Source organism: Chlorocebus sabaeus, chromosome 21, assembly GCF_047675955.1.
Source record: "Chlorocebus sabaeus isolate Y175 chromosome 21, mChlSab1.0.hap1, whole genome shotgun sequence".
NCBI lineage: Eukaryota > Metazoa > Chordata > Mammalia > Primates > Cercopithecidae > Chlorocebus > Chlorocebus sabaeus.
Window position 1 is genome coordinate 86,188,508 of NC_132924.1, and position 144,179 is coordinate 86,332,686.

The 144,179-nt window shown below is 36.3% G+C and overlaps 1 long non-coding RNA gene across 2 annotated transcripts; it reads left to right on the forward strand.

The window, feature by feature from the left end:
• The first annotated feature begins 38,970 nt into the window (after positions 1-38,970).
• LOC119626218 (uncharacterized) lies at positions 38,971-102,061 on the forward strand. Of its 2 annotated transcripts, none has more exons than XR_005242374.2 (4): positions 38,971-39,342; positions 92,255-92,422; positions 100,614-100,679; positions 101,867-102,061. It is a non-coding gene; the product is annotated as an uncharacterized lncRNA (long non-coding RNA). The 2 variants fall into 2 exon arrangements; XR_005242375.2 differs by having other exon boundaries at positions 92,293-92,422.
• Positions 102,062-144,179: the final 42,118 nt, after the last annotated feature.

Here is a 144,179-nt window from a genome sequence, read left to right on the forward strand (position 1 = left end):
CCAGATGGTATTCCTCAAAGCTGGGGGCAGTATGCTTTAACCCTGGGGAGGAACCTGGGTGGATCATCATAGTTCCAACCACGCTTGGTAAGGTAGCTCAGTTTTCTGCAGTCTACTATATATGGCATAGAATAGCAGGCTGGCAGAGGATTAACAAAAATCCTTGTGCATGGTGGCTTCCTCTGGAAAGGCTAATTAAAACTGTGCTTACCATACTTGTTACCTCTATACCATCAAGGCAGCAAGCAGAGACTAGTAACACTTTACCTCTTTTCCTACATGTCACACTCAAAACCATAGCTTAGATACTGTGTTTGAGAGTTGAACCTTAGATGTTTTATTTAAATGAGTCTTCTAAATTGGACAGGTACAGTTTATCTTGATGCCAACTGGCTTATAGAACAGTAAGCTTTAATATTATGAAGTCTCCAGTTCATTAAAAAAATTTATTTAACAAAAATTACTTTAGAACCCATTTAAGGTTTTGAGTTACCTTAAATGGGTTCTAAAAGTATTTTTTTTGGTTGTTAAATAGCTGGTTTTGTATTAGTCATTTGAGAAAGCAGTAATGCTTCTTTTGATTGAATTTGCTTCTTGTTATCATGCTTGTTTAGATTTAGAGACAAGAAGCATGTTAGAGCTGTGTGATGCTCTACTCTCTGTTAACTAGGTGGCTACTAAGCACTGCGAGAAAGAAGCGGTTGATTACCTTTCTGACAATTACATGTCACTAGGATGACCCTGCAACAATAAAGGTTAATTTTTATATTATCAAACTAGAGAGATCTTTTGGCAAGCTCAAGCCCTTGGCTTTCTGGAAAATATAAAGCCATTTTTATACTTACGGGACTTGGTTTTAGTGATATCAGGGCCCCTGTCAACCCTTGATTGTATAGAGTTAACATGGCCTGGGTGGATGTGTTTCCAGGCATTGGAATGTGGGATGCAAAGCTGAGTGGCTTAATTTGTTGTTACTATCTTGTATCTTTTCACGCAAGTGCTATATCCAAGCCAGTCATGAAATAAAATGATTTAGATTTTCTCATTTTTTCAAAAAATACTTACTGATGTGTTAGGGAAACTAAAAGGGAACACCAAATTGATGATAATCAATTCCTATGGACATATCAAGTCAGGTAGAGTAGAAGGCATCCTGGAAGAGTTACTATCTGAGAGGAAACCTGTAAGTTAAGTAAGAATTAGCCATATTAATGGCAGAAATATGATGGGGATGGTTTCTTAGTAAGAAGGGGCAATGGATGGAAAGGCCTCAGAGAAAGAGAGCCTGTCTGTAGTTCATGATAGCTAAAACACAGGCTATTTTCATGAGTCAGTAAGGAGAAGGGAATTAAGAGGTAAGCAGGGGTCTGATTACAAAAATATTAAATTTTGAGCATGTAAGACTTTATCTGGAGAACACAAGGAGCCATTGAACTGTCTTCAGCAGTAGAGTACTTTGACCAGATTTGCATTTGGAGAGCAATATGAACAGCAATTGGAGGGACCACAAGGAGAGGCATCAGGACCAGTGAAGAGACAAGGAAGAGGTCATGAGCACTCAGATTAGGGTAGAGACAATGAGGATGGTGGAAAGTGAGCAGATTTGAGAGGACTTTAGCAAGAATGTTAGGTCAATGTTAGGCCTCGGAAACTCATTGGAGGTGGAATGATGACAAACAAAGGTATTGTTGGACAACTGGACAGGTACAGTGGGATGAATAAACATACTGTCATATGTGAAAAGGCAGGACTCACCTTAGCCCTTAACCTACTGTTTTCTGGTGTCATAACTCCAGTTTATTTTATTGCAGGTGTTGAATATCTAAAAGTTCTATTACCATTTATCTTTAGTTTGGCATGTGATCAGAGATTTTGATATTTCTGGATTGAACTGGGCATGGCTGATTGTGAGAGATAAAGAATTTTTGATTCCCAATTCCAAGTTGCCACCTTCACATAAGGAGAACAAAATAATATATTTTATAGAAAATAAAGTAACGGATTTTTAACATGGGAGGCTCAATCTTTACTAAATCTTGCTATAACTGCCCCAAATGACACTTACCTTCATATTTTCTCTGACTTGTTTATGTTCTAATCATTCTTACTATAAGTTTCATTATGATCAATGGATAAATGTCACAATAATTATTCTGCACAATTTCACGGTTAATGTATACATATAATTAAAAGGACTTTATTAAACTTTTTTTTCACTAAACAAATTTCTTTATTTTTCTTAAGAAAAAATAACTTTAAGTCTCCCCACAAAGAATATGGGGATTATTCAAAATCAAAGAGGTAGGTTTTCAGCCTATGCTATAGTATTGACTCGACCATATAGCAAGTCTATGATCAATTTCCATAAACGATTTTCCCTTTTTCTTATTTGATTTTTAGAGATAGCCACAGGAATTTGAATTTAGAGGTGATAAACAGCCATTTCCAGGAAGATGCCTGAGATTTAGAAATTGTTTGCCTAGATGCTGTATATTAAACAGGTTAAACAAAGGTGTTCTTTTTCAAGTCTGAGAGTTTATATTCATCAATAATCTTGTTCTTTTGGCACTGGGCATTGCATTTAGAGAAAATAATGTCTGTGTAAACACATCTATCCAAAAAAGGCACTTTTGCACGCACAGATCAATATTTGTGACTGAAGCAGTGAGGCTTCTAAACATAACTTATTATGCGGTAATTTAAAATCCTTTAGAAAAGGAGCAGGGACTGCCTGATGCGTAACTGTGAATTTCAAGATGACATCCTGCAATGAATTTCAAGTCATCCTAACTGTGAATTTCCTAACTGTGAATTTCAAGATGACATCCTACAATGATAAGAAAGCCACTTCTCCAAGCATACTGAGCATCAACTCTGGGCCTCAAGGCGGGGCTCGATGGAGTGTTACGGCATGGCCACAGACAGTGCTGTGAAACTCCAGCGCTTCTGGTAGTTTGATCGCAGATCACTATCTTGTCTCCCACCTTCATCCTTCCATGACCTCAATTTCCCTCTTGTGCTTAGGTCTTTTAATAGAGGAACTAACAGCTAACAAATTTCTGTTCTACTTTGGATACTTTCAGACTTCTTCACATTTATCCTGCCCCTCTTACCTCCTCTGCATAATTCACTGAAACTATTTGCTCTGCTGTATTCCTGTTACTCTACACTGGAGAAACATCCAGCTCAAGTAATTCATGATCCACTGGAAAGCACCTGCATATTTCTTCAGATTTAATTTGGATCATCCGCTCCCCACACCCTTCTCTTATCTTCCTGATTAGAGCTAACCACTCCTGCCTTGAACCCCCTGTGCATGTTGGACCTGTTTCTATCACAACCACAAAACCCTGTATTGTGCTTGTCCTTATTCACCACCACTCCAGACAGTAGGCCCTTCTAGGATGGGAAGTGTGTCATTCTTTCATAATGCTTTCATGTCTAGCACCATGCCTAGCCACTTCTGAAATGACAAACACATGTATTTATGTTTTTCTTTTCCTGAACAAATTATTGAAAACAGGAAAGTCTGATGGGCAGGGAAGTAGGCACATCCAGTTCATCATCAAGTTCTGCCTATTTTGCTATTTAAACATGTGTTGTATCCAAGCTCTCCATCTTGCTCTCTCTCTACCTGAATTCACGTTCTCATTTTCTGTCTGCTGCACTTTAAAATGGCCTTCAGATGGGCTCTGTTCTCTCTAGGATTAACCCTCACATTCACCCTCCACGTAGGTGGCATAATCATTGTTTGATGTGCATATCTGAAGGTGTTCCTCTACAGTTTATGGGATAGGTTCTAACATCGTTAGCATAGCACATAAGACCTTTCATGATCTGGCCCTTATTTGTGCCTTTTTATCTCCTGTTATTTTGTGCTTCAGCCATAGCAGACATCTTGTGTGGTCTCATATAGTGCAGTTTATTGTGCCTTGTTCTGAATTTTCCTCTTGCCAAAAAATGCCCCTCTTCAGTCCAGTTTTTTTCTGGCAAATTCCTATGCATGGACAGAAACTGAGAGAGAACATGCTCATCATAACCTGGCTTTACCACTTACTTACAAGCTATTTAAACTTGGGCAAGTTGCTCACTTCTTTGTGTCTCACTTTTCCCATTTGTAAGTCAGGGATAATAATCTCTCTGCTTAGTGAGTATGCATATTGCATTAGTCAGAGTTCTCCAGCAAGACAGAACCAATAGGATGAATAGATAGATAGATAGATAGATAGATAGATAGATAGAGGATTTATTAGGGGAATTGGCTCACATGATTATGGAGACTGAGAAGTGCCACAACAGGTCAGCTGTCATCTAAAGATCCAGGGATGCTGGTAGCTTGGCTCAGTTCCAGTCTGAAGCCTCAGAACTAGGGAAGCCAAAGGTCTGAGAACCAAGGAAGCCACTGGTGCAAGTTTCAGAGTCCAAAGGCCTGGAGTTCTGATGTTTAATCATAGGAGAAGTGTGTTCCAGCTTCAGGAGAGAGAAAGTGCAAATTTGCCTTTCTGTTCCATCTAGCCCCCCTATCTGATTGTCTGATTGGATGGTGCCCAGTTACATTGAGGGGAGATGTCCCCCACTCATCCATCGACTCACGTGCCAATCTCTGCCCAAAACACGTTCACAGACACACCCAGAAATTATGCTTCAACAGCTATCTAGGTATCCCTTAATGCAGACAAGTTGACACCTAAAATTATCCATCACACACATTAGCTGTTATTGTTTATTTTATTCATTAAGACTTTACAAAGAATTTCACTGCTACAAGCAACCTTTCAGGATTTCCCAGGATGGATTAGATTTCCCTCTTATGTGCTACATAATTTCTCTTGCAGATCTTGATTCTTGGACTCACCAAATTTTATTGGAATTGTCTTTATGGAACTGCCTTCTTATTGGACTGTGAGCCACATGAAAGAAAAAAAAATCATGGTTTATTATGTTTTATATCTTCAGCACAATACATGCTCATAGTAAATGCTCAATAAATGTTTTATGAATGAGGCTGGGCATGGTGGCTCACGCCTGTAATCCCAGCACTTTGGGAGGCTGAGGTGGGTAGATCACGAGGTCAGGAGATCGAGACCATCCTGGCTAACACAGTGAAACCCCGTCTCCACTAAAAATACAAAAAAAAAAAAAAAAAAAAAAAAAAAAAAAAAAAAAAAAATTAGCCGGGCGTGGTGGTGGTCACCTGTTATCCCAGCTACTCTGGAAGCTGAGGCAGGAGAATGGTGTAAATCTGGGAGGCAGAGCTTACAGTGAGCTAAGATTGCACCACTGCACTCCAGCCTGGGCGACACAGCGAGATTCCATCTCAAAAAAAACCAACAAACAAAAAAAAGTTTGATGAATGAATGAGTTGTATAGTAGGAAGAATCTGTGCTTTGGAGTCAGAGAGTTCTGTGTTCAAATTGAATACTTACTAGCTCTGCATCTGCAAGCAAGTAACTTAGCTTCTTGGAGACAGTTTCTTTATAAATAGGGATAATTACTTTTTATTAGGATTAGGGATAGTATTACACATAGAGTTTATTGCAGTGCCTAAAATGTTGTTGTTATTTTCCTGAAAAAATATTTAATAATTTTATTGCAAAGTTAGAGTTAGCTGGCAGATGCAATTTTCCCTTGAAGAATCATACTAACTCTGAAGAAAATATCATCTAGTGCTTGTGTTTATCTAAAGATAATGTCTTGCTGAATTTCTCTGGAAGTATCCATATCTTCCTGAACTCCTACATTGTCTGTAACACCTAGCAAACACTTAGAGATTTCTTTCCTTGTAGTTTAACCAACTTCTTTGTTTACTTTTTCTGTGCAAACAGATTGTAAGCATTTTGAGGACAATAACTATGTTTTATATATTTTTAAATCCTCTTCCTGCCTTCCTATACATTATCCCCTCTTCTTAACTGAGATCTCTGCATGAACTAATCAATCAATAAATGTTGATTTATAATGATGGGTGGGGCCCAAGAACAGGCAGTGGCGACTGGAATGCTATGACTCTCAGAGAGTCCATGTCATCTGAAGCAGAATCCCAGCCAACAGTTAATGCAAAGATTGCACTGGACATGAAGGGGAACATAAAAGAGATATAAGATAAGGTGCCTTCTTGACAGGAGCTGAAAATCTATTTGGCAAGATAAAATATACTCAAACAGAACCATTGAAGAGTAGTACTAAACAGAATGTGATTAAATCCCCACCATGTTCAGAAGAAGAGAAATTAAAAATTCATACAGGTGAGGCTGAAGAGAAGAAATTGTTGGGAGACACCAAAGGGAAAAAGACAGAACCTCATAGGTATTGGAATCTTATGATGTGTCAGGCATTGTGTTGAGTGATGAACATATATTTTTGTGTCTGTGTGTATATGTGTGTGTCTGTGTGTATGTGTGTGTGTGTGTGTGTGTATGTGTGCATACATAATGCTAACTTTTATTCATTCATTCAATAAACATTTTTTAAAATGTGCTTAAAAGACACAAAACATAAAATTTATTATTTTAGTAATTTTTGAGAGTATAGTTCAGTAATGTTGAGTATATTCATGTTGTTATATAACAGAGCTCCAAAACTATTTTGTCATGCAAAACTGAAAGTCTGTATTCATTAAATAACTCTCCATTTCCCTCTTCCTCTGAGCATATGTTCTTTTATCTAACCCCTATAACAAATTTGTGGGATAGTTTTAGGAATGCCATTTCACAAGGAATCAAACAAAGCTTAGAGGTTAAAAAAATTTTCCAAGGTCTTATAATTAATAAAGATAAAACCGCCGGGCGCGGTGGCTCACGCCTGTAATACCAGCACTTTGGGAGGCCGAGGTGGGTGGATCACGAGGTCAGGAGATCGAGACCATCCTGGCTAACACGGTGAAACCCCATCTCTACTAAAAATACAAAAAATTAGCCGGGCGTGGTGGCGGTGCCTGTAGTCCCAGCTACTCGGAGGCTGAGGCAGGAGAATGATATGAACCCGGGAGGCGGAGCTTGCAGTGAGCCGAGATCGCACCACTGCACTCCAGCCTGGGTGACAAAGCGAGACTCCATCTCAAAAAAAAAAAAAAAAAAAAAAAAAAAAAAAAAAAAAAAAAAAAAAAAAAACAAGATAAAACCAATGAGCCATCGATCAGGAAAGGAGTAAGTTATTAGGAACACATAATTTCAGGTGTGATAGAAGAACTACATTTGCTTTTTTGCAGGAGTTGGTTTTTATGGACTATTCATGGGCATGGTAGCTCTTGCCTCTAAAATGTGGCACACAGCACCTGATGCTGCTCTACTCTCAATATTTCTCTTTCCTAAAACTAAGGTATCTGCTGTCTCAAACGATGCTGAGGAGAAATGGCTGCCAGATTGAGAACATCAGAAAAATGGTGTGGGTTCCTATGTTCACATTTTGGGCATGTGATCTTCCCAGGCCACAAGGTATCAAAGACTATTCTTTAGGGTGAGGGATGTTGGATCAAGTTTGAAATCTTGCTAGAAATTTTCATCGGCAAGAGAGAAGGAACGTAAATGTGTCTTCATGGACCGGAAGAGCTGGTCTCTTGGGTTGATAGTAGCAAGGGCAAGGGAGAATCTGGGTGAAAGTTTTTGTCCATATTTTCAGGATGACAGAAAGGAAAGGAAGTTAAAATAAAAGATCTATAGTCTCCAACCTGGAAGAACTTCGTGTTGGCTAAGCCCTTACAAATAGCTTTTTCCTACTGAGATACATCCTGGCAATAGATTAGGCCACATGTGGAGCTCTATGAAGTGGTTGTTTAAGAAAGGTACTGGGGTAGCAGATGTACTTGGAACGAGAAGGCAGGAGTGGAAATGATTAATTGTTGTGAAATAATGCCTTTTATTTGTGAAGAACTATGTTAAGTGCCTTATGCACATTTTGTCTAATTCTTAAAATGACTTTTTATGTTAGGCATTATTGTCCTTATTTTACAAACTATGTCTCAGGGAGGTAAAGAATTTGCCTTTGATTACTGGGTTGGTTATTAAACTAACATCTCTCAGCTTCAAACCCAACTGCTTACATTTTGCTTTTTGATACCAGGGCTGTGGGCATCTGCAAACCATGTTTCTGCTTCTTTGGTCGGTTAAACCCTGTCAGTTGGGCATACTAGAGGAAATTGCAAGCAGGAGGAGGTTCTTTATTTTTTGCTGTTGTTTTTGTTTTTCTTCCTGTTTGCTTTCTGCTGGCTTTCTTTTCCCATGAGCATCACCCAGCAGTATCTCTTCAGCCCTGCAGCAGCAGTTCGTTCCAATAGCAGCAGCAGAGTCCAGTGTGTGGTTTCCCTGACACTGACAGAGTCAGCACCAGTCACTGGCTCCCCTTCTTCGGAGATCTGGGACTCGTAGCACCATGGGATGCCTCCTCCCGCTAAGCTCAGGGACTCAGCACCATCAGATTCTCCTCAGGAGTCTGTGGGGCCTGTGCTCCAGGCTTCTAACTGCTGATAATTCTAATATCTTCACTTTGTTCCTCCAATTCTAGGAATGGTTGCTACCTCTATGACACCTTAGAGTTCTCTTTTTGCCATTTCAGTACTTAATTAACCACTTTTACAAAAATAACAATTTTTTTTTTTTTTTTTTTTTTTTTTTTTTTTGAGACAGAGTCTCGCTCTGTATCCAGGCTGGAGTTCAGTGGTGTGGTCTTGGTTCACTGCAACCTCCGCCTCCTGGGTTGAAGCCATTCTCCTGCTTCAGCCTCCCTAAGAGCTGGGATTATAAGCACACGACATCACGTCCAGCTAATTTTTGTATTTTTAGTAGAGGCGAGGTTTCACCATGTTGTCCAGGATGGTCTCCATATCCTGACCTCGTGATCTGCCTGCCTTGGCCTCCCAAAGTGTTGGGATTACAGCTGTGAGCCACCGCGCCCGGCCAAAATTAACAATTCTTTATATTAATTTCTTTCTATTTAACCTGTATGATTTCTGGCTCTTGGCTGGATCCTAAAACAATTAAATAACTATTACTACTGCTCATCATCATCGTGGCCTCCATTTATTATTTAGCAATGCTTATAAGGTGGTAGAACTAAATTCCTCATAGTGGATGTGGGTGGAATGCACATCCGCTGTATTCTTTTCTTGTTACCCATCTGGCTACCTTTGGGATGGAGCAGAAGTTTTCAGGGGCACAGGCAGTTTGATCTTGCTAGCACTGGTAGTGTCTATTAGCCCTGACTTGATGTTTTGTAATCTAAGCCCCAAAGCAATTCCAGCAAAGCTCTTTATAAGAACCAGGGCTATGTTTATTTTTCCCCATTGACTCTGCAGGGCCAAGAACAGTGTCTAGCAATGCTTGGTAGGTGTTTAGTATGCATTTGTTGAACAAAGGACTGAATGAATGCATGAGCAAGGCTTAGGAATATTAGAATCTTATCCTTTCCAGTGAGTGGATTCTGGAAACTGACTTCTTGGATGTCTGACCTTCTTCCTGATTTGTACTTCTGTTCCCATCTGGGAATCAAGCTTTCAACTGAAACCCAGTGTGTTCAACAGAGGCCTGACAGTCATTCTATTAATAGAACTTCTCAACCCCACACTTCTTGTCCCTTTCGCTATGTATGCCCTTTGAATTGTTGGCTTGAGATGTGCTTCCAATCAGATGGACCCTCCTTGAACCATGGCATTACTGTGGTTTCTGCCTGCTGCTGAGCTCTACTCTATAGGTCTCTATGGAAGCAACCCCACTCTGAGCACCGGGGAAGGCCTCTTTGCCATTTTAATTTGTACAGCAGCTAACCTCTCCTGCTCTGTACTTTCTGCTGGTTGAGCTACCTCTGTGTCTGCCCCAACTCTAATTCCCTGAGCGCCACCCAGGATGCTGGCCCAGGCTCTTCTCTCTGCCAGCCTTTGAAGTTCCTGCATGTCTCATGGTTAAGGGTGCACAGTTTGGTGTGTTTATAATTCAAGTATTTTTCATTGGTGCTCATTATATGCAGCATAAGTCAAACAAACAGAATTTCTTCTCAACCTGACCTCAGAGATGAAATAAAAACTATCTTTGTGTTTAAATAAACTTTTCCTAGCCATCTTTATGCATAGACAAACTTTCCTTGGGATATGGAAAGAAGAGTATAAGAATATACATACCTATATTTGTAATTCAACATGATTTAACATTATTTCCCCCAGCTGAAGTCAAACATGATGTTGCATAAGATTTAAAATTAATCTCATGTTTAGTTTCAACTTACTATGTTGACCTTTTTTTTTTTTTAAACTTGCAGATAAGAACCATTCCATGGGTCATATCACCTGAATGACATCTTTCTGGTTTTGCTCTCTCTGTCTAAAATTTCAGAGAACAGTAGAAATTTCTGCATGACTCAGAATGTCGAAAAGCCTTATATGATAGTAACATAGCATAACAGCATATCCTGTGATGATTTTTCTTTTAATAATCAGAGTTCTGGTTGTCAGGTTATACTAGGAAGCTTTTCAAGATGGGATGCCTTTGAAGTAACCACATAGTTGCTTCTCTCCTTTTTTTCTATGATCACTATTTCTTTAAAATGAATAAGTAGGAGATTGATTTTATGCCCAGAACCCAACAATGAGACCCCCACAGAAGAGGGACAATTGGAACACAGATATGTGAGCAGTTGGGGAAAAATATCAGCAGGAAGGAAATGACCCAGTGAAGTCTCAACGAGTAGAATATGGTTTACTGGAAAGTGTATAGCAGGTAGTAGGGACCCAGCAGTAGGTCTGCAGTACAGACATTACTCCCTCAGAAAACTGGGAAAGGCAGGCAGAGGTTTAGGTATGGTAGATTAAGAGACCGAGGTCCTGGAACAACAGTTTGAGATCAGGAACTCAACAGCTCAAGTTCGCATAGGTTGACTGAGTTTTAGGACATTGAGCTATGGCCTAAGGCTCTGTGATCTTTTCACTAGAAACTGGGGCAAGCAATAATGAACAATAATTTAGGAGCGAAGTTGGACATAGTGAGTCTTGTCTGATTCTCCTATGTGTATAATTTAGAAATCAGAACATTGCTATTAAACAAAAGTTAGAAACAGTTTAGGACAAAGGACTTAGACAGCAATATTCTTCCCCAGACAATACCCCCTCTACTTTTCTTCTTATTGTTTTGTGATTAGTTGGGATTAGTTGGAAGTTGGAAGGGACCTGGGAAGTCATTGTTTTGACACGTTTGTGAATATCAGGTTTGGTGTGGAGTAGTATTTGACTTCTGAGGTATGGATGATGATTTGTGACCAATTAAATATCTAAACTTTCTATACTTTTGAAGTTGTCAACTAGCTGTAATTTTGCCCTCCCCTTCCCTTAACCCAGGACACCTGGTAATGTCTGGAGACATTTTCATTCATCATGACAGGGGAAGGGGGAATGGGAGTTACTGTTACTTCATCTAGTGCAAGGGTCCCCAACCCCCAGGCCATGGACTGATACTGGTCTATGGCCTGTTAGGACCTGGGCCATACAGCAGGAGGTGAGCGACTGAGGAGTGAGCACTACCGCCTGAGCCCCGCCTCCTGCGGATCAGCAGCGGCTGATTGTGAACCCTATTGTGAACTGTGTATGTGAGGGGTCTAGGTTGCATGCTCCTTATGAGAATCTAACTAACGTCTGATCTGAAAAGGAACAGTTTCATCCTGAAACCATCCTCCACCCCTGTCCTTGGAAAAATTGTCTTCCACAAAACTGGTCCCTGGTGCCAAAATGGCTGGGGACCCCTGATCTAGTAGGTATAGGCCAGTGATGCTGCTAAATATTCTACAGCGCATAGAAGTCCTCCACTTCAAAAAATTATCCAGTACAAATATCAATGGTGCTGAGGTTGGGAAACCCTGCTATAAACCAAACAGACTGCCATTCTTTTTTTTTAAATCCTGGGATTCTTTGTCACTGTGGATATGTTTTTTGGGCAATTGTTATACCCCATAAATATTCCAAACTTGTTTTGAATATAACAGAATCATTTTTCGGCAGCAGTTATCTACTCAGCCTCCACAGGTTAGCATTCTCTGGCTATGGCATGTGTTTTTGGGTGCGTGCTTCAGTTCATAGTAGCAGAATAGAATGAAACTCTAGACACTCACAGACCTTCTAAAAGGATTAACACATGACCTTCCCTTTCAGGGTTTTCACCATCTGAGCTACTAAATAAAATAGGTGCTTTACCCAGAGATGCAAGCTTGAAACTACAGTGTGACCTAATATGTTGTTTTTAATGCAGATTAGTTTCTTCAATGCCAAGGTAATAAAAACCTGGAGTGAAATCCTATTATTCTTGCAAGCTGATGTGCATATTCTCTTCTCATACACAAACAGCTTGGAGACTTGGCCTTGATTTTATGGCATCTGTGTATGCTAGGGCCACTAATAAAATGGACCCTGACTGACAAGAGTTGAATGAACTTTGTTAATCTGTTAACCAGCTGAGTTCACTTAGGCCTAGTTGACATTTTTAGAGGAATTACTCTGTAATTGGAAATTTCTGTGCCTGAGAGACTTGGTAGGTTTATTCTACCTTGTAATCTTTAGGTGCTTTTTATGTATCTATCTCGTGGAATCACAGACTTGAAAAAGACTTGAGTGAGGTTAGCAGGCTACTGCACACAGCCAAATCTGTCTTGCCACCTGCCTGCTTTTGTAAAATAATATTACATTAAAACACAGAAATGCTCTTTTATTTACGTATTATCTGTGGGTGCTTGTACATTAAAGTGGCAGAACTGAGTAGTTGGGACAGAGATTATATATCATGCAAAGCCTAAAATACTTATTATCTCTCCCTCGGCAGAAAAAGTTCATTGACCCCCACCTAATCCCACTTCCATATTTTGCAGATGAGGAAACTGACTCCTAGAGGGACTGACTAGACCAAGGTCACACCACTAGTAGAAAATCGAGGTGAAAGTATGATTAATACATGTTTTGAGAAATGAGGATGATGAATATCAGACCACTGACAAGCTGTGTTCTAACAGCAAAATGAAGAGAAAAAATATATTCTGTAAGATGATTTACCCAAAGACAAAAAAAAAAATGGCTTGATTGATTTACTTCTCCCCTGAATAGATCGGTTGTCTTTATGTCATGCAGATAGAGCCGAAGCAGGACTTCAGTCAAATGACATCACAATTTTATGCAGCTAGGAGTCTGTTTTCCAAAGAATGGCAGAGTATTTGTTGGTCAGCCTCCTGTGTCTCAGTATTATATTCCTCAAAAGTTGAAGTATTGATGGTAAGTCAGAGAAGACACTTTGGTAATTGTTGAAATCTTGACTGTATTAAGACTGACTGTCCCTGTGTTCTGCTGTGGCGCCAGCTGACAGTGATGAAATCTATAGAAGTAGGGCACATTTCCATAACATGAATATTCAGGGTTGGTGATGCAAGAATTATTATTAAACCACTGGGAAGGAACACATTCTCATTATTTGATTGAATACTAAATGCTGCCTTTTAAAAATAATTCAGTATGAATACTTTGATAATGAAGAAAGAGAGATGCTTGGAAAAAAAAACTCATACTTTTTTCTCCTCTGGTACATAAGAAGGAAATTAAATTAAGTTTAAAATATATAGCATGTCTACAGTAACTATTTTGGAACCATTAGCTATATTTCATCTAAATCTGTCTTACATATATTGAAGTATAATATAATAGAAGCCTGAATAGAGTTTGATGTGAATGATTTATATAAAAATAAATTATGTAAAGAAGCATGCTTCAGCATAAATAAAGACTCCTGAAAATAAATAAAATGCCTATTACAAATAACAAATTAAAAATTTTTTTTAAAAACCCAGTATTTGTTAGATGTTAGATGTGTTTGCTACAGTTCTGAATTGGATGTGTTTGCTGCATTTCTGTAAATGACACAGTTTATATTTTTCAAGGACCCCTGACACCTCTAAGAATCCTGGGTATTCCTCAGAACTGAGTGTACTTCATATATGATGACAGTTAAGACAGCTGAAGTGCCATCATATATGAAGTACATCTGGTTCCTCATAGCCAAGATGTTATGCATAGGAAATAGAGAAGAAAGGAAAATGATTTGATTCATTCATCCATCAAACATGAATCAAGCCTCTGCTACATGCCAGACAGTGCACAAGGCTCTGGTCCTACACAAATTAAATAAACAGGGTCCTTGTCCTCTAAAAACTGATGATCTAAAGGAGGGTGCAGGCAAGTAAACAGACAATTTCAACAGAAAATGGTATGTATTCTGTAATAGAGGTAAGTTCAGATGCCATTGTGGACAATTTCTCTTCCTTTTTGCTAGTTTCTCATCATTCCTTCTAGCTCTTCTACCCTAATCAGTTTAGGTGGGGTTGTCCCTTAGGCCCAGATAGGGTTTGTACTCTTTTGCATTTCTCTTCCCATCTCCTCCCCCTTCCTCAAGTGTGCTGATTCCACTCTTGATTTACTAATTGGGTTGTGCTTCCTTGACTGCCCTCCCAAAGATGGCCATCCCTTGTTAGTGCCTTGAGTTTTCATTTTCTCCTTCTCCTCATTCTCTTCTCTCTTACAAAAATGAAGCCACCCAATGCCCAATTACTGAAGTTCAGGCTTTCACTAGTAAACCAAATGGATATGGAGTTAACTCATCTACCAGGTGTTCCTATCTATTATCACAACTATACGTAGGCATCTATGTAGCAATTTTATTTTAAGTGAAACTTCTTGCATAATACAAATCCTTTATTTAAAAAGATAGAGGGGTACAAGGCTGAAATTTCAGACATTGTCACTGGAAGCTCCATCTGGTTGCACTATTTAGGTAACAAACAACTGAACAAGAGACTAGGTGAGGCAAGGTCAGTGAGAGACTGGAACAGAAGTCAGACTATTCTTTTTAGCGCAACAGCCACTCATCCCATATTTATTCTTCCCATATTTCTTAAAAGGACATCCGCTCTGTGTGGTGCATGGCAGTGGGATATATTGGGAAGGATCTGGATTTTGGAATCATACTGTGTTCAAATCAGAGACTCAGCTGTTGCAAAAATAAAAATGCGTGTGCAAACACCTAACACACTGCTTGGCTTCAGACCTGTGATCAATATACGTGTTATTTTTTCTTTATTATTTTCTTTCCTGCCTTCACTAAGAGAGATAATAAGAAGTAATCATTTACACATATCTGAGAAAAGAAGCTTTGGAGACAGAGCAACGAGTGTTTCTGGAACTGACCTCCACACAGTGTAAATTCAGAAATCAGCAGATCTGCATTATTTATTCAAAGAGAGAACTGCATTGTAATCACTCTCCTGGATGCATGGAGTGAATGAGTGACAGCGAATACCTCAGTCACTGTGAGATGGCAACCTGAAGCGGGTGCATCTGAGCGAAAGGGCAGATACCTCCTCAAAGGCCAAACAGAAACAAGGCAGCAGGCAGCATTGCAGGGGAGGCAACTGCTGGGAAAGACACAGCAAGGAGGAGCTATTATGGGATGCCTCTCTGTGAGGTAGGGTGACTGTATATATGCTTTGAGACATCAGATCTTCCTCACCAAAGAGCCACTCTGGGCATTCTTGTTTTGACTTCATCCTTTAAGATTTTAAAAAGCAGTAGTCTGAAGCTATTTTGTTTGCTTTAGTTTGCTTTAATGACTTAACAGCATTACAACATGGGTTTAAGTTCAAGAGAGTTTAGAAAACCTTTAGAAGGATAAGTCATGCAAAGTTCAAAAGAAAACATGAATTTTATGCTAATTTTACCTTCGGGACTTAGGGCAGAAGTGGCCAAGCTTTTTGGCAGAAGGCATTGCTGAAAGGTATTGTGTGGTTGTGGGGGAGACAGTGGGAGGACGAACTGAATCAGAAACTGTTTTTCTGTCTGGAATGAGGGGAAAATATCTGAAACTACTCCTTCATTGAGCAGAAGGCCAGGGATAGAACTCCAAAGAACCAAACTAAACTCAATCATGGCAAAGTATCCTCTTTCTCTTTGTTTCTGCTGCCACACAGAAGAGATGAGGTGGGAATGGTCCAAGAAGATGAATGACTACTTCCCAAGACACTGTGGTGAGGAGGCTGTGGAAAGATGGCAGCAGCAGACTGTGGAGAGTAGTCAATTCACTGCGAGTGGTCAGACAATACCTGAACCATTCATGAGACCAAGAAGACACATGGGACAACCTCTTGGGAACAGAAAGTTCAGAAAAGGGCGAAGAAATAGGATGGAGATAGGGATACTCAATGATCTAGTCATAGGATCAAAATGGGAATGCAATTAGGAAGCAGAAGGCCTGAGATAGGCAGCAGCCACTGGGATTGGAAGCAATTTTAGGATGATTTCCCAAAGAGTAGAGATGTTCCAACAATAGCTTGATGATAAATTTTGTATTTTATCAGGCAGTTTGTCACTTCTCCGGGTATTCCATTCTCAGAGTTTCCATTCCGTTAAAAACTGTAGCTTCTTTGGTCTAGGAGTTTCCTGAGTCTGTCTCAGGGCAATAACACCTTCTGGGTTAACTGGAGACTTCATCAGAGCCAGATGGGAGATAACTCCAAAGAGTCGTCATGATAACTGCTGTTGATCAGATTCTTTATTTCTGGGCACCACATAGAAATTAGACTGGGACTCCTTTTCTATCTAACTGAGGGGTGGAAATCATAATTGCATATTTCATTTTGTCATTAGAAATGATAATAAACTCATTGCCATTATACCACATGGTTTAAAAAATAATCTGTCAGAACATTCGTTTCTTGTTGTCAATGTAACCAACCTTATTAAAGACCCTGTATCAACAGTGTTGTTTTGTGGCATAATTAAAATCATATTTCTGACTTGTGTAAAAGTATACACACATGCAAAGTTGTCATATTTTTGGTATAAGTACAGTGATAGAATATATGGGACTTTTGATAACTTACTGATTTTTAAATGACAGAATTCAATTTTTTTTCCGCATCCTGAATCAGAGTTGTTATCTGCTAAGTCTAGTATTAAAAATAACTCATTAATCCAGAGCTGGAAGACATCAGTGAGACAGATTAAAACATTTCCTCAGTTTACATTTCTGGAGTGTGTCTACGTGCAGAGCCTATAGAGTCAGGGGAAACAAGGGGCAGCCCAGTAAGGAGAGGGATGACGTGGGCTGCTGCCAAAGGCCAAATGCATCTGTGACTTCTACTACTGAGGAAATGCAGTATTTCAGATCTCTTTTTAAGGAGAGGACTATCTGGATCCACCAGGGCTACCTTCTTCCTAAAGATCTGCTGTGTCCTGATGCTGAGTACCATTTGCCTTCTAGTGAATTGCTCACTCAGGTAGAATTCAATACTCTACGAAGAAGACTTGTCTTAATAGAAAGAATGACTGTTTGGAATGACTTTGGGTCTCACTGGAGAGTGAGATCATGTACCACGCCCTTCAGCACATTCTTGCCAATTGGCAGTGAATGAAAATTTCTCCTTTGATTGGTCCTTGAAACTTCATAGGACACAGGTGCAGCACCCCAGGTGAATAGGATTATTGGCATCAGTGACTTCAATTTTACTTGTTATATTAGTTTATCAGGACTGCCATAACAAAATATTGTGACTGGGTGGCTCAATCAAGAAAATTTATTTTCTCACAGTTCTGGAGGCTGGACGTCATCCAAGTTCAAGGTGCCTGCAGGTTTGGTTTGTACTGAGGCTTCTCTCCTTGGTCTGCAGATGGATGCCTTCTTGCTGTGTCTTCATGCAGCCTTTTCTCTGTGTGCCAGCACACCTGTGTCTCTTCCTGTTCTTTTAAGGAAACCAGTCCTCTTGATTTAGGGCCCTACCCGATGACCTTATTTATCCTTCATTACCTCTTTAAAGGCTTCACCTCTAAACACAGTTACACTGGGGGTTAGGGCTTCAATATATAACTTTTGGAGGACACAATTCAGTCCAAAACACTTCTCATACAGCTTCTGTTGGTAGAGAACATCAATAGAAATGTAGCATGAGCAAAAAATAAACCTGTTAGTTTTGAGGCACGGAGATTTTAGGGTTGCTTGTTAATGCAGCACAACCCAGTTTACTCAGATTAATAATCACGGCTTGTCTTTTCTCTGAGTTGAGCAGCAACATATGGTCTTGTTTAATGGGACAGGTCTTTTGGTAGGTTCTGCACTCCTATGCACCTGCATATAATCAGGTACACCACACTCCCTCAGAAAGGATGTGTGAGAATCCTTTCAGGTGAGAGGTGCCAAGTGAAATTGCATCAGTGTTTAACTATTATTTATTGAGAACCCATTGTGCCAGACTCTAGAGGTACAGTGGTAAATAAGACAAAATCTCCACAACATTCCTCACAGCTCAAAGGAAGAGAGATATTAAACAAACACACAGATTAGTGTTTATTTTATTACAATTTAGGTAAGTGCTGACAAAATACTATATTTCATTTTTTCTTTTCAATTTTAACTTCAAAGAGGACTATTTTCTCATAAATGAAGCCTGGTATATCTAGAAATTAGGTGACAATATTCCATGGACACATGCTGAGACTGAAAGAGTGGTATCCTAGGCAGGATGACTGAAATTGTGTCAGCTCTTTGCAGTCTGGCTGGGGAGTCATCAGCAAGTAGATGATAACCGAAGTTATAGGAATGGTCAAGATCACCCATGTTGGGCGAGAATAAGGTTGGGTATGAAAAAAGGGAGACCACAGTATGAGCCTGAGAACACCAACATTTAAAGAACAGGTAGAGAATGAGGTTCATTCAAAGTGAGTGGAAACAGAACCCCTTGGGAGGTAAGAAGAAATTTTAAAAAGTAGTACTACAGAAGCCAAGTGAAGAGATCATTTTCAGGAGTAGGAGAGAGTGGACAGACCTGTCAAGGATTCAGCAACAGAACTAAAATGCACACATGGGATTTAACAACAAAGGGGTTATTGATGACTTTAATGAAAGTGGTGAAGATAGAAACAGACCCAGTGAGTTGAGGCATGAATGGGAGTTGAAGAAATACCTGTGGGAATGTCTACAGCTCTTCTAAATTATGTGGTTTTAATTTTTTTAAGAGTATAATTGGATTGTTTTGACACAAAGAGGATAAATGCTTGAGGGGATGAATACCCCATTTACCCTGATGTGATTATTACCCCTTGTATGCCTGTATCAAAATATCTTATATACCTTATAAATATATACACCTACTATGTACCCACAACAATTAAAACTCAAAATATTTTTTATGTGGCTATAAAGGAGAGGAGTAAAGCAAAGAGTCAGTTGGGAAGAAATGAAAATGAGAAAATTAAGGGTGAGTTTTTACATTTTAAGATAGGAGAAACAAATATGAATTCTGATGAGAAGGTGCAGGAGAACAGGAGTTAAAGATGAGGGGGAGAGGGGATAATTCACAGAAGTGGGTACTGAGATAATAGGAACAGAGGAGAAAGAAGGAGGTTAGTCAGGAAAGACTTCTATTGTTAGAGTAGAGAAGGCTGAGCTGATGGCTGGGGAGGAAAATTTATAGATCTGTAGGGGGAAAGAGAAGAAATTTACATCTGATGGTGTGGTGATCTTTAGTGCTATTTACCAGTTCCTTCTGGTTTCTTCTTCAGGGCATTTTGGGATTGCACTTCCCTCCCTTCATGGAGTGGCTATGAGACTTACTTTGCTCATTGAAATGTGGGCAACATCTTCTAGGTTGAAGTCTTTAGAGCTGCTGGGTGATCTGCCACACTCTCCTTTTTCCTTTGCCAAGATGATTAACAGTGTTCCAATGGTGATTTCTTGAATAGCCAGAATCTTGCGTGGGAACAGTACAGAGAAGACCCAGCTGATCCATAATGGACATGTAGCACGAGTGGAAAATAAACCTTGATTTTGTTTTTAAGCCACTGAGATTTTAGCATTGCTTGTTAATGCAGCATGATCTAGTCTATTCTAACCATAACTGTGGCTTGTGTTTTCTCTGAGAAGTCAGACAGGAAATCCTTCTAAGCTGAACTCTAGAGTGAAATTATTATTTATTTTAAAGACAACCTAGCTTATCAATCACTCTCACCAATTTTACACAATTGGTTGAAAACAGAAAAAAATGACTGACATGTTCATTTATGTCAGGAGTTTAGTTTTTTTCTCCACATAGAAGCAGTAATGACTCACAGTTTTAACAGTACAGAATACCTTTCTTAAAATATGCAGATAGATACGCTGTGTTGAGCAGTTTTTAAAAAGTAAAGGATAAGCGCATCATTGACAAAGGAAAACTTTCTTTCTAAAAATCTACTTTAAAATATTCCCTTTTTAACTTACCATAGGATACAAAGATAAGGGCATAACATAGAGAAATACATAAAGTGAGGGAAGAGTGTGTGGGCTCCTGAAGACATCAAGAATTGCTCTTCTACCAAAATATCAAGGCAGAGTTAGGAATTTCAGAGCACAGAGGAAGAAGGTAGAAGACCAGATTTTGATTCATGATAAAAATACGTGAAAGCTAGTGGTTTTACTAAATCTTTTAAACAGAAAACTAGTGTCCATGTGAAAACAACTCCAATACATAGGTTCTGCAGCAGTTGTATCTCTCTTTCTCTCTCTTTCTTTATCAAAAGCCTAGACAGTTCTGAATACAAACCTTATAACATGATTTGCTAACAAGCTTTTTGGGTTTTGCTTCACTTCAATTTAGCATTTAAAAAAAATCCTGAGTGAAAGGCTTTTAGAGAGGAAGAAGGAACAATTCTTTCTCCTTAAGCACAATTTTCACTCAGAATCATGTTTGTATGTGTTTAGTTGCTCTGTTTTTTTTTTAATGGATAAAAAAAGAAATTTCTTATATTCTTTTAATTTTTACTTCAGATGAAATTCCAGGCAAATATGTTGCTATCCTCTACGGCCTCAGTGCTGATTTGGGATGAATTTAGGTATAATCAGAGGCCCTTTCTGAAGCTGGAATTCATAACAAAATTCACAAAAGCGCGGAGCATATAGGCAAGTAACTTTATCTGAGAAGAAATGTATTTTATTTTAATTAACTTGGAAATATCTTATGTACCTCCAAGAATTATGGAAAATGATGATGAAACTCAATAGAGGATGGAAATGCCAGGGTGTTGGGCTTGTGTTTCAGCGAGGCCATTGGCATTTGGCTCATCTAGCCTTTCGTGGAGCTTCAGAGTATTAAAAACAGAAACAGAGTCAGGTGGGTTGGCTCACGCCTGTAATCCCAACACTTTGGGAGGCCGAGATGGGTGGATCACTTGAGATCAGGAGTTTGAGTCCAGCCTAGCCAGCATGGTGAAACCTTGTCTCTACTAAAAATACAAAAATTAGGTGGGTGTCGTGGCACGTGCCTGTAGTCCCAGCTACTTGTGAGGCTGAGGCAGGAGAATGGCTTGAACTTGGGAGGCGGAGGTTGTAGTGAGCTGAGATCATGCCATTGCACTTCAGCCTGGGCAACAGAGTGAGACTCTGTCTCAAAAAAAAAAAAAAAAAAAAAAAAACCACCACAGAAAAAACGAATTAACAAGCAACAGAAAACACAGCTCCAAATATCTTAAACAATATGGAAAGTTGTTGACCCCCCATATCTGTAGGTCTAGAGGTACTATGGACTTGAGAATTGCTCCACTCTGCTTTTCCCCATAAATTTGGTTCACCCTCAGGCTGTAAGCAAGATGATAGCCTCATTTCTCACCATTACGATCAGCCAGGAAAACGTTCCAAAGAAGAGGATATACTTCTGTACCTTGGTCATGTGACACGCTGAATCAATAATCGAAGCTAGGAAAGTGGAATGTTCTGTGTGGTTTGAGCAATACAGAGCAATTCCGGGACTGAGGCATTTATGATCTGTGTGGAAGGGCTACCTGACAGAAAGGAGGAAGGAGTGTACGGAGATTGGTTGCAGTCAGGCAACAACAGCATGTGTAACACTGGTTTGTATAATTAATGTAGCCTCAGTTACTTTCTGTGCCCATTGTAAATTTTACTACAGGGAATTTAAAGTGTTATTTTAGCAGGTGAATTCTGATAGAGAGTCAAGTCAGTGATATAATTGGGGTCTCTCAGAGAGCTAATATATATGAGTATAAATGTGCTTAATTTTATTACTAAGGGCCACATTCCTCAGTCCTCCCTTCTGTAAAGAAAGTTACAAAGCACTCAAAGTTATTTGCTGCAAAGGGGACTTTTATAAGTAGTTAATAACGTTTCATTTCAGAGTTTGCACTGCAGGGCATTTGGTTATAAGGAGATCTTCACATTAATCCAAAACTCTTTCTTGGCTTTCTAACTGTCATTAAAAGCATCTCTTCACTGGTCCATTTACCTCCATTGATAGAAATCTTGCTCCATCCATCTATGGACCTACTGGTGTCTCATTGTGGAAAGGAAAGGCTGTGGAGAATGCAGTGCAACCACTTTTGTAACCCTTTTGTAACCATTCTTATATACACACAATGCTTTTTCTTATTGGGAATGAATGAATTAAAAGCATTACAAGACCAGTGGGATCTATTTTATTTGAGGCATGGCTATGTTGCCTTATCCTTTTTCTATTGTTTTCACTAAGGCCACCCTTTTTACACCTGCCAAGACTTGACATTTATGTAATTCACCTGGAATATAATGTCCCTGGCATGCATGGGAAGTTCATGTGCATCACACACATCGGATCATTGCTTCACATCTTCTCAGTCTTACCTCAGATTCCAGCCGTGGTCATGGAGAACAATTCTGCACAGACGTTCATCTTTACCTTGCCAGAGTCTCTTTACTAGCCTGAATTTTGCATCTCTTGCTTTCTGCTTTGGAGCTTCTGAGTTCCTGGTGCAGACACCTGGGGATCCACTTGGCATTCATTCATGTGGAGGAGAATTAATGCCCCTACTAAGCAGTTTTAGGATTCATTCTGAACAACTCCTTAAAGCTTCTGGCAGAATTTAGCATCAGTTGCTGGAGTATCGGTGATATAGTTTGGATGTTTGTCCCCTCCAAATCTCATGTTGAAATGTGATCCCCAGTGTTTGAGTCGGGGTCTAGTGGGAGGTGTGTGGGTCATGGGGGCAGATCCCTCGTGAATAGTTTGGTTTTCTCCCCATGGTAATAGGTGAATTCTTACTCTTAATAGAGTGAATTCACATGACAGCTCATTGTTAAAAAAGCCTGGAGCTTCCTCCCTCTTTCTTTTGCTCTGTCTCTTGCCATGTGACACACCTGCTTCCCCTTCAGCTTCTGCCATGAATAAAAGCTTCCTGAGACCCTCATCAGAAGCAGATGCTGGTGCCGTGCTTTTTGTACAGCCTGCAGAACTGTGAGCCAGAAATAAATCTCTTTTCTTTATAAATTACCGAGTCTCAAGTATTCTTTTATAGCAATGCAAAACAGACTAATATAGCTGGCCAACTCAATAAAACATTTAAAAAAATAGATTAAAAATTGGGGCATAACTTATAGAAAAGCTTATACATCTTAAATATACAGCTTTATGAATTTTTACATATATATACATCCATCCATGTAGCCACCACCAAGATCAAGGTATATACTATTTTGAGCACCTCACAAATCTACCTTATGCCCTCTTTGTTTTTGAATTTTATGTATACTGTTTTGGAACTGATTTCCTGCACTTAATATTATTCTGGAGGGTCCACTTATATTGTTGCAAGTGTTAGTGGCTGTTTTTTTCACTGTTGTGCAGTATTCCAAATTTAACCACCCACAAATCGTTCTTATATTGGTTTTCCCTTCTTTCCCATTTTAATCTCTCTAGATCTTCATTCCATTTCATTGGAATTATATTCCAGATACACTACCTGCAACCATTTCTCCTGGTTTCCCCACATCTCTCTTCCAGGTCCCTAGTGCTCCAGGTTTATTGTTGAGAGTTAGGAGATAGTCATTCTCTCATTTAGCTTGGCTCCTTACTTGCTCTTTGACTCTAAAAAAGCCATTTCATCACTGTAGGGCTCAAGTTTCCTCAGCCATAATAGATGGGGATCTTTGAGATGCATTCTAGTCTCAAATTTCTGAAAATCAGAACTGAAATTTGTAAGGGTTTTTTTTTTTTTTTTTTTGAGGGGAGAGATGATACTCAACAAACAGAAATAAATAGTGGAATTTCATGCACAAGAAACCATAGGTGAGGGGTAATGTTTTTATATAGATACGTTCTTGGTGCTCTAAAATCTCACCATCTTAGTGGTTGTCGACCTTGTGTCTTCTCCTGAGCTGAGGCAGACTCATCTTCTGCAAAGCGGTCACTGGAAGGAGTCAGCACTTCAGAATGAGGAGCAGCTTGGAAGGAGACAAGGACCCTGGAGTGGAAGAGCAGTGAAAAAGCTACAGGAAATGAAACTGTTTTGTTTCATAGCCACTCTTTTCTCAGGAAAACTGAAACTATGAACCATTTCTGAGATGATTTCTGTGGCAAAAATGTATCTGAAATAAGACATACATTTTATGAGGGTGGCTTATGATAAAATTCACCTGAGATTGTGGGAGAAAGAAACTCTGATGCGTGCGTGACCACACCTTCCCACTCATTCTATAATATTTATTTCACATTAGATCACCTAAACCTTTTCTGAGTAACTACCATAAATTGCACAGCCATTATGGTAATTGATTTCATATTTCACTTGTGGATGTCACCAAGTTTTGTCCTTACTCCGTGATATTGTTTCCATGGTAACGAATGCATTTTAAATGATAGGAAACATGAAGAGTAGAAAAGATCAATTAGTAATATATAATGCCAATTAACATATAAGTGTTTGAGGTTTATACCTGAAACATTTGAAAAAAGGTGAAGCACAATTTTTCGAAAGTAAACAAAATAATCTAACAATTATGGTTAGATATTGGTGAATGGTGCATATACTGGTGTTAAATAAATCTGCACTGTGTTGCACATATCATTTGGCCATGCCAAACTTTAGACCTTTATGTAAATGAACAAATGTGAGTTAATCATGCAATCATCCTTACTAAATTATGTATTATAGTACCTAGATCCCTCCTGCCCCTCTTGTCTAATCTTTCTGTCATTTCATTCTTTATTGACATTTTTTATCATAAGGGAAGGAAGAGAAGGTAATATTAAAATGATTATATTTTGCTTCTCAACAGCTCTGTCTTTGAGAACACATTAATTACTTCATTCATTTGCTGAGCATATTCCAAAAACTAATGCCCTTTGCTGTTCGTCAATCAGGCAAAGCACTTTCCTGCTTAAGAACTTGTGGGCTCAATGTTCCTTTTGTCTGGAAAGCTCTCCCCCAGACAGCTTCATGTATTACTCATAATTTCTTTAATGTCTTTGCTCAAATGTCACCTTCTTAGAGAGATCTTCTCTGCTAGCCTTTATAAACAGTAACCCTTACTGCCAACCTGCATACCCTCTGCCTTAACTACTTTATACTCCGCATTTCTTATCACCATCTAACAAAGCACACATTAATGAATGAATGAATTCACTCGTTCATTCCACATCTTCCCACTAAAATAAGACCAATGAGGCTTACGTACAGAGAATTTGCCTGCTGTCTACTCACTGGTATATTTTGGTTTTAGAATAATAGTACCTGGTGTTTAATAGGAGTGCGATAACTATTTTTTGAATGACTAAATGAATTTAGAGTGAACAAGACAGATTCTGTTCCTACCTTCAGGGATCTCATATTCTGGGGATCAATAGTTAATAGACAAGCTTCTGAACAAAAAATTATAATAAAAATTATATTTAACAAAATTACAATGGAAAGTATATACCATAGTCACTTAATCCAATCTGCTGGGTGTCAGAGAAGATTCGTTGGGAGATTGGCATTAAGCTGAGGCCAGAGGAAGAGTGAGAACAGTAATGGAGTGCTCCAGGAAATGGAATAAACTGTCAGATTGGATGGACCAAGAAGCACATTGCTATGCAATTCTGTTTAGAGCAGAATATAATTTCTGCCATATTTTATGTGACTAGTTCAGTGTTTAACAAACTAACTCTGCATGTTCTTAGGTGAAGTGTGCCCTCTCCAGTTACTTCCACATTTCCCCACTGCTGATTATATTATGCTCCCCAGGATCTACATATTAAATTTACCTTCCTGGCTTTCTGGATCCTACAGGTATGTGAGTGAGCAACCTCTGGTTTAGAGCATTCTAAGGCATCAGAGATTTCCTGGAATTTTCCCTTTGGGAAGGATGTATGCTCAGCCTGGTCTCCTGAAAGCCTTAGTGTGGATCAAAACAATTGATCTACTACTATTATTTTATGGTTTCAAGATATATCAGATAAGGAGTCATATTTTGGACTTTTAAATAATTCAGAGTAATTTTGTTTTTCAGTGAATGCTGTATTTGTAGGAGGTGGAAATATGCATCAAAATGACAAAACAATGCTCTTCAGAAAATGTGACTTTTTAAATGATCCTATGTGCAAAGGGATTATATTTTCTTCCCTGTTAATTCCTGGGTGTGGAGAATGCGGAGGTGGGGGTGAGCAAGGCTTGTGATATACCTCATACCAGCACTCTATGCTCACCTACATCAGACCCTGGCCTTGCAATTCCCAATCACACATACTTCTGGTTTGTGGGTAGTTGGGCCACATGGTCTAGAAGTCAGGACTGGAGTACAGACCCTGGAGCCAGACTCCTGGGACTTGAAGTCTGGCTTCTCCAGTTACCAGCTGTATAAATGTGGGAAGTTACTAAACTTCTCATTGCTTTACTTCCTTCTTCTATAAAATGGGACTACAATAGTGCCTCCTCTGTGGTTTGTTATGACGATTAAATAAGTTAATTTAGGTAAAGCCCTTAGAACAGTGTTCGGTATTCAGCAATTTCACAATAAATTTTAAGCACAGTAACTATTATAATTATTATAGAATATCCAATAAAATCCTGGAAGACATGAACCTTTTCTGGACAAAAGATATATGGTACTGATTGTTCCTGTTGCTCTCAGGAAGAAGATAAATATAAAACAATAATCTAATGACTGACAAATAAAAACATTATTAAAGCTGATGTTATTTAACTTAATAAAATGGCTGTCAATTTATGAAATCTGATAGAGAAAACGTGACATTTTTCAATATGCTAATGGAAAAATTTTTGCAGAATTTGTCTTAAGATTTTACAAGTAACTTCTTCTCGACAAAAATATCTAGCAACCCAAAAATACTTCACAGAAGCAATTTGGTTATAACTTTAAATGGAGAATCCCAAAGTAAAGTAATGTATTTGTGTACAAAGTTCTCCAATACGCTTCATAAAGATTGGGTTGCTAGAGTCTTGACTGTCCTACTTACTGAGCTCTGGTAGCATCGAACTGTGTGATGGACTCTTTGGCTGTGGCTTCTCCTTCTTAGCATATAGCATTTCACTCCACACACAACATAAACAGTGTTCACAAGTATACACTCTCTGCTTCAGGTCTCAAGGTATGGGATTTTAGAACAAAGGCTTCATGTATATGTGTCAGTGCAGACATGGAACCTAAAGATTATGGCTACTACTTCTTAGACTGTGGTTTTAATTTCATATCTAGAAAATGCCAAGTCAGGATTTGAATTTTAAATCCAGACTCTAAAATTTTTTTTTCAGAACTGCTGATAAAGGAGGAGAAAAGAGTAGTTAAAACATTTAAAAGGTGAAATTAGTATGCATTTGTAAAAAAATCAAACAATACAAACATGAGCTGTTCCTCCACTCTCACCCCAGTCTCATTCTTCAGAAGGAACCTATGTTAACGATCATAAATATCCTTCTAGATTTTTCTAAGCATAAACAAACACATGAACATATACGCTTGTTGGTTTCTATTTATCACAAAAATGAAATTATGCTATGCACTTACAACTTGTTTTCCATTTACTTAAAGTTACATGCTGGATAACATTCCATGTCAGTACCCATAGTTTAACCTCATTCCTTTTAATTGCTACTTAGTATTACATGATTTGTGCAATAATTTATTCAGTCATCTCCCTTTTTGTAAATCACAATTCAGATTATTTCAAATTTTGCTATTAGAAACAAAGCTCAAATGAACATTCTTATCTGAGAGCTGGTGTAAATATTTCTAGAGTTGAATTACTGGGTACATGACATATGAATTTAAAATTTTGAGACATATTGCTGAAATCTCTTCCTAAACATTATCTTGATTGTTTGTTTCTACTATCATATATGAAATTCTGTTCTTGCCACATTTTTATCATCTGGACATTATCAATCTTGAAAATGTTTTCAGAACAACAGGTGATCCATGGCATGTTACTGGTTAAAGTTACATCTATTTTACTATTAATGAAGTGAACCTTTTTTCTTTTGTGAGTTGTTGGTTTATATCTTTCCTTCACATTTCTTTTTACCTGTTCTTATGGTAATCCAAAAGCATCTTAAATACATTTGTATTTATCAGTTAAGCATGCAAGTCTTTCTTCGTAATCTGTCAGTTGAAGAATAATTTAACTTCTTATGGTTTTCCGAGTCCATTGTCTCATGAGTGTGTTACTAAGTAGTAAAATAACAAAATTTAGCAGCAGGCTAAGAAGAAGGATAAATACACAATGTATATACCCCATACGTTGTACAACAAATTTTAAATAGACACAACTTGATTGTGTCTATTTAACACCAAATTAGCTGGCCAGCTTAACTAATTTAGTAAAATATGAGATAATAATCACAAGATATAATTTTTTTACTTAACTGGAATGAGAACTCTTAAGGTTAGGGGCAGTGTCCTTCTCCTGTTTGTATTATTAACAATTAGCAAAGTATTTGTGAAATTTGTGGAATAAAAAGAAAACCAGGCAAATCAATGGACTTTTGTTAAAAAAACATAGCAACTCATTCTTTTAATTATTTTTGAACATCAGTAGCTGATACCATACTCATGCAACAAATATGGTATTTTAGTCCTATAGCAATTCTTACGTAGATGAATTTTGCTGTTTTTGCCAGTTTTAATGAAGATATTTTCCCACGTGATTTGTGACGTAAGTTTGTAAATTATCTAAGTATAACCGACTGCTTTTCTACCAATATCTCACATTAATATTTAGAATTGTCATTTAAAAATCATTATATTCTAAATGCAAACATTCACATGGAATTCGAGGTAACGTCTTACCAAATGGACAGAGCTCTCTTATTGACCTATTTTCTTCCTCTTGAGAAACTTTGATATAGAGAAATGACCATTCAAGTGCCTAAGGAATGTCATGAAGGCACTACCATACTAGAGAAAGCCCCATTTTCCTTAAAAAGTAGGCAATTTTGTTATTCCAGGGCTCACTTTCAGTTGTTTTCACCTTATGACTCATGACACGTCCTCAAAGGATGTTAGTGACTATCCTTGAAACTGGAATTTATAGACTGGCTTCTCTTTTTAATTTTTTTTGTAGAAAGGGCACTAGAAAAAGCCTATAGTAAGCTAGCTTAATTGTTGAAAATTTGGAAAGGTTGTGGGATTCACATTAACTACTTCAAAAGTAAAGTCAGGTAGACACAACTGTGCTATTATTCCCGTGACATTGAGCTTAGCTCATAAATGCCTGAAAGTGAATTAATTTATTCTATTCCTTCAAAAACATCTACTGAGCATCTACTATATGCCAGGTGGTGGGCTAGATCCTGGAGATGAGAGGTAATTAAGACATAACCCTGCTCTCCAGGGTCTCCCGGTATAAAGTAATCATTGCTTTACATTTTCATTAACGACAAACAACATTTTCAAGCCAATTGCAAGAATAAACACAGATTCAGCTTAGGACATGGTCAGTTTTTGCACATTCACTGCAACAGGACGGTGCTGTATAGAAAGAACAGAAATCTGAAATTAGATTGAATTTTAGAAATCTGAAATTAGATTGAAGCAGGTGCTGGGAAGAAATCCAGCATAGGAGGCTGAATTGATATCTAGAATCTCTGTCAATACGTAGGCAAACAGTCCTCTCTGGAGGCTTCAAAACAGTAATTAGTGAGAATATGCAATAAGAGAGAATTCAGCATCAATAATCTCAGATGTCAAGGCAGGCAGGCAGTTAGTATCTAAGGAGTTTGCCAGTAAATCTTGAAGTATGTAAGGCATGGTTTCAGAGCTGGATTTTGGGGGAAATTTGAATGTAGGTTTGGTGGAAAGGGGAAAGAATGGAAGGTGTGTAGCAGGTTTCTAGTTCTAAGAGTATTATTAAAGCAGCTATTTAGTCATAGAACAAGGCCAAAACCAGGTTAAGCAAACTGGAGCACATAGACCTCTAGGGGGAGCCCAAGGCTTTTTTCTGTTCTTGCACCTTGCACATCCCCCTGCACTCCTGGCTCCCATTCCCAGGTACAGATTTCACTGTAAAAATGAATGCTGTCCGGGATAGATACAATTCGAAGGCCCTCTTTCCATCATAGTACAAGAAGGTGAAACTTTCAAAAAGATTTTTTTTTTTTTTTAAAAAGGACACAGATGGGCATGAATTCCCTTGTTTCTTCCTTCCAGAATGATGAGACATGGGCTCCTTTAAAGTAGCTATAGCCATTTTTTCTCTGCTCAGTGCTTTTATCCTTCCGTGGGCCTGGACCTAACCCTCTTCTAGTTCCTCTCTTCCACCGCTGCCCCAATCAGCCATGGGAGGCACAGGGGGAGTGTCTCTGCCTTGCTCCTTTTCATCTCCATCATCTCCATCTGAGGTGTGTGGCCTCTGAGCACCTTGGGAGCTTCATCTCATGAGATGCTTTATTCTCTCTTCCTCAAGGATGTAGCCTGGAGAGAATTCTGCCAATGATGATATTCAGGTGTTTATGAGTCCTTAATTCTATGCCATCATATTTTCACTCTTTAAAAGCATCACTCTTTAAAAGAAGAACTTTAACATTTCTTCTTCCCCCTCTTCTTCTTCTCCTCATCCTTCTTCTCCTTCTCCTTGTTCTTCTTCTTATCCTTCTCCTTCTTCTCCTTCTTCTATTTCCTAGTTATCAACTTGATCTACTGGATTGTCAAACAGGCATGTCAATTTCTAACAGAACACAAGATGAGAATTGGGCCTTGGAAATAAACAGAAACTCAGTTACTAAGGCTGGTGCAAAAAGGCCAGGATCATTATACACATTATCGCTAAACATCACAATTCTCTAAGAGAATTTTTTTTTTTTTTTTTTTTTTTTTGGGACGGGGTCTCACTCTGTTGCCCAGTTTGGAGTGCCATGGTGCAATCAAGGCTCACTGTAGTGATGATCTCCTAGAGTCCGGTAATCCTCCCACCTCAGCCCCCCGAGCAGATGAGACGACAGGTATGTCAACATGCCCAGGAATTTTTTAAAATCTTTGTAGATATGGGGGTCTTACTATGTTGCCCAGGCTGGTCTCGAACTCCTGGGCTCAAGCACCTTGGCCTGTCTTGGCCTCCCAAAGTGTTACGATTAAAGGCATGAGCCACTGTGCCCAGCCAAGGGGAATGTTTTTACCCTACTTTACATATGACAAAAGTACATTCACCTTAGGGAACCTATGAAAGGTGCATGAAATTATGAATGGTAAATCAAGAATTTAGGCTTTAGCTTGATAATAAAGCCCATCCCCATTCTACCATTCCAATGGACCTACTTTGTCAAGATTACCAACAGCTTCTATGTTGTCAAATCTAATGGACCTGACTCTATCTGCATTTTGTTGGACTTATCAGAAGCATTGAACAATTTATCACTTTGTTAAAATACTCTCATCTATTAGCTTTTCTGACATCACACTCTTCCACTTTTTCTCTTGTTTGCAAAGACAGAGCTTTCCTTCTATCTTTGCAGTTTCTTTTCTTTTATCTGACTTCTAAATAAAAAATGCTTCAGGGCTAGGTTTTCTTTTTCTAAACACTCTCCATAGGTGATCTCATCTAGTTAGAGGGTTTAAATATTACCTGATGACTTAGTATCTCTTCAGCCTCATGCTAATATTTTCCCTAGCTTATTCTACTCCAGCCACCCTAGCTTCCTCGGTGATATTTAAACATGCTAAGCATGCCTCTGCCACAGTGCCTTTGAATTTACTGTTCTTTCTGTTGGTGACACTTCCACTTATCAGATATGTGCACAGCTTGCATCTTCATTTCTTTCATCTTTGTGCTCAAATATCACCTCCTCAGAGGGACCATCCCTGGTTATGCTGTATTACACAACAGTCACTCCAACTCCAGGCACTCCTGCTTTCCTTACACTATGTTAGTTTTCATCAAAACCTTTATTACCATCTGATGCATTGTGAGCACATAGCAGGTTCTCAATAAAAATATTCTGGATTAAAGCATTTATTAATTAAGAACTCACAAATGTCTATTTACAACTGAGGCTGCTCTCCTGGACCACAAGTCCTAGAAGCCATGGGGTGTAGAAGTTAAGATGATGGGCTCAAGGGCCTGACTGAGTGGACTTGGTTCCCAGCTCTACCGTTTGCTAGTTGTTTGACCCAGTTATTTACTTTCTTTGTGCCTAAATTTCCCCTTTAATACAATAGAAATACTAGTAATTGTACTTAATAATACTGAAAGAACTTATTTCATAAGTTGTTTTGAGGGTAAATGACTTAATACGTGCCAAGAACTTCAGACAGTATCTCATATATAGTAAAAGTGCCCAATAATTCTTAGTTCTTCTTCCTCCTCTCATTCTTCTCCTCATCTTTCTTCTCCTTCTCCTTGTTCTTCTTCTTCTCCTTCTCCTTCTTCTCCTTCTTCTATTTCCTAGTTATCTATTTGATCTACTGGGTTGTCAAACAGGCATCTCAAGCTTAGTGTGTCCAAAGGAGAACCCTTGATTGTTTTCCCAGACTTGTCTTCCCTCCGGAAATCACCATCTCAGTAAATGGCACCACACAATGCTCACAAAATAAAGAGAGATCATCTTCAGTTTCTCTCTTTTCTCTATCTACCTCGTCCAATCCACCAGCAAGTTTGTGAAGATTCTACTTGCAAAATACATCCATAGCTCTGCAATTCCACTGCTATTACTCTAATCCAAGACACCATGATCTCTTTCTTTCACTATACTAATACCTTTAAATGTGTTCATTTCTTCCTCTTGCTCCCTTCAAATTCATTATTATACTAAAGCCACAGCAATTTTTAAAGAAGACTCCCCTGATCATACCCTTCAGTGACTTTTCCCTGAATGTAGAATAAAATCCAAACTCTTTTCCATGACCTACAAGGGCCTGCACAATCTCAAAACTACCTCCCTTTCCAGTCTCATCTTGTTCCACTTGCCTTTTTGTCTGCAATACGTCAGTCACACTGGCTACGTTTTTTGTTCAATGAAACTGTTTTCTACACTTTACTAACTCAGAACTTTTGATTTCCTTCTACCTGGAATGCTATTCCCTGAGTTCTTGGAACAGTTGGTTTCTTTCCATTCTCCATGTCTGAGCTCAAAGATCACATGTGCAGAGATGCTTCTCTATAACACCCTTGCTAAAATTTGGAGATGATACATGCATAATTCTATGATATTTAGATTTGAATAGTTTGCTTTAGTGAAACAATTCTTCTTTGAGTTGTCAGATAAGATTTATTTTTACTTATTTTTATTAATTTAAATATTTGTGCATGTTTATGGAATAAATACATTTGATATTTTGCTACATGCACAGACTGTGCAATGAAAAATAAGGACACTTGAGTTGTCCATCACCTGGAGCATTTATCATTTCTATAATCTGGGAACATTTCAAGCCCTCTTTTTAAGGTATTTTGAAGTATACAATACATTGTCATTAACTATACTAACCCTACTCTGCTATTGAACATTAGAACTTACTCTTTCTAACTGTGTGTTTGTACATTTGTACCAATCTCTCTTTAGATTCCCCACTTCCCAGTCTCTGGTAACCATCATTCTACTTGCTGCCTCCATGAGATCAACTTTTTTAACTCCCACATACGAGTGAGAACATGTGATATTTGTCTTCCTCTGCCTGGCTTTAGTAAAACAATCATTCTTTTTAGTGACTTCCAACCTTTATTTGTTTGTTATTGTTTCAACCTTTATTTATTTATTCGTTTGCTCTGGACAACTTTTAAATTAATAAACTGTTGAATTGAACCCCATTATGTAAAGATGCTAAAGTCAGGACAGCTCTGCTTGTTTTAGAACAGGGTGAGGAGTGATGAACCAGATTCCCATCTTCTCATCCTTTTAGTAGTTCCCTAGAGTGATACTGACTTAGGAGCCCAATTAGAGAACCAACAGTTTGCATAATCTATACCTAGATTAAGTGAATTTTCAATTAGAAAGATGGACATGGCTACATCCACATAAAACCAAAATATCTGGTCAATTTCATAAAGTATCTAGATAAACATTCTTATTGCATTTTCTTGTGATTTTATTTTTACACATTTATTCCTACAACTACTTTTCTTCCCCTTGAAATCAGTAAATGGATATCTTGGGATCCTAGCACCTAGAACCCAGACTTGCACGCGTAAGAGACATAGTAAATGCTTTTAGACTAAATTAAATGCATAGATAAAGGCATACAAAGGTTTACATTTGGCTTTATGCTATTTTGTAACCTCTAAAGAAGCTCTATGTCATAACCTCATTTCACATTTTGTGACAGTGATCCCTTCAAGCATGATATACTTACGGCATGTCTACTGAGTACCGGGTAATGCTGGCTGCTTTCCCATGTCATGAATGTTTTACATAATTCTCACACAAACCATTGAAGCTGGGTGTTGTCCACACTTTTACATATGAAGGACATTAGTGTATTTCATAGAGGTTAATTGATTAATGCCTTGTTAAATGGAAAGGAGAGGATTAAAAATATGACCTTTTTCACCTCAAAGTTCATTTTCTTCTTTTATATTATGAAAAATACAAAGCCTAATTCCCTGATCAGTACAGAAGAATCCTGAAAGAATCATGTTAGTTTTGGAGGTCAGTATTTTAAAGACATAATTAATTAAAAAGGGCACAGATAGGGTTAAAGAGTAAGCTGGTGATATTTGACTTCTTCAAAGTTTATATTAGAAGCTGATAATATGAATTATGTATAATTAATAAAGTGACATTAGCTTTTATTTTACTGAAATTTGGGCTTTGTTAAAGCTTGAAAGAGAACCCTCCTTCAACATTTTCATTCCACAAATGTTGGCGTTAAAAAGCGTCTGCATTCACTAGGAAGTCAGGAAGCCTAGGAGCTCTGAAATTGGGTAGTATCTATTTTTGTACTGCAAAAATAACTAATAATATTTAATTATTTCATTTTTCACATTTATGATAGCACTGATAGGAGACTCTACTAAGCCATAACCAGAATGAAGTGCATTTTGGAAGATTTATAAAAACCAAATGATTACCTCTACTTTCTAGTATCATGCCCAGCTTCCGTTCACCTAGTTAGCAGTAAGTGTGAGGTGAGAAAAACAAATTTATTTTTCTGCAAAGTAGTCTTCAAACAGACATTCAATCACTGGGAGAATGTTAAAATGGCGGCAGTTCAAAGACAAGACTATAACCAGAAAACTATTTTGATAAAAGACAACCTTATCAGTTTAGGCAGAGGTAGATTATCACTAAAGTTTTTCTATGTATGATTTAAAATCACACTTGGAATGTTTCATTTATATTTATTAAAATAATGTTGGAAAGCAGAAAAGAATAATAGAACATAGTAATTCAAAGAATTGAAGGACCCTAAAAAAAGAAATATGAATTAAATTCTGTTACTTTTTCAACAGGTATAGGTTAGTGCTATCAATCTAGATCTGTACCATCTGTATCTATCTATAAAAATGTTTATTATAATTTGTAGGGAAATTAAACTGTGGTCCACATGGTCCCTGTGAATGTAGGAATTAACACCTATTTTGGGAGTCATGACACAATTATACCTGCTTGTTATGGACCCTAGAAGTAGATAGAAGTTTTAACCTTTTTTTCTCTATTAATAAATGAGAAAATAGAAGAAATATTCAATCAACTATAAATTAAACAATCTATAATTTACAATGAAATTAACAATAAAATTAAGAGAGATAAAAGTTATAAAGAAAAAACATAAAGAGAAAAAATGTTGATTCTAAGAGGAGGCTTAGTGAACCCACAGTGAGGTTGAATTGGGGGAGAGAGCAAGGCAAGGGGGCGTTGAGTGCAATTTTCATTTTATTTTATATATTATGAGTGTATTTATTTTATAGCCCCTAATATTTTTAATAAAAATGCACAAAGCATATTTATATAGAAGAAAATATGCTTAATTATTTATCAATTCATTCAACAAATATTAAAGGACTACTTTGGGCTAGATATAGCTCTCCATACTGATGGTACAGTGGAGACCAAGATAGGCAAATTTCTGCCCTCATGGAGCTTGCAGTCTAGTTGGCATACCAATCAATAAATAAATATATTGCATAAGGATAAATAGTAACATGTGCTGTAAAAAAGAGAGCAAGAAACAGAGAATGATGGGAAGAGGGTTTATTTATACTGGCAGAATGGGGAAAGCCTCTTTGAGGAGGTCATAGTGGAACCGAGACCTAATGAGTAACCGAGGGAGCCAGCTGGAGGAATATCTGAGAGAACTGCACGTAAGGCAGAGGCAGTGCAGTCAGTGGAGGGGAAAAGGGGGGAAATAACAGGTCAGGGTGCAGTCTGAGGTTTCAAGTCTAGATAATGAGGGCATGAAAAGGGAGTCTGGAGACCAGTGCTGCTTTGGGAAGGTAGGTAATGTTATCAGTTTAGATATGGTGATTCTGAAGCAAAAGTGAGATATTCAAGTGGAAATGTCCAGTAGGATGTATGGAAAGGAATAGGATGTATGTTAGAAATATGAGAATCAAATGCACAGAAATGACTTAGAAAGTTCTGAGAGCAAAAGGCTGAGGGAGGCATTTTAAGAAAAACCTTCATTTGGTAATGGGGAAGAAAGAGAACAATATAAACAGATAAAGGAGGTATTTTTAATATAATAGATTAAAATCGAAAGTATAAAACAGACTAAAAGGGAGAATCAATCAGAATAGTTTGGGGTCACATAGGATAAGGGAAGAGAGCATTTCACAGAGGAATTGGTAAAACACGAAGCAAAAAAGCAAACAAGTACTTCAGAAATGTAAAAGCATTAAGTCATATTTGGAACCAGATAGTCTTGCACCAACATTTGCTAGGTAAGTGATTTTAATCTTAACTAGGCTCAGTTTTCTTGAGATTATTGCTGGAATTAGAAGTAATGGAACATATTCACAAGTGGTTGGCATGTAATAAAAGATAACCAATATTTTTGACCTATAGAAAAGTTTTCAGACTGGTTTAAGAAAACTTGAAAAATGAGTATAAAGTGTTAAAGTGTGTGTGTGTGTGTGTTTTAGAAACACTTTGGCAGAAGAAACAGACCTGATGATTTTAAGAGAAATAATAGTAATTTCAAAGACAGAACACTTCTATAAGCGTTTCCTTCTACCTCCTTTCTAACAGAGCCACAATTTTCTTCAGATATCAACCATGAAGCCCAGGTTCCTGAGAAGAAGCTGACTTCATCCCTAGCAGCCTTTGGGTCTGATTTTTCTAATTCTGAGATTCCCATATTTCTTGGTTCCCTGTGTATTTAGTGTCTAAGTAACTTTTTATTAAAAAAATTATACTTTAAGTTCTGGGGTACATGTGCAGAACGTGCAGGTTTGTTACATAGATATACACGTGCCATGATGGTTTGCTGCACCCTGCTACAGGTTATTACCTGTACCTACAGATTCTTTGATCTACAGAAATTAGGTATTTCTCACAGTGCTAACCCTCCCCTGGCCCCCCACCCCCTGACAGGCCCGGATGTGTGACATTTCCCTCCCTGTGTCTATGTATTCTCTTTTTTCAACTCCCACTTAATGAGTGAGAACATGCGGTGTTTGGTTTTCTGTTCTTGTGTTAGTTTGCTGAGAATGATGGTTTCCAGCTTTATCCATGTCCCTGCAAAGGACATGAACTCATCCTTTTTATGGCTGCGTAGTATTCCAGGGTGTATATGTGCCACATTTTCTTAATCCAGTTTATCATCGATGGGCATCTGGGTTGGTTCCAAGTCTTTGCTACTGTGAACAGTGCCACAATAAACATACATGTGCATGTGTTCTTATAGTAGAATGATTTATAATCCTTTGGGTATATGCCCAGTAATGGGATTGCTGGGTCAAATGGTATTTCTAGTTCTAGATCCTTGAGGAATCGCCACACTGTCTTCCACAATAGTTTAACTGCACTCCTAGATAACTTTTTATGATGTCTTTGAGTCAAAAGAAATACCTAGCAGTTCAAAACTTCTCAAACCTGGGCTTAGATCATGTATCACCACCCTCATTACCTTAGCCTAACTGATTTTGTGCAATGCTTGCTCTTTATCAAAACAACTACTGAAAAAACAGCTTCTCAAAAGTGTATCATCATTGAAAGGAATGTGACAGCATCTCATGTTGAAATTGTGAATGACCTTGAGCTAACAGTTTCTGTAATGTCCCACAGATGTTGAGTATCGCTATATTTCCTTAAAACATCTAAAATATACTGTACTGCATATCCTTGTGAGTTTATTATAGCATCCTTTCACACAGTTTTGGAAACAGCATCCTTTCACACAGTTTTGGAAAACCCATCTCTAAGTGTATTTTATTTTCTTTGCTACTGATTGGTTTGGGGTAGATGTGTGGTCTATTTTTGGCAATTATGGCAGGAAAAATGTTCTAGTGTAGATTTTGTTATTATTTAGGTATGGTGAGATAAGCAGGTTAGGAGACAACTGTCATCAAAAAGACAGTTTGTTATACTCACAGATCCCAAGAGAAGGGGCATGCCACCCCATGGGGGCTACATGAGGAAGGACTAGTGTTGGTCAAGAGGCAGAAGGAGCTCTTGCCCAAAGGTGGCCAAGATCCTATATTGTGCGTTCTATGGGACCTACCAGGCAAGGCAAGGTAAGAAGGTTAAGGATTGGCTAGTTTTGATAATTTCCACAGGCTGTGGGGCTTAGAGACTGACTGTCCTTAGTTGTTTGATACCTGGTCCTTGGGGTGACTAGGGCAGGTGGATAGTGGTCTGGAGTGTGAGAGCTTGATAAGAGAAGTGGTTATGGGTATGGACTGCGGATTGCTTGGTTTGCATATCAAAGGCATGCTTGCAGGAGAGCCCTTTATGATCTCTAGGAATTGGCAACCTTGGGAAGAGCAGTCTCTCCAGAATTAGCAAGGTCCTAAAATGTCAAAGAATCAGAAACACATCGTTCATACAAGGACAGCGCGTCTGAGTTTCTGGAACAGCTGTGGAACTGCTGCCCTGTCTCTCCCTTTGGAGATGGGAGACTTGGGACTGATTCTATAATCTTGCTAACACCCAGAGGATGAAGATGAGAGAGAGAGGTGGGTGGACCCAAGAGAATCGAAGGACAACAGAGGAGAGTCATTGTATTAGGTTGACCCTGAACCTTATTAATCTTTGGGCTTTCAGTTACGTGATCTGATACGTTGTCTTATTGTTTAAATTGGTTTATTGTTGCTGTTCATTACTGTTGTCTTTTTAGATTTCTGATGACTTTCAGCTGTGCTTTTCTAACATTTACAAAATTACAGTGTGAAAACCCACAGGATCTACTGGGGAGGGATTAATTTTCTAAAGGAAAGGAAAAATTTTTCGAGTCTGCTTTTGATATTAAGATGTATTACAGAGGCTTGCTGAATGTTTGCCCTCCTAGAATAAATGAAGAATACAAGGCTTTTAGTTGCATTTGCATTCAATAGATGACTTAGTTTGCTGACTTAAGTGTAATACATTTTTTTTTTTTTTTTGCAAAAATTCTGAAATATCACTGCTGGATAGGAGAAAGTCATGTAGCATTTCTATAATAATCTCCCACTTTAAATATTTCATACTAGGGTAATCGAAATTCATATGGAGATTTAAAAAATAGCTTACAGGTTTTTAGAAAACACTATTATTTCTTGTGAAGAGATGACTACTGGGGAAATTCTGAATCAAATCCATTTGCTCAGTTTATACTATGTATATGGGGGAAAATAATACCCCCTTAAGATGCAACATTTTTACAAATATCCCTATTAACACACATAAGTAGTACACTAAAAGTGTGTGTGTGTGTCGGCATGTGTGAATTTGTGTATGTATAAACATGTGAAAACCTTACATTCAATACAGGTTACTTCTTATGTCAAATTGGATAATGGTTTAATAAATATGAGAGTTTTGATTTCTTAACAACTAATTTATAAAAGTTTTATTAAATTAATACATACACATGGTTTTTTAAAATAAATTAAATAATACGAAAAGTAATTATATTAAAAAACAGTGATGGCCCATCAAAATTCAGTCTCCAGGGTCAACAGCTTTGAATTCTCTCTTCCTGTGATTTCCATGTTTTTCTATACAGTGTGTTTTAAGTGCTGTTTGTTTACTGATTAGTTCTGTTTGCCATATATTGAGTATTTTTTTATGATTCGTATGTTAATTTCACTGTATTTTCAACCCCGTCTCCCATTCTCTTTTAAAAATTTTTGATTAAACAAATTGTCAAATAAAAATTATGTATATTTATGGGTGTACAACATGATGCTTTGAAATTTGTATACACTGTGGAATGCCTAAATCCAGCTAATGAACATATATATGCATTACATCACATACTTACCATTTTTTGGTGGAATAAGTTCAAGAGATCTATATTGCAATATGGTGCTAAGAATTAATAGCAATGTATTAAACATGTGAAAATTGCCAAGATGATATTTTGTGTTCTCATCCCATGCTCTTAATATAGTTCTAGCACTATTTTTAGTTGAGATAATCTGTGTTTATATCGTTATGACAAAGTACTGTTTATTGAGTTCAGAAGTGTACTATAGTTGCAACAAGTAATTGCCCTGTGTTTTTTTGCCTAAATTATTTTACATGTATGCCCTTTGTTTTTCCATGTACTTCACCATGGCATCTATCATACCATGTATTTATCAAGTCTATATTTTTTTCAGCCAACTTACCTTTGGAGAGCTTGTTCCTCCTGCTTGAATTAGGACTTGTTACTTTCTGGGTACCAAGCTGCTGTCAAGTTGTGGAGTTTCTTTACCCCTCTCTTGGTTCCAGTCATCATTTCCTGAGTCCCATGCCTTCTACTTTCTATTTCGTTTCCTTGTTTTGCTAGAGCATGTTCTCCAGTCGCTCTGCAGGAAAGGCTGCAAGGCAATTCTGACAATATTAAATATCTTTTATTCTGGTTTCAGGTTGGGTTTAGGATATTAGTTTGAAAAAAATAAATTTTATGGAATTTCAAAGGCATTTCTCCATTTTCTTAGTCTCCAGTGTTGCAGAGAAATCTATTGCCATTCTTAGTTTCTGACATTTTTTCTTTTCCCAAGTCTTATTTGTCCTTAAATTTCCCATTCATTTTCATTAATTATTATTATTATTTTTATTTTATCCAGCTCTCCTCTTAATCTCTCTCTTTTTTTTTTTTTTGAGACAGAGTTTCACTCTTTCACCCAGGCTGGAGTGCAGTGGCACGATCTCAGCCCACTGCAACCTCCTCCCCTCAGGTATGGTTTGGCTCTGTGTCCCCACCCAAATTTCATCTCGAATTGTAATCCCCATAATCCCCACATGTCAAGGAAGGAACCTAGTGAGGGTGTTTGTATCATAGGCACGGTTTCCCCCATGCTGTTCTCGTGATAGTAAGTGAGTTCTCATGAGATCTGATGGTTTTATAAGTGGTTCACACTCCCTCCCTCCTGCTGCCTGGTGAAGAAGGTGCCTGATTCCCCTTCTGCCATGATTGTAAGTTTCTGAGGTGTCCCCAGCCATGTGGAACTGTGAGTCAACTAAACCTCCTTCCTTTATAAATTACCCAGTCTCGGGTATTTCTTTATAGCACTGTGAAAATGGACTGATACAGACAGCATGCCAAATCCCAAGTATACAATTCAATTATTTTTCAAGAAGTGAATTAGCCATGTAACCACCACCAGATCAAGATATACCTTTACTAGCACTCCGGAGGCCTCCTTCATACTCTTCCCAGTCATTACAAAGGGAACCGTTATTCTAGTTCTATAAATGTGTTTTGAACTCTACGTAAATAGAATCATTCAGTTGCATTTGTGTGTGTGTTTAGCTTCTTTTGCTCAACATTATAAGATTCATCTAGGTTACCATGTGAAACAAGTTTTATTTTTATAACTGTATGGTATTCTACCATATCAACATACTGAAATTTGCTTATCCAGTCTATTTTTGATAGACATTTGGGTTGGGGCCATTTCAGGTAATGAATATTGTTTATACATTAATTTACATATTCCTTTGATGTACAATTTTTTGTGTTCTTTTTGGGTATATATATCTAGGAGTTGAATTGTTCTGTTTTAGAACATTTTTCTAAACTATTTTCTAATGGGATTTTATCAGTTAATATTTCCACCAGCACTGCAGGAGAATTGCCATTGCTCTGTATCTGCACCAAAGAATGGAATTATCTCTGATAATAATTTTTTAATAAATTGTTTCTCTTTAAATCTGCCAAAAATTTGTTTATGTGTTGGTTGGTTGATTGGTTGCGGCTAAGAACAATGTTTGATAGTTTTATTAGTCTGGTTCTCCAGGAAAACAGAAACAAAATACATATACAATATGCCATATATAATTAATATTATATATAATTATATATAATTTATATATTTATGTGAATTAATATATATATAATTTCTTTGTATAAATGTAAATATACAAATATCTATAAAGACATTTATGATAAGGAGTTGGAGCATGCATTATGGAGGCAAAATTCCAAGATCTGTATTCAGCCAGATGGACAGCCAGGAGAGCTGATGGGGTACGTTCTATTCTGAGTTTAATCTTGAAGAAGTAGAACTCTGTCCCAGCTAGAAGCCTGTCAGGCAGAGAGAACAAATCATCCCTTACTCAGCTTTTTCATTCCATTCAGGCCTTCAAAGGATTGTATGTGGCCCAGCCATATTGGGGAAGGCAATCTGCTTTACTCAGTCTGCAAATTCAAATGTTAATCCCATCCAGAAACAGCCTCACAGACACATGCAAAATAATGCTTAACTTCCCAGTCAAGTTCATACATAAAATTAGCCATCACAATGCTGAAGGGAAGACATAAATGTACAGGATCAGGGAAACAGAAATGTACAAAATTGTAAAATGTAAAAACATTTGGAGTAACACTTTATATCAACGGTATCTCACAATTTTCTTTGAAATCCGTTTGTTGCCTAGAAGTGGGATCCTGAATGTGAAGTTTAACCTTAGATAAGCCCTTACATTGATAAAACATAGATTGATAATTAAAGCATACTTTTTCTTTTCAAACATGTTTTTTTCAGTACTTTAATATCTCAGCTAATATTAAAAACCTGTTTAGTTTTCCCAAGTAGCCATAACTCCACAAACTCATTTTTTTCCCTCATGGTTTCTATTTGAGGAGAAGGCAACCTTCTCCTGCTGGAGTTATTTTCTTTAGGATTTTTATTAGTATGCCTTCTTCAAATGTCATCAGCACTTTGCTTCTCATGGCTGCTATAGCAAATTACCACACATTTAGTGACTTAGACAACATACACTTACTATCTTATAGTTCCGGAGGTCAGAAATATGACACAGGTCTCAGTGGGCTAAAATCAAGGTATCAACTGGGTTGGGTTCCTTCTGTATGTTCTAAGAGATAATCTGTTTCATTGCCTTTTCCAGCTTCTAGTGACTGCCTGCATTCCTTGGCTCATGGCTCCCATCTTCAAAGCCAGCAGTGTAGCATCTTTAAATGTCTAACTCTGACTTCCCTGTCCCTCTCTTCCACTTAGGAAGAAACTTGTAACTATATTTGCCCCCCATCTTCAGGAAAATCCAGGGTATCTTCCCATGTGGAGGTCAGCTGATTAGCAACCTTAATTTCATTTGCAACCTTAATTCCATTTTGCTATGTAACCTAATATATTCAAAGTTAGACGTGCATTCTTTGGGTGTCTATTATTCTGCCTACCACACCCAGAAGGGAGAGGAAACCAGTGTCAGGAGTGAATTTTATCTGCCTACCATAAAAATATGGTGGCCCTTCTTTTTTTAACTTTTAAGTTCAGGGGTACACGTGCAGGTTTGTTACATAGGTAAACTTGTATCACGGAGGATTGTTGTACAGATTATGTAGTCACCCAGGCATTAAGCCTAGTACCCATTAGTTAATTTTTTCTGATCCTCTCCCTGCTCCCACCCTCTGCCCTCTGATAGGCCCCAAAGTATATTGTTTCTCTCTGTGTGTCCATGTGTTCTTATCATTTAGCTCCCACTTATAAGTGAGAATATATGGTATTTGGTTTTCTGTTCCTGTGGTAATTTGCTAAGGATAATTGCTTCCAGCTCCAACTATGTTCCTGCAAAGGACATAATCTAGCTCATTGTTTACGGCTGAATAGTATTCCATGGTGTATGTGTACCACATTTTCTTTATCCAGTCTATCATTGATGGACAGTTAGGTTGATTCCATGTCTTTGCTATTGTGAATAGTGCTGCAGTGAACATACGTGTGCATGAGTCTTTATAATACAATGATTTATACTCTTTTGGGTATTTACCCATTAATGAGATGACTGGCTCAAATGGTATTTCTGTCTCTAGGTCTTTGAGGAACTGCTACACAGTCTTCCACAATGATTGAACTACAATTACATTCCTATTAACAGTGTATAAGCATTCCTTTTTCTATAGTGGACTTTCTGTGCAGTTCTCTTCAGGGCATTTCCTTAAATAACTGCAAAAGAAGGGATAATGCCAGCAAATGATACATTAATGTTTTTGAAGCTATTTTTCCTCCCATGGGCCAATTTCTGTGTGTGTGGCGTTCCATACAAATAGTCACAAAGTAACATTTATCTGCTGTAGTCACTAAAATCTACATATACTCCTGAGGAAAGTTTCAAACTATGGATTTTCACAATACCTCGTAATAACCTTCTGCTTTACGTACCACTTATTATTCTTTAGTTTACTCATAGATAATTATTCTTCTCCCTATTAAAGGGCAAAATAAACATTGAAAATCCCAGACAGGCACAAAGTGTGCTATTGGCACAAATCTCTAATAAACTTGGTTTAGCTTTCAGCTTTAAATGGGATGTATGCCGACATTGACCTTAATATTGAATGCTTGGTAAATACTTTGAAAGCCAGGTTTATTGTGAATTCTGAATTCTTTGTTAAGTAGTGGTAATTTTCATATTTAATTTCTTAGCAGCCAAAGACTTTCTACCAAATCAAAGTGAAATTAGTACCATGTTTGATATAAACTGTAGAATTCTGTTTCATTAGAAAATCCAATTAATCTTTGTACTCATTTATACAATTTACTTTTGCCTCAGGTTTTTCAGAGATAGAATGAGGTTTACCTTATATAGCCTATATATTTTCAGTTCTTATTCATAAGATCTATGTTTAGAATACGCAATATCTGCCATAGAGATTGAATTATTAATATTTGTTCATATTACGGCTCTATATTGACCACGTGTGCAGTTCTTTCTAAGCTTGATCTCAATCATAGCAGATTAGTTTTAGCGTATTGGAAAAAATTCAACATATAAGTACCACAAATTTGATATACTTATTTATAAAATTGTATTGATGAGAATAAGATGTATTTTAAAAATATGAGTCAGATCTGAACTGTTTTGTTGAAAATGATTTGGCTTATGGAAAGTATAATTGGCCCTCAACTTACGTCATTATTTCTCTAATCCTTATTTCTACTTCTGTGCAAATTTTCAGAGAGGTTATTATTGTACATCCTCTCTCATTTAACCATATCTACTTTTGGATCATTTTTCACATAATATTATGTTGTGAACTTTTTTCTATGCCACTTTAAAAAGATTAAAAATATAACTTTTAATGTTTGAGTATGAACCATTGCCTTATTGTTGTTATGTTGTTTTCTATTTTTAATATTATAAATAATGCTGAAAAGACATTTAAAACTTTGAATTTACACCCGACGTTAGACCTGAAAATTTATCATAAATTTTGATATAACAGCTCCATTATTATCTTTATTCAAATAGTCTCTCGTTATAATTCTGCTGTCAACAAATATTTATGTAGGAGTGTATTTGCGTGTTTTCACTTATCAAGATATTATTTTCTCCATTAATATTAAAAGTTTCTTCAAGCTTTAGTGGATTATGGTCAGAAAATGTGAACTGAACTGTGCAGTTTCTGCTTTTTGGAATTGATTGGGGGCTTTCTTTGAAGCTATATTTATCTAGTCATCAAGGTCAAGAACAAAATGGAATCTTTGAAGTCCTCTGAAAATAAGATGAAGAATTTTTCAAAACTTTAGAAACCTCATCTGAAACTCTCTCTCCTCTCTTTCCCCACCATTTCTAGGTTATCAAAATCTAAATGTTTAAATATAACATAATTATTATTTCTTCCATTATGCTTATTTTAAGAAGCTTTAAATTTCTATGTAATGAAAATTCCTGGATTATGAGAAGATTTTTATTTATATTTTAATTCAAGAACTTCCAGGAATATTTGGTTATAGAATACCTTTCTTTCACTTTGTTTATATTTGGTTCATACATTTATTTGCATGTTCATTTTTTTCAAATCAAGAAAGATTTCTATTATATTTTTAATATTGCTTCTATTTGTTTTGCTTATTTTAGAAATAGTGAATCACATAATTTCCCATAATTATTATGTTGGAGGTTTGTTTTTATTCTTGTCTTATTCTCAGTATTTGCGCAACTTTAATGTTTCCTTTCTTCTGAATTTTTGGTGAAGTTTCTTGAGATTGCCCCGTACATTACAGCTCCAGGTTTTTGTAGTATCTATTTCCATTTATTGCTTCCAGTGGAGATATTGATCCTGTGTTGTATTTTTAGTTTTCTTTTAATTCTGTCTTATTTTACTCAGCTCCCTTTGAATTTCATCTAGGGTACTACCCTCTTATGGCTTTTTATGGCTTTCTGCTTCCTTGTTCTAGTGTTTCTTCTTGTGTTATAGTGGGGATGTCAAACTGTTTTCAAGATTCATTTCTGTTCTTATTGTTGCTTTATTCTTGAAACTCTGGAATCCCTTGATAGCACTCTTTCCTGTTTCTCTTTCCAAATTTCTCACAAGTTCATCTGTTTCCTTTTCTGGCTTATTTATCCAGTGGTGAGCACCCACCATGTGCTGACATTATGGCAGGTGCTTGAAATACAATTGGTTAACAAAAACGCTGCTTTTATGGGACTTTTAGCTTACTGAGGACAGGACATTATTCAAAGAAAATCTCAACAAGTATAAATTTGCACCAATAATAATGTTTTAAAGGAAAAGTATGCAGCATCTGTGAGAGCTTATAAGAGGAGATGACTTGCTACTCTAGTTGATTCTAAATAATGATGTTTCTGGGATCCTTATTCATGCCCCACTTCTTGTGTTGTACGTTCTTCTTGAAGCATGGTTTTCATAACTTTCGTATTTCCAATCTGCATGTGGGTGAGTCACTTCTAGGGCCCAGAGAGTAAAGTCCATCCCTAAGCTCAGTGTGTTTCCTGAACTCGAACTCATGTACTTTCTGCTTTATAGACACTGAGCCTGTATGTCTCAGAGACACTAAAATTCAATACGATCTTTTTTGTTCTCTTTTCTACAAAACAGTTTCCCTTGTTAAATTCCATATTCTGTTAGGATTACTATCACCCACCCACTGTCCAAACCATAAATCTGGCACTATCTTTAATTTTTGGCTCTTTCTCACCCCCTCTAATCCATTGGCCTCTTTGTTTACTATTTAGAGTTAGATTGCATGCAATAAAAGCCAATCATGATCTAGTTTCAGCCCTTATATAGCCTCTTCTTTCATTATTTCTCTACTTTTGCTCTAGACATTATCGTAGCCATTCCAACCTGTTTCAGTTCCCCCAATTTTATTTTTTTCCCAAATATCTTTCCCTAAGTTTTCTTCTCCTATAGCATGTATGTTATCTGAAATATCATTGATAGGTGGATGCTGAAGAATGCCATATGATCTAATTTATGTAAGTGGAGTCTAAAAGATGCACTCATAGAAGTAGAGTATAGAATGGTGGTTAACAGAGACTGGGGGAGGGGAGACACAGGTAAAAGTGAAATGATCAAAGAATAGAAAGTTTCAGTTAGGGGGAATAAGTTTTAGTGATCTATTGCACAGAATGGTGACTCTAACAAATGTAATAATGCATTGTATATTTCAAAATTGCTAAAAGAAGATTTTAAATGTTTTCACCACAAACATAATAAATATATGAGGTGGTAGATTTGTTAATTTTCCTGATTTAATCATTCTACAAGGTAAACTTATATTAAAACATCTCATTGTATCCCATAAATATATAGAGTTATTTCTTGTTAAGAAATTAAGAAAAGAAATGCCAACTCTGGAGCTAGAAAACTCTGATTACAAGTCTTGGCTCCCTGATTTACCAGCAACAGGCCCCTAGATCTGTTAATTAATCATGCTGCTCCTCAATTTTGAATTTTTAAGGTTGGGATGGTAATAATGCCTACTATGTAAAGTTTTAGAGGATTAAATGAGATAAGCAAAAGGGTACAATACTTTTCAACAATGGTTGCTGGTGCTGTTATTGCTACTATTAATTAGAACTTGATTAAAGTGTTTCTGTCTCTATAAATTCTTTTCTGGTATTTTCCGGGGGAATTGATAATTTTCACCTTGTACATTCTCTATACTATGGGGATATTTATCTGCACAATAATCTATTGCATTTGTTTGCTTACATGCCATTCTATCTTTTTAACTATCCTGAGATCACCTTGAAGACAGGGGATATGTTTTTTAAACTTGTATACATACTAAGTGACGAACATGCTACATATTGGGCTTAGAACCCAGTTAGAATTTACTAAATATTTGTTGGAAAAAAAAAAAACAGCACTAAAAACACTATGAATATTCTGAAATGAGTACATATTTGGTCCTGTTGCCTGGCAATCTCTGATTTAGCAGAAAAATGGCCTGAGGAATTTGATATTTTGAGCATTCAGACTCAGGAAGTCCAAAAATCCTCTACTTCAGGTTTGCATGCAGTTTTCCAGAATTTCCAGGTACTGTCCTTGAAGGATGTGCGGTGTGTGTTGTTTATTGAAGGTGTCATTAAAAATAACATTGATTGCTTTGAATAATGTAGAATTATATTGCTACATATAACTGATAATATAGTTTTAATCAACCTGAAATAAAGAAATATATTCTTTATAGAAATCACAAGGTATATGGTTTTTTCTTTTTTTGGTTTTTTTTTTTACATCATTGTCTTCTGTGATGATTAGTGACAGGTGAATTCTGTCTTTGTGATTAGAACTTATCCTTGGAAGTTTATGGAACATAAATTAAAGTTTCTTTTTTGGTGTGTGTTCAACATGGGCATCAATTTGATGTAGTGATTTATGACATACCCATCAAACTTGGATATGATATAAAACTGAGAGTAGATAATATGTCAAAATCTAAAAAGAACATGAGCTTGACAGGATCAAATGTAACATTTTAATATTTACTAGAGTAACATGAAATTTTAACTAGGTATGCAAAACAAATTATAGAAATATGCATAGAGCTCTAACTTAAACCTTAAATGCAGTATTTATCTACCTATCAATCTATCAATCATCTACTTAACATTTTTCTATTTATCTATGAACTTTGGTTCATTGGAAACTAAATATTCATTGAGAGAATAATGACCTTGAAAAGGACCAAGGTTGTTTTGAGGATCTAATGTACGGCATGGTAACTATAGATGATAATAATGTATCGTTCCCTTGAAATTTGATAAGGAAGCACATGTTAAGTGTTTTTACTGCATACACGCACACAAGCGCGCACACACACACACAATTGGTACCTGTGGGTAGTGATAGGTATGTTAATCAATTTGACTGTGGTAATCAGTACACAATGTATAAACATATCAAATAATCCCATTGTACACCTTGAATATCATATTAGTTCGTTTTCACACTGCTATAAAGAAATACCTGAGACTGGGTAATTCGTAAACAAAAGAGGTTTAATTGACTCACATTTTCCCATGGCTAGGGAGGCCTCAGGAAACTTACAACCATCCAAACACTTAGAAAACCATCAATTCTCATGAGAGCTCACTCACTGTCACGAGAAGAGCATGGGGAAAACCTCCCTCATAATCCAATTACTCTCCTTCCTCAACACATGGGGATTACAATTTGAGATGAGATTTGGGACACAGAGTCAAATCATATCAAATATATACAATTATTTGTTAATTAAATATATTTTTAAAAGATCTGGATGAAAATGAAAATGTTTCCCTGTTTTGGAAAGTGGTGGTGTGTGTAGCCGTTCACACTGCGGTCATGAGGGATGGGTGTGGCAGAGCAGAGTGAAGCTGGATGATCTGGGGGATGAAGAAGAATAACAGATTTTTGAATAAGTTGCTTTTACATCCTACCTGTGATAAGAAGGCTTGTCTGTGCCGGTGTTGGGTAGGAGAATGGGTGGCTAAATGGGAGATTGATTAATAGTCATGCATTCTCTCATCATCTCAGAGTTTATTATGTGCTCACATGGCTAGACAGTAGAACACACCGCAGAACATGTTTGCTGCCATAGAGGGCTTTGTGGTGCTATAAACCCATTACAACAGATAGAAACATGAAATTTGGACCATGAATTTGATAGACAGGAATAACTGAATCAATACAACTACTAATGCAACTAATGATTTGATATTCATGCAAAAAAAAAGGAATTAAAAATTTTAAGCCCTGAAATATAATTTTGCTATCAGTTTACTATGCGACTTAGTCTTCTGGGTCTTGTAGATGAGGATTAATTTTCATACCCTATTTCTAGAACATTCAGTTACTTTATTAAAAATTTAAGTCTGTCAGACCATTGATTGCCAACCAATTATTTGCCCAAATAGCTGATTTAATTTAGAACTGACCACCCAAATGACTCCATAGGATTGATTTGATCTGTGTTATTAAGCCTGGGTCAGTTAAGCTATTTCAGGCACGAACAGTACGAATTGTACAACCACTCATAATCCAGATAACTGTTACATTCACATGAAAATCATCTTTATATATTATCGTAATTTTACCTGACCTCCTTAATACTCAATGTCAAAACTTAAGAAGAACAGGGCATTTAGAAAGAACTTATTGAAAAACTAAGATAATACAACGAAGTAATAGGTAAGAAGTATGACAGTCGATTTATACAACAGAAGAAAGAAGAGGTTACGAATTAAATGTGTAGGTAGAATATCGGTATTTTGAGGGCTGTATGAAATATGAAAAAATCTTATTTCATTTTTCAACAGATATTTATTAAGTACCTGGTATGGTGACCAATAAAGAATTTATAATCTAGTGGAAATATGCAAAGATCACTAAGCAATTGCAATTGGTTGACAAGCAGAAGTCTAAGCACAGAAAAGAGTGACCTAATTCAGACATGGGGACCAGGACAGGTGTCCCAGAGGACACAGTGTTTAAAATGAGAAGGTACTAACTACAGAAGGTTGTGGGATAGATGGGAAAAAACAATGCTATCAAGAAAGGGTACAGCATGTGTAAAGGCTCAGAGGTGAAGGAATTCACAATTTATTTGAGACATTCAGTGTTTAGAACTTAGGTATGTAACATTGATAGTTTGCGTATTAAATCATAGAGCCATCTGGAACCTGTTAGCTTAGCCCAATTAAACACAATGCTCCAGAGGCCATGGTGTTATCTATCTGGGCTATTTTGTTTTCCTTTATAACTTGAGGTGGCCTAAATTGTGTCAATTGTAAACAACTACCCAGCAGTGTGGTGCAAAGGATTACTCAGAAGACAGTGTAAGTGGCTTAGTTTTAAAAATGATGCAAAGTTACTATTTACTCAATTCCTTTAATAGGCCAAGTATAGTGCTTAGGTTCTTCACATATATTTTTCTCATGTGATTCTAACAATGAGCTAATAATGTTTTCATAGTATAGTTGAAGAGACTGAGGCTAACTGTATCAGTTGGTTCTTGCTGTGTAACAAATTATCCACTCACTCTGCCCATTGACAGTGTAACTGGAGCTCACTAGGTGTTCTGATATTGGCTGGGCTCCCTTATGCATCTGTGTCAGCTGAAGGTTGGTTGGGTTACCTAGCTCTTTTCCACATGGTCTCTCATCTTCCATCAAGCTAGTCTGGCTTTGTGCTTACAGAGGAGCTGAGAGGAGAGAGAGAGATTCACAGAGAAAGAGAGAGTAAGAGAGAGAGATTGCATAAGTGCAAGAACATTTTAAGGCCTGTGTTTAGAAGTAGAACGCTGTCAGTTCTACCATCTTCTACTGGCCATAGTGAGTCACTAGGGCAGTTCTGATTCAAAGGGTGGGGGAACAGACTCCACCTTTTGAGAGGAGGAGCTGATAAGTCCTGTTGGAAAGGATGTGGGGAGACAGAGAGGTCACTAACTGGGGCCAGGGTGTTTTGAAGAACATATTGAAAAAACTAAGATAATACCATGAAGTAACAATCAATTCTACCATAAGAAGAGAGGGCCACATACTTGTCCAATGTCGCCACTGTAGTAAGTGGCTGAGCCACAATTTGATTCCAATGCCTTTTCTCTTTTCACTTGATTCACTGCCTCTCTTGCTATTTACGACAAAATTCTTCAAAGTGTGTATTGATGAGTAAGTATATCCTGCTTAGACATAAAATGGCCTGGAAATGGAAATTTACATAGATGAGTGATAATGTAGCTTTTATTCATTTTGTAACCAGAAAATATTTTGTTAGAGGAAAAAGCGTGAATTGGGAAGTTGGTAATTTAAATTCACAAAATTGTTATCTTGCTAGCTACAAAGTCCTTAGCTACCACAAATATTTTTCTCTCCCCTTTAGACCTATTGTTTAAAAAAAACAAAAACAAAAACAAAAACATCTGATTGTTTAGAAGAGGCAGGGCCCGCATGACAGATGAACAAATTCTGTTTGGATAGAGATTGAATGGAGATTTTCACTTGGGGAAGCCCAAGTGTCTTAATTCCTCCACTGTAGCTGTTTTTCTTCCTTAGACTTTCCTATCTTCATATTGTTGCCATGCATGGATTTGTACTTGTAAGATATTTTATGTCTCTTTATTTTATTTGGTTTTAAATTGCCCTCATATGTTCAAAATGAAATATTCTAACAAAGCATTAGAGTTATTGACTTTAATATGCGTACAGGTTTTGTTTAATAGCAAGAACAGTATCTGCTAAACACTGTAACTCCAGTGGGGTACAATGGACAGATATATGAGGTTGTCTTTTCATTTTTTACTGTACTTGGTTAGATATCAGAGTAAAGCATGCTTTGTAATCTCTCTTTAAATAGAAATTGTACATATATAATAGTGTAGCACATATTTTATGAAAGCTAAACTTAATATCCAAGTCTTGGAGATAGTAATTTATTTTAAATACCTACATTTATATTAAAAATGGTTACTACCCTCAATCTAAGAAAGAATATAACAGTTCTATTGTACTATATGGGTTAGACATTACCAAATTCATTACCTATCTGAATCATAATTGTCAGCCTTCCTCCCCATTATCCATCCAATTTCTTTACCAGCCTTTTTTCCTCTTCTTGACTTTGTATTCATAATGAGAAATGTTAGCAATAATAGCTTTAATAATGGCAACATTGTCTTGAATTTTTATGGCACATTTCTGCTGAGAGGTTTAAAGTGATTCAGATGAATTTCCTTGTTTTCATTGGCAACTTTCCAATGAGTTAGAGTGTTGGAATAAATGCTACCTCAGCTTCACAACTGTCTTTGTCATCCCCTTCATACGACTGATTATTTGCCTCTATCTGACATGAACCTGATCTCTTTCTCACCCCATTCCCAGAGTCACAGGAGCTTCTTATCCCCATAAATGTGTGTGTGTGTGTGTGTGTGTGTGTCTGTGTGTGTGTGTATCTATTGCTTTCAACTACCCTTTCCTCTTACTCTGGGCACACCTGGGGGTTTAGCAATGCTCTAGACTAAATAATATAAATGAAAATGCAAGAACTTGCCAGAAGTAACACTTAACTGAAATGCCAATTCTGTTTATCAGAAATGTGACTAACCTTAGCTCATGACAAATGATAATTTTCACATCTAGACAAGAAGAGGAAATAATAGGATTCATGAAAATTCAACTTATAAAATATTCAGTTTTGGATGAATTGGATAGGAATTCTGATACAGGCAGTAAAGACTGGGAGATACAGAATAACGGTTTTTGCATGCTAAGTGCATTTGATTAAATAATATCTTGTAATGATTTTCTTGTTAATTGCTAGTCACTGATGTCAGTGTTGCCTCTGTGATTATGAATTTTGTGATTGATTATATTGGCATAATACAGCCTAAGAGAAAGAGGAGAAGCTCTTGGACACAGACATTATTTTTCTTTCTTGGGATCCTTATTCTTTTTTTTTTTTGAGACGGAGTCTCGCTTTGTCACTCAGGCCGGAGTGTAGTGGTGCGATCTCAGTTCACTGCAAGCTCCACCTCCCGGGTTCACGCCATTCTCCTGCCTCAGCCTCCCAAGTAGCTGGAGGCGTCCGCCACCACACCCGGCCAATTTTTTGTATTTTTTAGTAGAAATGGGGTTTCACCGTGTTAGCCAGGATGGTCTTGATCTCTGACCTCGTGATCCGCCCTCCTTATTCTAATAATAGTTTTTAGTTTTTAACATTTAAAGACATGCACAAGTGAAAGAAAATATCAAGTCAACTGCATTTCTACATCTCAGAAATCTTAAAAGTTATGCTGGAAAAATGGTACTAAAAGTAAAATATGAAATTTTAAAAATAGTCACATTTTAGTTGAACTCATGAAAAACTTGTAATATGATTAAGAGCTGGCATTAAAGAAATGTGTGATTATTGAAGACTATATAAACATCTATATTTTATTCACTTATAAAATGTTCAGTAGTTTTGAATGTTGTTCTAAAGCAAAAGTGGATAACATTTTTCCCATGATGCTTTAGCAGCTACTCATTCTCATTTTTACAATAAGATTTTGTTTAAAATATCATACTACATATTTTTGTTGTTAAAGTAGAGATGAAAACATTGTGAAGTGCTGAACATTTAGGTTATCCTATAGATTTGCACAAATAAAAACATTTTTAAAAATCATAATTATATAATATAATTAAGAATATATTAGAGATATTATATATTACAATATTTTTATATGTGTATATATATCGGGTTTTTTTCCTGGGAAATAAATCCCTAGAATCAATAAAAACCATTTGGCATATATGCCCTCAAATTCTAAAATTAATTGATTAAAATATTCAAACTTTCCTAGCTACGTAAACTAATTGAAAGCTTATGATGAACCGCTTTGACTGGTATTGTTAATTCCTTTGTTGCATCCCCATGATAGTGCCTAAATTCAGTCTATGTGATGATCAGTATATTCTTTTAACTTGGCTAGGCTGTGGTCCCTAGTTGTTCAATCAAATACTAGTTTAAGTGTTGCCGTGAAAGTATTTTGTTGTGATTAACTCTCATAGTCATTTGACTTTTTTTTTTTTTTTTTTTTTGAGACAGTGTCTCTCTCTGTCACCCAGGCTGGAGTGTAGTGCTGCCATCTCGACTCACTGCAACCTCTGCCTCCCAGGTTCAAGCAGTTCTCGTGCCTCAGTCTCCCCAGTAGCTGGGGCTACAGGTGCATGCCACCACGTTTACTTTTTTTTTTTTTTTTTTTTGTATTTTAGTAGAGACAGGGTTCCACTATGTTGCCCAGGGTGGCCTCGAGCTCCTGAGCTCAAGCAATCTGCCTGCCTTGGCCTCTGAAAGTGCTAGGATTACAGGCATGAGCCACCACACCTGGCCTATCATTTGACTCTAAATAAGGGAAATTATCCTAGATACCTGGGTGGGCTGACTCAATCGTGAAAGGTCTTCAGATAGAACGAAGACATTTAAAAGAAAGATGAAATTCTACCTATGTATTGCAGCTTCAGGTCATGCCATAGAGTTTTCTGCCTGCTTTTTCTGATACCCTACCCTATAGATTTCAGACTTGCCTTGTTGGCCCCCACATTTCTATAAGCCAATCCCCTGCAAAAAAATCCTTTAATGTATACCTCCTACTTGCTCTATGTCTCTGGTTGAACCAAATTTGACCTCCAACTTCCCTTCCAACAGTTTCACCTGAACCATTTTTTAGAAATTGCTATAAAGAATTTCTGAGCTGTAGATAAAAGAATTGCAACAGCAACCCATTACTTTAATGTACAGTATCTAAAAGTTGTCCTTGCTTTACACAAATATTTACTTCACGTGGCATCCCAATTTGCAGCATAATTTTCCAGATTCCTATTTCTGTCTACTGACCAAGAAGGCTTTTACATTCCCCTCAGTTGACTATACTTTAGACTTGTTTCTTCCTGACTATAGGCCCCTGGCCTCCCTTTCCTTGGAGCATTTACTTTAGAAAACTTGCATTTGTAAATACCTTCTCAGTTCCTTTGAGATGTAAATCTTCCCCCAGCCTCTTGCCGGCTTTAGAACCAAGAAGTGTCTTTCTCAAGGAGCCTTCTCTTTGAAATGTAATCATCAAGGAAGATAGAGGCCCTGTCTCCCACTCTCTGTGCGGGGTGGTGGGTGGGGGAGGGGGAAAGGAGGCTAACTTCCGTAATCACCAATTAGCAGCCACAGATAGTTGACAACCTCTGTTCTTCAATGTCTTCCAGTACTTTTCCACTAACTCACCCCAGTGTTTAAACACTCTCTTGTTTTTGTTTCAGTGGAGTTGAGTCCAATCTTCCTCCCCTATTTCTATAGTCATGAGTAAAGTCTTCCTTGCCTGTTTAACTGTCCAATGCATTTTTTCCTTCCACTACAATGGGTCATAAGATTAGAGTGTGCATTCTTCAGTTATTCATAATTTGGTAAATACAAATTCATGTAAATCAGACTTTGTATTACGAGCATGTTGACTTTGGTATAATGATTGGTATTTTGACAGTATATTCTATTTATAAAAATAGATTTTTAATAATCGTATGCAAATTTTTGCATATATAGAAAATTATTACAAGGTACTTATTCTGAATTAGTAAGGACCACCAGTAGTTTATGTAATAATGCCACTACTATAATGATTTAGCTTAATATCGGCCAGCTAATCGTTACCATCATTTCCCAGCTTTTTAGCCCACTCCTTTTTTTTTCCTCTTCCTTCTCAAACCTAAAGACTAAGAACACAAGAAAAGAGCAGCCATTAGTAATTTTGTGCCTACACAGAGTTTTTGTTGCTATCTCAAACAGAAAAAGTTTGTTTGCAGAATTTTAATGTGAGTCCAGTTGCTTCTGCTATTGAAAACAGAAAAACTAGAAATTGTGAAAAGCCATAGAGAAGTTCTGTTTAGATTTCCTATGTCTGAGAGACTCTTAATAATCCCACATCTTCCTCCAACTTCTGAGTATAATCATTTCCCTGAAATTACAAGGTCTTCTATTTGTGGCATTATTGATTATTGAGCTAAACAAACTAGGGTGGCTACTGGTCAATATAACCAGAGTTCTAGCACATGTAACAAACAGGGGAGTGTATTGCTGAGGAAGCTTGGACCCTGTGATTAAGCATGCAAGAAGGAAATGTGTAGAGGACTCCAGGCCCAAATCTGTGCTTTGGAGGCAAAGCAAGCCAAACATAAAAGTACAGCTGCTTTTTATTTATTTATTTATTTATTTATTTATTTATTTATTTATTATTTTTACTGTCTATGTATCTTAAATATTAAGAGTATAGTCTTGACGAAAGGGGCCACATGCCAGTTATTATATTATGACCATTATATATGCTGGAACTTAACAAATAATTAGTGTAGAGAATGACCTATGTTTAAGGTTCTGTATACATAGATTGTTATATTGATTACTTCATATAAAAACTTTCTCACCAATTTCTTTTTAGAGCAAATATCTTTTAAACCTTTTTTTGCATAAAGTATTGTAATCTTATTCATCTATAATTCCAAGAAAGTAAATATAGAGACAGTACTCTGTTTACACTCCCCAAACAAGAGTTATTATAAAATCATAAATATTCTCCCATATCTAACAATAAAAGATTAAAGTTAAAAAGTGTAAAAATAAAAAGCAACACATTAGAACATACTACTATATATAATCACTTAACCGCAAAGGAAGTCACTAAGAAAGGAAGACAAGAGTCTCAAAACAACCAGAAAAATGGCAACATAATGGCAGTACCAAGTCTGTACTCATCAATAATAACACTAAATATAAATGGTCTCAATTCTCCAAGTAAAAGTTATGCAGTAGCTGAATGTGTAAGGAAACAAGATCCAAGAAACCCACTTAACCTATAAAGACTCAATAGACTGAAAGTAAAGGGATAGAAAAATATATTGTGTGCAATTGGAAAGCAAAAAAGAGCAGGAGTAGATATATCAGACAAAATAGACTACAAACCCAAGACCGTTAAAAAAAAAAAAAAAAAAAAGACAAAGGAGGTTTCCATATAATAATTAAGGAATCAATTCAGCAGGAGGATATAACAATTATAAATAATTTATGCACCCAACAGCAGAGCTCCCAAGTATGTAATGCAAGCATTAATAGATCTAAAGGGAGAGATAGAATGCAATAGAATAAATAGTAGGGAACTTTAACACCTAACTCTCAATCTGGACAGCAAATCAACAAAGAAATAGTGGAGTTAAACTACACACTAGATCTAATAGGCCTAATTGACATTTATAGAACATTTTACCCTGTGCTGCAGCATACATGTTGTTTTCATTGGCACATGAGACATTCTCCAGAATAGACCATATCTTAATCCACAAAACAAGTCTGCACAAATTCTACTACAATAGAAATTATATCAAGTATCTTTTCTTTTTTTAAAATTTTTAAATTTCGTTATTTTCTCTTTTGAGATGGAGTCTGGCTCTGTCACCCAGGCTGGCGTGCAGTGGCACAGTCTTGGCTCACTGCAACCTCCACCTCCAGTGTTCCAGCGATTCTCCTCCCTCAGCCTCCCGAGTAGCTAGGATTACAGGTGTGTACCACCATGCCCAGCTAATTTTTGGGTTTTTAGTGGAGATGAAGTTTTCCCATGTTGATCAGACTGTTCTTGAACTCCTGACCTCAGGTTATCCACCCACCTCGGCCACCCAAAGTGCTGGAATTACAGGTGTGAGCCACCGTGCCCAGCCTCAAGTATCTTTTCTGACCACAAAAATACACAAACACATGGAAATTAAACAACATGCTCCTGAATGACCAATGGGTCTATAAGGAAATTAAGAAGAAAATTTAACAATTTTTTGAAATAAATAAAAGTGGAAAACAACATACCAAAATCTATGGGATACAGCAAAAGCAGTACTAAGAGGGAAGCTTATAGCAATAAACTCCTATGTAAGAAAAGTAGAAAGACTTCAAGTAAACAACCTAACGATGCACCTCAAAGATCTAAAAGAGCAAGAACAAACCAAAGCCCAAATTAGTAGAAAGAAAGAAATAATAAAGATCGGAGCAGAAATAAGTGAAATTGAGACTAAAAATATACAGATCATCAGAAAGTTGGTTTTTTGAAGACAAAATTGACAAACCTTCAGCTAGATTACTTAAGAAAAAAGAAGATGCAAATAAATAAAATTAGAAATAAGAAAGGAGTCATAACAACTGAAGTCTCAAAAAAACACTGAATCATTATGAACAACTATATGATAGTACATTGGAAAACAGAATAAATGGGTAAATTCCTGGACACATATAATCTACCAAGATTAAACTATGAAGAACTAAAAAGCCCCAACAAACCAACACCAAGTAATGAGACTGAAGCAGTAATAAAAAGTCTCCCGTCAAAGAAAAGCCCAGGACTTCATGGATTCACTGCTGAATCCTACCAAACATTTAAAGAGGTATTACCAATCCTGCTCAAACTCTTCAAAAAAATTAGAAAAGGGAATACTTCCAAACTCATTCTGCAAGGCCAGTATTACCCTCATACCAAAACCAAGCAAGGACACAACAAAACAGAAAGCTATAGGCCAATATTACTGACAAATATAAAAATATGTAAAATATATAAATATATAAAAAATAGAAATATATCCAAATGTAAGTATATGGAATGTTAAAAATCCTCAACAAAATACTAACAAACTGAATTCAATGACCATGGTCAAGTGGGATTCATCCCAGAGATGCAAGGACGGTTCAACATAAGCAAATCGTTAAGTATAATACATCACATTACCAGAATCAAGAAAAAAAACCATATAATTATTTCACTAGATGTGAAAAAAGCATATGATGAAATTCAGCATCGCTTTATGATGAAAACCCTCATCAAACGGGTATAGGAGGAACATACCTCAAAATAATAAGGGCCATATATGACAAACCCATGTCTACCATTGTACTAAACAGGGAAAAATTGAAGGCCTTTTCTCTGAAGAGCAGAACAAGACAAGGATGCCCACTTTTACCATTATTATTCAATACAATACTGAAAAGTCCTAGCCAGAGTAATTAGGTAAGAGAAAGAAAAAAAGGCCTTCAAATTGGAAAAGAAGTCAAATTAGCCTTGTTCACAGACAGCATGATCATATTATACTCAGAAAAACCTAAAGACTGCACCAAACAGCTATTAGAACTGATAAAGGAATTCAGTAAAGTTGCCGGATACAAAATTAACATATAAAAATAAGTAGCATTTATATATGCCAACATCAAATAATCTGAAAAAGAAATCAGGAAAACGATCCCATTTACAATAGCTACAAAAATATAAAATACCCAGGAATCAATCTAACCACAGAAGTAAAAGATCTACATAATAAAAACTGTAAAACTCTGATGAAATTGAAGACACACAAAAAATAAGAAGATATTCCATAATCGTGTATTAAAAGAATTAATATTGTTAAAATGACAGTACTATCTAAAACAATTTACATATTCAATGCAATCCATATCAAAATATTAATGATATTCTTTACAAAAAATAAAAACATTCTAAAATTTATTTATTTAAGCTAATTTAAAATGTGAATGATTTCTTTATTTATTTTACTTTTTAAAAAAACATTGTGGGTACATAGGTGTATATATTTATGTGGTGTATGAGATGTTCTGATACAGGCATGCAATGTGAAATAAGCAAGTTATGAAAAATGGAATATCCATCCCCTCAAGCCTTTATCCTTTAGAGTTACAAACAATTCAATTACACTATTTAAGTTATTTCAAAATGTACAATCAAATTATTATTGACTATAGGCATCTTCTTGTGCTATCAAATAGTAGGTCTTATTCTTTCTATTTTCTTTTGAACCCATTAACCATCCCCACATACCGTCAGCCCCTCACTACTTTTCCCAGCCTCGGGTAACCATTCTTCTACTCTCTATGTCCATGAATTCAACTGTTTTGAATTTTAGATCCCACAAATAGGTGAGAATATGCAATTTGCCTTTTTGTTCCTGGCTTATTTCACTTAACATAATGACTTCCAGTACTGTCCATTTTGTTGCAAATAACAGGATCTTGTTCTTTTTTATGACTGAATTAGTACTCAGTTGTATATATGTATCACATTTTCTTTATTCATTTGTTTATGGACACTTGGGTTGCTTCCAAATCTTAGCTATTGTAAACAATGCTGCAAAAAACACAGGAGTGCCAATATTTCATTGATATACTGATTTCCTTTCTTTTTGGTACGTACCCAGAAATGAGATTGCTGGATCATATGGCCTCTCAATTTGTAGTTTTTTGAGGAACCTCCAAACTGTTCTCCATAGTGATTATACAGTCCCATCAACAATGTACAAAAGTTCCCTTTTCTCCACATCCTTGACAGCATTTGTTATTGTCTGCCTTTTGGATATAAGGCATTTTAACTAAGGTGAGGTGATATCTCATTGTACTTTTGATTTGCGTTTCTCTGATGATCAAAGATGTTGAGCACCTTTTCCCATGCCAGTTTGCATTTATATGCCTTCTTTTGAGAAATGACCATTCAAATCTTTTGTCACTATTTTGACTGGATTACTAGATTTTTTTTTCTGAGAGTTGTTTGAGCTCCTTATATATTTTGGTTAATAATTTCTTGTTAGAGGTGTAGTTTGTAAATATTTTCTTCCATTCTGTGGTTGACTCTCTACTTTTTTGATTATGTGCTTTGCTGTGCAGAAGCTTTTTAACTTGATGTCCTTCCGTTTGTCCATTTTTTTGCTTTGGTTGCCGGTGCTTATGAGGTATTGCTCAAGACGTCTTTGCCCAGGCCAATGTCCTGGAGATTTTTCCCAATATTTTCTTGTAGGAGTTTCATGGCTTAAGGTTTTAGAGTTAATCCGTTAATCCGTTTTGTTTTGGTTTTTGTATATGGCAAGAGATAAGGGGCTAGTTTCATTCTTCTGCATATGGATATCCAGTTTTCCCCACACCATTTATTGAAGATACTGTCTTTTCCCCGGTGTATGTTATTGGTACCTTTATAAAATATAAGTGAACTGTAGGGGTATGGATTTGTTTCTGGGTTCTCTATTCTATTCCATTGGTCTATGCATCTGTTCTTATGCCAGTATCATGCTGTTTTGTTTACTAAAGCTCTGTAGTATATTTCAAAGTCAAGTAACGTAATTCCTCCAGTTTTGTTCTTTTGGCTTAGGATAGCCTTGGCTATTCTGTGTCTTTATGGTTCCATGTAAAGTTTAGGACTTTTTTTTTTTTTTTTTCTGTGAAGAATGTCATTGGTATTTTGATAGGGATTGAATTGATTTGTAGATTACTTTGGGTAGTATGGACATTTCAGTGATACTGTTTCTTCCAAACCATGAACAAAGACTATCTTTCCATTTTTTGGTGTCCTCTTCAATTTCTTTCATCAGTGTTTTATAGATTTCATTATATAGATCTTTCATTTATTTGATTAAGTCCTAGGTATTTAATTTTATGTGTGACTATTATAAATGTTATTACTTTTAAATTTCTTTTTCACATTGTTCACAGTTGGCATACAGAAATGCTGCTGAGTTTTGTGTGTTGATTTTGTATCCTGAAACTTTACTGAATTTACTTACCGGTACTAATAGTTTTCTTGTGGAGTCTTTAGGTTTTTCCAAATATAAGATCATATCACCGGCAAACAAGGATTATTTGACTTCTTCCTTTTCAATTTGAATGCCTGTTAAATCTTTCTCTTCTCTGATTGCTCTAGCTAGCACATCCAGTAGTTTGTTGTATAACAATGGTGACAGTGGGCATACTTGTCATGTTCCAGATCTTAGAAGAAAGTCCTTTAGTTTTTCCCCATTCAGTACAATACTAGCTGTGGGTCTGGTATGTATGGCTTTTAGTATGTTGAAGTATGTTCCTTCTATCCCCAGTTTTTTGAGAGTTTTTGCTTTATGAAGAATTGCTGAATTTTATCAAATGCTTTTCCAGCATCAGTTGAAATAATTGTATGTTGATTCATTCTGTTGATATAATGTATTGTAACACATTGATTGATTTGTATATGTTGAACTATTCTTGAATCCCAAGATAAATCCCACTTTGTCATGATGAATGATCTTTATAATGTATTGCTGAAGTAGGTTTGCTAATATTTTGTTGAGAATTTTTGCATCAATATTCATTAGCAATATTGGTCTGTAGTTTTTTTTTTCTTTGATGTGTCTTTGTCTGGTTTTAGTATCAGGGTAATACTGGCCTCATAGAATTAGTACTCCTCCTTTATTTTTTAGACTACTTTGACTAGGATTGCTATTAGTTCTTCTTTAAATGTTTGGTAGAATTTAGCAGTGAAACCATCAGATCTCAAGCTTTTCTTTACTGGTCTTATGCTTTTCTTTACTGGGACACTTTATCATGGCTTTGATCTCATTTCTTGTTATTGGTTTTTTTTAGGTTTTTCCTGGTTCTTTTGGTAAGTTGTATGCATCTAGGAATTTGTCCATTTCTTATGGATTTTACACTTTATTGGCATATAGTTGTTCATAACAGCCACTATGATCCTTTGAATTTCTGCAGTATCAGTTGTAATGTCATCTTTTTCATTTCTGATTTTATTTACTTGGATCTTCTCTTTTTTTCTTAGTCTGACTAAAGGTTTGCCAGTTTTGTTAAACTTTCAAAAAACCAGCTTGTTTCATTGATCTTTTGTATCATTTTTCCATTTCAATTTCATTGATTTCTGCTCTGATTTTTATTATTTATTTTCTTGTACTAACTTTGGGTTTGGTTTGCTCTTGCTTTTCTAGTTCTTTAAGATGCATCATTAGATTGTTCACTTGAAGCTTTCTTTTTCTTTTTTGATGTAGGCACTTATAGATATTAACTTCCCTGTAGTACTGCTTTTGCTGTATCCCAGAGGTTTTGGTATGTTGTGTTTCTTTTATCATCTGTTTCAATAAATTTTTCAATTTATTCCTTATTTTTTTTTGTTCAGCCATGGGTCATTCAGGAGCATATTGTTTAGATTCCATGTATTTGTATAGTTTCCAAAATTCCTCTTATTAATTTCTAATTTTATTCCACTGTGGTCAGAGAAGATACTTTATATTTTATTTTTTGAGTAAAATATGGTCTATCCTTGGTAATGATCCATGTGCAAGGAAAAGAATGTGTATTCTGCAACTCTTGGATGAAATGTTCTGTAAATATCGATTAGATCTCTTTGGTTTACAGTGCAGACATAATCTGGGAGGCTCTTTGGAGGTCCTCATGGGGGAAAAGTTTATGTCTAGCCAAACAGGCAGCACTGACTGGCGTGTGGAAGAATTGCTGTCAGCTTTACCACTTTCAGTCACAGAAGATACACAAAGGGACAGTAGTCTCAATAATTGTTTAAACACATTTTTAAAGGCCCATTTTGTTTTCCTCCATGAAAAAACAAATTTTCTGGCCAATCTAGTGCTAAGTGCTGGAATTCTATGTTAGGGCATTTTGAGTTCCATTCTAATCTAATTTAATTCTAGTGAAACAAATTTTCACCTGAAAAGCATTGATTGATTTCTCTCTGTAGTGATTCCTTTTTAAAAATGCACTTGAAACTGGGTTGACATATGAACAGGAAGATTCTATTTCTTCTATATTTCTTGGCATCATTGTCTGTACCCAGCAAGAGAATTGCAAGGCTATCTTTGGATTATCTGTGCTTTTATATCTAATCTTGTTTGAGATGCTTTTTATGAAAAAAGATGAAAGTATGAAAAATGTAAATTTCTTTAGATACTTTAAAGATTTATAGGTCTTTTCTTTTTAAATATATTCATCAGTAAATATTTTTTCTGTTTTTATGTTTAGGTATATATAATGTAAGAATACAAGTGTAAGATAAATAACATGACTGTATGCCAGTTCTAGAGTTTATATTATAGTTTCAAATTTAAAATACTTAAATGATGTTTCATGGTTTGGAAGCAATTTTGCCCCTACTGCATTCTCAATTTATTGAGTAATTTGTTGAGCAATGACTAAGTGCCAGGCATGATGCAAGGCCTGGGGATTAAGACCCTTTATTTTCAAAGATCTTAAAGGGTAGTAGAGACTATGCACAAAAGAGAAGCATTTGTAATATAATGGGATAAGTATTTGAGTGGATTTATATTCCATTTTTTCCCCATATTATGGGTGATATAAGAATGTAAGAAAATAACTGTGTTTTAGGAAAAAGATTGGATATGTTTGTCTGGTTCTGATCTTGATTTTCCTGCCAATTGGTAAAATAATCTTGCTATATTTACGTTCATGCATGGGTGATGTGGGGGATAAAAACAGTCGAATTAGGTGGTACATATATAGCAGATTTTACACTATAAACCATAGTATGGGTAAGTTGATCTTAATGTCATAGGTGAAATCTTTGAAAAATGTAGTGGCAATTAAAGAATTTACAGACCATAAAAACCAAACATAATGCAATGCTATATATGTTTATACAAATCAATTACAAAAAGGGTATTGTACAACAATTTCTAAACAATGACTTATAATTAGTTGCAATTTAAAGTATTCAACAAAACCTGGAAATTCATCAACAATCCTCAGTCCTGCTGAGTGCTTCTGAAATCTCCAACAGTTTTGCTCAAATGAAATGAAAATTAAAGATGAAAGAGTTATATTTCTAAGAATTGGGCTTAGCTCAGAATATAAACTTGGCCTAGTCCCATCTAGGTCACACAAATTTGCACTATTGTTTCTGTATAATAAAGAGATCCAAGGCATTTTTCTAATTTTTCAGTGTTGGTGGCAGAAATGACATGCAGCAAATGTTCATTTCTGAGCAGGAATTACATCAGAAGATCATCTACTTCCTCCTGGGCTTAGCACACACTGTTCTCTCTAAAGTGCAGACCCATCAGCATCTTGTATTTCTATCCTTTTCTTGATTTCTCACTTTGGCTTGCTCTTCCTAGTTTAGGCTGCTTGAGACTGAGGTTGCAACCCTGTAAAAAGTGTCTTGGGTTTGTAGCTCCACACGAGAAGCTTCCAAATTTCAGTCATGAAGTGTCACTTTCTCATGCTCATTCAGTATCTCAGAGTCACACTAGGTTGGTAAACTTATCCTCGTGCTCCACTTGGAAAGGGGGACCAGGGTAAGAAAAACCAATTAGTTTATCTATTAGAAAAACACACCTAATCAAATCGAATGGTAATGGCATAGAGTGTAGACAGCTAAGCCCTTTTACTTACATTATTTCATTTAATGCTCACACCAACTCTGAGAGAGGTGCTACTACAAAGGCCACACTACTACAAAATTCCCATTTTACAGATAACAAAACAGAAGTTAAGAGGTTAAACATCACACCACCAGTAATTTTAGGAGAATAATAATACATTTTTATGTAAAAGGTATTTAATAAGCAATGTGCAATCTAAAGTTTCATCAGTGTCCAAAAATCGAAGGTTTACTGAAATGTCTAATTTTAAAAAGAATATAAATCTTTACTAATATGATACTTTCTATCAAGACTAGAGAAATATGTTTAGAAAATCCCACTTTTTGTAAGAAAGAGAAGAAAGAAAAAGAAACTTCGTAGTTGGAGTTTCAGTCTGAAAATGAAAAAGGGAGAAAAATGGGCCAGCCTTTTCAGAGAAGATTGTTGAAACTTCCTAGGCATAGGACTTGGTGCTGATGAGAGCCTTTTTACCATAGGAACATATGTGGAAAATCAATACTGCAGGTCACAAACCCTGTCAGTAAATTCCTGCAGAGGAGCAAAGACCATATAGAAGTGCCAGCCAGAACAGATGTCATTCTTAACTTCATTTTCTCCAACAGAGAAATGCTTGCAGATTTAAAATTGGAACAAAATCTTCACATAAGCAATCATGAATTGGCAGAATTAGGGATTCTAAGAGAAGGCCTGGAAAAATCCTCAAAAATGAATTAAAAAAAGGCTTAAAAACCTGATTTTGGCAAACAAGTGAAATTATAAGGCAGACATTCAATCCATTTTTTTTAAAACATTCCTGCAAAGCTATAGTCACATGTTTTTCATCTCAGGCCCAGACATGAGCAATGCCCCATGTCAAGTCTACTAGAGCAGGGAGGACATGATAAGCTTGAGCTGCTTGATTGGAATTATGATAGACAATATTCGTGGCATCTAGGGTGACTCTGGTGTAACCCTATGCCCAACAGATCTAAGTGTCTCCCTGGATTGTCATACCTGCACCGGGGCACCTGTCTTGGTTTCCAGCTAGAGTGAGAGCCATTCATTTTTGCCTATGGTCTCAACACATTTCTTGATGCTTGCCATTGAAATGAATCTCATTTGTTTTACTTTGTGCTGCTAACTGAGGTCTTGTTCAGACAAAACATATTTTTCATAACTGAGGTTATAATATTTACCCACTTTTGAATATTGTTTATTGCTTTGTATCCCCAGACTCATACTCAGATAATATCCTATGATGCTGTTAGAAGTAAGCTAAATTTTGTTGTGGCTTTTTCCATACCTGGGACAAGGGCCCACCCTTCATGCTAGTTAGTTATTCTCAAAACCAGTTAGTCCCTTCAGTCTGCCTGGCAGAGTTCCCCGTATGTCTTACCATGTTGCTCACATTATCCCATGGTTCTCATGAGATGGATTTCCATTAGAGTGAAAAATTCCAAGGAAACAGAAAAAATATTAAGAACATTAAAAATTTAACATTATGGGTCATGATATAGAAAGGTTGATTTAAGGAAATAATTCAGTAAAGAACAAAAGTGTACTTATAAAAAGTATACGTGATAGGAGCTAGGATCTGTGTCCAGTGAAGAATATAGGGTGAAAAGCTGTGGAGTTTAAACTTCTGAGTGAGAAAAGAGTTGCAACCTATGGAGAGAAAAATAGAAGTTTTTGAACTTCCAGAAACAAGATATATAATAGAATCATACAAAAAATGGGATCTTAGCAATTCCTTCTGTAACACTGCTGATACTGATCATCCGCCCACAACTCAAAATTTTGCAGCTCTGGGGAACTTATTACTGGTAAGTAGGCCACTTTACAGAGGAAAATAATAAAGGAATATATATTCTTCTTAATAAGTAGAAACAGGCCGATAGCATGGCACTAAAGATTTTTAATGCTTAAAAAGACTTTAACATTTTTAGGAGGGAGAGCCTAAGCTACAGTCTGAACTGGACTGAACATGGCTCTGGGACTCAGGGAAAACATACTACAAAAGGAAAAAACTAATACATATTTTCTAACTAGTTCAGCTACCTACCTCTATTCTAAGGACACTATTATCCATTTCTTGAGACTGACTAATGGCCAATGCCTAAGATGTGAAACGGTCAGACTGGAACCCATATTTCTTTCATCATAAAATACAAATTCATATTTCCATGTTGTTACAGTATTGCTAATAGTTATTGTTATTCAGTAGTCTGCTTTTATCTGGATATTTACCGGCTGGTATTTTCAGTCCTTCGTGTACTAGATATTTGGGTAGAGAAGGAAGCCCCATTTTTTGCAGAGGGCTGAAGCGTTGCTTAGTTGCTTAGTACCTTCTTGAACAGGAGGTGACTAAGGTGTAAGAACTTTTTATTATTTGTCAGAGACTGCCTTATGATAATTAACTCATGTAATTCTTATTTTGACAGATTTCTGACCCATGATATCCTAAAATAGCAATTTATATATTATTAAGCAAGTTGAAGTGTGATTCCAAAAGAAAATTGTAAAATAGACAGAATTTATATTTCTAGTGAATTATAAGAAGTATTCACTGAATGAATTAATAGTCGTGGTTAGTAGAGTAGAATGAAAAAATGATTTACATCCAAGAGATTACAAAATTTTTTTTTTTTTTTTTTTTTTTTTTTTTTGAGACGGAGTCTGGCTCTGTCGCCCAGGCTGGAGTGCAGTGGCCGGATCTCAGCTCACTGCAAGCTCCGCCTCCCGGGTTTATGCCATTCTCCTGCCTCAGCCTCCCGAGTAGCTGGGACTATTTGAATACATTTAAGAGAAAAAAATGAGTGAAGAAAGAAGGGGTGAAAATGAGAACATGACAAAAGATTCTACAAAGCTAGGATGCTCACAAAATCAAACAGAGCAGCAATGACTGGACAGTGATCAACTGATGGTATTAGCAAGGAAAGGATTCTTAAGTAAAGATGTCTAGTGAGCTTCATGGATTTTCTGTGAAAGGTTAGTGATAATAAAACTTCTTAGAAAACTTCACTGAAATCACCATACTGTTGCCTTCTGCTTCAACATGATCACACCGGCTACTCTGATTAGGGTACTGTTTATAAACAAGAGTGTGTATGCCTGTGTGTATGTGTGCACCCGTGTGTATGTGGAGACAATATGTCTCTTAATGAAGATGTTTTATGCATCTTTTGAATGTTTATATTCTATGTCTACAGATACCTTGTTCCAAAGTATTTGTAGAAATAAAATTAGCTCTTTAATTGATTATATCATCATGGGAAATTAGGAAAATATCTTTCCTTTTCCCTCTTCTGTAATTCTGCCTCGAATTGGTCATTAGGATACGTTGAGTTTTTTTTTTTAAATATCAATTTCCTCTCCTCCATTGTTGACTGTACTTTAAGTTTGGTGCTTAATAACCTTTACTATTGCCTTCTAACTGGTTCTGTTGCCTCCTGTCTCTTCTTTCAATTTATCTTTCATATTGCCTCTGAGTTATCTCCTGAAGAGAGATCTGATCCAATGGCCTCTGTTAAAAACAAAAACAACTTATATGGCTCCCCATGGTGGAGACAATAAAGTTCTGCATTCCCTATTTCAACTATGAATTATCTAGGATGCATTACTTGACTATGTTTGGTACTAACATTCTGTGCTCTTAAGTATTTTTGTCTTTTTCTTGTTGTAAAACCTTGCCAAAATGTATTAGAAATCCTGATTTAATTATTGACCTACTATGATTATACTGTTGGTCTTATTTTTAGTTGTATTGCTATTCCCAGTAGTCATTACTATATAGTATATGAAAGTTAAGGGCTGGAACAAATTTGGCTTTAACTTGGCTTAGTTTTCCACTCTATGCCTTTCTGTGCACAGTGCAGTGCACCTGTTCCTCAACACTTCCCAGCACTTCTGGGCTCTTTTCCCTTGGCACACTCTCCATGTAATGTAACCTTCCTGACCCTACATAGCAACACTTCACCTGTCATTGAAGCCAGAGCTCTAACTGTACATTCTCTTTCAAGCTTTCTCTGATCTCATTTGTCTTCTTTACTTCTTTGGAACCCAACTGCATTTTCTTTTGGACTTTACCATAGCACTGAACTTTTTCTGCTAGAACATGCAGTTAGCTTTTAATCTCACATTTCCTCTATTCCTTTGAAAATTTCTTGAAGATAGATGTGATGCATAGCTCATTTTTACTGTCTTGAAGGCATAGATGAAAAGTGCTAACTTTATGAAGAGGATGCTTACTAAGTATTTATTAAGTGGTCAAGTGGGTGTTTGATGGATCAATATTTCCTCATGTGTGTTCTGCAGAACTCTATTTCTGTAGCATTTCAGTTGGTTTTATATGAAATGGAGTTCTATGGTCAAAGAGATTTGGGAAATTCTGTGTTTAACAGAGTCAAACTGTTTTATTTTTAAGTGAGATACTTATTAGAGCCTTAAATGCTGAAGTTTGTCGTTCTCTAATGGTAAAATATTTTATCCAGCATTTCCAAACTTACATGGGCTACAGAACTCTTTATTCACAAACTGCCATGTTACATATAATCCAGTGAGAAGATCTGGCTGACCCCTGTTTTACAGTTGCAAACAGTTCTAAACTCCAAACTAAATAGCCTTGGAGTTAACTAAGTTAGAGACTAAATCTTTAACTGAGTTGACATATGAAGATGCTCTGATCTTCATGAAGCTATAGCCTTTGACTTTTGAGCTGCAGGAGGCAATCTCAGTGAGACTCAGCAGGACAAGCACTGTTAGAGGATTTTTAAAACCGTTCAGGATGTCTAAATTACAGCTAAGCAGAATGTCTCAATATTATGTAATTTATCCTAGTATACAGGCTATTATAAGGAAATTTTCACAATTAATTTTTGTTACTTGATTCCTCTTAACTTATCCACTTTGATGACATACATTTTGCATATTTACCATAGCATATGAAAATCTTGAAGAACAATTTTATAGATGTGCAATTGTGAGGGCTTTATACAAGAAGAATTGCAACTCATTGTTCACAGTCAAAATGAAACAGGGCTTGATAAGTAGTTTTTCGAAAAGGAATTCGTCCTGCTCCAATTTCAACATGCACATCAGTAATATGCATGATAACCTGCAATGACAAATCACATGATATCAATAATGTTTTAGAATGTAATGTATACTCAGTTTTCACTTGGAATCTGCATTAGGAAATAATGGAAGAAGTTGCCTTGGGAAAATATATTTCAGTTTCTGTCTATCATTCTCTTCATCTCAAGCATAGTCTTCTGAAGCGCAGAGCTGTATCCTTTGTTTCCTTTGTATACTCCTCCAACTTGAGTTCTGTTCTGTGTACCCAGTAGGCACTCTAAAGACATTATTAGGCTGACGCCCAAGTAAGTAGGTACCTTCATTAAGTTTTAAATGCAAGAACATCTTGATAATAAGGTATGGTGGAGTGTAGGGGTGGTGGTGGGCAGAAGCACCAGGCCCTTGGAGACTGAGAACAAAATTCAAAAGACCTTGATAAGCAAGAAACAAATATAAAGACATTCTCTGGTACACTCAAAGAACAAAAATCACATTGTATAAATGTAAAATGAGTAATAAGGAGTTAGGTCCGAGTACCTCAGGGAAACGTGGAAAAGTCATCACAAATTACAAGAGCTCCCATGAGTCAGTAATATGGCGCTTTTAAAAACTGAACATTTTCCCAAGGATATGTTAAAAAGGAGAATAGTAGGCAAGGTTATGCTTGGAGTCCATCTCATGTTAAATGGCACACTTAAATGAGATAACCTGAATATATAGTGAGCTAAAGAAATAAAGCTCAACTGACATTTCAATTTTGTGAATTTTTCCTGCAAGATTCCTGAAAATACTGTGCCAATTAAGTCTCTTTCTAAATAATGGCAGCATCCACAAGCTCAGATCTCAAATTCCCAAGTATCATATTGGTTACAATGTAGATGAAGTATCCTTTGTGTTTCTAACCATGATGAAATGACAACCAACATCCTGGGGAACCATTCCCATGTAAAGAAGAGTGACTGCATTCTTGTCCTTGTAATACTCTGGTAGTGTTAGGAATGGTATTCCCATCCTGTCAAACTGTGTGCACCTCTTCTGCTGAGTATTCATTAGATTTCAGTTACACATGCTATGGGATTTCAAAGATCTGTAATGATTGAAAAAATTCAACATCGCAATTAAAAGAACTAGAGAAGCAAGAGCAAACACATTCGAAAGCTAGCAGAAGGCAAGAAATAACTAAGATCAGAGCAGAACTGAAGGAGATAGAAACACAAAAAACCCTCCAAAAAATCAATGAATCCAGGAGTTGGTTTTTTGAAAAGATCAACAAAATTGACAGACCGCTAGCAAGACTAATAAAGAAGAAAAGAGAGAAGAATCAAATAGACGCAATAAAAAATGATAAGGGGATATCACCACCAACCCCACAGAAATACAAACTACCATCAGAGAATACTATAAACACCTCTATGCAAATAAACTGGAAAATCTAGAAGAAATGGATAATTTCCTGGACACTTACACTCTTCCAAGACTAAACCAGGAAGAAGTTGAATCCCTGAATAGACCAATAGCAGGCTCTGAAATTGAGGCAATAATTAATAGCCTACCAACCAAAAAAAGTCCAGGACCAGATGGATTCACAGCCGAATTCTACCAGAGGTACAAGGAGGAGCTGGTACCATTCCTTTTGAAACTATTCCAATCAATAGAAAAAGAGGGAATCCTCCCTAACTCATTTGATGAGGCCAACATCATCTTGATACCAAAGCCTGGCAGAGACACAACAAAAAAAGAGAATTTTAGACCAATATCCCTGATGAACATCGATGCAAAAATCCTCAATAAAATACTGGCAAACCGGATTCAGCAGCACATCAAAAAGCTTACCCACCATGATCAAGTGGGCTTCAACCCTGGGATGCAAGGCTGGTTCAACATACGCAAATCAATAAACGTAATCCAGCATATAAACAGAACCAAAGACAAGAACCACATGATTATCTCAATAGATGCAGAAAAGGCTTTTGACAAAATTCAACAGCCCTTCATGCTAAAAATGCTCAATAAATTCAGTATTGATGGAACGTACCTCAAAATAATAAGAGCTATTTATGACAAACCTACAGCCAATATCATACTGAATGGGCAAAAACTGGAAAAATTCCCTTTGAAAACTGGCACAAGACAGGGATGCCCTCTCTCACCACTCCTATTCAACATAGTGTTGGAAGTTCTGGCTAGGGGAATCAGGCAAGAGAAAGAAATCAAGGGTATTCAGTTAGGAAAAGAAGAAGTCAAATTGTCCCTCTTTGCAGATGACATGATTGTATATTTAGAAAACCCCATTGTCTCAGCCCAAAATCTCCTTAAGCTGATAAGCAACTTCAGCAAAGTCTCAGGATACAAAATTAATGTGCAAAAATCACAAGCATTCATATACACCAGTAACAGACAAACAGAGAGCCAAATCATGAATGAACTTCCATTCACAATTGCTTCAAAGAGAATAAAATACCTAGGAATCCAACTTACAAGGGATGTAAAGGACCTCTTCAAGGAGAACTACAAACCACTGCTCAGTGAAATAAAAGAGGACACAAACAAATGGAAGAACACACCATGCTCATGGATAGGAAGAATCAATATCGTGAAAATGGCCATACTGCCCAAGGTAATTTATAGATTCAATGCCATCCCCATCAAGCTACCAATGAGTTTCTTCACAGAATTGGAAAAAACTGCTTTAAAGTTCATATGGAACCAAAAAAGAGCCCGCATCTCCAAGACAATCCTAAGTCAAAAGAACAAAGCTAGATGCATCACGTTACCTGACTTCAAAGTATACTACAAGGCTACAGTAACCAAAACAGCATGGTACTGGTACCAAAACAGAGATATAGACCAATGGAACAGAACAGAGTCCTCAGAAATAATACCACACATCTACAGCCATCTGATCTTTGACAAACCTGAGAGAAACAAGAAATGGGGAAAGGATTCCTTATTTAATAAATGGTGCTGGGAAAATTGGCTAGCCATAAGTAGAAAGCTGAAACTGGATCCTTTCCTTACTCCTTATACAAAAATTAATTCAAGATGGATTAGAGACTTAAATGTTAGACCTAATACCATAAAAACCCTAGAAGAAAACCTAGGTAGTACCATTCAGGACATAGGCATGGGCAAAGACTTCATGTCTAAAACACCAAAAGCAATGGCAGCAAAAGCCAAAATTGACAAATGGGATCTCATTAAACTAAAGAGCTTCTGCACAGCAAAAGAAACTACCATCAGAGTGAACAGGCAACCTACAGAATGGGAGAAAATTTTTGCAATCTACTCATCTGACAAAGGGCTAATATCCAGAACCTACAAAGAACTCAAAGAAATTTACAAGAAAAAAACAAACAACCCCATCAAAAAGTGGGCAAAGGATATGAGCAGACATTTCTCAAAAGAAGACATTCATACAGCCAACAGACACATGAAAAAATGCTCATCATCACTGGCCATCAGAGAAATGCAAATCAAAACCACAGTGAGATATCATCTCACACCAGTTAGAATGGCAATCATTAAAAAGTCAGGAAACAACAGGTGCTGGAGAGGATGTGGAGAAATAGGAACACTTTTACACTGTTGGTGGGATTGTAAACTAGTTCAACCATTATGGAAAACAGTATGGCGATTCCTCAAGGATCTAGAACTAGATGTACCATATGACCCAGCCATCCCATTACTGGGTATATACCCAAAGGATTATAAATCATGCTGCTATAAAGACATATGCACACGTATGTTTATTGTGGCACTATTCACAATAGCAAAGACTTGGAATCAACCCAAATGTCCATCAGTGACAGACTGGATTAAGCAAATGTGGCACATATACACCATGGAATACTATGCAGCCATAAAAAAGGATGAATTTGTGTCCTTTGTAGGGACATGGATGCAGCTGGAAACCATCATTCTTAGCAAACTATCACAAGAACAGAAAACCAAACACCGCATGTTCTCACTCATAGGTGGGAACTGAACAATGAGATCACTTGGACTCGGGAAGGGGAACATCACACACCGGGGCCTATCATGGGGTGGGGGGAGGGGGGAGGGATTGCATTGGGAGTTATACCTGATGTAAATGACGAGTTGCTGGGTGCTGACGAGTTGATGGGTGCAGCACACCAACATGGCACAAATATACATATGTAACAAACCTGCGCACGTTATGCACATGTACCCTAGAACTCAAAGTATAATAATAAAAAAAAAATGAAAAAATTCATATACCTATTTTGGATAATTCATGTTGAGTATTAAATGGAAAATGAAATAGAAAGATTATTTCTCTTTTATTAACTCATTAAGACTATTGTCTAATACAGTTAAGAATTTTAAATAAAATATGCAACCGCGGAAAACTAAAGCAAACAGAATTTTGCCATAGCTTTATAATGGTGTGTAAACTCAGTTTGCCACAAAAGGCATTTCATTAGAGGAGAATGTATATATCAAATATATTCTAAAACTGAAAAGCAGAAATTCCCCATTTTATACAAGGCAACTTAAAATGTAAGGAAATAGAGATTTTGAGCAATATAACTGATATGTAGATGAGAAATATTTCAACTTTATACTTCATAAAAAAAACACATTTTCAAATTGACCATTATAAAAACTAGTTACCCTGCCACGAGGAAGCCCAAACATCTTGCAAAAAGACCCACATCAAGAAAAATGGGAACTCTGAGTCGATAGCTCCATCTGAGCTCTCAGAGGCCAGCTGACCCCATTTGTCAGTCATAGGAGTAAGCCATCTTGAAAGAGGATTTTCCAGCACCCAGTCAAGCTGCCTACTTCAGGTTAGGCTCTCCAGAAGCAAACACTGAGATGGAGTGGGTAATACAAGTGGGTATGAGAAATCAACATCTGTGAAAGGAAGAGGAAACGCAGGACTGAGCAGAGGAAAAATCTAAGTCATAATGAAGGTCTGACAAAGCCCTTGCCAACCAACTATAAAGCTCTACAGTGGAATTTGCCCATCAAATATGTTCAGTGTCAGGTCTGAATGAGCAGACCTTTGTATTCTTGCCTTGCTCAGTCATCAGCTGAGAGCTGCCCTGGGAAGGATGTGACCTCTGGATGAAGCAGCTCTCTGCATCTAAGACAGATCCTGAAAGGACTGACAGCTAGAAGCGTATGCTAACCACACACCCCACAGCTGGACAGCACGTCTTTCCTTGAAAGGGGAGGATCTTCGTGGTGCATCTCCTTATCTGCCCCATTGCCCCAGCTGATGCTGTGTGGAGCAGAGATGAGGTTCCTTGGGGAGGTTTTGTTTTACAGCAGTAGTAACTGTGATACACCAAAAATTTTCCAAGTCATAAAATGACAAAAAAAGTGAAAATTCTAGTTTAATTTAGGTACTTATTTATTTGATCTCTGTATGAGTAAGGATTATTTAGGAATTTATTCGTTTGGTCACCATAAATAATGGAAGGAATCAAAAAGAAAAAATATCAAGGGATAGACAACTCTTTAGCATAAAAGCATCATAAATGAAAGTTTGAACAACAAATGAGACAATATTTATAACAAAAAATAGGCAAATAATTTTTATCATATATGATATACTCAGACAAATCAGTAAGTTTTAGTACAGAAATAGGCATGTCAGAAAAGAGTCATCTATCTCTCTATATAGATAATATACATATAAAAACTGCTCATTCTTGTGAATACATAAAGGAATACAAGTTAAAACTAAAATAATTACCAGTTTTATTTACAAATAAACAATATTAAAAGAAAGTGTTAATGTTTATGTTAAGGTCATAAACATAAGATCATATGATGTGCAATAAGGCCATTCACATTAACAGTGGAGGAAGGAGAATTTCATAAGACCCTTTTAGAAAGCATCTTTGCAATAGGCATTAAAAGTTTTAAAATGCTATGTTCTCTCCCATCCAGTAATTAAGTTTCCCAAACTCTACCTTGCGTAAATATTCTGAATATATGGGCCAATATTTTTACATTAAAATGTTTATTCTTTTATTTTTGTTAATAGTCAGATAAGGAGATAGCTGTAGTAACTGATGAGATAGAACGTTATATGGCCACTAAGTGTACTGTTTTCTGAGAAATTTTAAAGGTGAAAAAATGTTTATTATGTTGAAAAATTTACACAGAATCTATATACAATACAAATCCAACTATGAAAAAATATATATGTGTTCGAAAATGTGGCAATGTGTCCATAGTCACTTCTCCTAGGAAGTTGTTCACATAGTAGTATTAATTTCTACCCACTTTGTACAGAGTCATTTCTTTTTAAATTTGCCACCTTAATATAAGGCATTAATGTCTTTACTTTCAGTTCAGGGAATGTACAAGTATCCCAGACTATTGGATAGAGTGCTTCCCACGCAGTAATTTTCAAGGAATTCACTCTCAAGCACTTTCAAATGCTGAGCTTCTTTCACTCACCTTTGGTTGTTGTGGCCAAACATCCCCTTCTTCTGCTGAATCTCCTTTCTCTCCATAGCTTCCTCTCTGGGACAGCTGTCTCTTATTCCTCTATTTCAATCATAGTTTTCCGCCCTGAACTGTGTCCAAACAAGGTCAGAATTATCTTTAAATCTTTGTTGCTGCTCCAGTGTGATCTTCAGTTTTTATTGACTGTGACAAAGTAGATGATATAGGAAATATACATAAAGTGATTTGGGCTAATAAATGCTTTTGCTTGACTTATCCACATTATTGTAGCAAGACTTATGCTGGTTAGAGGAGACCAGATGAATTAAAAATCCCTTTTACTTGACATCCTGTATTTCTGAGAACTTTTGGGAAGGAAAGTACATTATATTTAACTTGTAAGACAGTTTGTATTCATGAAATCCACAAAGTTCTAGGAAAGTATGAAGTCACACTGAAGATTTGTCATCAGAGGTGTAGAGAAATGACTCAATCGCCTCATGAGATCTCTGTGTTCAGGTTTTTTTTTCTAATCTGTTTAATGGCAGAAGAAGTGGGCAGTACTATGGTCTCTTACACTACTAAAAACTAGTGTTAAAAAGTAATGCTAAAAGTAGCGTATTCTTACTCAGAAAATTCTCTGTGTTTGACACAGACTCTTTTTTGAGAGAAAAAGAGATAATGAATGTATGGATTTTTCAAGGGTATTTTAGGTACATTCAATGACTGCACCATCCTCTAAAGCACATCCCTGCATTTGATTCTCTTCCAATAAAGGAGAAAATCAACAGAAGCAAAGTTGACAGCAAAAAAAAAAAAAAAAAAAAAAAAAGTCATGCTGCCTGTGACAATGTGTCTGGGACACAAAGCATTGACCTTGAAGCACTGGCCCATTCATTTGTGGATGATTTAATCACTAGGACCTTTTAACATCTGGGTCATTGCTCCATGACATGTGATCCCATGGATCTCCCTTACTCCTGTTTTCTCACATTTTCTTTATTATTCATCAAAAGGAGACTCGAGATCTCTACTTCTATGAGTATTGACTCAATCTCACATAGGGAAGAAATAGGGCAAAAATTGAGAACTAAAGAAATTATCAAACCATTATTCACAGGTGAATTCTACTGAAAAATATTCTTTAACTATTAAACTCAAAATATTTTCTACATATCTGTTATGTAGATATTAATAAACAACATTTATTTAGAAATCCAGAAGAAAAATGACACCCTAGCTGGGGTAGTTGGGAATGTGGATAAGAAGAAAGAGAAGTTTATGTCAGGGAGGCTACTGAAAATTGGTCTTATAATTACAAAAGAAAAGAACCATCCATTCTAGAGATAACATAATAAAAGGTGTGTGTGTGCGTGTGTGTGTGTGTGTGTGTGTGTGAGATGAGTTAGGGTTTATTGTTATGACCGTAATAAACAAAGTGAATTATTTTGAATTTATTTATCTGTTAAAACAAAAGCAGAACGTAACAGGTAAAAAACTTAATATGGAAATATTAAATTTCAGTACAAACTAGTAAATTTGCATTGGGAGAATGAGAATCAGAAAGAGAAAAAGACCCTAATTGAAACTATTTTATTTAAATAAAGGGAATAAAAATAAATTTGTGTTTGATTCATTATGCATTATTAACAAGTAAGTAATGTGTGCTGGAATTGTTATGTTAGTTTAAATTTTATTAAAATAATTCAATTCCTTGCAAACATTAAAAAGAGAACATGATCTATATTTTAAACCCATATTAGAAAGGGAGTAACATACGTGAAAAGAAAAACTTGAAGGAAAATACAGAACATTATGAAGACTATGTAGAAATACTGAAAATGTTTGAGTAATGCTGAGTCAAATATAAAAAATTGAATATGTGTGGATTATATAATTGATGCAAATGTAAATTCATGTGGCAGACAATATGTGAACATGTTAGGACAGTGGCATTAATACTATTGCTATCATTATTAAATTATATTAAATATTATCTTATTTTAAAAATATTCCTCCAATGCTTTATTCTGAAGAGTCAAATAGTTTTTATAATTTTTTTGAACTAATATGTCTTTGAATAAAATGTCAGGAAATTTTTGCAAAGAAAATGTTTTATTTTTGTTTGTAAACAACTTTAACAACCTTGCTTTATTTTTGATATCTAATAACTAACCATTTACATAAAAGCATCATTTATAAAATTAGTTTAATGATGATGTGTACTGATCTATGATGGAATTGAATTATAGTTCTGATAATTATCAAAGTGATTACATTTCATGACTTAAAAAAAAGTTTAATAATCTTTTATTTTTTTTTTCATTTGGCATCATTGGAACATCACTAGAATGATCTGCCTCCTCTTTGAGCTGTTTCAACATATGTTGTATTTCCCATGACTTAGTACTGAACATCTAGTTACTGGAGCAGAAATGGAAAATGCCATCAAAGAGAGCTGAAAATCCTTATTTTCCTCGAATTTTCCCTGAGGACATGGATAACTCTTATTATTTCATGTTGTTCATGCTATTAATGCCACAGCCCCAGCAAACCAAAGCATTAAAGGTTCCCTGCAGCCACAGGATGCATTGTAATAAGAAAAGGCAGCATGATTGTTCAGTGATGTGATGAGCCCATCCCATTTCAGCAGCCTTAGGGAATGTTGTTCCCCTGGTGAGATCCATAGATCTGATTGATCAGAAATTGTCTCTGTCTAGACTTAGTTCTTGGTGGAATATATTTTCCTTGTAGAGGAACCATTTTTCCAGTTCTGTAATGGTTTTGAAATGATCAATTTGTAAATGAGGAAGAAATGTAGGTAGTGAGTAACATTCATATTGTTGAGTCATGATTAACTACCTCATAATCCCAGTATTTCCAAAGCTGCATTTAGCACAGAGTAATCATTGAAGTCACTGGGACTGTGCTGATGATATGCAGAATTTTAAGTAATCCATGTTGGACTCTCAGTGAAATTTCAAATCCAAAAATCATATGAAAATGGAATGTAGTTAAAATAGATAAAAACAACATTAGCTCTTTTAACCCTTTTTTATAATCCTGTGAGGTGGAACTAAGCTGGAGACATTACACTATCTGATCTCAAAATATACTACAAAGCTATAGCAAAACAGCACAGTCCTGGCATAAAAAACAGACATATAAACCAATGGAACAGAATAGAGAGCCAAGACATAAGTCTATGGATTTACAGTCAATTGAAGGTGCCAAGAACACACAATGGTGAAAGGATGGTCTCTTCAATAAATGGTGTCAGGAAAACAGGATATCCATATGCAGAAGAATAAAATTAGACCCCTATCTGACACCAAACACAAAAATCAACTCAAAATAAGTTAAAGACTTAAATGTTAGACTGCTAGAAAAAACACAGGGAAAAGCTTTTTGACAATAATTGGGCAATAATGTTTTGGATATGACCCCAAAAGCACAGATAACAAAAACAAAAATGGACAAAAGTGATTATATCAAACTAATAAGCTTCTGCACAGCAAAGAAAACAATAAACAGAGTGAAAAGACAACCTACAGAATGTGAGAAAATATTTGCAAGCCATACATCAAATAAAGGGCTAATATCTAAAGTACCTAAGGAACTCAAACGATTCAATAACAAGGACAAAAATAACCTGATTTTGAAATAGGTGAAGAAGCTTGTCTCAGTACACTTGTGCTGTTACAACAAAATACCATAGGCTGAGTAATTTATAAATAATATAAATTCATTTCTCGCAGTTCTAGAGGCTGGGAATTCCAAGATCAAGGAGCTGGCATTCAGTCTGATGAGGGCCTTCTAGCTGTGTCCTTGGCATGGCAATAGGTGAAAGGGTGTAGCTCATTTCCTCCAGCCCTTTTATAAGGCACTAATTCCATTCATGAAGCCAGAGCTGTCATTCTCTAATAACCTCCTAAAGGCCCACCTCTTAATACTATTGTGTTGGGGATTAAATTTCAATATGAAAGTTTGGAGAGGACACAAACATTTAAACCATAGCATTCCACTGCTGGTCCCCCCAAATTCATGTCCTTCTCAAAAAGAAAATACACTCATTCCATTCCAATAGCCTTAGAAGTCTTTAAGTGTTCCAGTATCAGCTGAAAAATCTAAAGTCCAGAGTCTCATCTAAATATCATCTAAATCAGATACGGGTGAGACTCTAGACACAATTCACGCGGAAGTAAATTGCTTTCAAGTTGCGAACCTGTGGAGTCAAACAGGTTACGTACTTTAAAATACAATGATGGGACAGGAACATGACAGACATTCCCATTTTAAAAGGCCGGACAGGAAAGAAGAAAGGGGTAACAGATACCAAGTAAGTCCAAAACCCAGTAAGGCAAATCATATTAAGTCTTGAGGCTTGAGAATCATCTTCTTTTTTGATTCCATGTCCTGCCTATCTTATACTCGAGGGTGGAAGTTAGGCCCCTAAGGCTCCAAGTGGATGAATACGTAATGGAAATATACATTCTGGGCATCTGTTTGACAGCATAGTGACTACAGTTAATAATCATGTATTGCATACCTGAAAAATGCTAAGAACAGATCTTAAATATTCTCACTACAAAAAAATTAATATGTGAGCAAGATTTAATAATTTCTTAATGTATACATGTACAAAAACATCGTGTTGCATACCATACAATTTTGTAGAACTTGAATATCCTTTCTTCTCCCTGCGAAAATAGACTCTATCAGGACTGGCTGAACTAGTAATGTCTCTTGCAAAAATCAGGAGCATCTACATTGAGCTATAAAAATGGAAAATAATTAGATCCGTTGAGCAAATATCATCCTTATAATATAAAAAAATACTATGAATGACATAGGTTTGATACTCAGGCAAACTGAACAAAGTAGAAAACAAGGTCAATTGTTTAATTAAAGTTAAAATAAAGGTGCATTACTAGACAAAATAGGTGGAAGCTGAACTAATGATTTCTAAAGTCCTTCCATGATAAAAGCCAGTGTTATAATGAGGAATGAAGGCCTTGACAGTCCATATGTGGTAGGCTGAATAGTAGTCCCCTAAAGATATCTAAATTTCAGGCCCTACAACCTGTGAATGCTGTGTTAGATGACAAAAGAGACTCTGAAGGGTTAATATCCAGAATATAGAAAAAACTAATGCAACTCAACAAAAAATCAAATAACTTATTTAAAAAATGGGCAAAAGATTTGAATAGACACTTATCCAAAAATGATACACAAACGGTCAGTAATCATATGAAAAGATGCTCAACATCACACTAATCATCAGAGAAATACAAACAAAAACAATGAGATATTGCTTCACGCCCATTAGGACAGCCACTATAAAAAAATGGAAAATAAGTGTTGGCAAAAATGTGGAGAAATTGGAACTCTTATGCCTTGTTGGTGGTATTGTAAAAAGATGCAAATGCTGGAAAAGCAGTATGGAGGTGCCTCGAAAAATTAAAAGTAGAACTACCGTATGATTCAGTAATTCCACTTCTGGATATAGATCCAAAAGAATTGAAAGTGGGATCTCAAGGAGATATTTGCATACCCATGGTTATAGCAGTGCTATTCACAATAGCCAACCCAAATATCCATCAACAAATGGATAGATAATGTGATACATACATAAAATACAGTATTATTCAATCTTAAAAAGAAAGGAAATCCTGTCACAGGTTACAACATGGATGAATGTTGAGGGGATTGTGCTAACTGAGTAAGCCAATCAAAAAAAAGACATATACTGTGTGATTTCACTTATATGGGGTATCTAAAGCAGTCAAACTCAAAGAAACAGAAGCAGAATGGTGGTTACCACAGGGAAGGAAAAGGTGGGAAAAGGGAGTTTAATGGGTATAGCATTTCAGTTTTGCAAGATGGAAAAGTCCTGGAGATCTGTTTCACAACAATGTAAATATAATCAACACCATTGAACTGTACATTTAAATTGGTTCAGGTGATAAATTTAGTGCTATGTGTTTTTGCCACAATAATTTTTTTAAAAGGGACTTTGCAGGTGTGATTATGTTAAGGATCTTGAGATGGGGAGGGTATCCTGGATTATACAGGTGGACTCACTCTAATTACAATGGTCCTTACAACAGGGAAGCAGCAGATCAGAATGAGTAGTAGATGTGACAACAGAAGCAAGAGATTAGAATAATGTGGCCATGAGCTAAAGAATGCAGCTAAGGAATGTGGTTTCTAGAGGTTGGAAGAGGTAAGAAATGGATTATTCCGTAGAGCCTCCAGAATGAACCAGCCCTGTAGAAACCTTGACTTAAGTTCCATAAATTTTACTTGAAATTTTGACTTTCAGAAGTCAGACTTTCAGAACGAGAGAATAAATTTGTCTTGTTTTAAGCCATTAAATTTGTAATAATTTGTTGCAGCAGCAATAGGAAACTAATGCGCCATATAGGAGCTCCAGGAAAAGGTAGACAGAAGCCTTTGAGATGAGTCCTTGGTGACTCTAGTCTAGAGAAAGTAGACATAGTTTCCTTTAATGTATAAAGAAAAGGGCCAACTTAAAACAAGGTAATAATAACTTACTCTTTGTTGCTTGGAGGAATGAAGATTGGGTTTAATAATGGTGAATTTTTTCTTCCTCTGTGATGAACCTGTAACCTATAAGCCTCGGCAACATCTATCATGATTTCTAAGTATCACAACGAACATCTAAAACCACCACACTTTCATCAAAAGAAATACAAATTTTACCTTTTCCATAAATATGATCACCCAGATTGGATAAAATATGATTTGATAGTGCTAACCCAAATTTAGAATTATTTTATGTAATTAAGTTTATGCTGATAACGTCTGAAAGTTGTGATAACTGTACACTGTTTTCTTTCAACTGATCAATATACCCAGAGAAAAGAAATATTTTAACTTAAATAGTTTATCACTAGCCAGTGTGTATGCATTCAATAGGAAAAAAATAACTTTTCTATTGACATGCAAGTCTTCCTATAATGAGAAACATTAGGAGTTGAATAGAGCTAGATTTTGTGCAACCGTTAGCTCAAAATCACATATAATATTAATGGCAAATATATTATATATATGGCTGTTGCATTAGCAACATATTTATCCATATGTATAGTTTTGAGAACATATATATATATATAGTTTTGAGATTCTTTTGCTTTCAAACATGTGAATGTCTTATTTATGAGGCCAATTAATACTTTACAGTCTGAGTAGTAAAAATAATAAAAATAGTCAAGAAGGGGCAAAAGGTTTAGTAAATATGCTGCGCAGGTCCCTGTGTTGGGAACATAATGTAGTTATTAATGAATATTGCTGCTTGACCCAACAGATTTAGTCTATACTATCTTGCATTTATATTATAGAGTAACAAATGCTTTTATTCCCCTTCCAAGGCAGGATAAGCCTCAAACAGAAAACCATAATATTGAGCAGATGATTAAAACCATTAGCTAAAATCTTTTATGACAAAAAGATGAAATGTACTAGATGATGGCACAGGAAAACATAAAAATGCTATTTTTATAAGTGGGGACATTTTACCTTCTTTAAATATGATTCAAGGTTTTTCTTTCTTTTGTTATTAAATAATTTCACTATTATCTATATTTGCACTTTGATAGCTTATTTTTTCCTCTTTGCTATATTTAACTTCATTAGAAGGTATACATTCACCAGTCTTTTGAATAGCATACAGTATACAATTAATATACTTCCTATTAAGACATAGACAAAATGCACTACAACTGGCTTTCTTGAGACAACGTTCACACATATATACAGTCTTTTGAAGTATACATTTCATAAAGACTCTTGCATTTTGTGTTACATTTATTAAAGCTCCTTGCATAAATTTTCATAATTTCATATTTTATTAGTAATCGCCATTTCTATTTTTCTTGTCTCATCTGAAACATACTTACTATTTCCATTAGAAAAAAAATGTCATTTCCTAACAATACAATGAAATACTATAAGAGCTTGTAGCATCAATAGAATGAGCATGCCACTCCCTTCTTCCCATAAGATGAATCTAAAATATGACTTCTAATTTCCGAAGTCCTGGGATAAAATTGAGACACAATCTATTTCTCTTTAGGTGCTGAACATTGGAACTTTATTTCTAATGAATACTTAACCTCAATCAAATACACCCTTATCAAAAGTATTTACAGCTCTTGTGGGGTTCACTATGTAATGATTCCACCATTAGACTTAGAAATTCATACTTCTTACCTCAATACATGAATCACACTTGGATGTAGCAAGGTATCTGAGTCTAAAAGTTTTAATCTCAAACCATAACTTTTTAGCATATAGTATATTTTCCCTGCAACAACTAAAAAATCTATAAATATCACACAGAGATATCAGTTGATCAATAAGTAATTATTTGAGAGCCTATTACATGGTGGGCACTGGTAATAAAGAGGATTCCTACTCTGAGGGGCCTGCGCTTCCAGCAGAGAGAAGGAAAAGTCATGTAAAAAACCAAACAATAATTTCAGGTAACAATAGGTGCTTTCTAAGAGGACAAATATGGTGATTTAAAGAGTGACTGTTGGGGATCGGGGGATGACTGCTGGTATGGGCCAGGAAACATTTCATCAAGGAGGTGGAAGAAGAACCCAGATGGGTTCTTCTCAGTAGAGGAAAAAAATTAATAGTCATACAAATATCTGGGGAAGGGAGTTCCGGGCAGGACTAGCAAGTGCATAGACTCCGAGATGCAAAAGGAAATCCATTAATTCTGGAGCTTTATACTGAAAATTTGGACAGCAATGAAGTTGAAGAAGAAAGCAGAGTCAGGTTCTATGAAGCCATGTAAGTCACTGTAGAGTTGAAGCTGTAAGTATATTGGGAAGCTATCAGAGGTATTCAAGCAGGTGAATAATAGATCTTAATTTCACTGTAGGAAGATGATGCTGATGAGATTTCTTTTACTTATTGCCTTTCTCATTCACTAGCTCGCCCAGGACTGTCAATTTTTTCTCTATCATAACCCCTTTTATCCATCTTCTCTTCTCCATTCCCACTGTCACTATTTTAATTCAGGCTTCTATTTTTATTTACTTGAACTACTACTATAAAGTACTAACTTGCCTCCTTACCTTCAGACTTTTGGTTTTCTAATCAGTTGTGATTTCTCCTAGCAGATTCTCCTGACTTAAAAACTCATCAACCTCCTAATGCTTTCAAAAATTAGCTGAAGCATCCCTATGTAGAAGGTTTCCAGAAAAAAGTCCTGTATTTGTACTTCACATATCTAGAGGTCTGGCAAGGTGGGCTTAGTGTTGTTAGATTTATTTGAGGAACTGAGTTTCCCGAAGAAAGAGATTCACTTTTAAAAAGACAATTTCTTGATGATTTGTTTGAGTTCCTTCTAGATTCTTGCTATCAGTCCTCTGTCAAATGTATAGTTTGTGAATATTGTCTCCCATTCTGTAAGTTGTTTATTGGGTACAATGTACACTATATGGGTGATAAAACCCAGATGTGATTAGTATACAATTCATCCATGTAACCAAGTCACTTGTACCTCTGAGTCTACTGAAATTAAAAATAAAATAAAAAAGAATTTCATCCCACTAGCTTGGTCCAAAAATATGGGGCGAATGCTGGAGATGAAGGCTGATTTTGAATGTAACGTATACATGCTACTCAGGTTTCTTTTTAGCCCAGTTTCATGAACTAAAGCAATGTTTTTTGGGGAAATTATCCTAAGTAGAGATTCTTTAAAAGAAAATGAAAAACATGCAACAGTACTTTGTGTCCTCACAAAAGGTACACCATGACCTACTCTCTTATTTAGAAAATCTGTGAATCTCAAAGACAAATCTTGGTAACAAAAGTGAGGTTACTAAGCACTCTAGACAGATAACAATGAGTTTCTCCCACTATCTAATGGAGAAAACTATCAGCATCCATTTAGCATTTATTGGAATAATCTCAATGGTTTCAGCTTTAACTCTACCAGATACAAGCTTTCTTCAAATCTGCACTAATCTTGTACAAATCAGTGACTTATTCAGTGCACAGTTTGGCTATTAGTGGAAGTTAACACAAACAGGCCTGAGATAAGTGGATGATAGTGTAAAACACATCGTGCTGTGGGTTTATATTATAGCAATTAATCTAGAATCTGGGAGGAACACAAACTTGCACCTTAATGTCATCACTCACTCAAAATCATTCCTCATTTAGTTCATTTGGGAAGCCTTGGCACTGCCTGAAAATAAAGGATTAAGAAGAAAGTTGCCACATCCTGCGGAGAAAAGGCAATTATCTTTTATTTGGTTTCCAACTTCCCTTGTAAATGTGCCAACAGATAAAGTGTTGGTGTGAGTTCAGGGCTGTTAGAATTTTTTTTTTTTTCTCACCACATGAGTCAAGCCTATCCTTAGGCTTTGCTTCCCAGAGATGGCTGTGTACCTAGCAAGTGTTATCTTTCCGTGTTTATGTCTCCATGACAAGAATTTACCATTTTAAAATAAAATGATCAAGTTGGTGGACTGATGGCTTTTGTGATCACACCAGACTGATTACTCGTTTCCAGTGTTGAAGACTGGTAGTTTTAATGCTTTCCCTTGGGATGTTGGATTCCAAGAATGACAAGATGGGGGATCTTCTTCCTCAGTCTCTGTCTTTCAAGGACCCCGTACTCACCCCTGGCTGTCCCCACAGGAGTGCTGAAGCGTGACTGCGACAGGTTTGCAGTTGTGCAAGAGATCCATTCAGCCCCACGGAGATGACGGGAAAAACGGCTGACACAGGAGAGTCCAGAGGAAAGAATGCGGAATTTTGAATCAGAAATGGAGTCATGACTCTGCCGGTTACTAACCAGTTTTATATATCATTGAGATTACTTCTTCATTTTTTTATTGCAGTAAAAAACACATAACATAAAATTTACCCTCTTGACCATTTTCTCAGTGTACCGTTCAGTATTGTTAAATATATTCACATTTTTGGCAGGGCGCGGTGGCTCACGCCTGTAATTCCAGCACTTTGGGAGACCGAGGCAGGCGGTTCACGAGGTCAGGAGATCAAGACTGTCCTATCCTATTTCACCTAGCTAACACGGTGAAACGCTGTCTCTACTAAAAACGCAAAATTTAGCAGGGCGTGGCGGCGCGTGCCTGTAGTCCTAGCTACTCAGGAGGCTGAGGCAGGAGAATTGCTTGAGTTCAGCAGGCAGAGGCTGCAGTGAGCAGAGATCACACCACTGCACTCTAGTCTGGGCGACAGAGAGACTCTCTCTCTCTCACTCTCTCTGTGTGTATATATAAAATATATACTATATAAAATTTGTATTTTTTTACATTTTTACTGTTTTTACATTTTTACATTTTTGTGCAATGGATCTCCAGAATTCTTTCATCTTGCAAAACTGAAACTCTATATCCATTAGATAACTCCTCTCTCCTCTTTCCTCCTTTCCCCACCGTCTGGTAACCACCAGTCTACTTTCTGTTTTTATGAGTTTGACCACTCTAGTTACCTTATATAAAAAGAATCATACAGCATTTAACTTTTTGTGACTTGCTTGTTTCACTCAGCATAATGTCCTGAAGGTTCATCCGTGTTGTAGCATGTGACAAGATTTTCTTTTTTAAGGCTGAATATTTCATTGTAAATATAAAATGTAATTTTACTGCATATTTCATTGTAAATATACAATGTAAATTTACTGAATATTTCAGTAAACATACATATACATATATACATATACATATGTACATATACAAATATACATACATATACATACATACATATACATATATACATATACATACATATATACATATACAAATATACATATATACATATACATGTATACGTGTGTATATGCTACATTTTGTTTATTAATCCATTGAGATTACATTTTATTTATTTATTTTTATTATACTTTAAGTTCTAGGGTACATGTGCACAACGTGTGGGTTTGTTACATATGTATACTTGTGCCATGTTGGTGTGCTGCCCCCATCAACTTGTCATTTACATTAGGTATATCTCCTAATGCTATCCTTTCCCCCTACCCCCTCCCCACAATAGGACCCAGTGTGTGATGCTCCCCTTCCTGTGTCCAAGTAATCTCATTGTTCAATTCTCACCTATGAGTGAGAACATGCGGTACTTGGTTTTCTGTTCTTGTGATAGTTTGCTGAGAATGATGGTTTCCAGCTGCATCCATGTCCCTACAAAGGACACGAACTCATCCTTTTTTATGGTTGCATAGTATTCCATGGTGTATATGTGCCACATTTTCTTAATCCAATCTGTCACTGATGGACATTTGGGTTGATTCCAAGTCTTTGCTATTGTGAATAGTGTGCAATAAACATACGTGTGCATGTGTCTTTATAGCAGCATGATTTATAATACTTTGGGTATATCCCCAGTAATGGGATGGCTGGGTCAAATGGTATTTCTAGTTCTAGATCCTTGAGGAATTGCCACACTGTCTTCTACAATGGTTGAACTAGTTTACAGTCCCACCAACAGTATAAAAGTGTTTCTATTTCTCCACATCCTCTCCAGCACCTGTTGTTTCCTGATTTTTTAATGATTGCCATTCTAACTGGTGTGAGATGGTATCTCATTGTGGTTTTGATTTGCATTTTTCTGATGGTGAGTAATGATGAGCATTTTTCATGTGTCTGTTGGCTGTATGAATGTCTTCTTTTGAGAAGTGTCTGTTCATATCCTTTGCCCACTTTTTGATGGGGTTATTTGTTTTTTTCTTGTAAATTTGTTTGAGTTCTTTATAGGTTCTGGATATTAGCCCTTTGTCAGATGAGTAGATTGCAAAAATGTTCTCGCATTCTGTAGGTTGCCTGTTCACTCTGATGGTAGTTTCTTTTGCTGTGCAGAAGCTTTTTAGTTGAATGAGATCCCATTTGTCAATTTTGGCTTTTGTTGCCATTGCTTTTGGTGTTTTAGACATGAAGTCCTTGCCTATGCCTATGTCCTGAATGGTATTACCTAGGTTTTCTTCTAGGGTTTTTATGGTATTAGGTCTAACATTTAAGTCTCTAATCCATCTTGAATTAATTTTCGTATAAGGAGTAAGGAAAGGATCCAGTTTCAGCTTTCTACTTATGGCTAGCCAATTTTCCCAGCACCATTTATTAAATAGGGACTCCTTTCCCCATTTCTCATTTTTGTCAGTTTTGTCAAAGACCAGATGGCTGTAGATGTGTGGTATTATTTCTGAAGGCTCTGGTGTTACATTTTATCTTCAAAATGAGAAATAATAAATCATTTTTACCTCAAAGAATCATTGTTAACATCTAGCATAAACTATATTTGTCAATATTATATTGGAAAGTCATGCTTTAGATGTATTGACCAATGATTGATTAAATCTGTAAATCTGAGTTCTATCCTTGGCTCTGCTATTCATTTTCTGACTATATATCAATAGCCTACTTGCTTTGGGGCCACAATGTACTACTGTCTACTTGCTCTGGGGGCCACAATGTACTATCTGTTAAATCATATTGTCTTAACTACTGAAGAGGACTGTTGAAAGATGAAAAATGCAGATTCATTCCTCATAGTAATTCATTCCTCAGTAATTCCTGGAGCCCAGGTACTCAGTCCTTAGCATCTCTGAGATCACTCAGGAGAGAAAGCTGTAATCTTACAGAGCCTTGGTCTCCTAATCTGTAATACCGATTGAAGCTAAACAAGCTCCCCCAAATTACTGAACTTTAAAAACACCAATTTAAAAAAACCTCTAATGATAAACATATACATTGTACATCCTCTTCAACATTATTTTGACATTTAAAAAATACTATGTGTCTAAAACCAAAATACTGTATAATTTTAGAACCTGCTTTTTCAAAACTGTACATTCCAACCACTCCCTCCTCCTCTCTGTCAAAGTCTAATGATGACACAGATGCTGTCCACTTCATACCCTCAAAATATCCCACAGAATTGCACTAGATAAGCATTAAGGCCCATTTGAAAATTCCATGATTTGTACTTTTGAATTTTTAGGTAATTTTCCATTGCATCGGTTCTTCTGGTGTTTTCAGGATCTGTGCCAAATGCGAGGCTGCCCTTGCCACTAAGGACTTCTAATATTGCAACTATCAAGATGATGATGAACTCATCAATAGATGGAGAGAGACTGCTGTGTTTTGAAGGACTCTGGATAATAAATAGGTAATACTAATGAACATTATACTTATTTTTGTTTAAACTAGGAAAAATAAAGCAATGGTAGCAAGTTTGAAAGTGTCAGTTTAAGAATTATACTGATTGGTTAAGCACCTGATTATTGAATGATTGAGTCATGGGAGGCTAGGAACAGAAAGACACAGAAGTTTGCTGAAGCCTCTTCCTCCCCAACCCAGAAAGCCACTAGGGCTTAATCACCTTGTCACAAGGTTGTCTAAGTTCAGACTTGTATCGGAGATGGAATGGGTGAAGGTCATCAAGGGAGTGTGAAATGGAAAAGTACGCGGAATAGAATGAACTTTCTGATTACTATTAGAATTTTTTTAGATTGACTTTCAATATTTCAGGTTAAATTCAGTTAGAAAAAGTTGAATTTCTCTAAGGCAATGTTTAAGATGTAACTATCTCAGAATAACTTGCTAATTTACATATTTATAGCACTTCGATTTAACAGTACTGAAAACTTTTAAATAAAAATCTAAATACTTAACAGTATGTGAAGTATGTTATGTCTTATTGTGAATATCTAAATGTATTTTCAGCAAGAATCCTGAAAATAATGGCATATATAACTTTTTTATGTATGTAAAATCAAAACCTCTTATTTATTCTATTGATAAAAAATTATTTATATTCTTTGGTGTTATTAATTGAATATGCAACTTTGAAAAAAAATGGGCTAATCAGAAAGTATGCTGACAAAACAGAACAGAAGCTAGAACAAAAAACAAAAAACAAAACATGGACAAGGTATTTTATTTTATCTAGATGTAATCTCTATTCTTAGTATAGTGCCTAATATTATAAATGATGAGAAGGTTAAATAAAAACAACTGAAGTAGAGTAAAATTTTGATGTGCATATATATTCTGATTTTGAGCTTCAAGAAAGGTATATTCAATTTTTATTAACAGAAAATTGGTTTATTTTTGTTCTTTTAAAGTAACTATTTAAACAACATTAGTGTGAAGGAGTGCCAAATTATTGGTTGGTTCTGAAGGTTAATATATTTCAGTCTGATTACAAGGACATCTTATGGAATTCCCATGGCTTTGCCTGTCCCTGAGACACCTGCTAATTAGGCAGTCACAAAGAAGTACAGATGAAGGAGTGATTAATCTGACCTGGGAGTGCAATTGGTAATTCAGGAAACCTCCACAAAAGACATATGGTTAAACTTAGTTTTGAATAATGGTATGGTGTTCACCAGGCAAAGGGAGGAAGTCTATCATAGAGGATGCAATGTTAGCCCAAGGCACAGCAATGTGGTTTGTTTGGAAAACTGATGGTGTTTCAGTGTGGACATAGAGATGGGGCAGATTAGAGGTCAAGACAGAAGATCTCCAATGCTCGATGAATCAGAGGTGGAAGGAGAAAATGGGATCAAAAATAATACTAAGATTTCCAAGTCATATTCATTTGCTCTTGAACCATTTTTGATTGCTATGCACATGGGTACTACAGCATTTTTGATAATAATCTTGTAAGAGCACCTACAAACAGGAAACCTCTTTGTTACCAAACATTAAGGAGAAAAAACAAGAGTATTTATAAGAATGACAATAATTATGTAAAAAATCTCTTCCTGAGAGAAAAGCAAAAAATCAATTAAAAAAAAAGATTAAACCTCATTTAACTTTGAAATTTTTGCAATGTTAGAAAGAGATACTGTTTAAAAATACGGCTATTAACAAATCCTCCTCTAATCTAGGGAATATAAAATCAATCACCAAGCCTCTTAGTGCTTTACTCAATTGTGTGTGTGCGTGTGTGTGTGTGTATGTGTATGAGAGGAATGAAAGAGATACATTTTAGAAATATTCTTTTAAGAAGGAGATAGGCAGATATAACGTGCATAATCTGCACAAGGTAATAAACTTCATTGTGTATAAAGATGCATAATTATTTGGTTAGACTATAAACAGCAGAAGTATATAAACAACCGAATTTATTTAGGAAAAAATATATATATATGCACCAATGATATGAAGTCAAAGAAAAATGGAACAAAGTACATTATAATTGTTGTTTCTTCAGTGATAATACCAGATATAGCAAGAGTTTCTTGCTCCCCCTCATTTCCTGGTGAAAGAGTGCAAACTATTACCACTCCACAGACACATTTAAAATGCCCTCAACTGTTTCTGCAAATCCCCAGAGATAATCTCATGAGATTTCCTGAATCAATCCTCTCAGTCACTGCATAGAGTCACCATGTTTCTTCTTCTTTTGGCCCATGTTTCTTTTGTAGATGTCACCAAGAAGATTTACAAAGGTGTGTTACACTCTCTCTGGTTCTTGAGTTGTCTGCTATTGCTTCTGCGAATCACCACTGTACAAGATTTCTCTGGACTAAAGTTATTCTATTCAAGAGAGGAGGATACTCCAAAATGCACACACATCTATATGACACTCCTTGTCAAGCAGGTCCCAAATATATGCCAATAGTATTCTTATAGATTTACTTTCATCATGTACAAACCACTTTTTCAGCAACTGATTGAACATCTATCTCTTTTCTTTGGGCTTAAATAAGATTTCATGGGTGCTAGCCTGGAAGCTCTCAGTCTACTCAACACAGGACTTGCACATTTTGCTAATCTTTTTCTTGTCTTTGGATTGAAGCTTAGCATTCACAAATAGTTGTTTAATTTAAAACTCTATAACAATACTATGAGGTAAGTGGGATGGATATTACCACCATTTTATAGACCAGAAACCTGAAACTTGAAAAGCTGCATTTACTCAGCAAGTAAGTTACAGAGCAAGCACTTAAGTCCACGTTGTCTGAGTCTAGAATCAGTGCATTATGCTCAGCTGTCTCCATAAAGATGGAGATGTGGTGCATATCAACTGCCACCTCTATTGCTTAATAACTGTGATCAATTATAGAGCAACACCCCACCCTCACTGAGCGGATTCCCCTCACTGAACGTAAGCATCTCATCAAAGCCATGATTCCTGTCTCCAGAAAAATGCACATCAGTGGGTAGCCCCATACACGCACACACTTCACATAATTTTGCAAGTTGTTACAAGGGTTTTTAAAATATCCCAAACCTTAAGTCCCTATTCAAATGGACAACTGTCTTGTAGATGCTGATTCTGTCCTTTAAGGACAATTTTATAAAAGAGGTTTTACTACGTGTATTTTAGTGCTAATGCTGTATATTCTTTTCATTTCAAAATCTTTTACCCAAGGCATATTTCCTTTTAAAAGATTTATTAAAAATGCATAAAAATAATTGGGTCTATGTGGTAAAGTTCGATGGAAACACTCAAGAATTCTATTTTCCTGGAAGCCATCTTAACAAGTTATGGTTTCTTATCATGTTTACAGTAATGAATTGAACTACCAAAAAATACCTAGGTATTTGACTTAATTTTGTGTGTGTATATGTAAACACATATAATTACTTTAAATTACTCAGAGCCAACTTGAGTAAACACTTCTTGAACAAATACTTCATGAAGTCTTTTTAATAACGTAAAAATACGTTTACATAACGTGAAGTAACTTATCCTTTTGGTCAGTTGAGTGGTTAATTGACTAGTATCTGATCAATATCAACAATCTGTCTGAAAATTGCAAAGGACAGTAGTGGAGTCACAGGCTCAGACTCAGTGGTTCTCAACTATGGCTGCACTTCTGAATCACCTGGGGACTTTAAAAATCCTTTATGCTTTGGTCCCAGTTCCAGGAATTTTGATTTAACTGGTGTGGAGTGTGGCATGAGTAATAGGATTTTAAGAAAAGCTTCTCAAGTGATTCTAATTTGCATCTAAATTTAATAACCACTGTTCTATCGCATTTGTTTTCCCCCAAATGGGACAATTCTCAAAAAGCCCAACAGAGGGTATGACTTTATAATCTATGAAGCTGGGGTAAGTTTAGATTGTTTTCTTAGGCGAGAAGCAGGGTTTAACAAGATGATAGCTGGCTAAAGTAATAAATTTAGCCCATACTTCCATCAACAAATCTTTTTTTTTCTTATCACACACAACAGATAACATCTGAATTGATAAACATGCAGATATATACTGATTACATAGTCTATGTAATTAACCTTTCCATAATGCCTGATGAATTATAATATATGATTGTATTTAATCAGAATCATGGAACAGGTTAACTGTAAGACTCATCAGAACTGTGTGATGCAGCTCCTTATTCTGAGCATGTTACAAAATGTCTCATATACCAGAATACATTTTTGAATCACAGTTTAATGAATCCCATCCAATGCTTTTAAAAAACATCAAACAACCAAACCCTTAAGGCTGAATTCTTATCATTAGAGAGTTTCAATTATTTACACTATATCTAGAGTGCTTTAAGGAGTTAGAATAGTGGTGGAGAGGAAAAGAAGAATCAGAAGTCTAGAAGAACCCGAGGAATATGGGGTCAGCTTATTTTTTTTAAACTCATATTTAATGATGTCTTTCCTTGAAAAGTATTCCTCCCATACCCCCGTTTCAGAAAATGGAGACATAAGCAGTTGGAGATACATGTAGTATCTGAGGATGGAGAAGAGTAGAAAGGATGAAGAAGAGAAGGACAATTTTAGGACTGACTCTTAATGGATGACCTTGTGTTTACTTTCTCTACTCCTGCCCTCAGTCTACAAAAGGACTAGCAGAACAGCACCTGGAAGGACTGGGAGCAAAGAGTTACCTAGGGAGAAGCTTTGACTTTGAAATGTAGATTAAATCTCAGGCAGAGTGAATGGGAAAAAAACACAAATACATCTTGACATGCATCATTCTATGAAGAAAGTCATTGGTAGCTTGATGGGGATGGCATTGAATCTATAAATTACCTTGGGCAGTATGGCCATTTTCACGATATTGATTCTTCCTATCCATGAGCATGGAATGTTCTTCCATTTGTTTGTGTCCTCTTTTATTTTGTTGAGCAATGGTTTGTGGTTCTTCTTAAAGAGGTCCTTCACATCCCTTGTAAGTTGGATTCCTAGGTATTTTATTCTCTTTGAAGCAATTGTGAATGGAAGTTCATTCATGATTTGGCTCTCTGTTTGTCTGTTATTGGTGTATAGGAATACTTATGATTTTTGCACAATGATTTTGTATCCTGAGACTTTGTTGACGTTGCTTATCAGCCTAAGGAGATTTTGGGCTGAGACGATGGGGTTTTCTAAATACACAATCATGTCATCTGCAAACAGGGACAATTTGACATGTATCATATCCTCCTATTCTCTTTTCCTGTCATCTCCATTTTACTTCATAATGTTAGTTTGACAATAAAACTTTTTTCCTAAAATTCGTTGTTTTATTTTAAGAATACATGGCAACAGATATCCTCCCCTCCCCAAAATGTGGGATCTGGATTTACAAAACGAACAGAAATGATTAAAAGAGAAGTAAAATATCAAATACTAAAGTCATCAGTGTGAAAATTATCAGAATGTGTCAACATTCTACCCTAAACATTAATAGCTATGTCTTAATAATAAGGGCAAACACCTATCAAGTACTTGATGTACTAGGCAGACTTTTAATTTACATGAATTAATTTATATAAATTTCATTACAACTCAAGAGGTAGGACCTACTGTTATCTCGATTTTACATATGTAGAAATTGATCCCAAAGAGGGAAGTAAACCCATGCAAGGTTGAGGTCAGATTACATTCCCAGACATTTAATTTCCACAGTCCATATTATTAATCACAATATCACCTATACATAAAAACAATTTAATCCAATTGGCGGAAGGGAGAGGAAGTAGGAATTTGCATTTCTGGGAAGAGTGACCAAGTATTGCAGGCAGTTAGGTGGAAAATCTCTGGAAAATTACATTAATATTTCCCAATTAGAAGCATGTCAAAAACTAGACTTGCCAGGGAAAATGTTAAAAAAAAAAAAGTTTCCCAATTCCTTAGATAAGCAAGACTGAAGGCTGAGGTTGGAAAGCTCCAACTTTGCCATAGATAAAATAGGAAAACACAAGAAATAATCTAGGAATGACTACTTTGGTCAGCACTAGCAGTGGTAAGCAAGGGGGTCTGAACAGAGGAAAATAATCACCTCATCAGAAGACAGTGGTAACTATTAACTGATCCTGATATAAGAGTTTAAACAAAACAAGAAAAAGAATAGAGACCAAGTTCCCCAGTACTGGCTTCCAGAGCTTTTGGATCTTTCTCATTCCTTCAGCAGGGGAATGAATAACTAAAATAGGTTGGATGTTTGTCTCCTACAAATCTCATGTTGAACTGTAATTCCTAATGTTTAAGGTGGTGCCTGGTGGGAGGTATAATATTTAGATTATGGGATAGATCACTCATGAATGGCAGCAGCACTATCCCCTTGGTGATGAGTGAGTTCTCACTCTGGCAGTTCATGCAAGATCTGGTAGTTTAAAGAGCATGGCATCTCCCCCATTCTCTCTTACTCCCTCTCTCATCAGGCGACATTGCCTTCTCTCTCTTCACCTTCTGCCATGATTGTAAGCTTCCTGATGTCCTCACCAGAAGCTGATGCTGGAGCCATGTTTGTACAGCCTGAAGAACCATCAGCTAATTAAACCTCTTTTCTTTAAAAGTTACCCAGTCTCAGGTATTACTTTATAGTAATGCAAAAATAACCTAACAAAGAAAATTGTAGTGGGATGTTGCTATAAAGATACCTGAATATGTGAAAACAGCTTTGGAACTGGATAATGGGTAAAAGTTGGAAGTGTTTGGAGGGCTCCGAAGAAGAAAGGAAGATGAGGGAAAATGTGGAACTTTTTAGAGACTAATTAAATGGTTGTGACCAAAATACTGAGAGAAATATGTACAGTAATGGGGTCAGGGGCGATACTGGGGTGGGGACAGGACACAGGAGGCTACTTCAATAAATATGGACAGTAAAGGGCAGGCTGATGAGGTCTCAGATGGAAGCGAGGACTTTATTGGAAACTGGAGTAAAAGTCACCCATGTTATGCTCTAGCAAAAAAACTTGGCTGCCTTACATCCATGCTCTAGGGATTGGTGGAAATTTAAACTTAAGATTGATGACTCAGGGCATCTTGTGGAAGAGATTTTTAAGCCACAAAGTGTTCAAGATGTGGCGTGGCTCCTTCTAACAGTCTGCAATCAGATGCTGTAGCAAATAAATGACTTAAAAATTGGAACTTATACTTAGAAGGAAAACAGAGCACAGAGCATACAGGTTTGAAAAATTTGCAACCTAGCCATGTAGCAGCCTAGCCATGTGGCAGGAGAGTAATCCAAGTAGGCTGTGGAGAACTTGCTAGGGATATTACAATTATCATGACTAAAAGGGAGCCACGTGTTAATATCCAAGAGAATGGGGAAAAAGCCCCAAAGGTATTTCAGAGATTTTGGAGACAACCCCTCCTCTAATAGGCCCAGAGGACTAGAAGGAAAGAATAGTTTTTTGAGCCAGGCCTGGGGCACTACTGCCCTCCTCAGCTTCAGAACACAGCTCTCCACATTGTGGTCACTCTGTTTCCAGCCTTGGTTCAAAGGGGCCTAGATACAGCTTAGGTCACTGCTCTGTAGGACACAAGCCTTAAGCCTTGGCAGCTTCCATATTGTGTTAAACCTGCAGGCACCCAGAATGCAAGAGTGAAGGACGTTTGGCAACCTCCACCTATGTATCAGAGTATGTAGTGGAAAGCCTGGGTGCCCAGGCAGAAGCCTGCCACAGGGGCAGAGTCCCCACAGAGATACTTTACTAAGCCAATGCCAAAGGAAAATGTGGTGTTGGAGCTCCCACACAGAGTTTCTACCAGGGAACTGCCTGGTGGAGCTGTGGGAAGGAGGCTGCTGTCCTCCAGATCTCATAATGATAGACCCACAGGCAGCTTGCGTTTTGAATCTGGGAGAGATGTAGGCACTTCAGATGTACTCCATCAGAGTAGCCATGGGGGCTGCACTCTGCAAAGCCACAGGGGTGGAGCTGCTCAAGGCCTTGGGAGCCCACCCCTCACACCAGTGTGTCGTGGATGCAGGACATGGAGTCAAAAAAGACTATTTTGGAACTTTAATATTTAATGACTTCCCTGTTGGGTTTCAGACTTGCATGGGGCCTATTGCCCCTTTCTTTTGGCTGATGTTTGGGAACAGTAATGTTTACCCAATGCCTGTAGCACCATTGCATCATGAAAGTAAATAACTTGATTTTTATCTCACAAACTCATAGGTGGAAGGAACTCATCTCCAGATGAGAATTTGGAGTTTAGGATCTTCGAGTTAAGGCTGGGATGAGGTAAGACTATTATGAAGGCATGACTGTATTTTGAAATGTGAGAAGGACATGAGAGTTGGGGGGCCAGGGGCAGAATTTTATGGTTGCAGTGTTTGTCCCCTCTAAATCTCATGTTGAAATGTGATTACCAATGTTGAAGATGGGGCCTGGTGGGAGGTGATTAGCTCATGGGGGCAGATTCTTCATGCATGGCTTCGCACCATCCCCTTAGTGATAAATGAGTTCTCACTCTGGTAGTTCACAGGAGATCTGGTTATTTAAGAGAGTCTGGGACCAACTCCTTCACTTTATCTTGATTCCTCTCTTGCCATGTGATATACTTACTACTCCCCCTTTACGTTCTGCCGTGGTTGTAAACTTGCTGAGGCCTAACCAGAGTCAGATGCCAGCGCTATGCTTCATGCACAGCCTGCAAAACCATGAGCCAACTAAACCTTTTTTTCTTCTTAAATTTTACCCGGTCTCAGGCATTTCTTTATAGCAATGTAAAAAGTGGTCTAATACAGTAACCATCAGCACATTTTCTAGGAAAGGCATTGGATAGTACCCAGGTGAATATTAAATTAATGAGAATTTACTGGTATGATTTCTAAATTCTTTTGTTTTTGTTTTTATTTTGTTTCCTTTTAAAAAATTTTTCTGAAATATACATATAGAAAATTGCATAACTCAAAATAACAAAAAGATCAACAAACTACCACACAGTGAAAATTCCCATGTAACCACTGCATGTGTCTAGAAATAAAACATTAATGGGACCACAGAAGTGCTTCTTATACTCTCTCTTGACTTCTAACACCATGTATTAGTTTGGCCCATTTTTGGATTTTATATAAATGGGACATGCAATGTTTATTCTTTTGTGACTTGCTTCTTCTACTCAACATTGTGAGGTTCATCCCTGTTGTTGCATGTAGCACTAATTCATTCACTGTCATTGCTATACATTGGTTGTGGTAGATTGCTATAATAATGCCTCCCAATATATCATGCCCTTTTGTGTACACACCCCTTTGCAATGTGATGTTGCTTCTCCTGCTATCAAAAGATGGAGTCTATTTCTTCATCATCTTGAATCTAAGCTGGCTTTATGATTTCTTTGACATTGATTGTGACAGAAATGATACTATGCAAGTTCTACAGTTCAGGACTAAAATCCCTTGCAATTTTGTCTCTTGTTCTCTTAGACCATTTGACCATAATGCTGTGAAAAAGCCCAGCCTAATCTACTCAATATGAAAGTCTCTGCAGAAAGAAGAATGGAGGTTCTCTGGTGACAGCTGGTACCATGTTCCAAAGGCCATTTTCAGCCTGCAGATTCAGGGAAGACATCAGATGACGGTCGCTACATGATTGAGTTCAGACAAGAGCAGTAGAAGAAAGTCCTAACCAACTCACAGAATTTTAGAAAATAGATTGGCTTTTTAAGCATCAAATTTTACAGTAGTTTTTATGCAACCATAGATAATTGAAAATATACATACAAATATAATTTATTTATCCATTTACTACATTTGGGTTATTTCCAGTTCTGGGCTATTACAAATAGTTCTACTATCATTTTTAGGACACATATGTATGCTTTTCTGTTAGATACGTATCTAGAAGAGGAATTGCAAGGTCAGTATTAATAAATATTGGTAAAGGGTTATATTTCCATACGTAATATAAGAGAGCCTAGTTGCTCCATGCTCTCCCTAATCCTTGGTAATGTTTGTTACTTTCATTTGAATCATTCTGGCACGTCAGTACTATTATCTCAGTGTGGATTTGACTTACCATATTTTCATTTTTGTGTAAAAGTACCTTAAAAATAAACTTAAATATGCAGAGATCCTAAAACATTTCACCCAAGTGTTTTCTCTAAGAAGCTTACCTGAAGAAGGAATCATTCATGCATGTGCGCAGACACACACAAACACACATACACACATACAAAGCAACATTCTGTTTTGTTTAATGATCCACATATTGTATTCACTTTTGATCAATATTGATATTTCTCTATTCTCTTTTTATTTGTACATTTCTAATTGTCCTTTGTCTACCCTTTTATTTTCAACCTATGAATTACATTGTTTTAGATGTCATCATGTATGCAGTAGATGAATATGAGAGCATTATTTATCAAAACGTATGGGATTTTAGGAAAGATATACTCAGAGGACATATTTATAACTTTAGGTACTTTCAATATATAAAAAAGAAATAAAAACAATAAATGAAGCATTCCTTTGAGAAGTCATAAAAAGAACCAAATAAATCTAAGAAAGCAGAAGTAAAGAGTCAAAGATAAATGCAGAAGTCAATGAATTAAAACTAAAGAAAGTAGGAGAAAGTATTAAGTTAAAAAAGAATTGACTTTTCAGTGAAATCCAAATTAAAACAATGAGGTACCATCTCATGCCTGTTAGAATGACTATTATCAAAAAGACAAAAGATAATAAATGTTTGCCAAGATGTGGAGAAAACAGAACTCTTGCGCACAGTTTATGGGGATGTAAATTGGTACAGCCAGCATGGAAAGGAGTATAGAGTTTCCTCGAAAAAGTAATAATGGGGCTACCATATGATCCAGCAACCCCACTTTTTGGGTATATATCAAAAGGAAATGAAATAAATGTGTTGAAAATTATCTGCAATCTCATATTCATTGCAGCATTATTGAGAAGAGCCAAGATATAGAATCAACATAAGCATCCATCAGCGAATGACTGGATAAAGAACATGTATAGATACACATTGGAATACTATTCTGCTTACAAAGAAAGAAATCCTGTCATTGACAGCAACGTAAATGAACCTGGAGGACACAATGTTAAGTGAATTAAGTCACACAGAGAAAGACAAATTCTGCATGATCTTACTTATATGTGGAATCTAATAAAGTTGATCTCATATAAGTAGAAAATAGAATGGTGGTTGCCAGGGGTTGACTGATAGAAAGAAGAGGAATGGGGGAAATGTTGGTCAAAAGATACAAAATTTTAGTTAGAAAAGGGGAAAAAGTTCAAAAGACCTACTGCACAACATGGTGCAATATATAGTTAAAAACAATATATTCTAGAAAATTGTTACAAGTAGGTTTTAAATATTCTCACCACAAAAATAACTATATGAGGTAATGCAGACGTTAGACGAAGAATAGCTCAATTAAGCTATTTCATAATGTATATGTATTTCAAAACATTATGTTGTACATGATAATGCACAAAATTGTATTTGTCAATTTAAAATAAAATGTTTAAAACAAAATTTATGAAGGAGGGTTGTTAAGCAAAAACGGTAGATTGATAAAAAGTAAAATTAAGAAACTCGTTACAGATTTGGTCTAAAAAACTTAAAATAACAAATAAGCAATTAGCTAGATTAAACAACAGTAGAATAAAAAAGGTCCCATAATTAGACAAACGTAGCAATAAGTAAAAACAAAGTAACCATAGATAAAGAGGAAATTAGGTATATAAGATTAATTTTTCAATAGTATAATAATTTTGAATATATTAGTGAAATATACAAAGAAATGAAAAAATAAAAATAGCAAGATTGGTTCAAGAAAAGATAGAAAAATGACAAATATATTAATAAATATGAACAGTTGGGAAAATTGTCCAAAATGGTACCTCAGAAACTCTGGACTGAGATAATTTTATGAATGATCTATTTTAAATTTTTAATGAAAAATTACTCTGATATTATTTAAACGTTTTGGAAGCATCAAAGAATAAGAAAACTTTCTGGCCTGTTTTGAAAAACCATCATCATATTGCTACTTATGCTTGACTGTGATCATGCAAAAAAGAAAGCTATTGCCCAATTTCAATCTCACATGGCAATATTGTTGTAAAAAATTTTGTTATAAAAATTTTAGGACATTATCAAACAAAATACATATTAGAATATACACTAGTATGTATTCTAATATAATATAAACATTCTATATTAGTATTAACAATAGACTCCTAGTGGTACTTTCTTTAAAATCAGGGAAAAGACAGGAGGGAATTCAGTTTACTAATAATAAACAGCCTAAATCATGAGGGCATAAAGATCTAGAAGGAGCACAATATCCGTATTTAGACAAGGAAAAGAGAGACCCTGGGAGCTATTCTGGGGCCGTGTGAGCATTTAGAAACAGTTTTTGAAAAGTGACTAGGCAAAAATTTGCCCAGGACCCTTTCAAACCCGGCAATCCCTTGTAATCCAGGATAATGAAAGTTGCTGCATCTCTTTGATTTCCAACAGGTAACTCTCCAAATTCCTTAGCTCACAATCATCACTGCCTGACACTCCACTACCTAGAGATCTTTTGAGGTTAAGCATTTATGCATACACCTTGGTGGTGCAAGGTGACTCTTCTACTAGGTTATCATATCACTGACACGTTAATGGGGGACAATAGTAGCTAGTATTTATTGAGTGCTTAACCACGTGCCAGGCAGTGTTCTGATATCTCATATGTAAGATCCCATTTAATCCTCGCAATAACCGTATTACATATGTGGAAACAGAGGTATAGCAGTGTGACATAACTTACCCATCATCACGAGCTAGTAAGTGGCAGGTAGAGCTGAGATTAAAATCAAGCAGCTAAGTGCAAGAGCTGCTGCTCTGAACTACTATGCCACATTATCCTGTTCTCAGAGTGCAGAAGTCCTGTGTAGGGGGCTTTCCAACATTCCAACTACATTTATTCAAAAAACATTTACTGAGAGCTACCTGTGTGCAAAGCATCATGAAGCCTCTGTAGTTGATAAACACGTAAACATGACACTTTTCTTGACCTCAGGAAACTTATTCTCCATGAAAGGAGATGCATATGGGAATAACAAATGGCCCCTCCAGGCTGGAGATAGGGTACTTGGTTGTGGTTGTGGGTGGATCAGGGCCCCTCAGCTTACATTTAGTGGCAGAGAATCTTCTTTGGAGAAACCATGCTTTTGGGATTCCTCATTTTACCTATGAGAGCACAAATCTATGCTTATTTTCTCTGCTGTGTATGGTGAGTTCTGTATTTTTAATTTGTTTTGAACATATATCATGAAAAGACAAAGATATTTTTTTCCCCAGGTATTTTATTACTCAAGTTTCAAAAAAAGTACAGAAAATAAACAATAAAGAAATATGAGTAAGCAACATAAGACTTCCAAACTTTCCCTTTTTAGGGAATGAAATAAGTAATATCATCCTAAAGATAAAGACCTTAATTTATTCTCTAACTTGGATAACCCACTGGGAAAAAACCGTGATATTCATAGAAGGGTGAGAGAAACCAGTCCTGCTAGAACTGCTCTTCAGTTGTCAGCACATTTTAATGAAATGCCAGTCTTTTCATGCCAAATTCTGAAGGAAATCTCTGGGTACCAATTGATGAAACGATTTAATTCCCAAATGGCATCTAAAGTGAAATAAAGGCTCTCGCGTTTTGCAGAGCACAGCACTCTACAAGTTCAAAAGGTAAGACGTGCTTGCAGTATGTATAAACTGTGGAGTACATTTGAAAATAAAATTTTTAATTATGTTTGACATTTCAGGCCCAGCGCTGTCATCCTGAAGAAAAGTAACATCTGTTTTGACATCTCCAGTGGTAGAGACTTTAAATCAGTTTCCACATTGCTTATCTGCTGGCTAATCAGAATGGATGCAGTATTCTTACCAACTCATTGACAGGCAAAAAAGAAAAGAGATGCAGAGAAATAGGGCTAAACTAAAACTGATATGATGAATTCAAATGAAAAATTTAATGGCCTTTGCATAAATTACACCTGAATTTTCATTCAATGTAAAATTTGAAAATTTCATTTAATTCCTAACTGTACAGGGATTTATTTTTTCTTTCTTATTCCTCATGTGTACCTTTGCTTCCACTTAAATATAATAAAACATTAAAGCATATTTTACTTCTCAAACTATTTGGTTTCATCTTAAGCTCAAGGTTTGAGTTGGAGAAAATTGATTTGTTATTTTCAATAAGATGTGCTATAAAAATGCAGGATTTCAAACTGCAGGTATTAGAAAAACATCATGTTATATTGTTTCTTTAATGGTTGTATAGTCTTAATATCTCTTCACTTATTACAAACATTAGATTTAAAAGCATAGTCAATAAAAACTGCTCCCTACAGGAATTATAACTTCAATGTCTTCCGTGTTTTTGAAACTTTCTTAAAGCTATACCAACTTAGTTTTAGTATCTCTTATAAAGAAAAAGAAAAAAAGATTTCCACTTGAATAAGTCAGGACTTCCCTCAAAACTTTACCTGGATTATTTGGGTAACAAGTGGGTTGCCTCTATTCTCTTTCTTTCTTTTATATGTGTAAGCATAGACTTCATATTGCTACTTAAGCACTAACCTATTCATTGTAAACTGGCTGAGTTACAAAAAAGTTACATACACAGTTTTCAGTCCAGCTGGCCAACTCAGTTAAGCCATTTTGTTAGTATAGATGTCAGTATATATGCAGCCTGAGTTAATAGAGAAGCTGGGAGAAGCTTACAATGGATTTTATTGGTAAATATATGGGAGGACAATCCTTCAACCAGATTAATACTATGAGGGACTTGTGTGTTCTTCAAAGTACATGGCAGAATTTAAACAAAGGAACTTAAAAGTGATTAAAATAATCTTTATATTAAATATGCCTAAATAGTTAGAGATAGGCCATATTGAAAAATCTAATTTACAAAACAAACAAAAGAGACAGGATTATAAAAAAGAATGATCTGTCACCATTAATAACAAAATAATGGTTTACCATCTTTTCTTTGACTTTATGTATAATAGAAACACAGTTTATAGGATACAGTAGTAAACACGGTTCAGGCCTCCTCTTCTAAGGATTAAAAATGTTTAGATGAACCTGCATTTTCTTTAATGCCAGAGTGAAAGTCAGTAAAAACAGTATTTGGCAAAGTAGCTATTAATTTTTGATGGGTTAAAATAGATAAATGGTCTAGACTTTTTGCTTATAAATTGTCATGATGTCATTTTTGGAGGAGTTGTAAATATAATTCCTCCCTTCATCCTTGCCACTCCATCATAGAATTCTATATTATTTCTTCAAAGTATAGAACATACTACATATTCTCCATCATTACATAAATTACTGTCAATGTTTAATTCTTAGTACATCTATTGATATGATTTGGCCTTGTGTCCCCACCCAAATCTCATACTGAATTTGGATCCCTCATGTTGGAGGTGGGGCCTGGTGGGAGGTTATTGGGTCATGGAGGTGGTTTCTAATGGTTTAGAACAATTCTCCTAGTACAGTCTTGTGATAGAGTTCTCATGAGATCTGGTTGTTTGAAAGAGCGTAGCACCTTGCCCTTTGCTGCTCGTTCTCTCTCTTTCTCTGCCTCTTTCTCTCCCTGTCCCCCCCCACCCCCTCCTCTGCTGGCCATGTGAATATGTGCTTGCTTCCTGTTCACCTTCTGCCATGATTTTAAGTTTCCTTAGGCTTCCCAAGAAGCAGAAGCCTGTACAGCCTGCAGAATCATGAGCCAATTAAACCTTATTTATTTATAAATTATCCAGTCTCAAATATTTTATAGCAGGGTGAAAATGGAGTAATACAAAAAATTGGTACCAGATGAGTGGGGCATATCTATAAAGATGCCTGAAACTGTGGAAGCAACTTTGGAACTGGGTAATGGGCAGAGGTTGAAACAGTTTGGAAGGTTCAGGAAAACACAGAAAGTTGAGGGAAAGTTTGGAACTCCCTAGAGACTTGTTATATTATTGTGGCCGAAATGCTGATAATGATATGGACAGTGAAGTCCAGGCTGAGGCGGTCTCAGATGGAGATGAGGAACTTATTGGGAATTGGAGCAAAGGTCACTCTTGCTATGCTTTAGCAAAGAGACTGGCAGCATTGTGCCCCTGCTCTAGGGATCTGTTGAACTTTGAACTTGAGAGAGATTATTTAGGGTATCTGGTGGAAGACATTTCTAAGCAGCAAAGCATTCAAATTCTGACCTGGCTGCTTCTAAAAGCATTTGCTCAAATGTGTGTGAAAAGAGATTATCTGAAAGTGGAACTTATATTTAAAAAGGAAGGAGAGTGTAAAAGTTTGAGAAACTTGCTGCGTGACCATGTGGTAGAAAAGAAAAACCTATTTTCTGTGGAGAAATTCAAGCTAGCAGCAGAAATTTACATAAATAACGAGGTGCTGAATGTTAGCATCCAAGACAATGGGGAAAATGCCTTAAAGGCATCGGTATAGTTTGGCCCTGTGTCTCCAACCAAATCTCACCTCGAATTGTAATCCCCATAATCCCCACATGTCAAGGGTAGGACCAGGTGGAGATAACTAGATCACAGGGGCAGTTCCCTATGCTGTCCTCATGATAGTAAGTGAGTTCTACCAATACTTTTATAAGCATTGGGCATTTCCTCTGCTTGCACTCACTTCTTCCTGCTGCCCTATGAAGAAGGTGCCTGCTCTCCTTTGTCTTTCACCATGAATGTTTGTGTCCCGAGGGTCCCCAGCAATGTGGAATTGTGAATCAATTGAACTCTTTTCTTTATAAATTACTCAGTCTCAGGTATTTCTTCATAGCAGTGTGAAAAAAATACAGGCATTTCAGACACCTTTGCAGCAGCCCTTCCCATCACAGGTCTGGAAGTTTAGGAGGGACAAATGGTTTTATGGGCCAGGCCCAGGATCCCACTGCTCTGTGTAGCCTTGGTACATGTGCCTTGCATGGCAGCTGCTCCAGCCATGGTTAAAAGGGGCCAAGGTACAGCTGGGGCTGTTGCTTCAGAGGATACAAGCCACAAGGCTTGGTGGCTTCTGTGTGGTGTTAAACCTGTGGGTGCACAGAGGGCAAGAGTTGAGGCTTGGGAGCCTCCACTTAGATTTCAGAGGATGTATGGAAATGCCTGGATGTCCAGGCAGAAGTTTGCTGTTGGGACAGAACCCTTATGGAAAACCCCTACTAGGGCAGTACAAGGGGGAAATGTGGAGTTGGGGCCCCACACAGAGTCCTCATTGGGGCATTGCCTAATAGAGCTGTGAGAAATGGGCTATTGTTCTGCAGATGGTAGATCCACCGGCAGCTTGTGCCCTACACCTGGAAAAGCTGCAGAGACTCAACACCAGCTCATGAAAGCAGCCACAGGGCCTGTTCCCTGCAGAGCCACAGGGGCAGAGCTCTTGAAGCCCTTGGGAGGCCACCTCTTGTGTCAGTGCAGTCTGGATGTGAGACATGGAGTCAAAGGAGATTATTTTGGAGCCTTAAGATTTAATGACTGTCCTGCTAGGCTTCAGACTTGGGTGGGACCTGCAGCTCCTTTGTTTTGGCCAACTTTTTCCCCTTTGGATAGGAGCATTTACCCAATACCTGTACCTCTTTTGTATCTTGGAGGTAAGTAACTTGTTTTTGATTTTACTGGCTTATAGACTGAAGGGACTTACCTTGTCATAGATGAGGCTTTGGGCTTGGACTTTTGAGTTAATGTGGAAATTTTGGACTTGGACTTTTGAGGTAATGTGGAAAGTTTGGGCTTGGCTTTTTGAGGTAATGTGGAAAATTAACTCATTTTTGGGGGTTAAGACTTTGGGGGACTGCTGGAAATGTATGATTGCAGTTTGAAATGTGAAAAGGACATGAGATTTGGATGGGGCAAGGGTCTCCACCCAAATCTCATGTTGAATTGTAATCCCCAGTGTTGGAGGTGGGGCCTGGTGGGAAGTGATTGGATCATGGAGGTGATTTCTAATGGTTTAGTGCCACCCCCCTAGTAGTCTCTTAATAGAATTTTCAGAAGATCTGGTTGTTTGAAAGTGTGTAGTACCTCCCCCTTTATGCTCTCTCTCCCCTGCCAGCATTTTAAGATGTGCTTGCTTCCCCTTCACCTTCTTCAATGATTGTAAGTTTCCTTAGGCCTAGCCAGAAGCAGCTTGCAGCTGTACAGCTTCCAGACCTGTGAGAAAATTAAACCTTTTAATAAATTACCCAGTCTCAGGTATTTCCTTACAGCAGTGTGAAAATGAACTAATACCTCTATATTGCATGCACAAACCTATTAAAAGTGTCTTATTAAAAATTATTTAGAATTTGAAGCTATCATGAAGTAATATTTATTTTTAGATTATTGTTTTTTTGTGTGTGAAATATAAAACACCTTGATTTAAGGAAGAGAAGATTCGACATCTTTTTTTTGTACAAATCATTACATTTTATCCTCACAAAGTAAAAACTAGTTTAATACTAGCTAGTACTAGAAGCATCACAGATATGCTTTGAACTAAACAATCATTTATAGTAGATGTGACGCACCACTAATAATTATGTTCTGTCAAGTATCTTATTTAGTTATGATCATTTTATCCTGGAGGACATACTAGAGAGTTACACTGATGAAGGCTGGACATTTTGTGGATCTTTTATTGAGATATATTTTCATGGATCAGGTGATTGTAGGATATACCTGTTTAAATAGATTGTTACCACCATCACCACCACAACAGCAACAATAGTATTAAATAACCGTGGGTTTTCTTGAAGAAATTACCATGAGTTGTTCTTCTTTAACTAAGTGTTTTACTCCATACAGTGTATATAAGCAATGGATACAGGAATCAGGAATGTTGCTGATATTCTTGGCCATATACAAAAAAATCAACATTTCCAAATCTCTTTCTATGATATTGCTCTGATATTATTCAAAGACAAAATTAATTTTTCAATAACTCAGACATAAGTAATTTTACTAAGAACTTGAGCTTTTATAAGAAATAATAAAAACATAATTGAATAATAAATGGTGACAACAGAGTTAGCATTTTTTTCTTCTCCTTTTTCAAATATTAATTCTGTTAGCATGGTTAAACGACCTAGAGGTTCCTCTAATTTCAGAAAATTCTCTTCATCTTAAAGTCCAAGTGAGATAAAAAGCAAGGATGAAGAAGAAGGAAATAGTGTGAGACTCAGGATATTTTAGGTAAGAAATTATCTACCACATTTCCTTTTTCTCCCCTTATCATTTGAGTGATATGTTTTGGAGTCAAAGCTAAGTTGGTGTCCAACAGAAAGGGCACTGAAAATGTTGTTTAAGCCAGTTGTTTGTGTAGGCCTTGTGACAAAAGAGCTGAGGGGTGGTGTCTTCAAGATCTTGATTGAGAAAAAATTCAGCTTTTCAGCTAAGTCATCTTGTAGGCAATTGAGTATAAAATCCTAGTTAACATTTTCATAGGCTGAGGCTGATAGAGGATTTGAGGACCTGGTGATGCTGTTTATTTTACACTGTGGCCTTTATGCACAAATGCTTTAAGGCTAAAAAGAGAGTGTTGCAGAAATGTATAGTATCTAGTGTTCATACAACTTCAGAGTTGCTCTTCAGCGTTACTCCATATTTTACTTCAAGTGATTGTGATAGTAGATAGTGTTCTATTAATACTTGTTTTAAATTAGTTAAAATAAGAAGTAAGCAACATAGCACTCATGTACAATACAATGAGTTATGTATGTATGTTTTAAGCAAATTTTAGTCATTCACACGTTCCTTCTTTATAAAAGATATCCCATTTCAGGTTTGAATTTAACATGCAATTTATTCAGTAGGACATTATATATTATGTCTTTCTTTTCAGATTTTTTGGCATTTTAATCATAAAGGAGATGCAGGCTAATATTAGTAGTTCAAAAAACAAAAAGGTGAAAAGTGTAATTATTCCTTCAACAACATTTCAAATTCTGAGTCAAGCAATTGATTTTTTTATTTTTTAAGACATTTCTCTTTGGGATATACAGATATATACTTCGAAACAAGTGAAATTTGTGATTTTACACCAAAATGCACATTTGCACTTAATATACAAGATATCTTTGAAATAAATAGTAACATAACACTTTAAAGTTTTCTATGAGTTTCTTTTTTTCTCTCTCTCCATTTTTTTTTTTTTTTTTGGATATGGAGTCTCGCTCTGTCGCCCAGGCTGGAATGCAGTGGAGAGATCTCGGCTCATTGCAAGCTCCGCCTCCCAGGTTCAAGTCATTCTCCTGCCTCAGTCTCCTGAGTAGCTGGGACTACAGGTGCCTGCCACCATGCTCAACTAATTTTTTTGTATTTTTAGTAGAGGCGGGGCTTCACCATGTTAGCCAGGATGGTCTCAATCTCCTGACCTCGTGATCCACCGGCCTCATATTATGTTTGATACGCTTTTTCTTTCCTGAATCAGTAAAATTTTGTGGCATTTGAATGCTATGAAATATAATTTGATCTATTGTACACTGTCCAAATAAATGTTATAACTGATAATTACTAAGTTAACTTGATTAGTAAATAGGCAAAACTTGCAAAGCACACTCAAACCTCTGTTCCGACCTTTGAATCATGTGTTTTTCTTACATACCAGTTGGATTTGCTAGATGATTTCTATATCACCACTTGAGACTATGTAGTTTGTGTCTTTCAGCTTTCTTGTTATATCTTATAAATATTGGATAGTAGGAAATATTAGTAGTTAATTGAAATTAGTTTGCCTTACAGTTCTTAAAATATTATTTTGATTCCTAAATTTATCAATATGATTACTTTGTTTGTTTTTCTCAGAGATAACTTTTACTTTTAAAATCTTGAATAACTCTTTTCTAAGAAAATCACAATATAAAAATTAAATTTACACTCATAAGTCTATGCTGATATAAATAAATGGTTGATAAATAAATAAAAAGAAGAGAATAAACAAGTCTCTGTAAAAGAATTCCAAATGAGTATATAGATACTCCACCTTCAGAAAGGTAGAGCATGACTTTCTACTCCTTAAGCGTGGGTTGCAGATAATGACTTTCTTCCAGAATAAAGGGAAGAAAGTAGTAATTTCACAAAGGAGAACCTGAGAAGCATTATATCAGGTGATTGAGATTAAAGTCAGCAGAGATAAGACATGTTGATAGTATATACTCTTGTACTCTTGATATGACATGGAAAGAATGGCACTTTACCTCTGTATTCTTTCTCCCTAAAACCCGTAACCAAAACTAAACATGAGAAAAACATCAGAGAAATTCCAACTGAGGAAAATTCTTCAAAATGCCTGGTCAATACTCCTTCAAACTATCAAGGTCATCAAAAACAAGGTAATACTGAGAAACTGTCACAGCCAAGAGAAGCCTAACAAGAAATGACAAGTTGATGTCATGCAATATCTTGGATAGATTCCTAGAACAGCAAAAGAACATTAGGTGAAATCTAAGAAAATTTGAATAAAGTATGGTCTTCAGTTAATTGAAGAAATGTATTTGCTAGGCAATCTCTTCTATTGGTATATTAAAATTAATTCCTAGACTATTGATAATGCTTTTTCAGATATTCCATTCAATTCAATATTGTGCCAAAACAAAGAAACTGACACTATGCTCAGTTAAAAGACAATCTGTAGCAAATACCAGTACATTTTTCTTTTTCTTTCATATATCAAACAAAATCAATCAAAATCCCATTTAGTGTACTGGAGTAAGAAAGGGATCAACTATCTCAAGACTTTCTTAATGGAAGAAAATCAAAGTATAATCATTTATAAATTAAAGAGGGAAATACATTTATAACAATATTGGGCATGACTACTTAGAATATAAATTACTTGAGATTCCATATATGACATCAGTCTTGGAGACAATCTATACTTGAAGATATGTCAAAAAAGATTACGTTTTTATGGAATCATTTGCAGTTTAATCTGCCATGATTAAAGACTATTAGGTAATGCCTCTTATACAAAAACTTTTAGCAAATGTGTGAGCTACAGTTCTAATTTTGCTGTTATTCTCAAGCATTATCAGAAATTTGATTAAATTTGTTCATGGCCATGAGATAAATGAAAATGTACATATATTCTATTTTGCATCACTAGTGGTATATTCTTAAGAAGAATAGCACCTTATGGAGGAATCTTATGACTGAGGTATCATTATTTTTATTTACTGTGTGCTGTAGTGCATACATTAGCAGGCATATTATCTGGTGAATGGCAGCATAATGTAGAGAAACAAGACTCTGGAGAACCATATGGGAACTCTGTGTTCCCATAGCAACTTAAGCATATATTGAAAGGATCTGTTTCCCTGACTAGTCTCCTGTATAGTGTAACGGACTTAGTACAGGGGCTGTATCTTGTTTTTCTTTCTTCTTTTTATTATTATTATTATACTTTAAGTTCTAGGGTACATGTGCACAACGTGCAGGTTTGTTTCATATGTATACTTGTGCCATGTTGGTGTGCTGCACCCATTAACTCTTCATTTACATTAGGTATGTCTCCTAATGCCATCCCTCCCCCTACCCCCCCCCCCCCCCACAATAGGACCTGGCGTGTGATGCTCCCCTTACTGTGTCCAAGTGAGCTCATTGTTCAATTCCCACCTATGAGTGAGAACATGTGATATTTGGTTTTCTGTTCTTGTGATAGTTTGCTGAGAATGATAGCTTCCAGCTGCATCCATGTTCCTACAAAGGACATGAACTCATCCTTTTTTATGGCTGCATAGTATTCCATGGTGTATATGTGCCACATTTTCTTAATCCAATCTGTCACTGATGGACATTTGAGTTGATTCCAAGTCTTTGCTATTGTGAATAGTGCTGCAATAAACATATGTGTGCATGTGTCTTTATAGTAGCATGACTTATAATCCTTTGGGTATATCCCCAGTAATGGGATGGCTGGGTCAAATGGTATTTCTAGTTCTAGATCCTTGAGGAATCGCCACAGTGTTTTCCACAATGGTTGAACTAGTTTACAGTCCCACCAACAGTGTAAAAGTGTTCCTATTTCTCCACATCCTCTCTAGCACCTGTTGTTTCCTGATTTTTTAATGATTGCCATTCTAACTGGTGTGAGATGGTATCTCATTGTGGTTTTGATTTGCATTTCTCTGATGGCCAGTGATGATGAGCATTTTTTCATGTGTCTGTTGGCTGCATGAATGTCTTCTTTTGAGAAGTGTCTGTTCATATTCTTTGCCCACTTTTTGATGGAGTTATTTGTTTTTTTCTTGTAAATTTGATTGAGTTCTTTGCAGGTTCTGGATATTAGCCCTTTGTCTGATGAGTAGATTGCAAAAATGTTCTCCCATTCTGTAGGTTGCCTGTTCACTCTGATGGTAGTTTCTTTTGCTGTGCAGAAACTCTTTAGTTTAATGAGATCCTATTTGTCAATTTTGGCTTTTGTTGCCATTGCTTTTGGTGTTTTAGACATGAAGTCCTTGCCCATGCCTATGTCCTGAATGGTATTACCTAGGTTTTCTCGCTTTTCTATTCTTATCACATACACAGTGATTTAAGTGAACCATTCTGATTTTAAATGATTTTAGAGTCAGATGAGTGGACTCCAACATAATATATAAATCTAATCCCAACTATGCTACTTACTATCAATATGACAGTAGAAAAAGTACATTTCCTAATTCACAGAAATGAGATTATCTGTTTAGAAGGTTTGACCTGGGGTGAATACCAAATAAGTATTTGGCTTTCTCTAACTTAGTTAAAGTTGTGGACTTTTTTCAATATCACTTCAAGCATTGTTTTTATTTCCATTATTAAACAAATCGCTTCTATTATCATTGTAAGAATCAAGCCTTAATTGGAAAGAAATGCCTTTGTTCAGGACAACTGATGGGTTAGATAGTAGAGAAGTATTTTTAATAGCTGATGACTCAGCCTTGGGCATAAAGGAAAACTAGGTTATAATTCTTTGCATATTTTCTTTCAGGAAATATAACAGAGTTAAGACAATGCTTTTATTTTTCTAACTTTAGAGAAACTTTGGTTCCTTTTTTTGATTTTCCATTTATTGCTGTTTGTAAAAAATAAAAGTGAAAAAGAAAAAATATGAGTAATAAAAGTGTAGAAGTTTTATATAAGGTTTATGTGACTTAAATACACTAAAATTTGAAGGACAAAACATGTAAGGTTAATTCACTTTAAAATATTTCAATATTTTCTTAAATATTGCACTGCTATTTTAAGTTAAAACACTCTATTTTTTTGTTTGCATTTTACTTCTAAGAAAAAACTGACATAGAAAAGATTAGTTGTCTCTTCAATCAATACATTCTTTAACTACTGCTTAGTCTTCTATTCTTAGCATTATTCTGTGTATATTTACTCACTCTTTCAGGCTGTCTCTCCTTTTATTACTGGACACCACTACTTCTATGGTGTCATATTCATCTGGAGTAAGAATATTATACTCAAATATAAAGTGCAAGAGGCTATGCAAATAAGGCATTCTACTACACAGGGAGGAATGGTTGTGATACTGAAGTGTGAAGGACTCACCTAGAGTCATTACAAAATGTATTTACTTTCCAACATTCTGATGTCTAAAGAAGATGTTCTCTGGGTTAAATTGTTTTATCAGCTGACATTTTGCTAGTTGTGCTTTATCTAGAGCAAACATTACTAACCTGGGGTCCAGAGATAGAATTCATCTTTATTTGGGTGGAAAAAAATCTTTTTTTAAAAAATAATGTAGTATTAAATTGTGAATGAGAGTAATCAACCAAAATAGTATTAGGAGTAATTATGGTTTTTCTCACCATTGTAAATCAGAGATGTTTTTGTATCAAACTATAGTTGGTACAAATATTGCAAAACATTATTTACATTCACTACTACTTTAAAATGTGGTGCTTATTAGGCCTACCACTGGGTCTGGTTACTTAGTGCCATTATAAAAAAGATGGATATCTACTTTGTCACAAATGACTTTAAAAATATTTTATAATTATGTTTCAGTCTAGCTGGTTATTTTTGTAACATTATGTATTTTCTTTCATACATTAAAAAACCTCATTCTGAGAAAGAATTTATAACTTCACCTAATTTTTCTTTTAATCAGTTATTAGAAAAAAAGCATAGAGAGATCCTGAATCTCCCTAAAATTTTGATCCATGGATTCAAGCCTCATAATCTCACTTCAGAATCTAATTATGTGTGGTCATTTTTATACATGAGGGAGAGAGAAATCCAAGAGGCATATTTTTTCTAACACTTATAGAACATAACTCGGGAGACAGAGGGTGGAGTAAGATGGTAGAACAATAAGATCCAGCCAGTAATGCTGTGATTCTTGCAGACTTGCAAAAGTACTACCTTGATGGTCTTGGATGAGATCTGGTAGAAGTGTATTAACATTACAAATTTTGTCCTTCAAATTTTACCCTATTTATTTAAGATCTGGTAGAATTATCTGAATTACTGCACTTGAGATGCTCCCTAAAGCAGATACAGCTTAGGTCACAACACCCATGTCCTCTCAAATATCTGAAAATCCTTCCCAAGAAGGACATCTACAAATAAGCCCAGCCAGTGAAGACCACAAGAAATATCTAACCTTTCAATGCCCAGATACCAAAGAACATCTATTATCATCAACACCATCCAAGAAAACATAACCTCACCAAATGAACTAAATAAATCACTAAGGACCATTCTAGAAAAGCAGAGATATGCGACCTTTCTGAGAGAGAATTCAAAATGGCCATGTTGAGAAAATGCAGAGAAATTCAAGATAAAACAGAAAAGGAATTCAGAAGTCTCACAGATAAACTTAACAAAGAGATAGAAATGCTTAAAAAGAATCAAGCAGAAATTCTGGAGTTGAAAAATGCAATTCACATACTAAAGAATGCATCAGAGTTCTATAATAGCAGAATGAACCAAGCAGAAGAAAGAATTAGAGAGCTTGAAGGCAGACAAATTGAAAATAAGCTGTCAGAGGAGGCAAAAGAAAAAAAAAAAGTAAAAAAAATGAAACATGCCTACTGGATCTGGATAATTGCCTTGAAAGGGCAAATCTAAGCATTATTGGCTGTAAAGAGGAGGTAGACAAAGAAATATCGTAGAAAGTTTCTTCAAAGAGATAGCAACAGAAAACTTCCCAAATCTAGAGAAAGATATCAAAATCCAAGTACAAGACATTTATAGAACACCAAATAGATTTAACCCAAAGAAGACTACCTCAAGACCTTCAATAATCACACTCCCCAAGGTCAAGGATAAAGAAAGGATATGAAAAGCAGCAAGAGAAAAGAAACAAATTAACATACAATGGAGCTCAAATACATCTGACAGGACATTTTTCAATGGAAATCTTACAGGCCAAGAGAGTGACACATCTAAAATGCTAAAGGAAAAAGTTTTTACTGTAGAACAGTATTGGCAGTGAAAATATCCTTCAGACGTGAAAGAGAAATAAAAACTTTTCCCAGATAAACAAAAGCTGAGGAAATTCATCAATACCAGCCCTGTCCTACAAGAAATGCTAGAGGGAATACTTCAATCAGAATGAAAAAATGTTTCCCAAACAAAAGTTGAGGGATTTTTATCAATACCAGATCTATCTTATGAGAAATGCTAAAGAGAGTACTTTAATAAGAAATATTAATAATAAAAGGGCATTAATGAACAATAAGAAATCACCTGAAGGTACAAAACTCATCGGTAATAGTTAGTACACAGAAAAACACAGAATAATATAACACTGTAACTGTGGTGTGTACACTACCCTTAACCTAAGTAGAAAGACTAAACAATAAACCAATCAAGAATAACTACAACTTTTCTAGACATGTGAATACAATAAGATATAAATAAAATCAATAAAAAGTTAAAAACCAGGTGGATGAAGTTGAGGCATAGAGTTTTTATTTTGTATGTGTGTTTGTTTATGTAAATAGTGTTAAATTGTTATTAGATTAAAATAATGAGTTACAAGATAGTACTTGCAAGCCTCATGGGAACCTCAACAAGAAAACATAAAATGGATACAGAAAAAAATAAAAATAACAACCCTAACTCATGTTATCAGAGACAACCACCACTTAGAGGAAGACAGAAAGGAAAGAAAGAAGGGGGCTGGGCTCGGTGGCTCACGCCTGTAATCCCAGCACTTCGGGAGGCCAAGACAGGCGGATCACAAGGTCAGGAGATCAAGACCATCCTGGCTAACATGGTGAAACTCTGTCTCTACTAAAAATACAAAAAATTAGCCGGGTGCAGTTGCGGGTGCCTGTAGTCCCAGCTACTTGGGAGGCTGAGGCAGGAGAATGGCGTGAACCCAGGAGGCAGAGCTTGTAGTGAGCTGAGATTGTGCCACTGCACTCCAGCCTGGGTGACAGAGCGGGACTCTGTCTCAAAAAAAAAAAAAAAAAAAAAAAAAGAAGAAAAGAAAAGAAAGAAAGAAGAGAAAACCACAAAACAACTAGAAAACAATTAACAAAATGGCAGGAGTAAGTCCTTGCTTATCAATAATATAATAACATTGTATGTAAATGGATTAAACTCTCTAATCAGAAGACACAGACTGGCTGAAAGGATGGAAAGAAAAAAAGACTGATTGATCTGTTGCCTACAAGAAACACACTTCACCCATAAAGACACAGAGAGACTGAAAACAAAGGGATGAAAAAAGGTATTTCATGACAATAGAAACCAAAACAGAGCAGGATTCATTATACTTACAATAGACAAAAAAGGTTTCAAGACAAAAATGGTAAGAAGAGGCAAAGAAAGTCGTTATATAACGATAAAGGGGTCAATTCTGCAAGAGGATATAACAATTTTAAATATATATGTATCTAAACCTGAAGCACCCAGATTTCTAAAAAAAATTATTGGAGCTAAAGAAAGAGATAGGTCCCAACACCCCACTTTCAGCATTGGGCAGATCTTCCAGACAGAAAATCAACAAAGAAACATCAGATTTAATATGCTCCATACACTAAATGCATCTAACAGATATTTACAGAATACTTTATCTAAGACTTGCAAAATACACATTATTTTCCTTGCACATGGATCATTCTCAGGATGGACCATATGTTAGGTTACAAAATAAGTCTTAAAACACTGAAAAATTGAAATAATATCAAGCATATTCTCTGACCACAATGGAATAAAACTAGAAAATAATAACAAGAGAAAATTTGTGAACTATACAAATAAATGGAAACTAAACAATTTGCTCCTGAGTGACCAGTGGGTCAATAAAAACGTTAAGAAGCAAAATGAAACTTTTTTTGAAATGAATAATAATGGAAAAACAACATATGAAAACCTATGGGATACAGCAAAAGTAGTACTCAAGGGGGAAGTTAATAGCTATAAGTGCCTACATCAAATAAGAAAAAAAAAAAAAGACTTCAAATAAACAATCTAATGATGCATCTTAAAGAACTGGAAAAGCAAGAGCAAATCAAACCCAACATTAGTACAAGAGAAGAAGTTATAAAATCAGAGCAGAAATCAATAAAATTGAAATGAAAAAACAATACAAAAGATCAATGAAACAAAAAGTTGGTTTTGTGAAAAGTTAAATTGACAAACCTTTAGCAAGATTAACTAAAAATAACAGAGAGATGATCCAAATAAATAAAATCAGAAACAAATATGGAGACATTATAATTAATATTGAAGAAATTCAAAGGATTATTAGTGGCTACTATGAGCAGCTACATGCCAGTAAATTGGAAAATCTAGAAGAAATGGGCAAACTCTTAGATATACACAACCTACCAAGATTGAACCAGGAAGAAATCCAAAACCTGAACAGGCCAACGACAAATAATGAGATTGAAGCCGTAATAAAGTCTCCTAATTAAGAAAAACCTGGGACCTGAGAGCTTCCCAGCTGAATTCTACCAAACATTTAAAGAAGAACTAATAGAAATTCTACTCTAACTATTCCAAAAATAGAGGAGGAGGAAATACTCCGAAACTCACTCTATGAGGCCAGTATTACACTGATATCAAAATCAGACAAAGACACATCAAAGAAAGAAAACTACAAGCCTATGTCTCTGATGAATATTGATGCAAAAATCCTCAACAAAATACTAGAAAACTAATTTCAACAATATATTAGAAGGGTAATTCATTAAGACCAAGTAGAATTTATTGCTGGGATGCAAGAATAATTCGACATAAACAAATCAATCAGTGTGGTACATCAAATCAACAAAATGAAGGACAATTGCAATGATCATTGCAATTTATACTGAAAAAGCATTTGATAAAATTTAAGATCTCTTCATGATAAAAACCCTAAAAGACCCAGGGATAGAAGGAACACACCTCAATATAATAAAAGCCAGATACTACAGACACATAGCTAGTATCATACTTAATGAGAAAAAACTGAAAGTCTTTCCTCTGAGATCTGGAACATGACAAGGATGTCGTGTCATTGCTCTTATTCAACATAGTACTGGAAGTCCTAGCTAGAGCAATCAGAAAAGAGAAAGATATAAACAACATCCAAACTGGAAATGAGGAAGTCAAAATCCTTGTTGGCAAATGATATAATGTTTTATTTGGGTAAAGCTAAAGACTCCACAAGAAAGCTATTAGAACTGATGAATAAATTCAGTAAAGTCACAGGATACAAAATCAACATTCAAAAACAAGTAGAATTTCTGTATGCTAACAGTGAACAATGTGAAAACGAAATTAAAAAGTAATAACATTTATAATGGCCACACATAAACTTAAATATCTAGGAATTAACCAAATAAGTGAAAAATCTCTATAATAAAAACTATAAAACACTGATAAAAGAAATTGAAGAGGACATCAAAAAATGGAAAGACATTCCACGTTTAACAATTAGGAGAATAAATATTGTTAAAATGTCCATACTATCCAAAGCAATCTACAGACTCAATACAGTCCCCATCAAAATACCAATGACATTCTTCACAGAAATAGAAAAAAAAAATCCTAAAATATATGTGAACTACAAGAGACCCAAAATAGCCAAAGCTGTCCTAAGCAAAATAAATAAATAAATAAAACGGGAGGAATCACATTCCCTGACTTCAAATTATACTACAGAGCTATGGTAACAGAAACAGCATGATACTGGCATAAAAGCAGACACATAGAGCAGTGGAACAGACTAGAGAACCCAGAATTAAATCCACAAACCTACAGTGAACTCATTTTTGACAAAGGTGCCAAGAACATACACTGGGGAAATGACAGTGTCTTCCATAAATGGTGGTGGGAAAACTGGATATCCATATGCAGAAGAATGCAACTAGAACCCTATTTCTCACCATATACAAAAATACAATCAAAATGAATTAAAGACTTAAATGTAAGTCCTCAAACTATGAAACTACTGTAAGAAAATATTGCAGAAAATCTCCAGGACATGTGTCTGGGCAAAGACTTCATGAATAATATGCAACAAGCACAGGCAACCAAAGCAAAAATGAGCAAATGGGATCACATCAAGTTAAAGTTTCTGCACAGTAAAGGAAGCAACCAATAACGTGAAAAGCCAATCACAGAATGGGAGAAAATATTTGCAACCTACCCCTCTGACAAGTGATTAACAGCTAGAATATATAAGCAGCTCAAACAATTCTATAGGAAAATATGTAATAATTCAATTTAAAAATGAACAAAAATATGAATTGACATTTCTCAAAAGAAGACATCCAATGGGAAACAGGTATATGAAAATGTGCTCAACATCATTAATCATCAGAGAAATTCAAATCAAAACATCAGTGAAACATCTCACCTCAGTTAAAATGGCTTTTATCTAAAAGGCAGACAATAAAGGTTGCTGAGAATTTTCAGAAAAGGGAGCCATTGTTCTCTGTTGCCAAGGATGTAAATTTTTATAATCACTATAGAGAACAGTTTAGCAGTTCCTCAAAAAAACTAAAAATAGAGCTACCATATGATCCTACAGTTCCACTCCTGGGTATATATCTGTAGGAAATAAAATTGGCATATTGAAAAAATATTTGCACTTCCATGTTTATTGCAGCACTATTCACAATAGCCAAGATTTGGAAGAAACCTAAGTGTCCATCAGTAGATGAATGGATAAATAAAATTTGGTACATATACACAATGGAGTACTATTCAGCCATAAAAAAAGAATGAGATCCAGCCACAGGAATGAAAGTGGAGATCATAATGGTAAATAAAATAAGACAGGTACATAAAAAGAAATCACATGTTTTCACTTATTTGTGAAATAAGAAGTTCTTAATTTTTTCCAGCTTTACTGAGGTATAATTGAAAAGTAAAATTGTATATATTTAGAGTGTACAATGTGATGTTTTAATATATGTATACATTGTGAAACGATTATCAGAATCAAGTTAACACACGTATCACCTCACATTGTTATCAGTTTTGTGTATGTGAATTGAGAACATTTAAGTTTTACTCTCTTAGCAGATTTCAAGTATACAATACAGTACTATTAACTATGGTCACTATGTCATACATTAGATTTCTAGCAAATGTTCTTAATTTAATATAATCAAATCTAACATGGAACATCTAAATGGAACTTACTTTTGACCAAAATCTTGAGTTAAAACACAGAGAAGTCACCAGCTATTATAGGTAATTTAATCTAAAGGAATATCTAACATGAAATCAGTGAGAGTTGCCCATGATTAGAGGTCATAGGTCAACAAACTCCTAAAATTGTGTGCAAAAATTTATGTATATCCCCCAAGGGGGATCATATCTTTCACTTGGTGTCTTTGGTCTAACACAGGATAAAAAACACTGGGGCAAGGTCTTACGAGGAAGCTGAGTAGTTAAGTGAGAACACACCAGAGTAGGGATAGATATCACTAGGCTGGTGCCCAGATCTGCATCTGCTTCTGCCTTTCCTGAAAAAGATGCTTTTCACCTTTTTTGGGGGTCTTATGAGAAATATGAATCTGTCAAGAAGATCAATTGAAATTTTTAAAATTCTTTGGACCACAGGGGTCCTATGAACACATAGAGATGATACACAATGAATTTTAAATTAATGTTCAAATTTGGATGTTTTCTTAAAGAATAAAGTAATTACAGTTTTTAAAACTATTACTCTGGAGAATAGTTGGAAGGGCTAACTCTTGGCAACTAATTATCACTTGATTCGAACCAAGGAGAGATTTTTTAAAAATTAGAAATTTTGGTAAGAATCCTTTCTCTTTATTAATCATTAGATTGGAAAGCACCATTGGGCACCTTTAAAACTATAATGTGCTTGGCTATCCATTTCTTTAGTCGTGTGTTTGTGCTTGCAAGGAAAACTCAATGCTCCTAATTGCAAACATTCAAAAACAAACAAAAATAAACAAATCACCAATAAACAAAATTGGTCTTTTTGTGTTGCAAATTCTGAGCTATTCTACCATCATAAACTCTGTCAAGCAGAAACGATGGAACCATGTTCCAGTTTCTAAAATGCACGTCTTCATTGCACATACTGCTTCTTGCTTATTGTCCTTGTTTTCTCATGTTTAAAAATCATTTGTGGGAAAAGGTAATTAGGACTTGCAAAAATCTTTAAAATGTGATACAGTTTGGGTATGGATCATAGGAGCAGATTTCTCATGAATGGTCTCACACCATTCCCTTGGCGCTGTCCTCGCAATAGTGAGTGACTGCTCAGGAGATCTGGTTGCTTGAAAGTGTGCAGAACCTTCTCTCTCTCTCCCTCTTTCTCCATTCTCACCATGTGATATGCCTGCTCCTGCTTTGCCTTCCACTGTGATTGGAAGCCTCCTGAGGCCTCCCAGGAAGCAAATGCTGCTATGCTTCTTGTATAGCCAGGAGAACTGTAAGTCAATTAAACCTCTTTTATTATAAATAACCCAGTCTCAGGTATTTCCTTATAGCAATGCAAGGATGGTCTAATATAAAATGTTTTGCTTATAGTGTAATAATTTTATTGGCTTTGTATCCTCTAACTAATATTTCTGAAGCCCCTTTTATTTGTACACTTCCATAGCCATTCAGAGGAAATATCTCACTCATAAAAAATACTTTGCCATATGGTGTTAGAAGAGTCTATCTCCCAGTACTTAAGTCATTTTTTTCCAAGTGGCAAAACCTGCAGGAAAAACACAGGTGGCAATTTGGCACTGACTTTGTAACATAGTATCAATTCCAATTACGCTGCTGGACTGCAAATCTATCCTGAAGTGAAGAATCAAATAGTTAACAAACCAGACAGAAAGGTAAAGGGTTTTTTTTTTCCCCTCTCTCTCTCTTATTTCAGGCACTGGATCTCAAAGTGATGGTTATAATGCTATATACAAAGTTGACTTGGCACGGTGGCTCATGTCTGTAATGTCAGCACTTTGGGAGGCTGAGGTGGGTGGATCACCTGAGGTCAGGAGTTTGAGACCAGTCTGGGCAATATGATGAAACCGTGTCTCTACTTAAAAAAATAAAAATTTATACAAATTAGTCAGGCATGGTAGTGGGCACCTATAATCCCATCTACTCGGGAGACTGAGGAAGGAGCATCGCTTGAACCCAGGAGGCGGAGGCTGTAGTGAGCTGAGATCGCACCACTGCACTCCAGCCTGGGCAACAGAGCGAGATTCCATTTCAAAAAAAAAAAAAAGAAATTAGTTGTGTACGCCACTGTCACATGGTTTGAGGTTTAGAGGTTAAACAAATGTGACTTCTGAAATTTCATGCAAAGAATAAATAAAAAATTGTACCTTCTAGGTAAAAAAAAAAAATCATACCTTGTAAGTGCTCTTAAATGCTTTATGTCACACATAAGCAAATCACTGTAAATAACACATATAGACAGTTTTATATACCTTTAAGTGCAATACAATTCAAATGCATGGTCATTTTCAGCTATACAGGATTTAATCTGATTTTTCCTACTAATAAAAATTTTCTTTTGTAAATGTAGTAATTTAACGTTGCACCTATAATCCTGAACTTCTTTCACTTAACAAAGTTTTGACATATAACCTATAAATTCCATAAAGCTCACAAAAGAAAGTGGCCGAAAATGGACAGGCCAAGTAAGCAAAGTGGCCAAAGAATTCTAATCTTCTGAGAATGTGTCACTGAAAAATTGTCATATATAAGAAGTATGGCGTGAGAAACATCATCTGGCAGGCCACGGGAAAGGTTCATTACTATAGGTCAAAGATAAAGACATCCTGCAAAGTGGCAAAGGAATGTTCATTTAAGAAAAAGAACTGAAGAACTTATAATGCTTGCCCATTAGAGAAAATATTGAAAATAACTGAAATTGGAAATAATTCCATAATGGGAACTTGTAAAAGGAGCCAAAAACTCAAATGGAAACAAATAAAACAAAACCTGCAAAAAATTCCTAGCTTTCACTGTAATTAAAAATTTGATGAAAATTGTGCTTGTGTAATGGTGTTGCAGTTCGACTCTATTGCTATATGCAGTCATTTCCCTTTAAAATTGTGGAATGCAGCCTGGGCAACCTAGCAAGACCCCATATCTACACAAGAGAAAAATTAAAATACTAGTTGGGCATGGTAGTGCATGCCTGTAGTCCTAGCTACTTGGGAGGCTAACGTGGAAGGATCCTTTCAGCCCAGGAATTTGAGGCTGCTGTGAGCTTGGATCACACCGTTCCTCTCCAAACTGGGTGACAGAATTAGACCCTGTCTCAAAAAGAAAAATAAATAAAAATAAAATTGCAGAATGTCTTCACATACCCAGTATTTTATTATTTGAAAAAGTAGTTTAAGAAATATTTTGAAAAACAACACAATTTTTATTACTGGATATTAAAAATACATGGTTCTATTTATTAGGTGAATTGTGTCTCCCCAAAATTTATATGTTGACACCCTAGCACTCATTTCCTCAGAAAGTCATTGTATTTGGAGATAGCACCTCTGAAGAAAAAAATTAAGGGCCGGCTGCAGTGGCTCACGCCTGTAATCCCAGCACTTTGAGAGGCCGAGGCAGTTGGATCAGTTGAGGCCAGAAATTTGAGACAAGCCTGGGCAACATGGTGAAACCCTGTCTCTACTAAAAATACAAAAAATTTGCTGGAGGTGTTGGTACACACCTGTAATTCCAGGAAATTGGGAAGCTTAGGCCCAAGAATCACTTGAACCCAAAAGGTGGAGGTTGCTAAGATCATGCCAGTGCACTCCAGCCTGGGCAAAAGAGCAACACTCTGTCTTAAAAAATTAATAATAAAAATAAAATTAAAAAAAGGGAGAGAGAAAATTAAGTTAAAATGAGGTCATTAGGGTGGGCCCTAATCGAATATAACTGGTGTCCTTATAAGAAAAGGAAGCAGATAAGGACACACGAAGAGATATCAGGGATGCATGAACACATAGAAAAGATCATCTGAGGACACGTCACAGAAATGGCCACCTGCAAGCCAAGGAGGGTCCTTGGAAGAAAGCAAACTTGCTGGCACCTTGATCTTGAACTTCCAGCTTCCACAAATGTGAGAAATAAATTTATTATTTAAGCTGCCCACTCTGGTATTTTGTTATGGCAGTTCTAGCAAATTAATACACTCTATGTAAGACAGTGAAAGTAACTGGTTCTAAAATGACTATTGTAAATATGTTCACCTATGTCAGTAAGTTACTTGAATCATCACAGAATTATAAGAAGAATTTAAACACACTTAAGTAATCTAAGAAAAAAATAAAATAAATTATGATATCTCAGCCATCATTTAAATAAAAGCTTTTACCTCTTTTTGAGAGATTAAGTTTTCCTTTTTTTCCCCAAGATGGTGGATTAGAGGCTTTTAGCATCCCTCAGCCACTTGGAAATAGTGAAACTGTTTGAACTTTATTTGAATTCTGTGAACTTTATTTCAGGAATGAAAATGTGAATTCACTGGAATAGTGAAAGACACTTCAGATCCCAGACCGAAGGTGGGCAAGCAGCCTCTGGGATGGCATTTGGCTGATAAAAGTGAGTAAAGCCACTGCTCATGAGAGAGGCAGAGAGTCTTCCTTTATGACTCATCTTCTCACTAGGGACCCATGTAACCCAGGCCAAGGGAGAGCCCTTTATTTCTTGAAAGTCCTGAATCTAACTTGGGGAGAGGTTAGGAGATGCTGAAAGGGAAAGACATCCAAAAATGTGGGAATTTTCCTAGATTTGGGACTGAGAGCAGAACACCATTTTTAATTCTGGTTCATACGGTGATATGGTTTGGCTGTGTCCCCACCCCAAATCTCCTCTTGAATTATAATCCCTACATGTCAAGAATGGGACAGGTGGGGGTAATTGGGTCATTGGGGAGGTTCCCCCATGCTGTTTTCATGGTAATGAATGAGTTTCATTAGATCTGATGCATTCATATATGTCTGGCATTTCCCCTGTTTACTTTCATTCTCTCTCCTGTTGTCCCATAAAGAGGTAACTTCTGCCATGATTCTAAGTTTCCTGAGGCCTCCCCACTCAATGTGGATCTGTGAGTCAGTTAAACCTGTTTCCTTTATTAATTTACCCAGTCTCCGGTATTTCTTCATAACAGCATCAGAACAGACTAATATATACAGAGTCAGTCTTTTTTTGGTGACTCAGTAGAATGACCACTCATACATTTTAGTGTTAGGTCAGAGATTGGAGGAAGCACTTGCTCTAGAGCAGGAGGAGTGCTCCCACAGCCAGAATTGAGTGATGAGTGTGGTAAGTGCCCCAGTAGTAGGCACTTGATTTGGGCTGTCTCCCAGTGCGAGACTGAAGTGATAAGAGAGTTGCTGAAACCGCAGTTTATCCTGGGTGGCAAAACATTGAGCCATGGAAAGTTTTGCAATCTGGAACTGGTCTGTGTTTGTCACTGCTGGTTGCCCCAGCCTGCCCCCTTGAGACTGTGGTGCAGTGAGGTCCTCTCTGCTCCACACCCAGGCATTTCTCCAGGCATTCAGAGCACCCACTTGCCTAGATTAGCAGTCTGAGCAGCCCCATCCTTCCTGTGCAGAGACTGTGGCATAACAGGGTGCTCATCACTGTGCTCCATGCCCAGGCATACCTCTGGGCATTCAGAGAATATGCTCACCTGGATTAGCAGCCTGAGCTGCCGCCAGCCTTCCTATGGAGAGACTGTGATGCAGAGGGGCCCTCTTCAATCATTCCCAGGGACATCTCCAGGCATTTGGAGTACCTGCCTGCCTGGATTAGTAGCTTGAGTCATCCCGCCCTTCCTGTGCAGAGATCTTGGTGAAGTGGTGATCTCTCCACTTGACACCTGTGCATATTCCTAGGCATTTGGTGCAGTCTCTTGTAGGGATTAGCTTCCTGAGCTGCCTTCACTTTCCTGCAAAGCTTTTTTTTCACCACCAGCTGGTCCACTCCTTGTAGGGGACAATTTCCAGGCAATCAAAATACCTGCTTGCCTGGATTAGTAGATGTCTCTCCCTTCTTCTGCAAAGACATTGTTGCAATAGAGGTTATTCCATTCCTTGCCAGGGATAGTTGTTCACTTAGATAAGTGCCTGAGTCTCCTCTTGCTTCCTGTGCAGAGATCTTGGCAGGCAGCACACTCTCTAAACCACGCCCACACATATCTCCAGGCATTTGGAGCATCAACACTTCTAGATGAGGAGTTTAGGCTACTCCGTCTCCCCATGCAGAGAATTTACGGCAACGGAGGTTTCCCAACTCCATGCCTAGGCACAACTCCGTGTGCTTGGGGGGCATCTATTTGACCACACCCACTTGGTACTGGTGCTTGTGTCTGCCATTAGGGAAACTGTAGGCAGGCCTGCCCTGTTCAGCTCCACCCAGCTTGATCTTCCTGCTGGGACTGAGCAGGGAGCTCAGACAATGATGTGTTCAACAGATCAACACAATACCTAAGGCAACAGAGAGCTTCCACTAAAAACAAAGATCAAGTGTATACCCATCCAGATTACCAGTAGCCAGGCCTTACCCATAAGTGCTACCTTCTGACCTACAGGTTGAATAGTACAACACAAGAGGAAATCTGATACGGGTGCCAAACACTGGAGAACGAGATCAGCCTCCTGAGACCTCCACCATCCCAACCCCACAGGAGGCAGTGAGTATGCTCACAAACCCAGCACATCAATACTACAAACAGCCGTTGAGAAAGCTACCATACAAAGGCTAAATATAAGCATGTAACTTAAAAAGATTTCTTGCCACTGAAAACACCCAGAACCAAAGCCAAAGGACCCTACAAAACAATATATATTATATACACCTCCTCAAAGGGAGAAAAATTCCATCCAAATTAAGGCAAAATTTAAAAAGTAAGGAAAGATAACATATCCAGATAAAAGAACCAGATAAACAACTCCAAAAGTATTAAAAACAAGAGTATTACAACACCACCAAAGGGGAACACTAACTCTACAGCAACAAATCCTAGCCAAAATGAAATCATTGAAATACCAGATAAATAATTCAAAATACTGATTTTAAAGAAGTTCCATGAGATCCAAGGAAAAACAATACCAACAGAAAGAAATCATAAAAACAATTCAGGACATGAAAGAAGAAATAGACACAATTTAAACAAAAAACTTCTGGAAATGAAAAATTTATTGAAGAAGTTACAAAATACAGTTGAAAGTATTAACAATAAGTTAGATGAAGTGGAAGAAATAATTTTAGAACTCGAATGTAGATCTTTTAAATTAACCCTGTCAGATAAAAATAAAAAGAAAGAATTGAAAAAGTGAACAAAGCCTTTGGGAAATACAGCATTGTGTAAAATGTCCAAAGCTGTGAGTTATAAGAATTTTAGAGAAAGATGAAGAAAAAGTAAAACATATGTAAAACCTATCTAAGGAAATAATTAAAGAAAACCAATAGCCTTATAGAGACTTAGACATCCAGATGCAAGAAGCTCATAGAATTCCTGGAAGATAAATTACAAGAACTTCACCAAAGCATATAGTCATTAGACTGTTTGAAGTCCACACAGAGGAAAGAACTCCTAAGAGCAGCAAGAGAGAAGCATCTAATCACTGACAAAGGAAATCCCATCAGACTAACAATGGACTTTGTGGCAGAAACCAGAAAAGATTGGGGGACTATTTTTAGTTTTCTTAAAGAAAAAACAATGCCAACCAATAATTTCATATCCTGCCAAACTAAACTTCACAAATGAAGGAGAGATAAAGGCTTTCCCAGAAAAACAAATGCTAATGAAATTCATCACCACTAGACTGACCAGCCAAGGAATGGTCAAAAGCATTCTAAACATGGAAACTAAAGGATGATACTTGCCATAATAAACGGTCACATAAATCAGTTACATAATTGAAATCAGTTACACCTAGAAATCAATTACACAGTTGAAACTCCTAGGTAATTTTATAACAACACTATGACAGAAACAAAACCTCAAATATCAGTATTAATCTTGAATGTAAATGGCCTAAATGCCCCATAAAAAAGAGTGGTGAATTGGATAATAAAACCATCCACCTACTGCCTACAAGAGAAACATCTAGCTTTAAGATAGGTACAGACTCAAAGTAAATGGGTGGAAAAAGATATATCACACAAATGGAAAACAAAATTGAACAGGAATAGCCATTCTCATATGAGATAAAACAGACTTTGAACCAAAAAATAGTAAAAGAAAAGACAAAGGAGAACATTATATAATGATGAGTAAAAAGAATGAATCAGTAATTGTACTAGTCTGTTTTCACAATGTTATAAAGACACTATCTGAGACTGGATGATTTATTGAGAAAAGAGGTTTAATTGACTCACAGTTCCACATAGCTAGGGCAGCCTCAGGAAACTTACAAGTATGGCAGAAGGTGAAAGGAAAGCAAGGTACATCTTACATGGCAGCAGGAGAGAGAGAGTGAGCAGGGGAAATTCCAGATATTTATCAAACAACCAGATCTCATGAGAACTCTCTTGCTATCATGAGAAAAGAACAGGGGAACCACCCCCATAATCCAATTATCTCCCACCAAATCCCACCCTTGACACCTGGGGATTACAATTCAAGATGAGATTTGGGTTGGGACACAGAGTTAAACCACATCATTGCACTCCTGGCTCCTCCCAAATCTTATGTCCTTTTCTTATCTCAAAACCAATCATGCCTTCCCAGTGTTTCCCCAAAGTCTTAACTCATTCTAGCATTAACTCAAAGGTTCAAGTCCAAAGTTCAAGTTCAAATCTCTTTTTGCCTATGAGCCAGTAAAATCAAAAGCAAAGCAGTTACTTCCAAGACATAATGGAGGTACAGGCATTTGGTAAATGTTCTCATTCCAAAAGGGAAAAGTTGGCCAAAACAAAGGGGGCATAGCCACCACACAAGTCTGAAATCCAACAAGGCAGCTATTAAATTTTAAATCCCAAAATGATCTCCTTTGACTCAATTTCTCACATTCAGGGCACACTGATGCAAGGGGTGGACTGCCAAGGCCTTGGGCAGCTCCACTCCTGTAGTTCTACAGAATACAGCCCTTTTGGCTACTTTTTCCAGCTGGCATTGAGCGCCTGCAGCTTTTCCAGGTTCGTGATGCAAGCTGCTGATGGAACTACCATTCTGGAGTGTAAAGAATCATGGCCTCTTCTGACAGTTCCACTAGGCAGTGCCCCAGTGAGGACTCTGTGTGGGGACTCCAACTTCACATTTTCTGGACATCCAGGTGTTTCCATGTACATCATCTGAAATCTAGGAGGTTCCTAAAACTCACTCTTGTCTTCTGTGCACCCACAGGCCCAACACCACATGGCAGCGTCCAAGGTTCGGGGCTTATACCCTCTGAATCAATGACCTGAGCTGTATCTTGGTCCCTTTAACCCAGCTGGAGTCACAGTAGCCGTGATGCCAGGTACCATGTCGTGAGGCGGCACAAAGGAGCAGGGCCCTGGGCCTTGCCCAGGAAACCATTTTTCCCTTCCTAGGCCTCTGGGCTTGTGATAGTAGGGGCTGCTGTGAAGGTCTCTGACATACCCTGAAGACATTTTCCCCATTTTCTTGGATATTAACATTCAGTTCCTCATTACGTAGGCAAATTTCTGCAACTGGCTTGAATTCTTCCCTAGAAAATGTTTTTTTTTTTTTTTTTTTTTTTTTTTTTTTTTTTTTTTTTTTTTTCCTATCATTGCCAGGCTGCAAATTTTCCAAAACTTTATACTCTGCTTCCCTTTTAAATATAAGTTCCAATTTCAAATAATCTTTTTGTGAATGCATATAAATGTATGCTTTCAGGAAAATCCAGGTCACATCTTGAATGCTTTTCTGCTTAGAAATTTCTTCTGCCAGATACCCTAAATCATCTCTCTCAAGTTCAAAGTTCCACAGATCTCTAGGGCAGATGCAAAATGCCACCAGTCTCTTTGCTAAATCATAGCAAGAATGACCATAGTCCCAGTTCCCAATAAATTTCTCGTCTCCATCTGAGACAAACTCAGCCTGGACTTCATTGTCCATATCGTTATCAGTACTTTGGTCAAAGTCATTCAACAAATCTCTAGGAAGTTTCAGACTGTCCCACATTTTCCTGTCTTCTCTTGAGTCCTCCAAACTGTTCCAACCTCTGCCTCTTACCCAGTTCCAAAGTCATTTCCACATTTTCAGGTTATCTTTATAGCACTGCCCCACTACCTTGGTACAAATTTTCTGTATTAGATCCTTTTCACACTGCTACAATGATACTACCTGAGACTTGATAATTTATGAATAAAGAGGTTTAATTCACTCACAGTTCCACATGGCTGGAGAGGCCTCAGGAAACTTACAATCATGTTGGAAGGTTAAGGGAAAGCAAGGCATGTTTGACATGATGGCAGGAAAGAGAGAACGAGCAGGAAAGTGTCAGACACTTATCAAACAACCAGATTTCATGAGAAGTTCCTTATTATCATGAGAACAGGATGGGGGAAACAATCCCCATGATCCAATCACCTCCCACCATGTCCCACTTTGATATCTGGAGATTACAATTTGAGATGAGATTTGGGTGGGGACACAGAGCCAAACCATATGAGTAAAAAGAGATCTTCCAACAACAACAAAAAAGTCCATGACCAGACGGGTTCACAGCCAAATTTTAGCAGACATAGAAAGAAGAGCTGGTACCACTCTTATTGAAACTATCCCCCAAAATTAAGGAGATGGGGTTCCTCCTTAACTCATTCTATGAAACTAGTATCAATCACTCTGATACCTAAATCAGGAAAGAACACAACAAAAAGGAAAACTACAGGTGAATATTTCTGATGAACTTAGATACAAAATTCCTTAATAAGATACTAGCAAACCAAATTGGATTGTCCACAGTCAACGTAGAGGGAAAATTCTGAAAGGCAGCAAGATAGAAGCATTTAATCACCTATAAAGGCAATCCTATCAGAGTAACAGTGGACTTCTCAGCAGATACCTTACAAACTAGAAAAGATTGGGGGGAAAAGCACATCAAAAAGATAATTCATCATGATAATGTGGGTTTTATTTTAGAGCAGATGCAAAGATGTTTCAACATCTGCAAATCAAGAAATATGATTCATCACAGAAACAACTAAAAACAAAAACTGTATGATCATCTCAATAGATGTAGAAAAGTCTTTCAATAAAATCCAATATTCTTTCCTGATAAAAATCTTCAATGAACTAGGCATCAACGGAACATATCTTGAAATAATAAGAGCCATATATGACAAACGACAAACCCACATCCTCATTACACTGAATGGGAAAAAGCTGAAAGCGTATCCCCTGAGAACTGGAACTAGACAAGGGTATTCATTCTCACAACTCATATTCAACATACTGGAGGCACTACCCAGAGCAATCAGAAAAAAGAAAGAAATAAAAGGCATCCAAATTGGAAAAGAGGAGTTCAAATGATCTCTGCTCACTGATGACGTGATTTTATACCTACAACCTCCTAAGTCTCCTCCAAAAGACTCATAGACTTGATAAATAAATTAATTAAAGTTTTATGATACAAAAATAAATGCACAAAAATCAGTAACATTTCTATACACCAATAGTTCTCAGCTAACAACAAAATCAAGAACTCAATCCCATTCATAATAGCTGCAAAATACAAAATACCAACGAATACATTTAACCAAGGAGGTTAAGGATCTCTATAAGGAGAACTACAAAACAGTGATAAAAGCAATTGCAGATAACACATGCAAATGGAAAAACATCCCATGGTTGTGGATTTGAAGAATCAATATCATTAAAATGACCATATGCCTAAAATAATCTACAGATTCAATGCAATTTCTCTCATATTACCAACATCATTTTTTACCAAAATTTGAAAAAACAATCCTAAAGTTCATATAACACCAACAATACTCTGACTAGCCGAAACAATCCTAAGAAAATAGAATAAATTTAGATGCATCACATTGCCTGACTTCAAATTATATTATAAGGCTATCGTAATTAAAACAGCAAGGCACTGGTACAAAAATAGACATATAGATCAATGGAACAGAATAGAGAACCTACATATAAAGTTACATGCCTACAACCAACTAACCTTTGATAAAGTTGTTAAAAACAAACAATAGGGAAAGGACATTCTATTCAATAAATGGTATTGGGAAAATTAGCTAGCCATATGCAAAAGAATGAAACTGAATCCCTATCTCTGACCATGTATAAAAATTAACTCAAGATGGATTAAAGAATTAAATGTTATACCTGAAACTATAAAACTCCTGGAAGAAAACCTAGGAAAAACTCTTCTCGAGATTGGCCTAGGCATGAATTTATGAACACCCTAAAATCAAATGCAACAAAAATAAACCCTGACAAATGGGACATAATTAAACTAAAAAGCTTCTGCACAGTAAAACCAACATTCAACAGAACAAACCTAAAGAATAGGGGAAAATATTTTCAAATTATGCATCTGACAAAGGACAAATATCCAGATTCTATGAAGAACTCAAATAAACTCAAAAAGAGAGAAAAACAAAAACAAAAACAAAAACAAATCCCAGCCCCATTGAAAACTGGGCAAATGACGTGAACAGACATTTCTCAAAAGAGGAAATACAAGTGCCCAACCAACTCTTGAAAAAAATGCTCAACATCACTAATCATCAGAGAAACACAAATCAAAACCACTATGATTTATCATCTTATGACAGTGAGAATGGCTATTATTAAAAAGTCAAAAACCAACAGATGTTGGCACAGATGTGGAGAAAACGGAACACCTATACACTGTTGGTGGGAATGTAAATTAGTTCAACCTCTATGGAAAACACTGTGGAGCTTTCTCAAAGAACTAAAAATAGAACTACCGTTAGACCCAGCAATCCCACTACTGGGTATCTACCCAAAGGAAAATAAATTATTATATTTAAAAAGACATCTGCACCTATATGTTCATTGTAGCACTACTCATAATTGCAAAGTCATGGAACCAATCTAAGCGTCCATCAGTGGTTGACTGGATAAAGAAAATATGGTATATATGGATCATGGAATACTACACAGTTATAAAAAAGCATAGAATCATGTCCCTTCCAGCAACATGGATGGAGCTGGAAGCCATTATCCTAAATGAACTAACTCAGAAACAGAAAACCAAATATCACATTTTCACACTTGTGTGAGGTAAACAATGGGTACACAAGGGAATAAAGATGAAAATAATAGACACTGGAGACTCCAAAAGGGGGAACGACAGGAGATGACAAGGGCTGAAAAACACCTGTCATGTACAGTGTTCACTGTTTGTGTAGTGGTACACTAGAAACTAAATTCCCATCGGTATGCAATATTCCCATGTGAAAAACAAGTACATGTACTCCCTGAATCTAAAATAGTTTTTCAAATTAAATTCAAAAATAGAGATATTCTTGGGTTGAAATATGCACTACTGTTAACCACCATTGTTTCTTCAGTCTAAGTATAGAAGTAACAAGTTTATTTGACAAGGAGGTTTGTCAAATTTGTCACACTGGAAAGAATTCCAGCATATTTTGGGGCAAGCTCAGAGATTATTCCATAACCTATTTTAGAATATTAAATGATGCTTTCTTTTAGAGTAAAAATTGGTAATTGATTTCTTTGCTAATGTCAGTTTAATCCTGCTTTATTTTAAATGTACAAGTAGCTTCATTCTTTGTTGCCTGTTAATTTGAGAGAGGTCTTCCCTACAATTAATTTGGCAGTTATTTTAGATATTAGAGACCTTTAAATGATCACAGACTACCACCTTAATGGCAATATCTTTTATTTTCTGCCACATGCATGACATTTGGTGTAGATTTGCTAACTTAAGTTATGGCTGGTTCATCATTTGAGGCAGCAGTTCATATTACTTAAATACTAGACTCAGTAGACTTCCTGATGCCAGCTTCTTCACACATTTTTTGATGTGTGACTACCAGTTAATCTTATATGTCAAAGTGTTTCTATTTATAAAACAAGATTATGGATACCTTTTATCACATTGTATTTCTCAAGAAGGTTGATTTATAAGATACAAAGTGTACTGTTCTTATAATAAATATGATAATCTTTGAAAAGAATGTGATATTCAGAAAGAAGTTACCCTAATAATAAATATAAATTTTTAATTAATATATTTTTATATGCAAATCAATTTTTAATCAGGGATTGTTAAATAGTGTGTGAGTATTTTGCTTTATTATTTTTCTGTAATTTGTCTGTCTGAGCAGATATAATATCTAAGAAATGGTGGCCAAAGGATATAAAAGGAAGTAAATTTTAATCAGCATATTTTAAAACTTGAGAGTAGTTATGGTAAAGGATGAAAGGTTGGAGGTTTTAACTATTGATTCTATTGATTGTCATTAAATTTATACATTATTTATGAAATAAATAATTTCTATTATACCATGAAAGAAAATTTATAAATACTACAAATAAATTCAAATAATTTCTAAATAAAATCATTATAGTGCTTTTTGTCATCATTTGATGAAAGGGAAAAATAAACCCTGAAATATATAGAGGTATAAAGTAACAATTATAAGTAATTAACAAGAGTACACTAGACTTTTGTTGTGGTTATCAAAAGGTCCAGGGCTGTGAGTCATGTATAGCTTCATCTTCCCTGGCCCTGGAAAAGTACAGAATAATGGGAGACATGGCTTTTTTTTTCTTTAATTTTTTTTTTTTTTTTTTTTTTTTTAAATAGACGGAGTCTTGCTCTGTTGCCAGACTGGAGTGCAGTGGCTCAATCTCGGCTCACTGCAACCTCCACCTCCCAGGTTCAAGCAATTCTCCTGCCTCAGCTTCCCAAGTAACGGGGACTACACGTGCATGTTGCCACACCCGGCTAATTTTTTGCATTTTAGCAGAGACACGGTTTCATCATGTGCCCGGCAGGTCTCGAACTCCAGAGCTCAGGCAATCCTCCCACCTCGGCCTCCCAAAGTGCTAGGATTACATGCGTGAGCCACCATGCCCAGCTTCCTCCCTTCTTTTAAAGCAGCCCAAATTATCCTCAGAAACTCATGCAAAATAACACAATTCCCTATTATTTTCATATCAATTGTAGATACATTATATATTAAATGCTTGCTACTTCTCCGGTAATTAAAGTAGATAACAAAATTCACACAGAATGTTTTAGTTATTGTACAACATATCTTCAAAATAAAATAATAACAAAGGTCTTGGTATAACTTATCCACTTAAAATATGTCAGGCTATAAATGTATAAGGGGTTAATGTGTCCATTTCTTCTCACTCTTTCTATTTATAGACCTTAAGAAAAAAATTTGGCATGATTTGTATAAGAAGAAAATGTCAAAAGGTTATAAAACACTGCCGAGAAAACATTTTTAATGAGTCTTCCAGAATCCTGAAATAGAAAAGATCAGAAATAAGGTTATTGTAATGAAAGCAGTTAATAAAACCAGTGTTCAAGACATGTTTTCTAGTATTATTTCTACCTACCTATACTGCATAATTAATGGTGGGTAAGTTAGGTTGTAAACTGTGAGAAAAACAACATATTTTCCATCTCTGGCTCCTAGCTCTCCTGCAGGCAGCTGGGAGTGTTTTCCAGAAATAGAAGATGGCTGTAACGAACAATAAAATATGGGCAGTGAGAGTCACAATAATCTCTTTATCACATCTGTCATCACTGTACATACTGACAGTTTTATCAGAATGCCAGGGAGTCTGAAGGCAATGTGTCATAATCTGTGGGGATGCCTGGTCCCAAAGGATTTATGACTTCATTAGGAAACAAAGGAAGAACTTATATTAAATATAATTTTTAAAAATGAATTCACATTTCCTAGTAACCTGGAATGAGATTTTGAATGCTATATTAAATGCATGCTTCCATGACACAAATTTGCTTTTGCCGTTATTCATTACCTTTCTTTTTTTAAGTTCCTCTTTGGCTTCTTATAATCAGAAACACAGAGCCCTGGGTCTTGTATTTAATTGTTTAATGATGTTGAAAACCTCAAAACCCAGATGATGAAACTCTCTGGTGGTTGTAGTTTTTTCTCTGTGTCTTCTTATCAAATCAGTCAGTAAAGTAAGCCACTTGCCCACACTGCTCAAGCCTGAGTTCTTATCCTGACATACCAATTAATTATATAACTTTAGGACTAAATAAGATTGTGTTCAAAGGTGCTGGAAAAGGTCAGAAAAGCTGGGTTCCAATTCAGCTCTTAGGAACTGTGTGACCTTAGAAAGAGAATCAGTATATGTCACCTCAGGACATTGCTGTGAGATCAAGTAAAATAAAGTCTTTTGTAAAGTAGAAGATTATACATTGATATATTTGTTCAATAGTAGAGAATAGGTGTATATTATTAAAGCAACAAAATATTCCCAATGAAAAGTACTGGACTGGAATTAGGACATTGGGGTTCTAGGCTTAACAACATGTTAAATAAATTCTTCTAGTTGTGTGCTGTGGTGGCTAATATGGGATTTACCTGAAGTTATTGGTAATACAAGGCTGCTAGTTTGAAGATCTGGCTAGTATCCTATCTTTTATTTCTAAAAGTTCTACCTGTCAGACCTTAGGTTAGTCACTTAACTTCTCTGGGACACTGGTTTATAGGAACATAAAGGAATTAGATTAGATGACTCTTAACTTCCATTCTAGTCTTAAAATGGCCTACTGCATTCACCCGCCTCCTTCTTTGTGTTGAAATCTGGTAAGGTCAGCACAGAAAGGACCTTCGGACTCAGCATTTTCTGTTGGAATGTGGCTGAATAGAATTGAGGTTTTTCCATTATTGACTTTCCTGTTCAGTTTATCATCACATTACAGATTCTGGTACAAAGTACTCTATATCGTGGTCATCAGGATTCTAGCTTGTTTTTGCCTGAGATTTGCAGAGATACGTGTAAATATTTCATCATTCGAACTAACACTTAAACTAACCCTTTCTTTTTCTTTTTTCTCTTTTCATGAAACACCTGTTGAAGAAGCACCTACATACTAATGTTGTCAAAGATACAGACCATCAGCAAATCAAAATTCAGAACCGCAGGTAGCTTTCTGAGGGTAAAACTAGAAAGATTCCAAGAAACAATCATTCTGTGTTTGAAAGAACCATGACTCCCAAACTATCACAATCCTATTTCACGTTACAACTATTGTTCATGCTTTCTGTAATATCTTGTCATTTTGACAGATTAAGCGAATTCATGTTAAATTACACAAAAGCAGTAAAGTAAAGCATCTAGGTATAGAAAACATGCATAGAAAATCATAATTTATTTCAGCAAGGCCACAGAGGGTTAATTATCAATGTTTTGACTTTTATTTTCTGCCTCTTTTGTGATTTGGAATTATGTTAAATCAATTATCTCTTTAATTATTTTATTTTCAATCTGTGGTTGTGTGTGTGTGTGTGTGTGTATATAGATATGAACACACACACACAATGGGATAGACCAGCAGGCTGGAGGCTGGAGACTGCAGATGCAGAGAAGAAATTGTAGTTCAATTTCGAAGCAGTCCACTGGTAGAATTATCTCATCCTCTGGGGAGGTCAGTTTGTTCCTGTTAAGAGGTTCAGCTGATTGTATGAGGCCCACTCATGTGATAGAGGAAAATCTGGTTTACTCAAAATCCACTGATTTAAAGGTTAATCTCATAAAAAAAAATGCCCATCCAGAAACAGCTAGAATAATGTTTGACCAAATATCTGGTTAGAGTGGCCTAGTTAAGCTGACACATAAAATTAACTATCCATAGCTCTTTCCCTGCACTTTATTGTTTTCTTTAGGATACTGTTCTTAGCTCCCCTCAGCTATCTCCAAGGCTGATTTAAAAGTGCTTATTCACATAATGAATAAGCACTTTTAAACGTATTTCAGTTCTCATCTCTTGCAATACCTTTAGTTCTAACATGTTTTAAAAAACTCATTATCTTTTATCCCTTATCTACTGCTTTCTTTTATTAATGGCACCATTATTCAATCTAAAAATCTTGGAGTCATGTTTAAATTCTCCCACTTTATCCTTTTTTTCTAGTGAAATTCCAATTCACACACTTACTCACTCAACAATATTTATTAAACATCCTCTAGGTAGCAGATAATGTCCTCAGCAATGTCAACAAAATAATGAGAAGGCAGACAATTAGCAAACTATCACCCCAATAATTTTAATTGTGGTAAATGTTATGAAAGAAAAGCATAGTATGCTAGAAGACTGTAAAACTGAGGGGCCTCATACAGTGTGAGAGTGTCAGGGAAGGCTGGGATTAGGAGGATACCTAAGAGTTAGCCCAGCAAAATTGAACGCTAAGGAGAGGAAGAGTACATCAGGGAGAGGAAACATGAGCAAAGACCTTGAAAAAGAACGAAATAAGAGGCAACAATGATGCCTGAGTACTGAGTCAGGAGCTTTTACCCTCAGAGTGACCCCATAACATAAGTATCATGATGTAGATACCAACTTTTGATCCACTGTAGAGACTCAACAAATGTCAGTTGCATAAATATACATTTTAACTGAGGAAACAGGCTCAAAAAGATTACATAAGGAGTTTAAGTTTATACAAGATTAAGTGGCAGTGAGGACTCCACCTTCTGGAGAACACTCAGAGAGGAGTGTCATTGCCTCTAGTTACTCCATTGCTGGCCCATCAGCAAAACAAAGAAACACCATCTAACTCCTAAATCCTAGGTAAATCCTGGTAAAACACTGTACAATATTCTGATTTTGTTAGACCAAGAATGATTTTTCTAGCGTTTGGTTTGTATTATTTTGATCATTTTGGAATATATTCACATCGATTAACCCTAGATCTTGATTAAATGATTCAGTTTCTCTTCTGCTCTTAATTAATCTTAGTATTCATTTATTGCTTTCTTTACTAAAAGCAATAATGACTTCTTTTTTTAGTCTTTTTTTTATTATTATACTTTACATTCTAGGGTACATGTGCACAATGTGCAGGTTTGTTACATATGTATACATGTGCCATGTTGGCGTGCTGCACCCATTAACTCGTTATTTACATTAGGTATATCTCCTGATGCAATCCCTCCCCCCTCCCCCCACCCCACAACAGGCTCCGGAGGGTGATGTTCCCCTTCCTGTGTTCAAGTGATCTCATTGTTCAATTCCCACCTATGAGTGAGAACATGTGGTGTTTGGTTTTCTGTTCTTGTGGTAGTTTGCTGAGAATGATGGTTTCCAGCTGCATCCATGTCCCTATAAAGGACACAAGCTCATCCTTTTTTATGGCTGCATAGTATTCCATGGTGTATATGTGCCACATTTTCTTAATCCAGTCTGTCATTGATGGACATTTGGGTTGGTTGCAAGTCTTTGCTATTGTGAATAGTGCTGCAATAAACATATGTGTGCATGTGTCTTTATAGCAGCATGATTCATAATCCTTTGGGTATATACCCAGTAATTGGGTCTCTGTGTCAAATGGGATGACTAGTTCTAAATCCTTGAGGAATCGCCACACAGTTTTCCACAATGGTTGAACTTGTTTACAGTACCACCAACAGTGTAAAAGTGTTCCTATTTCTCCACATCCCCTCCAGCCTGTTGTTTCCTGATTTTTTAATGATTGCCATTCTAACTGGTATGAGATAGTACGTCATTGTGATTTTGATTTGCATTTCTCTGATGGTGAGTGATGATGAGCATTTCATTTTTTCATGTGTCTGTTGACTATATGAATGTCTTCTTTTGAGAAGTGTCTGTTAATATCCTTTGCCCACTTTTTGATGGGGTTGTTTTCTTCTTGTAAATTTGTTTGAGTTCTTTGTAGGTTCTGGATATCAGTCCTTTGTCAGATGAGTAGATTGCAAAAATTTTCTCCCTTTCTGTAGGTTGCCTGTTCACTCTGATGGTAGTTTCTTTTGCTGTGCAGAAGCTCTTTAGTTTAATTAGATCCCATTTGTCAATTTTGACTTTTGTTGTTTTTGGTGTTTTAGACATGAAGTCCTTGCACATGCCTATGTCCTGAATGGTATTGCCTAGGTTTTCTTCTAGGGTTTTTATGGTTTTAGGTCTAATATATGAGTCTCTAATCCATCCTGAATTAATTTTTATATGAGGAGTAAGGAAGGGATCCAATTTCAGCTTTCTACTTATGGCTAGCCAGTTTTCCCAGCACTATTTATTAAATAGGGAATCCTTTCTCCATTTCTTGTTTTTGTCAGGTTTGTGAAAGATCAGATGGTTGTAGATGTGTGGTATTATTTCTGAGGGCTCTGTTCTGTCCCATTGGTCTATAACTCTGTTTTGGTACCAGTACCATGCTGTTTTGGTTACTGTAACCTTGTAGTATA